The 144,179-nt window shown below is 39.3% G+C and overlaps 1 protein-coding gene across 1 annotated transcript; it reads right to left on the bottom strand.

Annotated features, from left to right (window-relative positions):
* Nucleotides 1-34,090: 34,090 nt before the first annotated feature.
* On the bottom strand, nt 34,091-143,565 carry plpp4 (phospholipid phosphatase 4). The gene is made up of 7 exons (XM_013134201.3): nt 143,141-143,565; nt 106,753-106,861; nt 95,461-95,551; nt 69,287-69,350; nt 68,917-69,041; nt 47,051-47,221; nt 34,091-39,074 (listed from the first exon to the last, which is right to left on the bottom strand). The coding sequence occupies exons 1-7, from the start codon at nt 143,227-143,229 to the stop codon at nt 38,863-38,865; spliced, it is 861 nt and encodes a 286-aa protein (XP_012989655.1). The 5' UTR covers nt 143,230-143,565; the 3' UTR covers nt 34,091-38,862.
* Between the last annotated feature and the right edge of the window lie 614 nt (nt 143,566-144,179).

The raw sequence follows: 144,179 nt of genomic DNA, 5'->3' as shown, positions 1-144,179 counted from the left end.
TTGCAGATGGTTTGACGTCTATTAATCTTCAATGAGTCAGTTTGTTATGTGGATAGTGATACACAACCTCATCTTTTCTCCCTCTGCAGCATCTCTTACATGGACACTCATGACAGGCATCACCCTTACTGTACTATGCAAGCATGACTGAGAACATGTTTTTGAGAGGCTTATGGGCAAGAATAACCTTATCCTTCAAAAAAAAGACAATGTGCTGAATGCCATCACGAGTTCAAGCAGTGGCAACATTAAAAATAAGAGATAATACAAGAGAATTGCATTAACGTGCATTAGTGTATGCAATGTTTTCTTAGGGATTTCGATAATCAACTATATACCCCAACCAACGTAAGCATGTAGAAGACAAAGGTTGAATTAAGTGGAATTCCAAACTCAGCTAGAGTTCAGCTGGTCATTAAAATGCCCTAGGGCACTTGATCATGGCAGTTTAAATCTTCACACACACACACACACACACACACACAATTACTTTATCCCAGCCTGATCCCTCAGACTCTACTGCCCCAACACTGATAGGTACCCAGAACCCCAGGGCTTAAACCCCTTCCAGGTGTCGACGGAGGCACACATACATTCTCATGCTCCTCTCTCATCCCTGTGTGAGAGGCATCACTGTGTAATGTTAATCTCCTTATTCCACAGCCAAGCCGATTACTTGACTGCTTATTTGTTGAATGAAGCCATTTTTCCCCTCCTTCCTGTTCCCTGGGTGCTCCCTGGTTCTGTTGATGCCAATGTGTTTTGGCAGAGTTTGCTGTACGTAATCGTTTAACTGCAGCTGGTGGCGCTATGGAAATGTGCCACACTGATGATTCTCTATCTTATCCAAGTCACAAATTTCCTCGGAATTCTGCAACTCTAATTCCCTTTTTTGACCAGAGCCTCATGGACAAATGTAGTGCTCTGTGAAGGGAACAGGGTGACACTGGGGAGGCATGACGTCTCATGCCCTTCATTTTTAGTGCGGCCACAGGCTTTGAATGCTGAACCGTGTGATTCCCTCCTTTTCTGGTTACCCACCTAGCTAACAACCAAGCTAACCTGACAGTAGGCATGGAAAATTGGATTTGCCCAGGAAAAATGTAAAATCGTCTGCTACGCGTGAGATGTTTATCTAAGGTTTGGGAATTAATGCAGGTCTAATACAATTCAAGCCTAACTATATTGCAAATCAATTTTTTTCTTGTGCTATTTCAATTCTGTTTGGAGCTTCGCCTTTTTAAAGTAAGGAGTGGTGTGTGTATATGATTTCTGGAGAGAAAGAGCAGTGTGTGTGCGTGTGTAAATATGTGACAGAGCAAGAGAGATGTTTTTCATGGTTAGGCTCCATACTATTTAAGTTACAGTTGAATTCCTTGTAAAATGAGGCCAGCAAACTCTCACGTAGTGATGGACAATGTTATGAATTTACTCAAACATGATAAACGAACTCATGACTTACTAGATTGTCCTCTAATGGTAACAGAAAATAGCCCACTCATACATTTTACTCACAGGTTCTCTGCTCCCTTACTGACCCTGTTAATAAGTAGAGAACATTTCGACATTACTGTCTGATAATGGTGAAACGTTTGAACAATGAGGGAAAAAAAATTTGCAAATAATGCAGAGACCATTAACCTTCCTCCAGACAGATCACACAAAATCCTGTAGTCTCAAATAGGTGTCACTTCGCCTTCACCAAAACAGAGAAACATTAAGACAGGCAAATGGCACATACCGTATTTGTAACCACAATAATGGTAGATGACATATGATCTTGCTCCCTCCACAAAACATCGCTGTAAATTAATTTACATAACTCATTTAGTACAATAAGGCATATTGGAACACTCAGGCGTTAATGGGAAACAAAAGAATTCTAAACACAGCAGTTGAATCCACACAGTAACATTAATATAATTAAATAAAAGTTTAACTCGATTTCACAGCTCTACAGGCACCTATCACTGTATGAGCTGGGAGGGAGCTTCTGATCTGGAGTGTGTCCCCATAATGTGTGTCAAGCCTTGAGAAATTCAAAACATGAAAAGTGATTATCAACCCAGTAGGCCTGTTGAAGCTTGACTATCACAGGATGTATCTTCCTTACCTATTCTTCAGCCTAGCACAGCGTTCCTGCTCCCTGTACAAGTCTACATAAATTTGGCAAGGTTATAAAACTTTGTTTCACGGGTATAAAGGATCCTTCTGATGCTCAAATTGAAAAGAAAGAGACAGTTTCGAGCGGCGCAGTGCCCTTGCAGCACAGCTGTGTCATTGCTGCCAGATGTTCAACTTCTGGCTGCGGCATACCAACATTGCCCCGGGATCCGGCAGAGGGTGGCGGAAATAGTTTGTTAGCCAATCAATGCGTGTGCATGTATTCGTTAAAACTTCTTCCAACTTTGAAGTTGGGATAACCAAGCCATGTGAAACGATGTTGGTTTAGTCGCTCCAGTTTAAGAAATGCTGATAACATGTTAGATAATGCTATTTAGGCAAATACAAATGTATTAATAATATCACAGTCAATCCAAGTTTGAAAAGGGTAAGTGGGAATATTCTCAACTTGTGAAACAAAGTTGATTAGGCCTCTCTAGCTTTAACGGTTTAATAAATACTTTTTTAGGGTTATTGAACATAAGTAAATTACTTTAAACAAACAAAAACAGCAATTGATTGAAGTCTTGCTTATTGAACAACTTGCCTGTGGGAATTAATTGTCTTTTGCTAGCATTCTACTATAAAATATAATAGCCTACTTGTTTTAAGTGTGGTTACTTTTCGTTTGTTCTGTCTGAGCATTTACCACAACAAAAAGGCATCCATAGAATGAATAATTTTAACATGAATTTGCTTGTCAATATTTAATTAATTTATTTCTACTGGTAAACACGTGTTCTTGTTATTGTGTTTTAGCATATTGTAAGTGAGATAAAGCCAAATGTACGGTTTACCCATGAGATCTGTTGTATATACTTATGGGTGCTCTACTAGCACCATGCAAACAAAACAGCAGAGTTCTGGGTTTACTTGTAATTGCTACAGCTGCGCTTGATACTTTTTGGTGTTTGAAAGATAACAATGATCGCCAATTATTAGGGCGGAAGTATCTCCATTTGCTATTAATTTGTGGTAATTTTTTTACAGACCAATAGGAAAACATTACATTTTTAAGGAAACAAATGTATCATTGCTAACATTAGTAACATGTACTTTAAGTAATTATGCTATTGTAAAATATCCCTTTAAAGTCAAAGAACAAATCCCAATGAAGAAGTCTAATAACAGTCAATACATTTTATGATAATGTACACATTTTAGAAGTATGAAAAATATCAAAAAACTGTATACAAGCAACCTAACCCAGACCAGTCTACACATTCTTAAATGAACAGAGTTTCTAAATTAAATGGTAAGAGGATTAGCGTTGAAAAATAGAATAATAATAATAATAACTTTAGTATGTCGAAGATCGAACATGGGACATTCACAAGCCCCAATAATAATAATAATAAAACTACAGAAGAAAACCAGAGTTATGCTTTGCCTTTGGCAGATGAAAAATTATTTCTGTCATTCCTATTCCTTTCCTATAACACTCTTCGCCATTGTTGACTGTAAGAAACATTGAGGAATGTTGATTACAACCATTTTCAAACAATCCCTTTAACAACTCTTTCTGTTTGTCTTTTAAATAGCCAGGAGGAAGAGACATATGAGCAACTCTGAGATTGCTGATTGTGACAATTGTCATGGTAACCTGAAGTCCAATGACCTTCCACTGTTTTAATTTCAAAACATTTTCAACATTTAGTTAGCAGCACTCCATAAATGTAAAATATAATTATTTTATAATAATACAGTCAACAAATAGGTACTACAAGATGTTACAAAATCCTCCATCTTTACAGGTGGGATTAAACGTCTATGGGTGACATGGTTGAGGCATGTTAATAATAACTTATACTTATATAGCGCCTTTCATAATACCCAAGGTCACTTAACAAATGAGGGGGGAGGGGGGACTTGGGGGTTAGGGATCAAAGGACTTATTGAAAAGATAGGTTTTAAGGTGCTTTTTGAATATGGGCAAGGATGGGGCAGAGCGGATGTGGAGTGGTAGACTGTTCCACAGTTATGGAGCATTGGCAAAGAAAGCCCTGTCTCCAAAAGTCCGCAATCTGGTACGGGGGGTATCCAGTAGGTCTTTGTCAGAGGACCGCAAGGAGCGTGACTGTGAGTAGGGGTGGAGTAGTTCTGTGAGGTATTTTGGTAAATACCATGGAGAGATTTGTAGGTGAGCAGGAGGATCTTATAGGTGATGAGAGATTTGACTGGCAACCAGTGGAGCTGTTTGAAAATGGGAGTAATATGCTGCCAGGGCTTTGTGTGGGTTAGAACCCTGGCAGCAGAGTTCTAGACATACTGGAGTCTGCTGAGGGTCTTGGTGGGCAGTCCGGACAGGACACCATTGCAGTAATCCAGACGGAAGGTGATAAATGCATGGATGAGTGTCTCGGTTACTGAATGTGTGAGTGAAGGCCGGAGTCGTGAAATATTTCTGAGGTGGTAGAAGGTAGACTTGGTGATTTTGTTGATGTGGGACCGGAAGGAGAGAGTGGAGTCCAGGATGACACCCAAGCTGCGCCCCTCCGGTGACGGGGAAATGGAGCCACCATCCACAACCAGGGCCAGGTCTCCAACTTTCCTCAGCAGTGGTGCAGGAGCCACCACCATTGAATATCAACTCTGTGAAACCAAAACAAACTCTCCATCAAACTGCCACCCAGTATACTGTTGTGTTAAAGATGAAGGGTACAGTAGGTAGCATCTGATTAGTTGAGGTTTACTGATTAAAAACATTAACTCAATTATATTTACAATTTTATTACACATACAGTAACAAAAGCAATATTTCTGTTTGGTTCTGGAAAAATATATCCACAGATGTATTTATGTATTTTAAACTACCCACACTGCACTATTGTCAGTGTCATATCAAGGTTCAAAACAACAAAAATGCTTGCTAGCTTGACCTCAATAATGTTAGCCATTAATCATGACTTGTGCTTTTTTGTTAAGTTTTGATTGTTTGAAAGTCTACTCTAGAATTCCCTTCCCGCTCGACTTTAGAAGCTCTGACAACCTATCCCACCACAAAAAATACTTTACATGCTTCACATACACTATAAAAGTAGGAATTCCAATCAGACAATCAAACTACTAAAATACACCTCCTGGATCAACCAGTGGTAAGATACACCTAAAGGTAGTCTGACATTCCACTTTTTCTTGATGATTCTTTGACATTGCACCCTTTCCTGAAGTTCTTACCCGCATTCCCAGACATTTGGAGAATTATTATACAGCTCCGGAAAATATTAAGAGACCACTGCACCTTTTTCTTTCGTTTCCAAAAAAGATGAAAAGGAAAGTTTTGAGTGAGGAACAGAAGCGTTCAACTCTTAATTGTAACCCTTCTGTTCCTCACTCAAAACCTTCCTTTTCCTTTTTTTGGAAAGGAAAGAAAAAGGTGCAGTGGTCTCTTAATTTTTTCCAGAGCTGTATTAAGAAAAAGAGTGTTGTATTTTACAGTGTTGGACAATACAGTAAGTATTGGGACAGTGATTTAATATTTTTTTGAGTCAGTGCTTTAAAAGGTTGGATTTGAAATATTGACAAACACTATATGGCCAAAATAATGTGGACACACACTAATTATTGAGTTCAGGTGTTTCAGCCACAACCAATGCTCACAGATTCATAAAATAAAGCATATAGCCATAAAACCTCCATAGACTGAAGAGCTCAGTGACTTTAAATGTGTCAATGTCATAGAATGTCACCTTTGCCACAAGTAAATTTGAGAAATGTCTGCCCTACTAGATCTGGAAGCAACATCAGTACACAAATTGTGGGTCGGGAGCTTCACGAAATGTGTTTCCATGGCCAAGCAGCTGTACACAAGCCTCACATCATCATACGCAATGCCAAGCATCGGCAGAGTGGGGTAAAGCACGCCGCCTGTGGACTCTGGAGCATTGGAAACTTGTTTTCTGGAGTGATGAATCATAACGGTTTGGGGCTGTGTTTCAGGGTTTGGACTAGGCCTCTTAGTTCCAGTGAAGGGTCATCTTAATGCCACAGGATACAAAGACATTTTAGACAACTGGCTGCTTCCAACTTTGTGGCAGCAGTTTGGGGAAGACCCTTTCCTGTTCCAGCATGACTGTGCCCCTGTGCACAAAGCAGGGTCCATAAAGACATATTGGTGTGATGGTCGGGTGTTCACATATGTTTGGCCATATGGTGGATATTGGTTTCATAATTTAGAAACAATAGGTTGTCCCCTGATTTTAGGGCATCCAAGGTATTGGGACAGTAAATTTGACAGGTGTTTTTGGCTGGTCAGGTACATTACATCACATCCTTGGTCCATGCATAATGGAGTTGTGAAAAGTTAAGCTTTGTGTTTGCCTTTGGAATTTCCTATTGGTGTCTGTCAACTTGAAAACCACTACTGCCTTCAGAAGACTTCATCAGTATAACTGCAGAGGGCACACTGCATTACGCAAAACAGCAGTTAGGGGTGGCTTGATTATGATGCCAAAAAGAGCCTGTAATGGACTGCAATGGAAGGAGTCTCTGACATACTGTTAATATGTAGCGAGTGATAGTACAGTTTGCCTATTTGATCAGTACAAACATGTAATCTCCTAGAGGTTGCCTTTAACAAGCTCAATAACTCAATGCACTGAAATGGCACAACACTGCACTATGTATGAGAGGGGCTTCTTTCCAAGCCTTCCAGATATTTTGCGCTAGCTAGACATCCTTTCCGTTCCACAGGGACCTGATGGCAGAGTGACCATGCCAGTGCCCATCAGCATTTTACCTCATGGACACCTGAACCAGTCACAGCATGACCCAGATTCACACGTTTGTGCAAGTGGGCCTGAATCACATGCACCCAAATGAGGCAATTAGTGACTTCAGGAATCTAATCTTTACTTAGCATGAGAAATTTGAGCTACTTAATGACACATATTACCACCACCTGGAAAGTCTGTTGGAAATGAACACCATTTACAACTTTAGGAATTTCCAATGATACAGCACCTTTTCACCCAGGAATAGAAACCAGGAATAGATATGGCGCTGAACCTTGTTGGGTTTATGTCCTCCAATGTGTTATGTGTGTGTTGTTGGTAGAATTGTGTGTAGGTGTAACATGCTTCTGTCATGGTTACAGGAGGTTGCATAGCAGGACATGGGCGCAGAGGTGTAGAAACAAAAGGCTCTTTAATTCCAATGACTGAAAGTCATAAAAAGCTCTAAACACAATGACCGTAACATCTAACAATGACTTGATGAAGGGACAAACAAGACACAAGGTGAAAGCGATATTCACAAAGACAGAAAACCTACTAGAACAAAGGAAGGAAAAACGAACAGAACAGGCTACACTCAAAAGGAACAGCAAAACCCAAACAGAACAAAAACAGAACAGAACATAATCTTCATGGATTTAAAATTTTGAAATAATTTGAAACACTCTGAAGTTATCCTGTGTCCAGCATTCTACATAACTACACATTAATCAAAGAAACAAAACAAAGTGAGGAAGATGAAAGTATTTTAATTAAATGAAAGGGAGAGCTAGAAGTACAATATTCAGATGAATGACACACAACATTTCAGCTAGTTCTCATGTTAATAAATATGCAGTGCCTTCTCTATCATCTCCTAGTGTGTCTCTAGGTTTACAGTCTGTGTTCCTGGTTCCAGACACCATTTTTCATTTGAACACTTGGTCACAGACACGGACTGGCAGCTGGAATGATCAGGTATCATCTTAATCTGCAACACGACTTTGGAAAGGGAAAGATACAAAGTCTTTCAAGCCTGGTACTCCAGAGGTGTGGCCCAAGACCTCATGTCCTCCTAAGTTTATACAGAGTAGGAGACAAGGACAATTTAGAGAGCACATTCCTTAGATTAAAAAGGATTTACAATGGAGAAGGAGAACTGACCCTACTCCCCCAGCACAATAATATAAGAGCGTTAAACCTTGGCGCTGAGACAGGGGGGTCCAGTGACACCGTGGGAGACCCCGGACAGGGCCAAACATCCGAGGGAGATAGTTTGACAGGGCCAAACACCAGGGAAGAGACCACTTTCGGTGAGCACCATGGACAGCACTCCACTGCCTGAAGTTCAGCACCACGGACAGCAGTCAACTACCAGAAGTTCAGCACCATGGACAGCACTCCTCTGTCTGAAGTTCATCACCACGGAGAGCAGTCATCTACCAGAAGTTCAGCACCATGGACAGCACTCCTGTGCCCCAAAGTTCAGCACTGTGGACAGAGCACCAACAAGGACAAACACGGGCAGATACTGGAATATTCCAGAGGCACTTAGGAAGGTCTGCTCCACACCTACGCAGCTGCCACTCATCAGGGCCAATCAGGGCAGGTATAAAGGGAGGCCCAGGAGAACACTGAAGGTAACCTCTAACAAGTCAATAATGGCTAATGGCCCGACAGACGACAGCACCGAAGAACATGCCAGAGACTGAGCCGGCCCAGAGCCCAGAGAGAAAGAGGTTAAGGAAGGCAAAAACCACAGGCAACCGGGTTTTCTGTTTGAACCGTTCTTGTTCAGTTCAATTTACACAGTTGGGCCTCACATCTTTATAATTCCTGCCTCCGTGTCCTGTCTGTGCCCTGCTAAAACAAATTATACACACACATACACACATCTATTATTATATACATTTGATATAACAACTGAGAAAAAACTAATATTTCACTCCAGACTATTTTAAGCCACATATTTGTATTACATATTATTTGTCAGATGCCCTTAATTGTGTTCACAATAACTTCATTCAAATTACCTTTACGTAAATAAGTAAATACAATTTTCTATTCAATCTAGCAACAGGGAAATCACAAAGCCATAAGATGCAACACATATATGTGCTTTAGCCAAACCCTTCACTTGGACGGCATTTACTCAAAGATAATGTTGTTTACCTGGTAACTAACATGGCACTCTATGTCGAACAAGTGCTGTCAAACTTCTCAGTTGAACATCGGCTGAATATGCACGTGAATCTGGGGACTTGAAATTAGGATAAAAATATGGTGGTCATTCAGTCCACCCAATCAACATTTTCTATTTGACTTTTCTCACAAAGAAGTTTCAGGGAGGCAAATATGAGACACAGATCCAATCTCTATACAGTCCAGTACCGGTTTGGGAACCGATGATAAGGAACAAACTATGCTGTAGAGTTTATAAAGCTCAACCTGGACTTAAACAGACCCGAAGGACAATTTAACTTGGAATAGATCTAGGCCTTGTTTTGGCAATTTCATTTAGCTTAAAGAAATATCATACCAGATGCATCTTTATTTACAAGCCACAACTGTAACATTTAATTTGCAAGCAAGCAAGTGTATTCATATAACACAATTCATACATTGAAGCTATTCAATGTGCTTTACAAAGAAAAATATATGAAAACAATAACATAAGACTATCATTGAGGCTGGGTTCCCTTTTTCCCAAGGTCTTGTTGGGGGAGCTGACCAGTTCAGCTGTATTGAAATGCTGCTTACATCATCAGTGAACAAAATTAATAGAACACATTGTTTTGTTCGTTGATATTTGTTTTACTCTAGTAGTGTAGAACACATATGCTATTTCCTATTCAGTGACATGGTCAGGTCAATTTCAGTTTCCACTGTCTATCAGCTGTAGTTACATAGACCCAACAACAATCAAACAAACAACCAACCTTGGACTAGATGAACAAGTTAGAATTTCAGACCCAAATTGGGTCTTGTCTCAGGTATATTGACTCCACTTGGATCCATAAGAATCCCTACCTCCAGCCTCAAGAAAAGAATTCAGGACCTTGTTCTAAATACACCTTTTGTCCCAAGCTAAGCTATATGTACTTTTCATCCAAGTAAGAGAAGGGGGAATTTGAAAAATCAACACGTTTAAACAACCACTTTTTCTCCTTTGCAAGCCCCACCCTGCCCCCACTTTGAATGCATTTGAAATGTTCTCTAAGAAATGGCAGACTATCACGTCCTGGCACGATAGTTGAGATCCAATGCCCCTCATTTGGAGCACGGACAGCTGTTTGTCGTTATTCCCCTCACCTGTGTTCCTGATCACAGGCCCTATTTTGGTTCCTCCTTCCCTTGTGTATCTTGTCAGTCATTGTTTTTGGATTCCTTTTGTAACATTGTTCTGTTCTGGTCTTGTTTGAGTTTTGTAACATCCCAGTTCTTTCAATTAAAAGAATTCCGTTCTCCCTGTGTCTGTTTCCTGCCTCCTACAAGCAATGTTACACAGACAAGGTCTGTAAAGAAACACTATCATAATCGATTTAAAAGCATCATGTTTGTAAATTCCATCTATCTTCCCACCACCTGCTCTTTCTCTCTCTATATTTGTACCGTGTCTTTAATCTGAAATGAATTTAATACAGATTTTCTCCAACTCCAAATTCATTCTCTCTGCAAATAACATAGTGATGTGAGAACATATGAAATCATAAAAGTAGAGATAAAGGAATATATAAATGATCAGATGGATCTTGTGCAATGGATAATGAGTTTGTATATGAATACAAAATTGCTGTTGAAACCCAACACATTTTGTGTGTGCTCTATATAAGTGAACCGTACTGTGCAATCCTGTGTAAAGGCTTTATCTTACAATGACTTGATTTTTAGTATCAGATGGACTCTTTGCTATCAGATTGCTGTGAACCCTAATCAGACAATGCAATAATCCATATGATCTTCCCACAAAGGCTCACATTTCTTTAAATGTTCCTTCTAGGAAAGACTTTGCTGATAGCTACAGTAATTCTTTCAGAAAAATGAACACAATGAGATTGGGTTGTGTGTTTGTCCCACCTAACTATTTTAAGATAAATAGATTAAGTCTAAGTTGCCCTGGATCTGTCAGGTAAATTACTCAATTAAAAACATCTAAATTATTCAGCCAGGGAAAACAGGCAAATTCTCAGAATCACGAAACATCCAATAATATGGTTAGGTTATGCTATGGATTGGTTACAATAAATAAAGAAATTAAGAGTTGGAGCACAGATGAAAGAAAACACACCTAAAGGACATCTTTAAATGGCTTACAGCATGTGTACTGCTAACCAAGTTGTCTATCCACGCTTGTCAGAATCCCCTCACTGCCTGTTGAAGGCAAAATCCTTTTTATATAAATTGCCACACACTAAGCTTTTCTCATTGAACTGGCATAAATAACAGCATGGTTTGATAATATTGTTGGAAATCCAACGACAATTAGTTGCATATTGTCTTGATCGTTTTGATGGTTTGGTGTAGGCACACAAACAGAGAAGTAGCTCAAGGCCTTGGGGATAGCAACATTTTCAGTCTGTCCTTCCCTCTTGTACACCACAACAAGACGTTTGAGAAATGTGTGTAAAGGCTCCCATCTTGCAGTAGAGCTGCATCATTTCGAACAGGAGTTCAAATCATTCACACTCCAAATAGCATAATTGCTCCTTACCCAACCATTTACTTTTTTCTTAATGTAAATGAATACATTTTGCAATCCACATTTACATTATAAAGCAAATTGCTAATCAAATCCCTTTTTATGTTTGTTTCTAGCTTGTTACCTAGCCAGCTGTTGTACCAGATAAATGCATTGCTGCACACCCAGTGACAAAGACCCAGCAAAAGCCCCATCCAGTGCGTGAGTAACTGCACACATTGAGGCACACACTGGGACACACACTGAGAGCCACATTGAGGCACACACTGCGACACAAACTGAGAACCACATTGAGGCACACACTGAGACACAAACTGAGGCATACACTGAGTCCCCACTTTGAGGCACACACTGACAGTCACATTGAGGTGCACACTGGGACACAAACTGAGGCACACATTGAGACTCACATTGAGGCCCACATTGAGGCCCACACTGAGGCACATACTGAGACACACTGAGGAACACATTCCCAGAATGAAACAGGTGTGTTTGGAATGTCTTTTATTACAAATTGGGGTAGATAATAATTTTTTCTGATGTATTTCTTTACATAAACAATCATCATCCCTGTAGGGTTCACATACTTTCAAGCAACACTGTATATATATTGTATATGTATTTGTCTCTATATGTATATACAGTGTATATATTTGCGTCTCTGTGTGTATATATAGTGTATATGCATGTGTCTCTATATGTATATAGTATGCATTCTGTATACTGTGTATATAAAGTGCTTTGCACAAGTATTTAGAACTCTGAACAATTCTCTCATTTCATTGAATTGCAAACATATCATTCTGTGTGATATTTTCTTTTAAAACAAAGGCATTTAAAATGTATTATTGGTTTTACTTTGACAGGTGTAAAAAAAAAGTGACAGCAACTTTAATGGTTGACAGATGGAGTCCAAAAGTAAGGTAACTTCCTCCTCATTATCACCGTTTCATTCATCTCTGTAAACTGGGAGCTTCCACAGCACAAAAAAACCAGAGTCACCTTCCCATGATTGATTTTGAGTGTCAGCTGGGGTTTGAAATACTTTCACAAAGGATAAATTTCACAACATGATCATAATTTCCTTGGTAACTCAAAACCATTAAGGAAAATAGCTTACCATTGTCAAGTCTGACAGTCTACAGACATTTCAGTAGTCAACATACAATGACCTTTCGACCAGCAAACCTTGTTCCTTTCTCCTCAGACATTTGTCCTGAATACTATTCACTGCAAATCAATTACTATCCTTATCAGTTTTCAGACAAAAATGTGATGATGTTATAATTATATATATTTCTCTGGGTGTTTGTTGCTTTGCTTCAAAGTTGGAAATGTTAATGGATTGTATTTTTGTTTTGCTGAAACAGCAGTGGATCAGATTTAAATTCTAATTCTAACATGCAGGACCATCCAGCAGGCCATCGGTTGTAACACATTTCCAACAATACTGACACGGGCAGAAAAATAGTTTAGGGTTGGAAAATACAACAATGAATGAATATTACAACCGGCAAAATTGTGAAACGGACTGCCATTCTACACCTTTGTGAACTCTCAAAGTTATGTCTTCTGGCACTGTAACTGTGTTGTTTTCAGCATGACGTAACTTACCTTTTCTAAATGAGCAAGACACAAAGAGACAGCACCCCACCCCAATGATAACTGCAGGTCAGACTGAGGCAAAGACAGATCACAGACAAGTAATTGAAAAAGAGGTCAGCCAGTTGTAAGGCAGTTTCAAAGGACCTCAATTAAGAATATGTGCATTGTGAGAAAGAAAACAGGGTGAAGGTGACACAAACAAAATACATCAAAGCACAAATGGACAGATAAAGGCAGTGAGAAAGAGAAAACTGGATGAGCTAAGGAGAGCTATTATGGCTATCCCTGTTCCTGCCGCATTGATGTTTATCCGCCTTAAATAGATTTAGCCATAATGATGGCACATTCCCTTTATCACAGGCAGAGACAACCATACACATGCGCATTGACACGCACGCACAAACACAACCACCCTGGGTTTGTGGCAGTGAATAGGCTTTGGCAGGTAATCATGAAGGTCCTTAAATGTTACCAACTTTTCAGCAGCTGAATGTAACTTTAATGCCTGGTTCTTGAATAAAACCTGGAAATGAAGGCCATCCTCAAATCAAATGCAATTTTTGTCACTTTGTACCCTCACTTCCACAAACAGTACCTAGCAAAGCACGTGTCCTGGTCCACACACAACCCTGCTCATACATAATGGATTACTTCAGTGTGTATTTTTTTGACTGTCATTTAGAACTCAACCTACGCAATGCGTGTAAACTTCATTGAACAATATGCAATGCAGTTCTAAGTGCATCGTTTTTTTTCTGCAAGGAGCCACGTTATTCATTTCAATAAGTTATGCCTGCTCTACAGTAGGTCTGCTCTGAAGCGTCTCTCTTGGCTTTTGTTTCAGATGGCTCAGCAATGAGTACATTTGGGCTAAGTGCCTATTGTGCTGATGGCCTTTGCTTGTGAGGGAGGTCGTAAAATCTACAGAATCAGATTAATCTGACTTGTGCGCATTGGGCAGAGGTTTATCATGTTATATGAACAGGGCTTTCCATTTTCTCTCTTGATCATTCATCTCATTTTACTATTAATATACACACATACATATCATAAAGCATTCATCCAGAAAGTTCAGCATGGTTTTCATGCATATCAACCAAAAAAGAGGGAAGACAAGCTGAGATCGCGCGAGCATCCTATCTGTCAAGCAGATTCAAGCTTTTGCAAGAAAGATGAGAACGCGAACAGAACATTTATCACACATGTATTACAAATGTACCACAAAATTATCACACACATTCAAACAGATCATATCACCGTGCAGACAGCCTAGCTGTACAGCAGACAAAGAAGTGAATTGTAAATGTAATTTACATTTTTATTTATTTCTCAATGTATTTTATTGTATACTCTATGTTAATTGTTGACAGATGGAGTTCAATGGTAAGGTAACAATTGGTTTTATTGTAATTTCATTATCAGAGCATTTTCAAAACATTAGATACTCAACAAACATATTAAGCTATAGTGCCTCCAAATATTCAAAAATGTATGTAACTTTTGATCATTCTACCAAACTAAATGAAAGAGTAACCCTACCTACCCCACTAATTAAATCTCAACCATCCTATCCAAGTAACATAATGGATATCCCGCATACAATGCTTCACAGTGGGGATGGTGTTCTGTTCACTATAGGCCTTGTTGACCCCTCTTCAAACATAGCACTTATGGTTGTGACCATAAAGCTCTATTTTGGTCTCATTACTCCAAATTACAGTGTGCCAGTGGCTGTGAGGCGTGTCAAGGTGTTGTTGGGCATATTGTAACTGTTTTTTTGGTGGCATTGGCGCAGGAAAGGCTACTTTCTGGCAACTCAAACAGGCAGCTCATTTTTGTTAAAGTATCGTCAACGTGGTCTCAGGACACTACGTAAACTATTTAACGAAAACCCGTGGCACCCGATTTCGTATATGATATGTGATGTTACGTTAGGTTTTATTACAGTGCGCCACCAAAACGTATGATACATAATGACATTTTTAAAACGTAACATATCTTATGAACGCTATTACAATGTATCAAATGTTACGAGCGCTATTAAAACATAAAATAACATACAAATGTATGATTTTTACAAACGCTATGAAAACGTGTAAATAATGATGAATTTTTAACAAAAGCTTGACCTGTGTTTCAAACCAGCAATATTTGGATGAGAAAGGCAGTCACCCTACCCATTGCCCCACACTGGATACCTAGATTTAGGATGAGTATCAGCAACACCAAGGTAGCTAGAATAAACCTAGGGTTTAGGTTAAGGTTAGGTATCACAGCACTGGGGTTAAGGTTAGGGTTATGGTTTGGGTTAGGATTACAAAGAAAATCACTTCAAACTTATTTATGTTGTGACAACACCACTCACCTCTGCTGGCTACAGGTTCCTTATTGGAGCATTGGGTAGCACACCTGTCTGCAATGGGGAAGGTCACTTGTTCAAAACACATTTGTTCTGTTTTTTTTACTGAACATAATATATCTTACAAAATCCCCTGGCTAAAAGGTACGTAAAATAGTCTTTGTAATCCTTCTGAGACCAGGTTGGTATCGTTGCATTGTGCTTCTTGGAACAACCACACCGTCTTTTTCCAGAGCCACCTGTATTTCTCCTGAGGTTACCTGTTGGTTTTTATTTGTATCTCAAACCATTCTTCTGGCAGTTTTGGCTGAAATCTTTCTTGGTCTACCTGATGTTGGCTTGGTATCCAGAGATCCCCAAATATTCCACTTCTTAATAAGTAATTGAACAGTACTGACGGGCATTTGCAAGTCTTTTTATATCCTTTTACATCTTTATAAAGCTCCATTACCTTGTTAAACAGGTCTTTTGACAGTTTTTTTCTGCTCCCCAAGACTCAGTATCTAGCCTGCCTAGTGCCTCCATGTAATAGCTAACAAATTAATTGACTATTTATACACAGACACTCATTGCAATTTAAAAAGACACAGGTGTGGGAAATTCATCTTTAATTGCCATTTTGACCTGTGTGTGTCACCTTGTGTGTCTGTAACAAGGTCAAACATTCAAGGGTATGTAAACTTTTGATCAGGGCCACTTGGGTGATTTTTGTTCTCATTATGATTTAAAAAGGAGCCAAACAACTTTGTTATAATAAATGGCTTCATATGATCACTATCCTTATTTTTTAAATATATTTATCAATGCCAAAATGTCACAATTTCTGCCAGGGTATGCAAATTTATGAGCACACCTGTATATAGGTTCTTTAAAGGGGAATTTCACCATAAAGCACTTACTTCATGTACAAATTACTAACTTTAGCATTGATATTTTTTTGTCATTAAAGTACAACATCTCAACAGAATCTAGCAGCATTTATAGTGAACTTAGATACCAGTGATTGGAAAATGCGTATGCATATACCTTCTTAGAAACATTGATTATCTTTGAAACACCAGTGTTTCATTTGGCTCCCCATATGTAGCTAGGTGAGATCTCATGAGTAAACATGGCCACGTTCATATTACAGACACAAATCTCCAGTCTATAACAAGCAAACATTTCCGTGTAGACTTTCCTGTTGACTGTTGATTACATATAGGCACCTGTACTGTGAACACTGACATGTTGTACATGATGAGTAGGCTAAATTCATGATTATACAGTTTGCAAAAACACCATTCTTTAACATTTACCAGTCGAAATTCCAACAATAAAATAAATTCATGCTTTCTCAATTGTTCACAAAATCTCAACGCTACTTTGACGAAGTTTGCCGCTGTTTGTTCTTCTTATGTGTAGTATTCAGAGAAATCTTTGAGGTTGGACAATAAGTGTAAGTTTGTTTTAGCATGGTTTTATTTTTTTGAATCATTTAAATGTTTCCATTGATTTTGCAATGAATACACTCTTAATTTAAAGAAAGAATCTAGTGTACAGTGCATTATATTTTTGTTTGTTATATTTTCTTCCAGGTTTGACACATATTGAAATGTCTGTCAATTCCATCAACCATTTTTTGTATTAGTAACAGCGACAATACCGTAAATGGTTGACACACAAATAATTATTTTCAATAAAGGTGCCATACATGCAAGATTTTGTTCAGTGCCAGAAATAATGAACAGTATTTTTCAGTGACTGAAATATTGGACATCTAAAATGTCTTGCCGGATGGTCAATTAATTTTCATTGATTTGTAGTCTCCTTGCACTCGCAGTACTGCCCTCCCACCGTAAAGCACCGCTGACTAGCTAATACTATTATGGTCTTGTTCAGAAGGAAAGAGGAGGATGAGACAGCTCCCGTTTTTATTATTCAGTCTTGTAAACACAAGAGGCAGGATTCTACACAGTGCCTCTTTAACTAATACATAGTTAAAATTCCATCAAATGTAATATCGAATTCCTTTTTCCATTTACATTGGATTTTCACCGAAGACAGAAAGTAGAGTATTCCATTAGGTCATAGAAGTCCAATGAGGAGCATTCAGTAGCATAGAGATGTCAGAAAAAGTAGGTATACTGTGCATTTTTTAAAGCCTCATCATTGTTTTCCTGCGGGCAAAGAAAATGAAGTGGAAAGAAATACCTGTTTGTCAGGACTGGTCCTTAGAGTGTGTGGTTTCATCAGTAGAACAGGGGTATACCCTCTAATCTACACAGGACAGTACATACAAGCAATTATCTTCATCATTTTAATTTACATCCCAAGAGAACCATGCTTCACCAATAATGTTCCCCAGTGCTCTAAACACGCTTAATGGATCCAAATACCATGAAACGGCAGACCAGAAACGAATTAATGTTTTCATTCTATTTTCTTTTAGTGAATTGGGCTTTATATGATATTATAGATCTCTGCACAGAAAACCATTTGGTTGAAATGTTGTCATCCTGAGATCAAACAATGGCCCCAGAGAGCTGAATGCTGAGAAAGATAGATGAAGTTGCTATGTCAGTTTCAGTGGATACGTTTCAACTACCCCTGCTAAGAATGAAGCAACCCTTGTTGAGAATGAGATATAACTAAAATGCACACTTTTCTTTTTTTTGGACCCAAAACTATACTTGTTACTGTGTCGACTTATAACTAAGGAATGAGGCACGAGGGGGTGTGGTATGTGGCCAATATATCACAGCTAAGGGCTGTTCTTAGGCACAATATATCACGGGATGCCTGGATGCAGTGCTGAGTCGTAGTAAATTGGAAAACCACTGAGATGCCTTTCTGTTATTATAAACCAGTTGGAAATTATAGCAGTAAATAAATATGTGATCATATCATACCCTTTGTGTCATATATCACGGCTATCAGTCAATTAGCATTCAGGATTTCAATCATTGCTCATAATTAAGCAAAAAAGAACCATTCTACAATTGACTCACTTAGTGAATCAGCATTCAAGATTTAAACTACCCGTTTTATAATATTGACAATATACACGAAAGAGAACACTTTTGGATGATTTCAGCATGAGTTAGTCTCAGTTCCCTATTTAGTTATTCATCGGTAGGAGCCATAGAATACCACTACATTAATTGTCAATCACACACATAGTCCAATTGAAATGTCACCCAATAATTCTAAATTCAAAAAATGGGCAGGACTGCACTCGGCCCCTGACTAGCAAATAGAGTTAACTGAAATAGTCAATAGCAAAACAAGCAAGATTTTTGACAATGCATATACTTTGGTACAAAACATGTTGGGATCCAAAATAACAAAATACAAATCCTAACTCTAAAACTCCTCTCCTGTTTGTGCAGTTTTGTAGTTGTTTTGTAGTATTTGAACTGTAAATGTATTTAGTTACATTAGATATATTACTGTTATAATAGGAAACAAACATGCCCAGCAGATGCCATCACCCTGCCAAGGACTTTCACAGTAAAGATGTATGATAACAAAGCTGCAGCACAAGCATTTAGATAAAAAACCAATGCACCAGCATATGGTTAGCAACCATTTAAATATACAAATATTTTAGGAATGACTGTCTGCTGCAACAATAGAAAGTACATATCGATACTGAGGTAAAATGCAGATCTACAGCATACATAATAGGACCTCAAAAGAAGTTTTTCTTAAATCTATAATGGGACAATGAAAGAGTATACTGCAGGAGATTACAGATACTGGATATAAGTACATTGGATATAAAAAGTCTTCACACCCCTGTTAAAATGCCAGGTTCTTGTGATAAAAGAATGAGACAAAGATAAATCATGTCAGAACTTTTTCCACCTTTAGTGTGACCTATAACGTGAACAATTCAATTGAAAAACTAACTGAAATCTTTTTTTTTACTCACAATAACCTGGTTGCACAAGTGTGCACACCCTTAAACTAATACTTTGTTGAAGCACCTTTTGGTTTTATTACAGCACTCAGTCTTTTTGGGTAGGAGTCTATTAGCATGGCACATCTTGATGTGGCAATATTTGCCCACTCTTCTTTGCAAAAGCACTCCAAATCTGTCAGATTGCGAGGACATCTCCTGTGCACAGCCCACTTCAGATCACCCCACAGTTGTTCAATTGGATTCAGGTCTGGGCTCTGGCTGAGCCATTCCAAAACGTTAATCTTCTTCTAGTGAAGCCATGCTTTTGTAGATTTGGATGTGTACTTTGTGTTGTTGTCATGCTGAAAGGTGAACTTCATCTTCAGCTTTCTAAGGGACACCTGAAGATTTTGTGCCAAAATTAACTGGTATTTGGAACTTTTCATAATTCCCTCTACCCTGACTACAACCCCGCTTCCAGCTGAAGAAAAACAGATGCAGCCACCACCATGCTTCACTGTCGGTATGGTGTTCTTTGGGTGATGTGTAGTGTTGTTTTTGCGCCAAACAAACTTTTGGAATTATGGCCAAAAAGTTCAACCTTGGTTTCAACAGACCATAACACATTTTCCCACATGCTTTTGTGAGACTCAATGTTTGTTTTAACTTCAGCCGGACTTGGATGTTTTTATTTGTAAGAAAAGGCTTCCGTCTTTCAACCCTACCCCATAGCCCATTCATTTGAAGAATACGGGAGATTGTTGTCATATGTAGCACACAGCCAGTACTTGCCAGAAATTCCTGCAGTTACTTTAATGTTGCAGTTAGGCCTCTTGGAAGCCTCCTTGACCAGTTTTCTTCTGGTCTTTTCATAAATCTTGGAGGGACGTCCAATTCTTGGTAATGTCTTTGTTGTGCCATGTTTTCTCCACTGGAAGATGACTGTCTTCGCTGTGTTCCATGGTATATCTAATGCTTTGGAAATTATTTTGTACTCTTCTCCTGACTGATATCTGTCAACTATGAGATCCCTCTGATGCTCTGCAGACATAGATTTTGCACTGAAATGCAGCTAAGAAAATGTCAGGAAAATCCTACTAGAACAGCTGTACCTTATTTGTGATTAATCAATCAGAGTCACTTTAAATGATGGCAGGTGTGTAATGACTTCTATTTAACATGAGCTTGAATGTGATTGGTTAATTCTGAACACAGCCATATCCCCAGTTATAAGAGGGTGTGCACACTTATGCAACCAGGTTACTGTAAGGTTTTTATCTTTCATTTTTCCCCCTTGAAGATTTCAATTTGTTTTTCAATTGAATTGTTCACGTTATAGGTCACATTAAAAGTGGAAAAAGTTTTGACATGATTTATCTTTGTCTTATTCTTTTACATCACAAAAACATGCCGTTTTAACAGGAGTGGGTAGACTTTTTATATCCACTGTATATAAAAGAGCCGAGCTGTTTTCTTGAAAATCAACTAACGGTTACATATAATATTGTGTCTTTTTAAAAAAAATAGAAATGGTGTATACTGTAACTAGCTCAGACTAGGAGGTGCATGAATGGACTTAATTCATTTTTTCATGTTTTTCTTCAAGGGTACCTGAATCCTGTCAAGATGCAGGGGAAAGTACTCATCAGGCAAACTCTTACCAGCCTCTTGCAATTTGTCGTGTGATAGAAAATGGATGACCATCTTCATGACCTTCAAGATTCTGTTACTGCTGATGACATTTATACACTGTGGCCTGGGAGTCACCAAATGCCACAGACACAATGTGATAACTTGTCTAAGCCATGTTCCAGGTCTAGCTGCAAGGCCACTATTTGGATGTCAAACAAAGCTTGGGTAATACATACTTTTACTAGGGAGGCTTATTTAAATTAGGTGACATTGAGTTATTATAGGCCAAGAATATTGACCAGAACACTTTTGGTCCTTATATTTGCTGAAGTTAAATAATATAAAGAAATAATGTACAATGCTACTCCGACCTTTGGAAATTAATTGAGAACTACTTATAGGTAAACCGAATTTGGCTGCCAATCCACCATCAAACAATACTGATGAAGAATAAAAATGTTACAAAGGTGTAATGGGATTTTCTTGTGATTTTTAGAACAGAGGTGGCCTAATAGTGGGGAGGTGAGTGCTTTTCTGAAGGGTATTACAATGTTAAGTGATATTATGTGCCTGCTTCCTGCAGCAGCATTAAAGCAGGACATTTTAATGAAGTTAATAATGGTCCTTACAACAGTGTACCATTTTTTATATTAAAATAATAATACATTATAATAATGTTTATATATTTTAACTAGTATACCAAATATAATCATGAATTGCTCAAATATATTATTAGTATTAATTATTTTTAGGATCCTGCAGGTAAATGAGGCAATGTGCTTTTACCTGTTTTCACCACAATCCTCTTTGTTATGCCATATCAAATTTGACTAAAAAATTAAACCTGTCACTTTCAGGTTTTATGTTTTTAACAAAAGAAGCCTTTTTAATGTGGTTACAAGGCTGCTTGAGTGTTAAATTGCTTTCAGGAAAAAATATTTCAAGTGGATTTCTTTTGTTTTCTGTTTGTCCTACATAATGTCCATTAAAGCAACACTTTTAAACCTATTCATTTTAAAGTATTTTAGTGACATTATGTTGTCACCAGCAGAACATGGTGTTGATCAGAATCAAAAATGAATGTAGTAAATCACAGTTAAGAACATACAATTATGATAATGTTCAGTTATTTCCAGAACAGCTATGAGCAGTGAACTCAAAGTATTTGGTGGGTGGAGCATATTTTTTGGGTTTTGTATTCCAGCACTTTGAATGTGAAATTATAGAGTTTCTACAGGGTTAAAGTGCAGTCTGTCAGCTTTAATGGATTGGCATTTCCATCCATATTAGATCAACCATTTAGAAATTAAAGCAAGCTTTGTAGATTGTCCATATTTGGGGCCAAGAGTATTTGGATAATTGGATTCACAGCTGTGTCGCATTAAGCAGGTGTGTTTGTTTCCAGTTGTAGTGTATGCTCAAGATAACTGTTGTCTGCTCAGGGAAAACAAAATGCCCCTAAACCAATGAGGAAAAGTTAAGGCCTTCTATGCCTTGAAAAAGGCATATTAATTAACTATTAACTAAATATTAGGGCAGGGAAGTCGCAACCTATTAATTTATGTAACCATTTCATTCTCATAAATCGCCTTTCATGTTTTTCGTTGTTCTGGGATATATTTCATAGTTTTTAACAAAGAGTCGTTGTGGAGCCAAGTGAACAAGCTCTTGCAGGTGAATGGAGCCAAAAGAGTTGCTTCACCAAAAGCCTCAGAATGCCCTTACTACTCCTTTGGGGAGGCAAGCTGTGTTCAAGATCTTCGCCCTCACCATGGCCCTGAACCTCCGAGGCCATTGTGCTCTCATGGGGCGGAAATCGAACAGATTACATATACAGTGTACACATATACACTCACCTAAAGGATTATTAGGAACACCTGTTCAATTTCTCATTAATGCAATTATCTAATCAACCAATCACATGGCAGTTGCTTCAATGCATTTAGGGGTGTGGTCCTGGTCAAGACAATCTCCTGAACTCTATTTTGAGCGTGGCATGGTTGTTGGTGCCAGACGGGCCGGTCTGAGTATTTCACAATCTGCTCAGTTACTGGGATTTTCTAGGGTTTACAAAGAATGGTGTGAAAAGGGAAAAACATCCAGTATGCGGCAGTCCTGTGGGCGAAAATGCCTTGTTGATGCTAGAGGTCAGAGGAGAATGGGCCGACTGATTCAAGCTGATAGAAGAGCAACTTTGACTGAAATAACCACTCGTTACAACCGAGGTATGCAGCAAAGCATTTGTGAAGCCACAACACGCACAATCTTGAGGTGGATGGGCTACAACAGCAGAAGACCCCACCGGGTACCACTCATCTCCACTACAAACAGGAAAAATAAGCTAAAATTTGCACGAGCTCACCAGAATTGGACAGTTGATGACTGAAAGAATGTTGCCTGATCTGATGAGTCTCGATTTCTGTTGAGACATTCAGATGGTAGAGTCAGAATTTGGCGTAAACAGAATGAGAACATGGATCCATCATGCCTTGTTACCACTGTGCAGGCTGGTGGTGGTGGTGTAATGGTGTGGGGGATGTTTTCTCGGCACACTTTAGGCCCCTCAGTGCCAATTGGGCATTGTTTAAATGCCACGGCCTACCTGAGCATTGTTTCTGACCACGTCCATCCCTTTATGACCACCATGTACCCATCCTCTGATGGCTACTTCCAGCAGGATCATGCACCATGTCACAAAGCTCGAACCATTTCAAATTGTTTTTTTGAACATGACAATGAGTTCACTGTACTGAAATGGACCCCATAGTCACCAGATCTCAACCCAATAGAGCATCTTTGGGATGTGGTGGAATGGGAGCTTTGTGCCCTGGATGTGCATCCCACAATTCTCCATCAACTGCAAGATGTTATCCTATCAATATGGGCCAATATTTCTAAAGAATGCTTTCAGCACTTTGTTGAATCAATGCCATGTAGAATTAAGGCAGTTCTGAAGGCGAAAGGGGGTCAAACACAGTATTAGTATGGTGTTCCTAATAATCCTTTAGGTGAGTGTACAGTGGATATAAAAACTCTACACAACCCTGTTAAAATGCCAGGTTTATTGTGATGTAAAAGAATGAAACAAAGATAAATCATGTCAGAACTTACCTCACCTTTTAATGTGACCTATAACGTGAGCAATTCAATTGAAAAACAAACTGAAATCTTTGAGGGGGAAAAATTAAAAATAAGAAACTCACAATAACCTGGTTGGATAAGTGTGCACACCCTTAAACTAATACTTTGTTGAAGCACCTTTTGGTTTTATTACAACACTCAGTCTTCTTGGGTAGAAGTCTATCAGCATGGTACATCTTAACGTGCCAATATTTGCGCACTCTTCTTTGCAAAAGCGCTACAAATCTGTCAGATTGCGAGTACATCTCCTGTGCACAGACCTCTTCAGATCACCCCACAGATGTTCTGGCTGGGCCATTCCAAAACGTTAATCTTCTTCTGGTGAAACCATGCTTTTGTGGATTTGGATGTGTGCTTTGGGTCATTGTCGTGCTGAAAGGTGAACTTCCTCTTCATCTTCAGCTGTCTCATGGACGCTTAAAGGTTTTGTTCCAAAATTGCCTGGTATTTGGAACTGTTCATAATTCCCTCCACCCTGACTAAGGCCCTGGTTCCAACTGAAGAAAAACAGCCCCAAAGCATGATGCTGCCACCACCATGCTTCACTGTGGGTATGGTGTTCTGTGGGTGATGTGCAGTGTTGTTTTTGTGCCAAACATACCTTTTGGAATTATGGCCATAAAGTTCAACCTTGGTTTCATCAGACCATCAGACCATGTTTTTGCAAACTTCAGCCGGGTCTGGATGATTTTCTTTGTAAGATCTTGCCACCCTACCCCATAGCCCATTCATATGAAGAATACGGGAGACTCTTGTCACATGTTGCACACAGCCAGTACCTGCCAGCAATTCCTGCTGTTCCTTAAATTTTGCTGTAGGCCTCTTGGAAGCCTCCCTGACCAGTTCTCGAACAGCATTCATTGGACGGATGACACGATGAGCATTCTTTGGACAGATGACAATATTTTTTTTTGGAACAGCTCATGATACGGAGCATACCACATCATCTGTAAAACACGGTGGAGGCAGCTTGATGGCACTGGGTCACTAGTGTTTAATGATGATGTGACAGAAGCCAGAAGCAGCCGGATGAATTCTGAAGTGTATAGGGATATGCTATCTGTTCAGATTCAGCCAGATTCAGAAAAGTTGATTGGATGGTGCTTCACTCACTTACAGAACAACAATAAACCAAAACATACTATGAAAGCAACCCAGTCGTTTTTTTTCAAAGTAAAGAAGTGGAATATTCTGCAATGGCCGAGTCAATCACCTGATCTCAACGCAATCGAGTATGCATTTCACTTGTCAAAACTTAAGGCAGAAAGATCCACAAACAAACAACAACTAAAGACACCTGCAGTTAAGACCTGGCAAAGCATCACAAAGGAGGAAACCCAGTGTTTGGTGATATCCATGCATTCCAGACTTCAAGCAGTCATTGCCTGCAAAGGATTCTCGACAAAGTATTAAAAATGAGCATTCTATTCATGATGAAATAGCGCCAGGAACGTGTGTACCCAGTTGATAAGTGTGACTATTATTCAGGACTTTGATACTTGTAATGCAGTTGTACTTATAATGCAGTTGTATACTCTCTTTGCTGTTACATTGACACCTTGGCAGCATACAGTGAAGGATTTTTTTTAATTTGATCCCTTGCTGATTTTGTATATTTGCCCACTGGCAAAGAAATGATTAGTATATCATTTTAATGGTAGGTTTATTTGAACAGTGAAAGACAGAATAACAAAAACATGTCAGAAATGTTATAAATTGATTAGCATTTTAATGAAATAAGTATTTGACCCCTCTGCAATCAGAAAGATGTCTGGCTCCCAGATGTCTTTTATACAGGTAACAAGCTGAGATAAGGAGCACTCCCTTTAAGACACCTGTGGACAGGTGTCTTTTGTAGCTGTATAAAAGACACCTGTCCACAGAAGCAATCAATCAATCAGATTCCAAACTCTCCACCATGGCCAAGACCAAAGAGCTGTCCAAGGATGTCAGGGACAAGATTGTAGACCTAAACAAGGCTGGAATGGGCTACAAGACCATTGCCAGGCAGCTTGGTGGGAAGGTGACAACAGGTGGTGTGATTATTTGCAAACGGAAGGAACACAAAAGAATAGTCAATCTCCCTTGGTTTGGGGCTCCATGCAACATTTCACCTTGTGGAGTAGCAATGATCATGAGAACGGTGAGGAATCATCCTAGAATTACAGTACACAGGAGGATCTTGTCAATTATCTCAAGGCACCCTCGACCATAGTCACCAAGAAAACAATTGGTAACACACTACGCCTTGAAGGATTGAAATCCTGCAGTGCCCGCAAGGTCCCCCTGCTCAAGAAAGCACATGTACAGGCCCGTCTGAAGTTTGCCAATGAACATCTGAATGATTCAGAGGGGAACTGGGTAAAAGTGTAGTGGTCAGATGACCAACTCGCCGTGTTTGGAGGTGGAGGAATGCTGCCTATGACCCCAAGAACACCATCCCCACCGTCAAACATGGAGGTGGAAACATTATGCGTTTTTCTGCTAAGGGGAAAGGACAACTTCACTGCATCAAAGGGACAATGAACGGGGCCATGTACCGTCATATCTTGGGTGAGAAACCTCAGCCAGGGCACTGACAATGGGTCGTGGATGGGTATTCCAGCATGACAATGACCCAAAACACACAGCCAAGGCAACAAAGGAGTGGCTCAAGAAGAAGCACATTAAGGTCCTGGAGAGGCCTAGCCAGTCTCCAGACTTTAATCCCATAGAAAATCTGTGGAGGGAGCTGAAGGTTTGAGTTGCCAAACGTCAGCCTCAAAACCTTAATGACTTGGAGATGATCTGCAATGAGGAGTGAGACAAAATCCCTCTTGTGATGTGTGCAAACCTGGTGGCCAACTACAAGAAATGTCTGACCTCTGTGATTGCCAACAAGGGTTTTGCACTAAGTCATGTTTTGCAGAGGGGTTGAATTATTATTTCTCTCATTAAAATGCAAATCAATTTATAACATTCTTGACATGCGTTTTTCAGTTTTTTTGTTGTTGTTATTCCGTCTCTCTCTGTTCAAATAAACCAACCATTAAAATTATAGACTGATCATTTCTTTTTCAGTGGCCAAATGTACAAAATCAGCAGGGGATCAAATAATTTTTTCCCTCCACTGTATATGAATGTTGCCAAAATCCAGTTCCAAAAAGGGGTTAGTTGAGGTCAGTGTAGTGTACAAATAGATTTGACAATGATTATAATCAGTTGTAAACCTTGTCAGTTGGACCACAGCCTTCTGTGGGGATAGAATTCTCTAAAAATATTCTGCATTATCATTTAGCTGTGATTAAAGAGAATCTATTACGTTTTATTATAAATTTATCAAACAGGCATGAGCCAGAGTGTGTGATCATTGTGGAACTGGAATGAAGCGAGAAATAGAGAACACAATAGAGTGGTTTAAAACATGTTCAAGTTGCAAAATTCTCACAGTTAAATTTTACTCTGTTATCGCTCTGCCAAGAGTTTTGGTCATGCTCTGCCCAGCATAACGACTGGGAATTCTTACCGCTCAACATTGTTCACATACTCCAACCTGAGCTTTTCAAAGCTACTGCAAGAGAAACAACAGTAGCCTACCAACACATACTGATGCAACCAGAAGAAAGAACCACATTGCACACCCATAACCCTATTTTTTTTATTGCTAATACCAATAGCCACAACAAACATGGACACATTAAAAGATGTGACAGCACCATGTAGAAAAGGCACATTTCATTTAAACAGATTGAAAAAAAAATCAGCTGAATAATCAGGAAAAAAGCACTTCATTAAACTGGATGTAAAAAACCCAACATGCCCCAATCATGACAATATTAAAAACACTGCCAAATTGAAATGCACCACTATAACATCCTGTTGCAAACATATTTTATCAATGTTAACACAGAAAATAACAATTGTTGTAAAATTAAAATGAAAAATCCAGTTCTGCACTTTCACATACTATATTAATTGACAGCGAACAGCAAGCAATCTGTATAACAGATGTGGATCTTACAGTACCAGATGAATATCACTGTGAAACCTTTGGTTGTAAGTACACCTTGAAACAAATTTGGCAAAATATTTTCCTTGCTGAAGCCAATGCCATTTTCAAAGTGAGCTCAAAAGGTGTACACAAAAAAGCAAAGGCTAGCCATTTGCTCTCAGTTAGTGACATGGATGTGCTTTGAAAAAGTTCCAAACTTTTTTGCCCACAACAGTCCCACCCACTGAATGCCAAATTGTGATTGGTTGAATCTATTTGGTTGATTCCTTTTTGTTTGGTGTTAACCTCTCCAAGTCAAATTTAATCAGAGGATCATTCAATTATTGAAAAGAATAAATAGAAAAAATACTCTGTGTCCTCCAGAATTACCGGTCCTCCACACTTCAGCAAAAGCTAGGAAAAAAATTGCTTTGTTTATTTGCTGAACTTATCCTGACAATATTAGAGAAATCTAACCTTTAACTGAGGTAAAGAAAAAAAATTAATCAATAAATACATATTTTTCTTGCATGATTAATGGAACCCCTGCATTTGTGCACTCTTCCCTTGCCAGGATAACAGCATTAAGTCTTCTCTGTTATGTTAGATGAGGTGAGAGAATTCTGAGACTATTCGTCACTGCAGAATATTTCGAAATCCTACCGTCCTTGGTGTATTAGCAGTGATAACTTGGAGTAAACATCTCCTATAGCCACTGATCAGTTTCTGACATTTTGTTAAAGATTTTGTCCCACTCCTTACAGATTGAGGTGTGAGAGGTGTCTGCCATGTACTGCCCACTTCATGTCCTGTCACAGCATCTCGATTAGATCAAAGTTCAGACTTTGACTTGGCCAATCCAAAACACAACTCCTTAGCAATTATTTTTGGTAGATTAGCTTGAATGCTTCAGGTCATTGTATCTTGTGGCTCTTAAAGATACTTTGGAAGGGCATCCACTTCTAGTCTGAGTTGCTGTCAAGCTATATGCTCTCCCTTTGCTAATTATTTATATCACAGTAGAATAATGGACTTCAAATATTATTTTGTAATCATCATATGGTATAGCACCTAGATCTGTTACACAAGCAGGAGGACTTTGGAAAGAGACATCTAGGAGTCATCAGGCCAGCTAGTCCTGAGGTTAATTAGCCAAGTTTATTGTCTAAACACCCCTGTTAAAATGCCAGGTTTTGGTGATTTAAAAGAATGAAACAAAGATATATCATCTCCGAACTTTTTCCACTGTTAATGTGACCTATAATGTGAAAAAACAAACAGAAATCTTCGAGGGGGAAAAATGAAAAATAACAAACTTACAATAACCTGGTTGCATAAGTGTGCACACCCTCTTATAACTGGGGATGATGCTGTGTTCAGAATTAACCAATCACATTCAAACTCATGTTAAATAGAAGTCATTACACACCTGCCATCATTTAAAGTGACTCTGATCAATCACAAATAAAGTTCAGCTGTTCTAGCATTTTCTTAGTTGCATCTCAGTGCAAAAGCCTTTTTCTGCAGAGAGCTTCCAAAGCATCACAGGGATCTTATTGTTGAAATATATCAGTCAGGAGAAGGGTACAAAAGAATTTCCAAAGCATTAGATATACCATGGAAGACAGTGAAGACAGTCATCTTCAAGTGGAGAAAATATGGCACAACAGAAACATTACCAAGAACTTGACGTCCCTCCAAAATTAGTGAAAAGAGGAGAATAAAACTGGCCAGGGAGGCTTCCAAGAGGACTATTGCAACATTAAAGGAACTGCAGGAATTTCTGGCAAGTACTGGCTGTGTGCTACATGTGAGAACAATCTCCCATATCCTTCATATGAATGGGCTATGGGGTAGGGTGACAAGAAGGAAGCCTTTTCTAACAAAGAAAAACATCCAAGCCCAGCTGAAGTTTGCAAACACAAAAGCATGTGGGAAAATGTGTTATGATATGATTAAACCAAGGTTGAACTTTTGGCCATAATTCCAAAAGGTATGTTTGGCGCAAAAACAACACCTCACCCAAAGAACACCATACCCACATGGTGGTGGCAGCTGTTTTTGTTTTGGGGCTGTTTTTCTTCAGCTGGAACCGGGGCCTTAGTCAGGGTGGAGGGAATTATGAACAGTTCCAAATACCAGGCAATTTTGGCACAAAACCTTCAGGAGTCCGTTAGACAGCTGAAGATAAAGAGGAAGTTCACCATTCAGCACGACAATGACTGAAAGCACACATCCAAATCCACAAAACATGGCTTCACCAGAAGAAGATTAACGTTTTGGAATGGCCCAGCCAGAGCCCAGATCTGAATCCAATTGAACATCTGTGGGGTGATTTGAAGAGGGCTGTGCACAGGAGATGTCCTCACAATCTGACAGATTTGGAGCACTTTTGCAAAGAAGAGTGACCAGATATTACCACGTCAAGATGTGCCATGCTAATAAACTTCTACCCAAAAAGACTGAGTGCTGTAATAAAACCAAAAGGTGCTTCAACAAAGTATTAGTTTAAGGGTGTGCACACTTATGCAACCAGGTTATTGTGAGTTTCTTATTTTTAATTTTTCCCCCTCAAAATGTCAGTTTGTTTTTCAATTGAATTGCTCACGTTATAGGTCACATTAAAAGGTGAGGTAAGTTCTGACATGATTTATCTTTGTTTCATTCTTTTACATCACAATAAACCTGGCATTTTAACAGGGCAGTGTTTACTTTTTATATCCACTGTACATAGCAAAGATCATGCCACCAAATTTAGCTCAACAGCTGACCAAAAGATTCTCATAGTAGCCTCTGAGAATGCCATTGTAAAACCACGGGATCTACAGGCCACTTTTGCCATATTCAATGTTGAAGTTTTTTTCATGGTTTAACTCTCAAAGAGATAGCACACACTTGGCCAACATGAGAGGTCTAGAAGGACGAAGCCTCTACTATCAAAAAAGAATGTCAAGATCAAATGACATTTGTCACACAGCTCCTGGGTAAAGACTAAAGCTACAAGATATAATCTGCTCTGGACAAATGAGTCTAAGGTGGAGTTGGTGGCAACAAAAAACACTGCCTTTTAACAAAGGAACCTCATGCCAAGCTTTAAGCAAGGAACCGGTGACATTATGATTTAGGGCTGCTTTGCTGCCACAGGCCTGGCCAATTAATCGTTGTCGAGCCAACTATGAATTCTGGAGCGTATCAGATAATCCTTTAAATTAAGGTGAGTTATGAAAAAGATTAACCAAAAATATAATATTAACATTTATAGTTATACATTTACAGTTATATATGTAATTGCATTTCTGCTGATATCTGATAAATGCATGATTGCAAAGAATAATATTTCAGTATCATTATTTAGGTTACCACAACAGTCAATAGTATACTTATCAAGTGAAGATTTCATATCTAAAAATATTCATATGTTCCTGCCATGTATAATTTTATTTACTCTTTTCCCACTACCTGTATATAAAGGGGGTGGACAAATTACGGAGACATCACATGGCTAATGACTGGGACTTTCAAGTAACTAAATCACAATTACAAATGAAGCTGACGAGGATCACATTAGTCTGATTCCCAAATTGGCAGTACATACACTACTGTTCAAACATTTGGGGTCACTTAGAAATGTCCTTGGTTCCATAAAAACAAACATGAAATGAGTTTGAATAGGAAATATAGCAAAAATATTAGGAAATAAAGTCATTGACATGGTTAGAAATAATGATTGTTAATTGAATTAATAATTGCGTCCTTCAAACTTTGCTTTCATCAAACACTCCTCCATTTGCAGCAATTACAGTCCTGCAGACATTTGGCATTCTAGTTATGAATTTGTTGAGGTCATCTGAAGAGATTTCACCACATGCTTCCTGAAGAATCTCAGGAAGTTGGATTGGCTTGATGTGCACTTTATACTTACCTTACGGTCAAGCTACTCCCACAACACCTCAATAGGGTTGAGATCTGGTGACTGTGATGGCCACTCCATTATAGACAGAATACCAGCTGACTGCTTCTTCCCTGAATAGTTCTTACATAGTTTAGAGATGTGCTTTTTTGGGCCGTCCACAGGGTATGGCATACCTAAATTAAGTGATCGCTTTCAGCCTGTACAAATCTCCCACTTTACCACCACCGAAGTCCTTCCAGACCATCACATTGCCTCCACGATGCTTGATTGATGATGTCAGGCATTCCTCCAACATCTTTTCTTTTGGCCTGTGTCTTACGAACGTTCTTCTTTGTGATCCGAACACGTCAAACTTAGATTTCTCTGTCCATGACACTTTTTTCCAATCTTCCTCTGTCCAGTGTCTGTGTTATTTTGCCCATCTTAATCTTTTCTTTTTATTGGTCTGAAATATGACTTTTTCTTTCCTGCCTAGAAGGCCAGCATCCCGGAGTCACTTCTTTACTGCTTATATTGAGACTGGTTTTAGGGGTAGTATTTAATGAAGTAGCTCATTGAGGACCTGTGAGGTGTCTGTTTCTTAAACTAGACACTTCAATGTATTTGTCCTTTTGATCAGTTGTGCACTGGCACCTCACACTCCTTTTTCTCTTCTGGTTAGAGACAGTTTACTCTGTTCTATGAAGGGAGTAGTACACAGCGTTGTACGAGATCTTACGTTTCTTGGCAATTTGTAATTTCAGATAATCAACTGGGCTAAAGAAGACCATAAACAGTTTTCAGCTGGGCTAACAAAATTGCAAAATGGTTTTCTAATGATCAATTAGACTTTTAAAAGGACCAATTTGGATTAACAAATACAACATGCCATTGAAATACAGGAGTAATGATTGCTGATAATGGGCCTCAGAACACCTATGTAGATATTCCATAAAGAAATCTGCCGTTTCCAGCTACAATAGTCATATACAATGTTAACAATGTCTACATTGTATTTATGATCGATTTTATTTTATTTTCATGGACAATTTATTTTGCTTTTCTTTCAAAAACAAGGTATTTTCTATGTAACCCCAAACTTTTGAACGGTAGTGTGTGTCTGACAGACGTCTGACAATTAAAACTTTAATATTTGAGTTTCAAAGCAGCTTGAGCTAACTAACAGAGATCCAAACACGCCAAGTAGTCGGTTGTTGCAACCTGGGGTGGCGGTCCTGTCAAGCAAGTTAGATGGGACCAGTGGGTTTCAACTGACAATTGTTTCTTGTCATCATTGTCCTCACCAGTGTTCCTGTTCACCGTCCCTAATTATTTTAATTTTTTTAGAGTTTCTTCAGTAGAATCCTGGCAGCATATGCCAAACATAGACAAATTGCATCAGCAAAGACTAACAGTGGTCGCAAGTCTAACCTAAGCAACAGGGATGGACTGACAATTAATAGGGTAGTTGCTCAATGGCCAAAAAGCACAGCCCTGAAAATTACTACAGATTTTAGTCAGAAACCTCTCTGACCCAGTCTCAACAAAAACTAAATGTCTTCAGCTTCCCAGATTTATAATTTATGGCACCATTTACAATCAATTGAAGTTACAACAAGTGGACTCAAGTTGTAGGAACAACTCAAGGATGATCAGTGTCTACAAAGGGTCTGAATACTTATGTAAATGTGATTATAAATGTATTTAAGTCAATTTCATAAGTCGTAACAAAATGTGGAAAAATTGAAAGGGTATGAATACTCTCCGAACGCAGTTATATACACCTACACATGTGAATCATTTTGCCTTGTAGAAGGCCCTGATAATTCCCCACTGGTTATAATTATGTTCAGACCACAGATGAATGCAGTTGCTAACTCCGACTCTACAGTTTGGGACCCTGACTTGCTATAGAAATTAACATTCTGTATATTTGTATTTATATGGGAATCCTAATGGAATTTGAGTGAGTATGATAACATTTCTATAATGCTGTTAACAATGATGATTTGCCACATGTACAGGGGCGGTGTGACAAGGAATAGGCTAGCCAGTGAGCGATATATACTCCAGTCCCATGTGGATTGTTTCACAGCATGTATACATAGACACACAGTAATAATGATATTCTACAGAATAATGATATTCTGTTGAATCCCCCACCTCACCCAAAAACCACTCATGCCACTTTCACAGATACTTCTAACACAGTATAATTGCACACGGTACACTCTGAAAAATATCTACATATTCCACTTCACAGGAAAAAAGTAAATCCAGATACAACATTGATAAGCATATCATTCGATTTATTGAAAACACCCCAAATAATAGTGTAGACGGACTGATGTAGAACAACACAACACACACCCACTGTCACTTAAAACAGAATAACACACACTCACACACACGACTCTGTCACTTCTAAGCTCTCGTCTGACAATGACTGTACTGGAGAAAGAAAATAAACAGATAAGAACTGAAGACCTATTTCATTTGGGACATAATGCGTATTATTTAGTTGCATATTTTAAAATAAAATTGTAATGATATTTAAAAAATCTATTCAAATGCATTTTCAGTAACATCCTAAAATGTATCCTAAAAATTTTAATGGATTCATGTTGTGTCTACACATTTGCAACTTTAAGATTTCCTTGCCCATAAAGGAAGGTCTGTAGACACTTATCAACAAATGAAGCAAACATATGGACCCTTTTCAAATATCTCTTTTCATGGAGGAATTTCACAGCTGCAGACACTACTTTTGTTGCACATAAAGTATACTACAAACAGCAAAACACATTTCCAAAGTGCTCTCAAGGCCAGACATGCTTATTGATAGAAAATAGTCTCTTTTTACAAATGGAATTTGCATGCCATGGTTAATAATGATACTTTCTTATTTTGTTTCTCAAAAGACAGTTATTCACATCAGTTTGGTTGCATTTTCCAAATAAATTCTACAAAATTTAGAAGAAAAAAATAAAACATAAAGTAAAACATAAAAATTAAGCAACACATCATTGTACTCTAATGAACAGCAATTTTGCCCTTAAATATTTATTCACAATCACCTATTTTTGTAGTCTACTTTTTATCACGTCATACATTTTCAAGACACATAAACACCTTTTTTGCTGCAAACATAATGCTACATTAAGAAAATGGAAAATGATAAAGTAATTTGTGGCTCCAAAAGGCTCCAAAACTACAAAGAGATTTCTGATAATGATCCCAGCAACAGAACTTTAGATGTTACATTTTAAGCTTGAGGATATGCACACCTTAAAACACTTCATTGCAATAAGTAGGGCAAAGACATACATGAAAGTTCTAGACTTTCGTGCATCAGCTGGATCAACTTTTAGCAAGGCAGATAAATACTCAGTCCTCTACTTGGATATACTGATGTCCAGTGGTTAGCACCTTTACAAAAACCCACCCATCATGGCCTTAACGAATGGCTCACGCCAAACTTGTTTTGCTCTGTGTTACAATGTTATTGCACCAAAAGCACAGTCTTTGTCCAATGCTGGTGAATCCTATCAATCAGACACACCCACGCCAACATTTAAAGATCTGACAATAGGTACCATTTTGTGAGATTGTTGATTATGACTGTGATTCTTTTCTGTAACAGCCACAATGTAAAATAGCCCATCTCGTTTTAATGAGGTTTTGGAAAAGTCAGACTACATACAGATCATTGGGAACAGTCATAATGGTATGAAGTTGCAAGCAGAAACAGTCTTTTGTTTTCCTATTTTGGTGGACAATGGTTCAAAATGGGAGTTCTTTATTCTGGAATGGTGGTGAGAATGACTGGAATTGAACAGGCAATAAACAGTTCAGCTCATCTCATCTTTCTCATGTCACAGCAGTGGTACCCTATACCTCAACTGTGAGAGAAGTATCCCAGTTTGTCTTATTAGGGTAAACTCTTCATAGTACATTGACAAATCAGTTTGATGACTAACAATGGGAATGTTATCACACTAAGTTGCAGTTACTTACATGAGAGAACTAAGTTGCTTGGCGTTTTATTTAATCAATAAATTGGCCTTAAACCTGGGCTTGGCAAAATTCAACACTGAATAGTTAGCAAAGATTAATAACATAAATAGCATCCAGGAACAGCTCCCTTGATAAAGACCCTAACCCCTCTAGAATTGTATATTGTTTAATTTTTGGGGAGGCCACTGAGACAAAAATCTATTCACAATGCTGGGGCAGTCTTTGGTGCCGCTTAATTTTCATTTGGCTCTAATGTCCTCACGAGCCAGGCTGCCTAACCCAACATAATGAGGATTAATGCAGGATCAGATTGGAGTTTATGCCCGGCTCAACGCACTTCCACCATACCAGTTCCACCTTCACGTTATTGATTGCCCTCTTTGAGCTTTAATCTGTATTCAAATCCAGGATCAACCTCAGTGCAAGAAACATTAAACATCCAGTCAGCCAACACCAAGGAAAGTGTGAGCGAGTATAAGAGATGGAGCGGGGGAGATTGTGGAGGCAGAGAGAGGGAAGATAAGGTAAGAGTAAAGAGAGATAGGGGGGGATAGAAAATAGAGAGAAACAGTACAGGGAGAAACAGATAGAAAGATTGGTAGGAATTAGGAAAAGAGAAATTATCGTAAGATTGGCCTTGCCAAGGAACAATGCTTCTCTCCATGAATTAATTCTGGCTATGTTTATAATTATGTTGCCATGGACAACCAGCGACAGAAGAGATGGAGGCAATGTTATAACCTGCTTTGTGGGTCTAAAGACCCAGGCAGAGGCTAATATAATGCTAACTGATGACAATTCTGACAACATTACCATACATTCTTTACAGTGGATATGTGCTCTAAATGTTCAGTCAGATTCTGTTGCCTGAATTCCCTTACTGCTGATGTGCTAAGTTATTGTATCTCATAAATCATACTGGGGAGCTGTGACACCTAAAGTTCCATTGCTGTGACATTTAATGGGATTACTACCAGGCGCTCTTCTTTCCTTCCAATTCAACATCAACCTGCCACCCAGCTGCCTAGCATGGTCACTCGATTGTACTGACGGGATCAGGGACAGACCGGCCACTTCTAATGAGCATCCTCGGTCCTACCATAACATTTGAGCAGCTCACTGACACAGTAATTTGTCACAGCTGTTTAATGTTGCTTTTGCTCAACCTGCCCCTGTTAATTTTTATATATATTTTTATTTGCAACCGGTAGTGTCCTGATATATCCATACACAGTCAACTCAACAAGCATTGTCACCTGTCATGAAGTTGAGCAAAAGTAAATGTAAAAAATAAAAAACAATGAGTCGTATTTTGGCCTCAAACAAAGGTAGGAACTGAATATTTTTATTTAAACACAAAACATTTGTATTGTGTTGTATGATTATTTCTGCAAAACATAGGTTTCAAACCTAAAGAATATTTCAAATAATTGATGTGGTGTCCGTTACTATATTCTAGGCTGGAACTGTATCCGTTACTATATTCAGTGCCCAGGAACTGTATTAATACCTTTCACCTGTTCCTGTTTGCCTTGGGTATAAATACGAGATTACATGCTATGTACAATCCCGGTCATCCATCACCATGGGTAAAACCAAGGAGCTGTCAACTGAAAAGAGACAGATGATTGCTGACATACACTGATCTGGTAAAGCATATATAAAAATAGATAAACACTTGAAAATACCAATTAGCAAAATCAGGGCAATGATCAAAAATTTCAGAAGTCTGGAATAGTTGCAAATGTTGAATAGGGTAAGAACACAGAGAGGAAGATGGTGAGAGAGGCAAAGATCTAATCCAAGGATCACAGTCTCAGAACGGCACTGACTAGTGGAATTCTCAACATCAACGGTTAGAACCCACCTCCATGTCAACAAGTTCTTTCGAAGGGTTGGTAGAAACAATCCTGTAATGAGCCCAACCCACACGTTTCTGGACCTGAACTTTATAAAGCATGTTGAAGATACAATTGGAGCAAAAACCTAAGCGCAAACCTAAGACTATCAAGGTTCTTGAAAGGATGTGCTCTACTGAGGAGTTGTCTAAGAACCCTCCAAAAGTGCACACCAACCTGCAGGCTTTGCGGGGAGAGGTTCAGTGCTGTTACTCACTCCAGGGGAGACATAACACTGATGGATTGAATGGGTGCCAATACTTTAGAAACTAAAGTTTTGCAGAAATAATAGTACTACTGAATAATTGTTTTGGGTTTGAGAAATGAAAGTGTTGAAATAAAAATATACAGTTCCCAACTATGTTTGAGCCCAGAATATGACTCAGTGTTGTTTTTTTTTTTACATTTACTCAACTTCATGACAGGTGACAATACTTGTTGAGTTGAATGAAAGTATAGGGCTCCACCTCATGTTTGAGACCAGAAGGTGACTCGTTGTTTGTGCTGTTTACTTTTTCCATTTCATTAAGGATGACAATACTTTGTGACTTACTGTTTCACAACATTTCCATAGTGTGGAAACCACAACCCTGGCATTGCAAGTGGCATGCTCTTCCCAAATGAGCTACACAGGACTTTCCTATTGTTGCACATACACAGACTCTCTAAATATGGAACCCTGAAAGGGTGTGTGATTAAGCCAGGCCAAACAAATGCAAGGTGAGGGTGGAGGGAAAAATGTTAAGGGGGGGGGGGGGGGTGTACAGTACTACTGTCCCTTGGAATGTGTAAGTGCTAGCTTGTCAGTCTGTTTAAGTGAGGGGTAGGCAGTTAGGTGTTCTGGGTTTGGGGCTGAGGCAAGGGTCTGGAGGTAAGGGTGGGCAGGAGTCATACAGGCCCCTCTGAAAGCCCCTTCAGAGGCAGGCTTGTGGCATTCTCGGTGGGCAGGGCCAGGGGGTCACCCTGGGCGGAGATGAGGTGGGTTGCTTTGGTGATACTGGCGTAAGGCAAATGGCAGTCCATGTGCAGGAAAGGGGGGTAGTGCTGCCGGTAGCATATGTAGGCAAAGAGCAGGCCGATCACCCCACCAACAAAGGCATCTGAAATATGAATCAAATATTAACACAAATAAAAAAGACACAAGTATTTCACACAGTGTGCTGTAAAAGCCTGACCAATTCTCAGATTTGATTAAATTACATATGGTACACTGACATTTTGCTCTTTAATTTGATTTAAAATTGCTTACACTCAACATCAGTTATTTTTGTTGTGACATATTTGTCAGAAAAATTTAACATTTAATTATGCTTCTTGCATAAGTATTGAACCCCAATGCTGTGGAAGATCCAAGTTTACACAGGTGAAAGAAATTGCTCTAACAAAGATATAACTACATTAACATTGGCCTTCACCTAGGAGCCATTTACAGTTGTGCTCATAAGTTTGTACACCCTGGCAGAAATAGTGAAATTTTGGCATTGATTAAGAAAATTTGACTGATCATGTAAAAATACTGTGAAGCCATTATCACATAGTTGTTTGGCTCCTTTATAAATTATAATGAGAAAAGAAATCACCAAAATGTCCCTGATCAAAAGTTTACATACCTTTGAATGTTTGACCTTGTTACAGACACACAAGGTGACACACACAATTGCAATTAGTGTCTGTGTATAAACAGTAAAAGAGTATGTTAAGTCTCACATGGATGCACTGAGAAGGCTAGATACTGAGCCATGGGGAGCAGAAAAGAACTGTCAAAAGACCTGCGTAACAAGGTAATTTAACTTTATAAAGATGGAACATTTATATAAAAAGATATCCAAAGCTTTTCAAATGCCAGTCAGTACTGTTCAATCACTTATTAAGAAGTGGAAAATTCAGAGATCTCTTCATACCAAGCCAAGGTCAGGTAGACCAAGAAAGATTTCAGCCAAAACTACCAGAAGAGTTGTTCGGGATACAAAGAAAAAACCCACAGGTATCCACAGGAGGAACACAGGCTGCTCTGTATGTTTCAAGAAACACAATAAGACAATACTTGAACAAAAATGAGCTGCATGGTCGAGTTGCCAGAAAGAAGCAATTACTGCGCCAATGCCAAAAAAGCATACGGTTACAATATGCCCGAAACACCTTGACAAGCCTCACAGCTCCTGGCACACTGTAATTTGGAATGACCAGACCAAAATAGAGCTTTATGGTCAAAACCATATGCACTATGTTTGGAGAGGGGTCAACAAGGCTTATAGTGATTCAAACTGCGTTAAACTTGATGAAGATGTTTGCAATGGGAACTAATAACTGTACATTGTACATCGGTAAATGTGTTTTGTGTTGTCATGATTGGGGCTTACTGGCTTATTACATCCAGGGAATAGAATGGAATACCTTTTTATTTTGCTGTTTTATTTTGCTCATTGTTAAATCGGACAGTTAGATCTGTTTTATAAAATGTGCCTAGCCAAAATGGAGTGGATTTGGTCACTGTCATTTTAGAATCTAAATGTCACATAATTTGTGTCCATTTCTGTAAGTTGTGGGTATATTAATCCAGGAGTACCATTGGTCGGTGCACCATGTGGGTGTTAGCTGTCACATTATTCTGAGCTGGTAAGATGCTGTTATCTTGCAGCTCATAGCACAGGCCAGAGTACTTTGCTGTTAGGCTATGGCAAAGTTTAACTGCCTGTATTCACACTCAATACTGACTTCTCTGCAGAAATGTCCCTGCTCTGCTAAAAATTTGTCCATTAGTTCTAAACTGAAGTGTAAGCTATTACTCCATGCTGGTGTTTTGAAAGATATCCTGATTTGTTGAGATCCATCTGAAAGTTGATGGTGCTTCAGAATGGGTGCCTTCTTCAGTGCTTGAGCAGAACCCCACACATTTTTCTTTAAACATCCATTAATGGAGATGACGGTGTGGTGTTATGCATCCAGCACGGTTCACAGAGCAGGTTAATAGGAGCTCCCAAGCTGTGTTTACTCTGGCTACAGATTGGGCTCCTCAACTTTAATGAGCCAAACTGATGTTGCTGCCTTGTACTTATTTACTGTTTAACTATCACTAAGGTGGAAACTGAGGGGCTATGTGTACTGTTTTGGGTTCAGTCTATGGTCAGCAGGAGAAACACAAACAGTATGAAATGTTATAAACCATGTGTTGCAAGCGAAGCTAATAGGTTGTGTTATTTTCATTTCATAGTAATTGGATGTAGGGCAAAATGTTTCTGTGTCAATAATGATCCACAACACATAAAAATGTTTTAAGGCTCCTAAGAGTGCTTTGAGTAGCTGTTTAACCTGACATATAGTTACAGTATAATACATGAATTGCATATAATTAAATCAAAAGGTATAAGATAGTATGAACTTTGAAGAACCTAAACACCCGTTACTTCAAGAAAAATGTAATGTGTTAGTTCCCAGCTGTTTCTGCAGTAGAATTTTTTTAATATAATATATATTTTTCTCTGCTATGAAATGTCATACTTCATTATGTTTTCAGATTGAACAGTGCCTTCAGAAAGTATACCAGACCCCTTCACTACTGTATCAACACTTTTTGTTGTGCTTTATTTAAAATATATATACATATACACTCACCTAAAGGATTATTAGGAACACCATACTAATACTGTGTTTGACCCCCTTTCGCCTTCAGAACTGCCTTAATTCTACGTGCCATTGATTCAACAAGGTGCTGAAAGCATTCTTTAGAAATGTTGGCCCATATTGATAGGATAGCATCTTGCAGTTGATGGAGATTTGTGGGATGCACATCCAGGGCACGAAGCTCCCGGTCCACTACATCCCAAAGATACTCTATTGGGTTGAGATCTGGTGACTGTGGGGGCCATTTCAGTACAGTGAACTCATTGTCATGTTCAAGAAACCAATTTGAAATGATTCGAGCTTTGTGACATGGTGCATGATCCTGCTGGAAGTAGCCATCAGAGGATGGGTACATGGTGATCATGAAGGGATGGACATGGTCAGAAACAATGCTCAGGTAGGCCGTGGCATTTAAACGATGCCCAATTGGCACTAAGGGGCCTAAAGTGTGCCAAGAAAACTTTACCATCTGAATGTCTCAACAGAAATCGAGACTCATCAGACCAGGCAACATTCTTCCAGTCTTCAACTGTCTAATTTTGGTAAGCTTGTGCAAATTGTATACATCTTTTTCCTATTTGAGTGGTACCCGGTGGGGTCTTCTGCTGTTGTAGCCCATCTGCTTCAAGGTTGTGCGTGTTGTGGCTTCACAAATGCTTTGCTGCATACCTCGGTTATAATGAGTGGTTATTTCAGTCAAAGTTGCTCTTCAATCAGCTTGAATCAGTCGGCCCATTCTCCTCTGACCTCTAGCATCAACAAGGCATTTTCGCCCACAGGACTGCCGCATACTGGATGTTTTTCCCTTTTCACACCATGCTTTGTAAACCCTAGAAATGGTTGTGCGTGAAAATCCCGGTAACTGAGCAGATTGTGAAATACTCAGACTGGCCCGTCTGGCACCAACAACCATGCCACGCTCAAAATTGCTTAAATCACCTTTCTTTCCCATTCTGACATTCAGTTTGGAGTTCAGGAGATTGTCTTGACCAGGACCACACCCCTAAATGCATTGAAGCAACTGCCATGTGATTGGTTGATTAGATAATTGCATTAATGAGAAATTGAACAGGTGTTCCTAATAATCCTTTAGGTGAGTGTATATATATATATATATATATATATATATATATATATAAAGGAATTTGGCTGAAATCTTTTTTTGGTCTACCTGACCTTGTCTTGGTAACAAGAGATCCCCAAATTTTCCACTTCTTAATATGTGATTGAACAGTACTGACTGGCATTTTCAAAGGTATCTGTATAAATACTTTTCCATCCTTATAAAGTTCCATTACCTTGTTACGCAGGTCTTTTGACAGTTCTTATAAATGTTTATATATACAGCTCTGGAAACAAATGAGACCACTGCACCTTTTTCTTTCCTTTCCTAAAAAGTTGAAAAGGCAAGTTTTGAGTCAGGAACAGAAGCGTTACATTTGTAGTGGTCTCTTAATTTTAACCCTTCTGTTCCTCACTCAAAACCTTCCTGTTTGACATTTTTGGAAAGGAAAGTAAAAGGTGCTTAATTTTTTCCGGAACTGTATATATTGCCGTCCATCTACATACTATACCCCATAATTACAATTTTATATATATACATACATTAAGGGAAAACATTATTTGATCCCCTGCTGATTTTTTATGTTTGCCCACTGACGAAGAAATGATCAGTCTATAATTTTAATGGTAGGTTTATTTGAACAGTGAGAGACAGAATAACAAAAAAAACAGCAAAATAAAGTATTTCATTCTTTTCACTGGATGTAATAAGCCAGTAAGCCCCTATCATGACAATACAAAACACATTTACAGATGTACAAATGTACAATTGTTACCTTAATTGCAAACATCTTTATCCTACAAAACCTACAAATGCTGTAGCATCTTGTTGAATGTTTTCTCAAAATGTTTAGGAATTAGCCAACATAATTGTTGCTCAAATCTGCTGTAGCCATGGCCAATAACAAAAATAAAAAAATAAAAACCTTACAATAACCTGGTTGCATAAGTGTGCACACACCCTTATAAGTGGGGATGTGGCTGTGTTCAGAATTAACCAATCACATTCAAACTCGTGTTAAATAGAAGTCATTACACACCTGCCATCACTTAAAGTGACTCTGATTAATCACAAATAAAGTTCAGCTGTTCTAGTAGGATTTTCCTGACATTTTTTTAGTTGCATTTCAGAGCAAAAGCCATGGTTCGCAGAGAGCTTCCAAAGCATCAGAGGGATCTCATTGTTGAAAGATATCAGTCAGGAGATAGGTAAAAAAATTATTGCAAAGCATCATCAAGTGGAGAAATTATGGCACAACAGAGACATTACCAAGAACTTGACATCCCTCCAAAATTGATGAAGAGACGAGAAGAAAAACTGGTTAGGGAGTCTTCCAAGAGGCCTACAGCAACATTAAAGGAACTGCAGGAATTTCTGGCTAGTACTGGCTGTGTGGTACATGTGACAACAATCACATGTACGTATACTTCATATGAATGGGCTATGGGGCAGGGTGGCACAACGGCTTTTTCTTACAAAGAAAAACATCCAAGCCCGGCTGAAGTTTGCAAAAACAAACATCAAGTCCCCCAAAAGCATGTGGGAAAATGTGTTATGGTCTGATGAAACCAAGTTTGAACTTTTTGGCCATGATTCCAAAAGGTATGTTTGCCACAAGAACAACACTTCACATCACCAAAAGAAAACCATACCCACAGTGAAGCATGGTGGTGGCAGCATCATGGTTTGGGGCTGTTTTTCTTCAGCTGGAACCGGGGCCTTAGTCAGGGTGGAGGGAATTATGAGCAGTTCCTAATACCAGGCAATTTTGGCACAAAACCTTCAGGCGTCCATTAGAAAGCTGAAGATGAAGTTCACCTTTCAGCACGACAACGACCCAAAGCACACATCCAAATCCACAAAAGCATGGCTTCACCAGGAGAAGATTAAAGTTTTGGAATGGCCCAGCCAGAACCCAGACCTGAATCCAATTGAACATCTGTGGGGTGATCTGAAGAAGGCTGTTCACAAGAGATGTCCTCGCAATCTGACAGATTTGGAGTGCTTTTGCAAAGAAGAGTGGGCAGATATTGACAAGTCAAGATGTGCCATGCTTATAGACTCCTACCCAAAAAGACTGAGTGCTGTAATAAAATCAAAAGGTCCTTTAACAAAGTATTAGTTTAAGGGTGTGCACACTTACGCAACCAGGTTACTGTGAGTTTTTTATTTTTCCCCCTCAAAGATTTCAGTTTGTTTTTCAATTGAATTGTTCACGTTATAGGTCACATTAAAGGTGGAAAAAGTTCTGACATGATTTATCTTTGTCTCATTATTTTACATCACAAGAACCTGGCATTTTATCAGGGGTGTGTAGAATTTTTATATCCACTGTATGCCACGGTCCTAATAACTGTTTCACCACATCATCTCAACTACTGTATGCATCTCAACTACTGTTTAGCCTATCAGGCATGGCCACTCTGGCAGTAATAGTTCAGTTGGCCCACCGATTAGCCACTGACCATCTCTGACTGAATGGAAATCTGCTTTAGAATTTCCTCTGTAAACAAATGTCTTCCTGCTTAGAAGATACACATGTATTGGATCCCTAGGCAGAATGTGCCCCTTTCCAGCAAGAACATCTCCAAGAGCACAGAGCCCTAGAGTTCTATGCATCTTCTATGCATCTTGTCACGTCCTACAAGTCAATTCACAGTGACATCACACACCCTTTTCCAGAGAGCCTTGATGTCTCTAAAAATAACCTACCAACTACTGCTATAGGTCAAACAATGCCTGTCACTGTTTTCTGTTCCTATGCCACTGCCCAGAAGTCACAGGCAACACAGCCGGTTTCATCATTGTTTCACATCTCAGCTCAAATATTTCTCATCCACATAGTTTACTGTCCCTGGATTTTCTAAGTGCTGACCTTTTCTTCTTTTTGGGAATTAACTCTCCAGAAAGCAGAGACCACCCGTACTTCTACCCAAACAATAAGAGCCCTTATCTCCCCTTTACTATTCTGCAACTACCAACAAACTGTCCTCCAAATCATCTAGCTCCATTAACCTTTAGAGCAATCTGGAACATCAAGTAATGAAGAAGCAACCATCCTCCAAACAATCAACCATCTGGAACATCAGATAATAACCATGCAACCAACCTCAGAAGCATCAACCTCCACCAATAATCTTTAACCGTCACGCCTTCAACAGTCCAAAACTATGGTTGAAGGTGCTTAAGAAAAGTAGGCAAAGAAATTTTGTTGATCATTTAAGAAATAAGTCTGCTGCCACCATCATCAGCCTGAGCCACTATCAGTAAAAACCAAACATTCCAAATAGAGCAATAACATCCCCTCCACTGTATTTCACAGATGAGTTGGTATGCAGAAAACCTTTGGAATTTCCTTTTTCTCTCAACTCTTTCCTCTTGAAATCTCTTTAGTCCATTCAAATCTTTGTCTCATCCGTACACAATACCTTTTTCCATAACTCTGCAAGTTATTTTAGGTGGACTTCCACCCTATTTTTAAACTGTTTGGAAAGCTCTTTGGTCCTTATGATGTCATACACGACAATAGCAGACTAAATCAAACCCAAAGCCTACACTCCGGAGAAGAAATAATTCTAATGCCCACACAAATTCTGTTAAGTGCCCTAAAATAGCGGGTTTATATCTAATGTTCATACAGTTGTCATTTCTTAATGTTGAAACCAATATGTACACAAAAACTAACAAATAAAAGCAGATAATCAATAATGTATCTTCATTGTAATTCTTTGATTCCATATCTGGTGCATAAAGAAGAAGCAATGCTTCATTTACAGAGTGCACTGTATGCACTTCATAACAAATCAAACAAAAGCACAACATAGAAGCAAACCCTAAAAAAAAATATATATATATATATATATTTCCGGGGTCATAAAGTGAGATCCTTAATTTGGAGTACAGACACCTGTTTGTTGTTATTGCTGATCTTCCTCATCAGAGTCCCTATTTAAGTTCCTCTCTCCCTGGTGTATCTTGTCGGTTATGGTTTTGGATTCCATTCCTTTTTGCAACACTGTTCAGTCTTGTTTTAGTTTTGTTACGCCTTAGTTCTTTTTTAATACAAGCCCTCACTGTGCCGGTGCTCTGCCAGCTGCAAGCAATGTTACATTAAGTTTATTAACAGCATGACTCTAAGTTTGTGTTGTGCGTGTATAGCAAAAATATGAGCTCACGTAAAGACACCTGCAGTACTCTCTTTTCTTGCTTACTGTTCGAGTTTGAAAGAAAACGTCTGTTGTAATGCTATATCTCTGACGCATGTGTGTGAACCCTAAACATTTTCCAGATCAATCTCTGAATTTCTGAAAAAGTAGGGAATATGGGAAAGTAACAGAATTATGCAGTCTTCAGGGTGTCCCACCCCTGACTGTGACAGGGCGCGCAACTGACCTTGCCAATGGTGTTTGTAGTCACAGGTGCGGGATAGGGCAATCATCACTGCACTGTAGAGTGGCAGCAGCATGGCACACAGACGCCAACTGCGCCCACGGCCCTGGTCTGTGAAGCAATGTAACTTCCCAGCCAGGTAGAAGGAGGTGAAGCCCAAGCCAGAGAACGCAACTAGGGAAAGGAGAGAGAAACAAAAAGATGAGGACAACAGACAGAGAAATTTTTTATTCTATACATAACTATACATTTGCTTTGTAAACAAGGGGTTATGAATTTGTCATCTCTGTCAACCTATCTGAAGTGCTGAAATGCGTAAATAACACGAGCTCCTCGCACATTATGTTACATCGAATCGCTAACTACCTTCTCTTCATGTATTTACCAGTACAGCGAGGTAAGCATTCCCAATCCAAGAACACAGTGCAAAATCTACAACAATTGCATAATCCAGTTCAGTTCAAATATTTCAGAATGAAAAAAATAAATAACATGTAGGTGCATTTTCTGGTGTTATTCACTCATTGTTTAAATCTGTTTTCTTCTGTTTAGTGCCTAATGAACAAAACCCTGTTTTCTCATGCCGTACAAGCAGCAGTATTTTCCATACTGCTCCAACCATTAGACAGATTTTTTTCTCCCAGGGCCATTAGTGCAGAGCCATACTGCGGTACCACTGTTCTGTTTTTGTGAAATGGGTCCATAGCCACAACAGCATAATCTCTGCAGCCTGCTGAACTCGTGGTACTGCCACAGACTCCGGCACACGTCCGGCATAGGTTTGAATCTGGCCCACTTGTGTCTGGTAAAACCTTGATCAATAAAAGGGGATACAAAAGTCTAAAACCTTTCAACAGAGTCACACCACCTCCCGCCCTGTTTTTGGCATCCGCACAGGCAGCACTTGGGGGTCCGTCCCTGTAGATGGCGGAGGGGATAAAGAACAGTTCCAGCCTAATTGTATGAATTAGGCTTCTGATGGAGCTGCAGGAGGCAGCGGTGGGACAGAGTCATTAGTTGAGCTGTGCTGCAGACCGGCAAAACAGCACCTACCAGCTGCCCATTTGTCACCAAGCCGGCCATGGGAGAGAGAAAGTAGGGGAGAAAGGGAGAGCTAGAGATATGGGTTTATAGGCGGGGACAGAGAGAAATAAAATAGGGACGTCTATTAGCACCTTTTTATTGCCAGTCATGGCTGTGTCTTAGCATCGCTGAAGGTTTCATAATGACGAAATGTGTGCTTTAGGCAACAAGCAGTATTATGTGCCTGCTTTTTAAAATCTCAATCTATTTAATAGTCTCTGCATCTTAGGGTTGTCAGAGGAATGTATATCCTGTGGTTTTCAGAAGACTGTTTAGTCTAATTTGAAAATGACTTCTCTGACGTGTACAATGTGTCAAATTTGAGAGCCTTCATTCTGATACTCTGGTTGTTTCTTTGGGTGGTCCTCAAGGATGGATTCTTGACATTCTTATCCCATGTACAACTATCCCTGCCCTTGTGCCAATCCAGGACTTAGGAGACATTTAGTACGGTGAGTTTTAGGCCACATAAATAATTTAACGTTTTCTATCTGGGAAATATATGTTTATTTGCTATATAACATTAAGATAAATGTATAAAAACATGAATACAAAAAAAGGTAACAATAATTAATTGTGTTGTCCAATTGATAATTGATATCTTGGCTAGTAGAAATGTCATCAAGACCTGAGAAGGGGAAGATAGAAAATGCAGTGGAATACTCTAAAAGCTGTCTGCTCATGATAAACAGCACACAAAGTTCCCTTTCTTGAGAGACAGAAGGAAATCCAGTGAATCTGCAGTACATTGCAGATAAAACACTTACATTGTTAAACTGGTCACCTCAGACCCCCAACCTCAAAAGAAATGAAACAGTGTGGAATCATTTGGAGGGGGAGACGAATAAAAAGCATCCAAAGTCAAAAGAAAGGCTATAGAAAATTCTGTAAGAAGAATTTACCACAGCCTACGAAAGCAAGTTGCTTCAGTTTTGTATTCTTAGCAAGGCCACACAAAATACTGACATTTAAAATCACAAGAAGATTTTGTTAATTTTTATTATTAAATGGGATTTATGACGGATTATTGCATTTTAATGTAAGAAAATGGCCATTACATATCTGCAGAATATCTATTGTGGAACCTTTTCTCTCCTATATTGGCATCACAAAGAGACAAGCTATTCACCTCAAAGTGAGCGTGGTTCGCTCAACCTGGTGACTTTGGGACCCTTCAGCAATCCCAGCCTGGCTCTGGTGAGTACAATTGATTGCACCCCCTGTTAATTGCTTTTTAGTTTTTGCCCTTAAAACCAGGCCAGGCTTGGGTGTCAGGGAGGACTATAAACTGGGGAAAGAGTAACTACGAGATCAAAAGTGAAACAAAGGAGGACATCTGACATTATTAAGTGCCCGATAAATATGGACGAGCAAAGATAAAAGAAGAAATTACGCACAAGCTTCTTAATGATCCTCGTCAAGTGTTGGAAAGCTCGTTATGAGTCACTGTCTATTTGAGTTTTCTCCCTGTTAATAAAGGCAGGTGTCCTTGATCTTATGGGCCAATCCCCCGGAAGACACAAAAGATATCCAGCCATTAGCCCCCTAGCCTATAGGATACGTAAATGAATAAATGTTTGGAAATGTTTTTTCAGTTTGGCCCTTTTTGTATGGCCTGCAAGTTACACTGGACTGTCTTAAGTTTCAGTGATCTACGCCTAGATTCATCCTGCTGTACAAGCATAAAATACAATCTTTTTTCCCAGAATTACAATATATATATATTTTTTATGTATAAATATATAACTATTTTCAGCTTTTGTAAACTGGTCAACCTTTAATTCAGCTCCACAAGGTGGGAGCACATTTGGGATATCCCCTTACAGGTTTCTTTGTGTTCACTTCAGTGTTATATTGTGGGGTTTTCAGATAATGACATTTAAAAAGTATTAGGTTGCCTAAGATTTATTAATGCAGTTTATCAATAAATTAGATTGCTATTCACTTTGTCACCAGCACCCCCAATGACACTAATTGCTGTCATGCTCCATTCAACTGGCCTTCAGTACATGGACAACTGAGTCCCCCATCTACCTTGTTGATCCCCCATCTAAAACCCCCCATCTACCTCAGCTCTGTCCTCAACATCTGATACCATAGTTACCATAGTAACCTGGGCTCCGGTAGATACCTGTACCAGAAACTTAAGAGACAAAGAGGGACAGTGATAAGAAGCTGCCTCCATTGTTCTGACAAGAGGTAATACTTGGCCTGATTATGGATTAAGAGTTCATTTTTGCAGCACTACTCTCTGATTGCAAGACAAGATGTTCCCTGCTGCACCAGTATTTATGACACAATAAAAGGGGGACATCTGTGCATCTCTGAACAGTACCGTTATATAAGGCTACAAAGGTTTTGAGATATAATTGCTTTCGCCAACAGAGTCTCTTCCATACCTTTCCCTTCAGGCCATTGGATACTGCTTAGGACTATAGAAGCCAGCCAGCACGTCTATAGCAAGCAAGCCAACATGCCTATAGCATTTGGTCAGAATTCCTATGGCAGGCAAGCCAACACGTCTATGACAGTGAATCCCCAAATGTTCAAGACAGCCAAACCACGAAGCTAGTGCTATGCAACACAAAATATCTTTCTAGCACCCATATAAACCTTACAGAGCGGGTAATGTTCACATACATATGTCCAGCATACATATGTACACATTGATTCCCTCACTTGTACACTGCAAAATATATATTAAAAAAAAGTTATTAAGTGGCTTGGTAGGTTCCAGGTGAAACAATGAACAGGGAAATGTATGGTTCTTGGGGAGACAGTGACGTTTATTTAGATGGTAAAGCCTTTCCTGACTCATTGATGTAGGAAAAAGTACAACTGCCTGATATTATTTACAGTTCGCTTATGTAATTGACTGGGGTTTAGTTCCTGTTCTGAATATTAGTTGCACAAGTTGGAATGTAAAATAGATCATCAATGACAAACCAGGATGAATAAAAAAATGATGTCATTATAGCATGATTAGCTTTCCATTTCAGGATTAGCGTTATCTGTGGTTGGCCCAGTGATTAATAGTTGGCCTTGTGTTCCAGTGGCCTGAGTTAAAGCCTACATTTCCATTTCATTTTCACATTAATTTGCAAACATGACAAAAGGGCATAAAAGCAGATATTTAGTTTGAGTATTGGGGTGATTTAGGCATTCAAAGAATAAAGTGGAATATGTCAAATACATGGAATGGCTGTGGGGGTGAACACCTCTGCTTTGATGGGATCCCTTGAATTTACCACAAGAGAAGCCCAAGACGCTGATGTATAATATAATGCAAATAAACCCTCTTCCACATAAGCAATGTTATACACCATCATTCTGAAATAAAGAGTTACTTTTTTCACTGTGTATATGAATATAATATGAATAGTAAAAGTCAACTTATTTTCAAATACAGAACCATTTTTAAAGATTGGACTTTCTTCACTGTCAAAAAGAAGACAGTTGATTTGAAAAAGTGTTGCCACTGTATGTTTTTATCACATTTGGTCTATTAAAAGTAACGTATATAGATAGGTATGTTTTAAATATACAAATCGGATCACACCACGTCTCTTTCCTAACACGTGCACTGATTAAAGGTGAATTGTGCAAAAAATATCTTGAAGCACTTCATCAGAGTGGCTTTCATCGTGACAGTCAGATCTGTCCAGAGGGTGATCTACTTTGATCTTGCAATATCTTTACATACATTTTATTACTGGATGCGACCACAATTTTGACACTCGTTTTACTTTAATTCTTTAGAATTTGCAATATCTTGGACAACTGAAGATGTTGAAAGATTCTTGGAGGTGAAGGGTTTGAATTAATGGAGAACTGCTTTTGATGGCAAATCTTTTATGTAGTGTCCACACTGCAAAATAAACAAGTTCAGCCACCAGAAACTATTGAAGCACATTCAAATGTTTCATGGACACAAGAGAAATATCACTGTCAGCTGTGGATTAGATGGGTGTCCTAGACAATATTTCAGGGTAAAATCCCTCCAGAATCATAGTAGTAACTCAAGTACTCAACTTCAGACAAGTCTGGGAGAACTACTTCACCAAAATGAACAAACAAACGGACTGAAATTTAGACCCAATGTAAGAGTGAATATAGTGAGTTGACCTCAAAGTCTGAAAACTGACCGGAAGTGTCAAGGAACACTTAGCTTAAAGGCTTTAATTATGTAATTGATGTTTTTTAACGTTGCATTAGTTTATATCATGGGGACGAGAGTCAGTCTGAATTACATGCAGAGGCATCCTTTAGGATCAAACAAATGCACCGACTAATTTATCTTAGTTTCTGTTGCATTTTAGGAGGACCTGAGCCATTTGACCATATCACATGACACGACACTTAGCACCAAGTCTAAAATGTGTAATATTTAACAAACCTATTTTTGAAACCTGAAGAAAGTGGTTCTGTAGCATGAACCATGCGTTTGATGACTGGCACTGATATCATGAACTAATATGTTTTTTTATTGTATTTCTGCAAAATATCCATAACGGTATCAGTTGCTCTTTAATAACTTAGCATTTTCTGCACTCTTGTTTTCAAAGGTAATCCTCTAGAGGAGGTCGAGTAAACAAACTGTATGAGAGCTTAGAGCATAGAGTTCTCTGAATGGAACATATTTTTTTCTCACAAAATAATATTTGCATTTGTTTTGACACCACATGTCACACTGTTATTTTTATCCTGTGTCACTTTACATCATAGGACATATCTTATATCTATCTACGGTTTTGAGGCTGTCCTAAAAGTGGATTTACGGGTGGGGTATGTAGCCTTCCCAGAGAGAAAATACTCTGGAACAGAGAGAATCATTAATAATTACTCCAGTTCATGCATATTCACACAGGGCAGAAAAGTTATTCCTGTTAGAATAAACAGGAAAAGGGCTAATGAGAGTGTGGGCAGTGTGATTGCTTATGTTATCTTCAAACAGGCACAAGGTTATTGGAGAAAGTTTCTCTGAGCATTTACTGTGAACTTTTGCTCAATTTATCTGAAAGAAAATGCTAATCTAATTACAAATGTAGAAGGAATGGGAATGGATAAGCAACAATATTTCCTGTATAACATTCTCCTCTAATGAGATTCCAGATAAATATATAAAAAAAATATTTCTGTATTGGCCCTTCTACTGAGTAAGGAAGGTGGAGTTCTTCTATTTGGCTATGGATAAGAGGAAAAGCACAAATTCAAGATATGTTGCCAAATCGCATCGTTAGTTACTACCCATTGAAGCAGATCTTATAGATCTGGGAACGTGTTAATAAAGCGTTTCAGAGTAGGATTGCTGAACTAGTATCAGGTCCCACCTGTCCATTTTTTATATTCTAACATCCAAAACAAACTGATCCTACAGTAGATCCTGACTCTAATCCTGAATTAACCGACAGAGTGTAAACTACAAGTTAAAGCAACATTCGTAATTATTGTTCCTGGCAAGACAATATGCTTTGTGACTGAGGACCTCATTGTTGGTAAAAACATGATAGAATACAAAATGTTTCACTACTGGTGTTAGCTTAACTTATTATTATTAAATGGATTTGTGTTGAAGAACTCTACAGGTTTTAGTACGCCATTGTATAGTTAATTTCTCTTTGTACACTTGATGATTTGCATATATTAATATGTTAACATAAAAGGGTGTAACAGGGCTACAACACCAAAAATATCTGGGCATACCTGTAATCATAAAAGTTGCTGCTTAGACAACCTTGTTTACTCCTGACTAACTTAATGGACTGCCTATAGATTGATGACTCTGCTCTAGATGACACATACTGTACATTGGTTGAATGATGACAATAACTGACAATCACTGTCATCTTTGGGTTCCTTTTCAGAAGTTACATGGGTCGTTCTATCAATTCGGTGCAAACCAAAATGTTTTCATTTCACCAAATTGTAATGTTCTGACATAAAAAGCAATATAAATAAAGTGTTAATAGTAAAAGGGTTGATGATTAAATCTTAAATTAGTTCTCATGACACACAGACATGATTTTTTTTTAACCAAAATAACATCATGGCCCCCTAAAATGGAAGGACTCTGTATACAAAGGGCTGTAATTCCTACATGGTTCACAGTTTATGGATGAAGACCCCCAGGCCAATCTGGGAGCAGAATTAGAACCCTGGTTTTCCAATGGCGCATCTAACGGCGAGACACTGAAATTACTTATGCCCGTTTCAGGGGGCCCCCAAAAGGGAACAGCTCTGTGATATTCAAATGAGAGTTCAGTTCACATAGCATGGCTAAGCTTAAAATGAGGGACAGACATGAATTAATTTGTAATCACATGGCATGATATCTTCAGCAATGACAATCATCAGAGATTCTTTTTTTGTTACGAAATAACTGGTGCTTTACAGTGATATTGAAACACCCACCAAAGTAAAGAAATGTGTTCTGATGGTGGAATTGTTGAAATTGAGTTTTCAGACAGTAAAAAAAGAAAAGATATATCATTGTATTCCTTTGAGTCAATATCAACAAATCCAGGTATGTGTTTGACATTGATGTTGAACATGCAGTTGTTGCATAACTGGGTGAATGCAAGAGCAAGAAAGTTGCAGGGGGCAAAAATGCAACAAACCTAATTTAGATAGACAAGTGGTTTTGTACACCTTCAAATGGAGGGGAAGAAAAGGCAGGAATGAAGATGTCCTCAAGTGGGCGGGGTGTGGTTTTCCTAATCAACAGGGATAGGAAATCAAAAAGATAAGTTCTACCTCACCTTTGCTCACTGACATGTTTAGAAAAGCATAGGGTTATGACATTATTTAGGATATTATGCAATTGTTAATATAATGAATCTCCATCTGACACTCATAACTACTTATCATAATACTGACTCACCCACAATAATATGGACCCTGCCCACACTAATATGAACCCTAACCATAATAATATGGACCCTAACCACACTAATATGGACCCAACCCACACTAAAATGAAACCTACCCATGCTAATATGGACCCTACAAAAACTAATAGGAACGCTACCAACACTAATATGGACCATACCAATACTGAAATGAACTCTACACATACTAATATTAACCCTACCCACAATAATATGAACCCTACCCACACTAATATGAACCATACCCACACTAATATGAACCATACCCACAATAATATGGACCCCATCAACACTAATATAAACCCTACCCACACAAATATGAACCCTACCCACACTAATATGGAGCCTACCCACATTAATATGAACCCTACCAACACTAATATGAACCCTACCCACACTAATATGAAACCTACCCACACTAATATGAACCCTACCCACACTAATATGAACCCTACCAACACTAATATGGACCATACCAATACTGAAATGAACCCTACCCACATTAATATGAACCCTACCAACACTAATATGCACCCTACCCACACCAATATGAAACCTACCCACACTAATATGGACCATACCAATACTGAAATTAACCCTACCCACACTAATATGAACCCTACCAACACTAATATGGACCCTACACACACTAATATGGACCCTACCCACACAAATACGAAAGCTACCCACACTAATATGGACCACATATCCCACAAACAGCCTGTCTGTTTCACTGAAGTTGAACATAAGTTGTGATCCCCCCACTACTTCTACTCCCACACCATTATTCTCGGCCTCCAGCTCTAGAATTAGCCTGAGTAATGTCCCCCTCTCACTGACCCCTGACCCCTAGCCGAATGATCCCTGCCGGCACTGCCGTCGTTAGTTGAGGAAGTGCAGATATTAAGTGGTACAGTGAGAAGAGTTGTAGCAGTTCTGTCACTTTTACACACGCCAGATCCAATTAATCGGCATTAACATTTCTAGAAATGTAATGCATGTGTATGTGCTTCGTTGCTTCTACTTACACCATTTTCTTTCCAGTCAGCCTCCATTCAAATTTTTCTCACTGTCATTTGTGAATAATAATACTTGTTTTATCAGTAAAAGCAGCACGTTGATATCCATCATTCTTTAATGTTACCTATGAAACATCTGCAATTTAATTGCAATTTAATGGGAATATCCATTTAGACCTTCTTAGTCATGATATGTTTTAATTTGAATGATGTACAATACTGTTGTTAACAAAAGTTACCCTAGTTTAAATGTGTTTATTCGGTTTTTTTTTTAAGTGGTGTGAGCTCTTATTTCTTGGCCACATGAGAGAATATTTTATACAATGTTATTTTATCCGGTTATTCTATGTAAATATTGTAATAATGCACTAAAATGGACCCTGTACCACATTACTATGGACACTGCACCTCACTAAAATGGACCCTGTACTACATTTCTATGGACACTGTACCTCACTAAAATGGACCCTGTACTACATTTATATGGACACTGTATCTCACTAAAATGGACCCTGTACCACATTTCTATGGACACTGTGTCTCACTAAAATTGACCCTGTACCACATTTCTATGGACACTGTGTCTCACTAAAATGGACCCTGTTTCCACATTTCTATGGACACTGTGTCTCACTAAAATGGACCCTGTACCACATTTCTATGGACACTGTGTCTCACTAAAATGGACCCTGTACTACATTTCTATGGACACTTTGTCTCACTAAAATGGATCCTGTACCACATTTCTATGGACACTGTGTCTCACTAAAATGGACCCTTACCACACTATATTGGATCTCAACCTCACTATGATGGACATTGTATCTTACAAATATAGACCCTATACCACTTTAATATAGATCTTGTACCACACTAATATGGTCTGCGTACCATATCAATATATACTTTGTACCAGACTAATAGCCTGGCTGATTCACTGACCCTCAAAATGAAGTTGTAAATAACATAATGTATCTGTATAGCAATCCCCTCACAATTTTTAAGCCCACCATAAGTCTCTACTCACATAATTTTTTTTAATAGTAAATCTCCATTTCCATTAGTCACTGCCAAAGGTGAATTATAATTCTTCCAGTTCTCACAGTGAAAGGTCCATCATTCTTTAGTGCTACCAGTGAAACATCTGCGATTCAAGTTATCTCAGTTTAATGGGAACATCCATTTCGATCCTATTAATCATGGAAAGAGTTGCTTTGTATGAGGTACAGTGATGTTGTTAACAAATGGTAGAAATGTGTTTACCTGTGGTTATTCAAAATTAAAGCATCCTTTTTAGGCTAGTGGTGCAAGCCGTTGCGTTTTGGTCCACATAATTAAAACAAAAATGCAACCTTTCAGAAATTAGAAGTTTGATCTCTCAGTACTGTTACACAATCCTATTACATCCAGTTAGTTCATCACTATTTGATCTTACAGACATCAATTCATTGTCGAGCTACAGTTCAGCAAATATATTAAATAAGCATAATTTCCTGAGAAACCTGTTTTCTACGAGATGTCAGGAAGAAAATCACATGTTGGATTGACAAGAAAACACTAGTGCCTTTCCCAGGACCATAATGCAGACTGCACAATGAAATCATAATTGTATTCATTTAAGTGTAAAATAGCAATTTTTGCCAGAATGAGTAAGTAGAGCTGGCCAAGAAGAGTGAATGTCTCTGACTGAGTGATTGACTAAGAGACTGACTACCTATTGCTACATAGCGTAGTGGTTAGAGACTGCCACTCAATAGAGTAAAGATTACATGACGACAAGCAGGCTACAAGCATCAGTGGCTACATAGAGTAAACCAAGGAAACAAGCCAAAAGGAAAATACAGCCACATTGGCTGAACTGTCCACAGATGCAGGAAATTCACCACAAACACGGTCCTGTTCACAAGCCTATTGACGAATCAGCACTTGAATATGCACTGAACTACAGTCACCTAATTCTTTACTTGTAAAATCTATTTAACATGTAGGGATTACACTATCATTTGTAAAGCATACGTGACAGTGATTCACCGGTACGTATGTAATGATGCAGGGACAGTTTTTGCACACCTGTCGGTACAGGAAAGACAGCCTAAAGTATTTCAGTGGTGGCTAGAAAGAAAATAATAAAATTCCCATTACTTTTGTCAAGGTAGCTATTATAAATACACTGCTCAAAGAAATGAACATGCCGTTGCTAGAAGGTTTGCTGTGTCACGCAGTACACTCTCAAGCATGGAGCAGATACCAGGAGACGGTCTGTTGCACGAGTAGAGATGGACAGGGCCATAGAAGGGCATCAACCCAGCAGCAGGACTGGTATCTGCTCCTTTCTGCGAGGAGGAACAGGAGCACTGCCAGATACAGTCATGTGAAAAAATTAGGACACTCCATTAAATATTCAGTTATTCATTAAGAAATGTTCACATATCGATGTCTAATCTTGTTTTATTCATCTCTGGAAAAGAAAGTGATCTAATTGCAGGTAAACAGCAAAAAATAACATTGTTTTACTCATTAAACAAAAGACATCAACATAAATGCATATTCTAACTGAGGAAAAAGTTAGTACACCCTACCCCCTAATACCTAGTGTTACCCCCTAATACCTAGTGTTACCCCCTAATACCTAGTGTTACCCCCTTTGGCTGAAATAACTTCAGTGAGACGCTTCTTGTAACCCTCTACCAGTCTCTGACATCGGTCTGAGGAAAGTTTGCCTCACTCCTCAATGCAGAATGCTTTAACCTGTGTGATGTTTGAGGGGTTTCTTGCATGTACAGCCCGTTTCAAGTCACCCCATAGCATCTCAATTGGATTAAAATCTGGGCTTTGACTGGGCCATTCCAGGATTCTCCATTTCTTAGTTTTCAGCCAGTCCTTGGTGGATGTACTGGTATGTTTAGGGTCATTGTCATGTTGCAGGGTCCAGTTCCGCTTCAGCTTTAATTTTCTTACAGATGGTCTCACATGTTGCTCAAGCACCCTCTGATACACTGTAGAATTCATGATGGATTCTATGATGGTGAGCTGGACAGGTGGACAGATTTTCATCATAGATACACTTCAACTATGAGAGACCAAATTAGATTATCTTTCTCCAGAAAATCACATTGTAGGATTTTTTATGAATTTATTGGTCAATTCCTCAGTAAAATAAGTATTTGGTCACCTACAAACAAGCAAGATTTCTGGCTCTCACAGACCTGTAACTTATTTTTTAAGAGGCTCCTCTGTCCTCCACTCGTTACCTGTATTAATCGTACCTGTTTGAACTTGTTATCAGTATAAAAGGCACCTGTCCACAGCCTCAAACAGTCACACTCCAAACTCCATTATGGCCAAGACCAAAAAGCTGTCAAAGGACACCAGAAACAAAATTGTAGACCTGCACCAGGCTGGGAAGACTGAATCTGCAATAGGTAAGCAGCTTGGTGTGCAGAAATCAACTGTGGGAGCAATTATAAGAAATTGGAAGACATACAAGACCACTGATAATCTCCCTCGATCCGGGGCTCCACGCAAGATCTCACCCCGTGGGGTCAAAATGATCACAAGAACGGTGAGCAAAAATCCCAGAACCACACAGGGGGACCTAGTGAATGACCTGCAGAGAGCTGGGACCAAAGTAACAAAGCTACCATCAGTAACACACTACACCACTAGGGACTCAAATCCTGCAGTGCCAGACGTGTCCCCCTGCTTACGCCAATACATGTCCAGGCCCGTCTGAGGTTTGCTAGAGAGCATTTGGATGGTCCAGAAGAGGATTGGGAGAATGTCATATGGTCAGATGAAACCAAAATAGAACCTTTTTGTAAAAACTCAACTCGTCGTGTTTGGAGGAGAAAGAATGCTGAGTTGCATCCAAAGAACACCATACCTACTGTGAAGCATGGGGGTGGAAACATTTATGCTTTGGGGCTGTTTTTCTGCAAAGGGACCAGGACAACTGATCCGTGTAAAGGAAAGAATGAATGGGGCCATGTATCGTGAGATTGTGAGTGAAAACCTCCTTCCATCAGCAAGGGCATTGAAGATGAAACGTGACAATGATCCCAAATACACCGCCCGGGCAACGAAGGAGTGGTCCTGGAGTGGCCTAGTCAGTCACCAGGTCTCAAGCCCATAGAAAATCTTTGGAGGGAGTTGAAAGTCCGTGTTGCCCAGCGACAGCCCCAAAACATCACTGCTCTAGAGGAGATCTGCATGGTGGAATGGGCCAAAATACCAGCAACAGTGTGTGAAAACCTTGGGAAGACTTACAGAAAACATTTGACCTCTGTCATTGCCAACAAAGGGTATATAACAAAGTTTTGAGATTAACTTTTGTTATTGACCAAATACTTATTTTCCACCATAATTTACCAATAAATTCATAAAAAATCCTACAATATGATTTCTGGATTTTTTTTCATCATTACATCTCTCATAGTTGAGGTGTACCTATGATGAAAATTACAGGCCTCTCTCATCTTTTTAAGTGGGAGAACTTGCACAATTGGTTGCTGACTAAATACTTTTTTGCCCCACTGTATCTACAATGTTCAATACTACTCCGAATATTGCTGCAAGTTTACAGTACTCTTTTTATTCTGCTGCTATGTACAGTGTTATGTAAATATTATTGCTTTATCTTCTGGCTATATTTTTGCAGTGTATAAATGTGTCTTCTTAAATTCTCACTATGTAGTTGGAGTGTGCTATGCCACCATTCATTCATAAGCTTATTACACTCATATGTAACTATAATATTCAATAATACTACCTAGATTGCTGCTAATTTGAAGTACTCTTGAAGTACTCTATGTATAGTGTTTATAGGGTTTATTTAATTATAATTTATTTTGTCTGGCTATATTTTTCTTATACAGCTTTGGATTATTATAATTTTTATTCTTAAATCAACATCTCTACATGTATGTCAACCATTCCATTCCAGTTTCTTTGAAATTCCAAACAGGCGCACCTCATTTTACTTAATGAGGTACTGATTAGGTGATTACCTGAACCAAATCAAATCAAATCTAATGAGGAAAAGTATAGAAAACACTGCTGTGGTCATCACTATCCTCTTGCAATAGGACCAGCTGGATGGCAAAAACTGTGTAGTACCTCAAAGGTAATATTTATAAAAAATAATTATTCAGCATGACAAAAGATTTGAAAAGAAAAGCTTTGATTCAGGAAAAGTAGGGTTCAATTCTGGCTTTACTGGCAGAGGGATACAGTGAATGTCAGGTTGCTTCCATCCTGAACATTTCAAAGACAGCTGTTCATAAGAACAAGGTCAAGCAACAGACATTGTGGACAACAAAGCTACAGACAGGCAGAGGGCGAAAACGACTGTCCACTGACTGAGATGACCGTCAACTCATTTGAATGTCACTCAAAAACCAAAGGATGACATCAAGTGACCTACAAAAAAAATGGCAAACAGCAGCTGGGGTGAAGTGCAAGGCGAGGACGGTTCAAAACAGCCTCCTAGGGGCAGGGCAGAAGACGTACAAAGCTAGAATAAAGCCCTTCATCTATGAGAAGCAAAGAGCCAGGCTGAAGTTTGCAAAAGACCATAAGGATTGGACTGTAGAGGAATGCAGTAAGGTCATCTTCTCTGACGAGTCAAATGTTCAGCTTTGCCCAACGCCTGGTTGTCGAATTGTTAGACGATTTTATTAGTGGAGGATCGGTGATGATCTAGGGATGCATCAGCAAGGCTGGAATTGGGCAGATTTGTCTTTGTGAAGGACACATGAATCAAGCCAAGTACAAGGTTATCCTGGAAGAACACCTGCTTCCTTCTGCTCTGACAATGTTCCCCAACTCTGAGAGTTGTTTTTTTCTTTTTTCGAGCAGGACAATGCTCCATGCCACACAGCCAGGTCAATCAAGGTGTGGATGGAGGACCACCAGATCAAGATCCTGTCATGGCCACCCCAATCCCCAGACCTGAACCCCATTGAAAACCTCTGGAATTTGATCAAGAGGAAGATGGATGGTCATAAGCCATCAAACAAAGCCAAGCTACTTACATTTTTGGGCCAGGAGTGGCATAAAGTCACCCAACAGCAATGTGACAGACTGGTGGAGAGCATGCCAAGACGCATGAAAGCTGTGATAGAAAATCAGGGTTATTCCACCAGATATTGATTTTTGAACTCTTCCTAAGTTAAAACATTAGTATTTTGTTGTTGAGAAATGAATATGAATTATTTTTTAGTTTAGTTTAGTTTAGTTTATTGGTTTATAATAATGTGGACAACCTCTTTCAATAAAAGAGCAGCTTTAGCCTCTACGGCTAATTTCCAGCTGTAGTCCCCAGCCAGTTGTTAATAGGCATACATCAATAAATACATTACAAGTAAAACAGATGTAAGCAAGAGCTTAGACATACAAACAAGATAACACAAAATTGAGACAAACAAGCAAACACAAATTACAAAGACATAAAAACAGGTCAAGCAATAGAGCAGTGAAAATTGTCAAAAAAAGAATAAAATGCAGAGGCCACATTGCAGAGGCCACATTGAAGCACATACATGACATAACATTGAAGCAGGCAGTCAGAGATCAAATGACAGAAGCATGATCATGTCATATCTTGTACGCACATCACATCTAGCATTTTAATGTGTGCAGTTGTAATTGTCGGTTAGCCAATTTTTAAGGTGTGCTGCAAAAGTCGAATACATATGTATGTTTTTAATTGTAATAGGTAATGAGTTCCAGTTATGTATTGCAGTAACAGAAAATGATAATTGACCAAATGTACTTTTTCTGAATGGGATTACAAGGTCGCCTCGTGTGGTGCTTCTGGTGCTTCTGGTATTCTGACTGCTGTTATTATATTGAATTATAAATGAATTGAAAGGAGGCGGAGCGGTATTATGTAAAATTTTGTAAACCATACAAATGTTTTTATATTTGATCAAATTTTCCCAGCTCAGCAATTTATGGTATTTAAGGATGATACAATGATGTGAACTGTTAGGCTTTTGGTCCAAAATTTTAAGAGTTTTTTTTATAAATAGTTGCCAAAGGCTTTAGTGATGAGCTGTTAGTTTGTCCCCAGCTTGTCAGACAATATGTTAGATGTGACATAATCATTGCATCCATAAATAATTTGGCAGCATTAAAAGTAAGGGCATTTCTAATATATCTAAAGTTAGCTAAACTAAACTTAACCCTATTGCAGACTTTCGTAATATGTGTTTTAAAAGAGAGATTAGAATCAATAATAACGCCCAAGTATTTAAATTGTGGCACAATAGTAATGTTTTGACCCGAAATTGATATATTTGACACACTATTACATTGCCTTTTTGTAAAAAACATTCCCACAGTTTTATCTACATTTAATTGAAGGCATGAACGATTTAGCCAATCGGTTATCTGGTCCATGGCTTTAGTCAGTTTTGCGGCTGCCAGATTTTTTGTCTTGGCATGCACATAAATTACAGTGTCGTCCGCATACATTATTGTATTAATTTCAGGGCAAACTGATGGCAAATCATTAATATATAGACTAAACAAAAGCGGGCCAAGTATTGATCCTTGTGGCACCCCTGTGCATAAATTAAGAGCTAGTGAACAATGGGTGCAGAAGTGGAAAAATTAAAAGTAGAGAGTTTGGCAATAAGGACCTGATGGTTGACTGTGTCAAATGCTTTACGGAGGTCTAAAAACACAGCGCCAACAACACCTCCCTTGTCCACCATTGCTCGAACAGTCTCTAAAAAGTAACAGTTAGCCGTTTCTGCGGAGTGATGGGCCCGAAAGCCAAACTGCATTGGATGAAGCGAGAAGGGACTATTATTTAGAAAAGAAACAAGCTGCTCTGATACACATTTTTCAGCTACCTTAGAGACCACTGGTAGAATACTAATTGGGCGGTAGTTAGATATGTTCCGTGGGTCATTTGACTTAAATATGGGAGTTACAATTGCAGTCTTCCAGGTAGTTGGAAATATCCCCTCTAGTACTGACTGATTAAAAATTTGTGTGATAGGGTAAGATAGATGTTCTTTCAGGCTTTTAAGCATTTTCGAGTCCATTCCATAAATATCTTTTGTTGATGAGATTTTAAGAGAATTAATAATTGCCTGAGTTTTTACTTCACAGATAGGTTGAATGCTAAAAGAAGGCATGCTTTCATCTATTGTTACAACATTTCCAGTTATAGGGGAAAAATTCTGTGCGATTTCATTCACAGAATTAATAAAATATTAATTAAAAGCTACAGCTATTTGAGCTGGGTCTTGAATTAGTTTACCATTCAGGTTCAATTCTAACTGGTTTCTAAGCTTATGGCTAATTCCCATCACATTCTTAATCTGTTCCCAGATCAGTTTTGTGTTACCTTTTCCCTCATTAATAATTGTTATAAAAAAATTGGCTTTAGCCTTTCTTATCACTTTAATCGCTTGATTACGTAATGAAGTGAACCTATGCCTATCACTATTTGATTTTGTTTTTAATGATCTTTTTAAAGCGGAGTCTCTTTCTTTCATCAAATTAAATATTTCAGTGTTGAGCCAGGGGAGTGCATTTGCTTTTTTCTTTCCTTTTACCTTTCTAGTAAACTCCTTAACTAGATTTTGTAGCTTGGTAAAAAACATTTTGCTAACTTCTTCTATGTTGATCCCGTTAAATATATCTATCCAGTCTGCTGTACTGCCTTTTGACCAGCTGTTATTTTCTACAAATAAATAATCTAAATGAGAATATTTGTATTTGGAATTTGGGAGTAATGTTGTCAGTAGTTTATAGAATAAATCAAAACTGTTCATTTTACTCAAACACATACCTATGAATAGTAAAACCAGAGAAAATTCTAATTTTGCAGTTGTCTCTTACTTTTTTTCAGAGCTTTGTATTATTATATATTATTATATATTATTATTCTTAACTTCCACTATGTAGTTGTCTAGTGCCATGTCATAAGAAATAAATTGTTCAGGATGATGTTGTGTTGTTCGGTGCATTTGACAAATAAACCTTGAAGCTTGAACTTCGTTCATCGAGACCTGATGTGTGATTTGACAAAAGCTAGCTAAAAGGCATTAGCTTCCCCACCATATTATTCCTCCAGGCATTGCCGATGACTCCCGTCTAGGTAGAATTCTGCTCACCGCCAAGGCTCCATTGAAAATGAATGAGCTGCCCCATCTACTGCTTGCTGTCTGAAAACACTTATAGTAGTATCAAATCAAATCAAATCAAATTTTCTTTATAAAGCCCTTTTTACAACAGCAGTTGTCACAAAGTGCTTTTACAGAAACACCCGGCCTTAAACCCCAAGGAGCAAACAACAGTAGTGTTGAATTTCTGAGGCTAGAAAAAACTCCCTAAGAAGGCAGAAATTTAGGAAGAAACCTAGAGAGGACCCAGGCTCTGAGGGGTACATCAAGCCAGCACTATTACAGCTTGCAAGTACGATTTTTATTTTTTATTTATTTCAAATGACATACTGTACCAAACATGATGACAGCACTGTTTTACTCTATCTTAAGATCTCCCACTCAATCTAGGCATATCATAGATTTACGTTCCAGTCCAGTTTGTCCATTCTAACTGCCAAATGTATGAACACAAAAGCATAGCTAAAAGGTTTTTGATCCAGTCAGACAATGCAGGTTAGCTAGTTCAATAAAATCTAAAGTATCCTGTTCTACTCTAAATTCATGTATTTAATAATTCTGGAATTTTGCCTAATAACTATTCATCGTTCAGTAGCATAGTGGTTATAGACATGCGTAACTGGACATAAGTGGACTTGCATGCATAACTTTTTAGATTGGAATTCCTGGCCCCCAGCTTGTTTGGTACTTATACCGCAGACTCCTGTGTACAACATCTTAGGTTAGAACACCTGGCTTGCGGATGTTATGTAATTACCTTTTTGCCTTTATAACACACAGCCAACCAATGAAATGATAATTCAATGCATTACTGACAATCACATTGTAGCTATGAAATAATATCATGTTCCAGAAAACCCAGGTGTGATAGTGTTAAATGCAGAGCTAAAATCCACAAATCAGACCCTTGCATAGGTTCCTGGATTATCAATGTGTGTTGCAAGATAAGGTGCAAGCCCATGTTTACTGCCTCATTCAACACTGACAAAGCATTAATCCATTTCATGACATTTGGCTAGAATTTGGAAGATGCCCAAAATGGGATTGCAACATCATTAAAATGCTTGTCTGTTCTCGTGTCATAAAGTCATGGTAATTACCGAAAACATCTGTCTTTTGGCTAGGTACAGTATCCACAAGTACCTACTCAAGCCCCCTCCCTGTCTCAGAAAAGCCACTCCTACTGCATGCTGGCTGAATTATGGCACGCAAATGTATAAATAGTTAAGATCTTTTGTACAATTTGGTGCACACATTTTCATGATCAATATTGTAGATTCAGTATCCACAATCGTATACACTCCTTTCTGTTCAACCAAACACTCATCAGCGACACCAGACCCAATGAGCAACAGGAGGCCTCTCCACTACCAACGCATCTATCCATTTGACAGGATCCCAACACCCATCCCAGCCGCAGGCCATCTGTCAGTAACTACTCTCTATCCGCTGCAGTGTTTCTTCAGAGACACACAAGGGCCAACGGGTGTAGGTGTGGTGCGACGAGGAAATTGTGTTTCCGATTCAGGAACGATTCAGGAACACTCCCAAACATGCACATGCACGCTCACACTTCAGTAGCATTTGGGGGGAAGGTATTTAGCTCCAGCTCTGAATGATGTTGTTGCAATGTCCCTCTCTGCTGTTTCTAATTTCTGCTACTTCAGGGAGCAAAGATTGTAAGATGGTCATGCAAAGCTTGAACTGTACAGTTCTACTTCAAAAATATGTTCAATTGATTTGTAGCACAACATTTCAGCCCCATTGAACATCAATAACATTCAGTCTGCAGTACATACAGAGCCTCCAATCAAGAGGTAACAAATCCAATAGGTTCCACTGATTTTGTAGTCCGTCCACAATACCACCTGTTTTGAATAGGATTTTGTGAGGTTAAACTAAAGTTAAGCCCAATGTGTACAAAAGGTAACTGCATACTCCCACATATGCATGCAAAGAACCCACACATACTTATGGCCAGGCAAACAGATATACAGACACAGACAGAGAATATCTTTGGAATGTCCTTAGGTTCAAAATATTTTAAAGAGAAACCTGCACAATGCTCTTGCGAGTATCATTATTGTGTAATAAAGGTTATATAAACACTACTGATATTAGCCAGAGCAGTATTTCAGGTTTTTCTTTTCTTCAAAGTAATTCTCTATTACCATGTAACTGCAACATGTTCAGATGTAAAAGGGCCTTTTTGTATTGAGTTTCAGATTCTTAGTACAACACGATGATTAATACCCTCAGTCCCATCTTATAGATACACATGCATGATCAAACTGGGCGCTTTGCCACACTGGTCTCATTGGATGCCTATCCTTTCAAAACATTTTTTTCTGAAGTATACACAATATATACTATGAACCATAGAGTGACCTTGCATTATGATACTACAAACCGTCTTTATGGAAAAATATTGAATTAAATTCTACTGCTCCCTTTTGGATCTGATATGAATGATATAATATTTTTCTGAGGAGAAAATTCCTTCATTATTCTACCTTATCATTGTTATAGCCGAGCCGTAGGCCAATTGTTAATGTTGTTTCTGACATAAACAAGTAACCTAGACTTGAAACTGTAAAATACATTCAGACTGAAGTTACATTTTATTGTCAAATGTGTATATGTGGTAAATTAGTTTTTTAGAGTATACTCTTATGCTGTTGTTGCATTCAACACTGTTAATTTCCTATGTCTGTTCCTTACTGTAATGGCCGGCCATGGCCTGTGCCATACCAGTCATTACATTGCTATGTTTAGTTCTAGTTTCTTAATTTCTATGTTCTGTTAAGTTCCCCGTAGTTTATTCATTTCATGTGTTCCTCGTTCACCCCTTCTTAAGTCTCTATTTAAGTTCCTCCTGACCTAGTGTTTCTTGTGAGTCATTGTTGGATTATATGGTTGAAGTTATGATGGTTTATGTCAATCCTTGACAGACATCTGTCTTGGAATTAAAGCACATGTATGTAAGTAATCTTGAGAATGTGACACCTATGGCATTATCCCCCTGCACACTATCAAATCACGTAACTGCTGGACTATTCCAGCAAAACATTTCAATTATTCAGCAACACGCTGCCGGACTTAAAACAGCTTGAGGAGCAATATGTTCTGTAGACCAAAGGCTGGTCTGTACTGTTGTATAGCAGGCCTATAATGAGAAATACAGCTAAATCAACTTAAATGAGGACACCACAACACATGAAATCAAGTGAAATAGTACTGTTTTATGGTCAGTGCAGGCCAGGCTCTGCAAATAAAGTAACAATTTAGAACTCAAATGCCAAATAACTCTCCAAAATGTAATAGCAATAGCAACTCCATATGTCCATTGTAGAGCTCAGAGTCATTTCAAGATACAGCGGCAGCAAGATTAGCTCTTCAAAAGAGTCTCAGAAAATGGTTAGACATTGTGGAAGCAGGCACATTTGGCATTGAACTTAACCATAGATGTATCATTGTTGGAAAAAAAGTGTTCAACTTTCTGTAGTACACACTTTATTAGCTGTATTGAAAGGTGTCCCTGTAACAATATGATATCCAGCCCAATAACAGAGGACGGCTAGATTAGTCAGACTGAGCTGAATCACTGTCCTGAAAATCCTCTTGCCTCCTAAATAACTAATCATTATGTGATGAAGATTAGGGCCTCTGCGCCCGGCTCAAACAGACTCCTTAAACAAACTGACTGACAGCGTGGTGGCGCCTGACTTGCTGGTACTCACAGGAAGAGTGGCTGCTGGGAAAACTCTTGCGTCCCTCTGACACCAGGTCCGGTTCTCCGGTGCACAGCATCTTAACATTGACCTGCCCATCCGGAAAACAGCGCTGGAAGTAGTCTGGTCTCGGTCTGTAGGTTTTACAGAAAAAACACTGTTCACATAAATGGCTCTCTTAAAAGGGTTTCGTTAAACTGCATGCCACCTTCAGTTCCCTTCCCACACACGCCTAAGCTATTTTGTACATTATTGAAAAGCTTCAATGCCTGAAAGAATGCAATGCCAATTCAGGTGAGGGAATCTTTGATAGACAGTATATATCAACTTTCTCCTTAGTGTATGAGTCTAGTTGGTGAATTGAATATATTGCATTTACCTGCCAACAATTAACTTGATAGTGTTTGTGAAGACTCCATTTAAGGCCAGAGCCAGTGAGACAGCTGCAGAACAGAGAAAAGAAAAATTACCAGACAGAGACTTTGTTTTTAGAGAAGCAGGTTATGCCACAATGCAGCACAATGATTGAACAGACTCAGGGTGACAGAGCATCTAACCCCAGTAATTAACCCCAGTCAGAGTGCAAATGTGCATATATTATAGATTCATGATAGACGGTACGGAATAAACCGAGTGCCAAGTTTTGAGCTCCATTGTGCTCTTTTCCTTTTGCCGCTGTGGTGGAAATTCTGGATTTGTGCCAGTTATCCTGGCTTCAGTCTAGCAATAAAAGACTGTTAAAAGGTATTATGGAGCTAAGAGATAGCAGAGGTGACTAGAAGGATTGCAATCTACTGTAGTTCTTAATCGTTTTTAGAAATTGCTTCTCATAATTTCACAATTTACAGCAACAATGAGCAGGGCCATTAAGTTCATAAAGCGAGATCTACATATGCATTTAAAATGTATGTATGAGATTCATTTAGCAGGGACTACAATGCTGGATTTAGCTTGACATTTTCTTCCACAGTCCTTGAAACACTCCCAATGGGCACTCTCCAACCGTAAAATGAATTTTCACAAATAAAATATTGTGCCTAAAACTCCCCATTGAGTATTGCATCTTATTTATTCTATAAACTGGATCCAACTGAGACTAACAAGGAAAAAACTAAATTACCCCCAAAAAATATTTTTCTCATTAAACTCTCCTTAACTAATTGAACAGAAAGAACATCTATCAAATGCAAATTACAGGGTGGACAAAAGAAATTAAGAAAAAAACATTTACTAGTTGAGATGCAGTAGAAAGATGGAGCCAAGAGAATACCCTTACAATACATTAGTTGTTTTCTGATGCTATAAATGGACATGAATTATGCAGCATCTAATCAGGGTTTCACAGTTCCCATTGCCCTGGCTTGCAAAATATGGAGTACCTTGTCTAACATACTTGACAGGTATAGCAGTTAATAGTGTATCTCTGTCGCACATTTTAATTAGCTCTGTAGCCTACAGTAAACACACAATTCTCTGGTGTTACTTCAACTCAGAGAATGTTGAATGTAAAAATTCTGTAGTGCCTGTAAGGCTCCACACTGTGCAAAGAGGTCATTGCTGTTATTTTTGGCCATCCCATTGGGATTTTTATGAGGAAAAGTGAGAATTTGTATGAAAATATGCAAACCCGATTCCAAAAAAGTTGGGACACTGTACAATTGTGAATAAAAAGGAGAATGCAATGATGTGGAAGTGTCAAATGTTTATATTTTATTCAGAATACAAAATAGATAAAAATAGGGAAAAAATAATAGAAAATAGGGAAAAATAAGTTGATTTAAAATTCCATGGCATCAACACATCTCAAAAAAGTTGGGACAAGGCCATGTTTACCACTGTGTGGCATCCCCTCTTCTTTTTATAACAGACTGCAAAGTCTGGGGACTGAGGAGACAAGTTGCTCAAGTTTATGAGTAGGAATGTTGTCCCAATCTTGTCTAATACAGGCTTCTAGTTGCTCAACTGTCTTAGGTCTTCTTAGTCACACCTTCCTCTTTATGATGCGCCAAATGTTTTCTATGGGTGAAAGATCTGGACTGCAGGCTGGCCATTTCAGTACCCGGATCCTTCTTCTATGCAGCCATGACATTGTAATTGATGCAGTATGTGGTCTGCCATTTTCACGTTTGAGAATGCAAGGTCTTCCCTGAAAGAGACGACGTCTGGATGGGAGCATATGTTGTTCTAGAACTTGGATATAACTGTCAGCATTGATGGTGCCTATCCAGATGTGTAGGCTGCCCATGCCACACGCACTCATGCAACCCCATACCATCAGAGATGCAGGCTTCTGAACTGAGCACTGATAACAACTTGGATTGTCTTTGTCCTCTTTAGTCCAGTTTTCCAAAATGAACTTCAAATTTTGATTTGTCTGACCACAGAACACTTTTCCACTTTGTCACAGTCCATTTTAAATGATCCTTGGCCCAGAGAAAACGCCTGCGCTTCTGGATCCTGTTTAGATACGGCATCTTTTTGATCAATAGAGTTTTAGCTGGCAACGGCGAATGGCACGGTGGATTGTGTTCACCGACAATGTTTTCTGGAAGTATTCCTGGGCCCATGTCGTGATTTCCATTACAGTACCATTCCTGTATGTGATGCAGTCCCGTCTGAGGGCCCGAAGATCACGGGCATCCAGTATGGTTTTCCAGTCTTGACCCTTACGCACATAGATTGTTCCAGATTCTCTGAATCTTTGGATGATATTATGCACTGTAGATGATGATAACTTCAAACTTTTTGCAAATTTTTCCTGAGAAACACCTTTCGCCGCAGCATTGGGGGAATTGGGGGAACTGCCCATCTTGACTTCTGAGAGACACTGCCACTCTGAGAGGCTCTTTTTATACCCAATCATGTTGCCAATTGACATAATAAGTTGCAAATTGGTCCTCCAGCTGTTCCTTATCTGTACATTTAACTTTTCCGGCCTCTTATTGCTACCTGTATCAACTATTTGGAATGTGTAGCTCTCATGAAATCCAAAATGAGCCAATATTTGGCATGACATTACAAAATGTCTCATTTTCAACATTCGATATGTTATCTATATTCTATTGTGAATTAAAAATGAGTTTATGAGACTTGTAAATTATTCCATTCCTTTTTTTACTCACAGTGTCCCAATTTTGTACAGTGTCCCAACTTTTTTGGAATCGGGTTTGTATATATACAGGTGCTGGTCATAAAAGTTGATTTATTTCAGTAATTCCATTCAAAAAGTGAAACTTGTAAATTATATTCATTCATTACACACAGACTGATATATTTCAAAACTTTATTTATTTTAATTGTGATGATTATAACTGACAACTAATGAAAATCCCAAATTCAGTATCTCCGAAAATTAGAATATGACTTAAGACCAATACAAAAAATTATTTTTTGGAATGTTGGCCAACTGAAAAGTATGAACATGAAAAGTATGAGCATGTAAAGCACTCAATACTTAGTTTGGGAACCTTTTGCCTGAATTACTGCAGAAATGCGGCGTGGCATGGAGTCGATCAGTCTGTGGCACTGCTCAGGTGTTATGAGAGCCCAGGTTGCTCTGATAGTAGCCTTCAGCTCTTCTGCATTGTTGGGTCTGGCATATTGCATCTTCCTCTTCACAATACCCCATAGATTTTCTATAGGGTTAAGGTCAGGCTGGTTTGCTGGCCAATTAAGAACAGGGATACCATGGTCCTTAAACCAGGTACTGGTAGCTTTGGCACTGTGTGCAGGTGCCAAGTCCTGTTGGAAAATGAAATCTGCATCTCCATAAAGTTGGTCAGCAGCAGGAAGCATGAAGTGCTCTAAAACTTCCTGGTAGACGGCTGCGTTGACCTTGGACCTCAGAAAACACAGTGGACCAACACCAGCAGATGACATGGCACCCCAAACCATCACTGACTGTGGAAACTTTACACTGGACTTCAAGCAATGTGGATTCTGTGCCTCTCCTCTCTTCCTCCAGACTCAAGGACCTTGATTTCCAAAGGAAATGCAACATTTACTTTCATAAGAGAACATAAGTCAGCAGCAGTCCAGTCCTTTTTGTCTTTAGCCCAGGCGAGACGATTCTGACGCTGTGACTTGTTCAAGAGTGTCTTGACACAAGGAATGCGACAGCTGAAACCCATGTCTTGCATACGTCTATGCGTGGTGGTTCTTGAAGCACTGACTCCAGCTGCAGTCCACTCTTTGTGAATCTCCCCCACATTTTTGAAAGGGTTTTGTTTCACAATCCGCTCCAGGGTGCGATTATCCCTATTGTTTGTACACTTTTTTCTACCACATCTTTTCCTTCCCTTCGCCTCTCTATTAATGTGCTTGGACACAGAGCTCTGTGAACAGCCAGCCTCTTTAGGTATGACCTTTTGTGTCTTGCTCTCCTTGTGCAAGGTGTCAATGGTCGTCTTTTGGACAGCTGTCAAGTCAGCAGTCTTCCCCATGATTGCATTGCCTACAGAACTAGACTGAGAGACCATTTAAAGGCCTTTGCAGGTGTTTTGGGTTAATTAGCTGATTAGAGTGTAGCACCAGGTCTCTTTAATATTGAACCTTTTCACTATATTCAAATTTTCTGAGATACTGAATTTGGGGTTTTCATTAGTTGTCAGTTATAATCATCAAAAATAACACTTGAAATATATCAGTCTGTGCGGAATGAATGTATACATTATACAAGTTTCACTTTTTGAATGGAATTACTGGAATAAATCAACTTTTTGATGATATTCTACTTTTACGACCAGCACCTGTATATATATATATATATATATATATATATATATATATATATATATATATATATATATATATATATATACACTAACCTAAAGGATTATTAGGAACACCTGTTCAATTTCTCATTAATGCAATTATCTAATCAACCAATCACATGGCAGTTGCTTCAATGCATTTAGGGGTGTGGTCCTGGTCAGGACATTCTCCTGAACTCCAAACTGAATGTCAGAATGGGAAAGAAAGGTGATTTAAGCAATTTTGAGTGTGGCATGGTTGTTGGTGCCAGACGGGCCAGTCTGAGTATTTCACAACCTGCTCAGTTACTGGGATTTTCACACACAACCATTTCTAGGGTTTACAAAGCATGGTGTGAAAAGGGAAAAACATCCAGTATGCGGCAGTCCTGTGGGCGAAAATGCCTTGTTGATGCTAGAGGTCAGAGGAGAATGGGCTGACTGATTCAAGCTGATAGAAGAGCAACGTTGACTGAAATAACCACTTGTTACTACCGAGGTATGCAGCAAAGCATTTGTGAAGCCACAACACGCACAACCTTGAGGCGGATGGGCTACAACAGCAGAAGACTCCACCGGGTACCACTCGTTTCCACTATAAAAAAGAGGCTACAATATGCACGAGCTCACCAAAGTTGGACAGTTGAAGACTGGAAGAATGTTGCCTGGTCTGATGAGTCTCGATTTCTGTTGAGACATTCAGATGGTAGAGTCAGAATTTGGCGTAAACACAATGAGAACATGGATCCATCATGCCTTGTTACCACTGTGCAGGCTGGTGGTGGTGGTGTAATGGTGTGGGGGATGTTTTCTTGGCACACTTTAGGCCCCTTAGTGCCAATTGGGCATCATTTAAATGCCACGGCCTACCTGAGCATTGTTTCTGAACATGTCCATCCCTTTATGACCACCATGTACACATCCTCTGATGGCTACTTCCAGCAGGATCATGCACCATGTCACAAAGCTCGAATCATTTCAGATTGGTTTCTTGAACATGACAATGAGTTCACTGTACTGAAATGGCCCCCACAGTCACCAGATCTCAACCCAATAGAGTATCTTTGGGATGTGGTGGAACAGGAGATTGTGCCCTGGATGTGCATCCCACAAATCTCCATCAACTGCAAGATGCTATCCTATCAATATGGGCCAACATTTCTAAAGAATGCTTTCAGCACCTTGTTGAATCAATGGCACGTAGAATTAAGGCAGTTCTGAAGGCGAAAGGGGGTCAAACACAGTATTAGTATGGTGTTCCTAATAATCCTTTAGGTGAATGTATATATATATACCCACATACCCACATGCCCAGTTTGTTCACTGCTATGCTAACCAGCTGAACCTGACCATGCAGCAACTTTGTTCAGCAAGGATGAGCATCCTGAAGATGTTTTTTGCAGATTTAACTGCTTTTGCCACCTTTTTCTCTGGTGCTCCAAAACGTGTTGTGGCACTTGCTGAGGCAACACAAAGACACATTCCAAGGCCACCCGCTGTACGATGGAACTTTAAAAGTAGAACTGCTCTCCAGTATGAGTACTACAACACCAGGTAGAAGCAAGCTGCTCTGTCGTTAAAAGTGTTTTGTGGAGCCACGCTGTTTGTTGATGTGTTAAATCTTATATTTTGAAATGGTTTATACCCACCAATTTTTTACATATAAAAACGCCACTGGCAGTGGGGCTCCTGTTTCTTGTATTATAGAGGTGAACAGGACCTTATTGGGAGAGCTGAGTTAGCAAAACCACCAATAATAACATGCCCCTGCTGTCGTGTGTGAGCTTTCACCAAGTTGTCTGGGCAACCGACATTCTATGATTACCTATGTCTCCTGGATCTATGTCTGTTTGCAACCTTGCATTGTCTAGGCTACATCATGGCTACAATAATTCTTTGTATGTACGTTGGAAGAGAATACAAGCTTGAACCTGAAATGCCATAATCAGAACAACTGTCATGACACCACTATGTGTTGGTCTCTGTACATGTATTCTTTTTGTCATGATGCTTGTTGCCATACATACGATTAAACCTGAAATAATGAACTGTTATGCAAATGACTGAAGGAGTCATTCAGAATATTTTTCATCTTCCACAATAGCATAACATTTTTTGAAAAAAAACTTGTCATCAAATGACTATATTCTGATATATCACACTGAATCTGGTATTGATATCCAAAAAGTAATAAGAAATAAATTGTTTTTAACTAACAGAGCGCTTGATTCTTTTATCTAACAGATTCGTCATCCTGTGCATTGCTTTTCTTATAGCTTCTAGCACTATTTTGGAGAAATGTGTTAATATATTGTATTTAGTCTTCTGTTAAAAAGCTTTGGCTAAATACATTGAGTGATGCCTGTCAGCAGTCAGGTGTATATTTTAGTACCATCAATATAGCTCGATTAAAATTCAATACAGACAAGACATAGCCATCATTTTCCTAGGTCTATCCTAAATTAATACAACTTGCAAGAATAGCCTCCTTTGAACATAAATATCTCCTTCCCTGACGATTATGCTTTATTTTTTTCTAATTAAGTCATATTATTCAGTGTGTAATGTAGCAGAGCAGTTAAGTGCTTCATTGGTTTGCAATCCTTCAATGCAGATGACCTCAGCAGAGATCTCTGATTCACCCTCTCCCACTGACTGGTAAAATCTAATTGCTTTGAAACTTTTTTAATTTGTTTATTTTCCTCCAGCACTTCCAGGTTTTCAACCATTGCTTGGAAAGAAAGAGTGCCCTGACTCTATGTGTTAAAGTTGAAACAAATAGCATTAGTTGAAAATGAATGTACAGTGGGGAGAACAAGTATTTGATACACTGCCGATTTTGCACGTTTTCCTACTTACAAAGCATGTAGAGGTCAGTAATTTTTATCATAGGTACACTTCAGCTGTGAGAGACGGAATCTGAAACAAAAATTCAGAAAATCACGTTGTATTTTCATTTTATTGCATGACATAGGTATTTGATCACCTACCTGTTAGTTTTTCTTTAAGAAGCCCTCCTGTTCTCCACTCATTACCTGTATTAACTGCACCTGTTTGAACTTGTTACCTGTATAAAAGACACCTGTCCACACACTCAATCAAACAGACTCCAACCTCTCCACAATGGCCAAGACCAGAGAGCTGGGTAAGGACATCAGGGATAAAATTGTAGACCTGCACATGGCTGGGATGGGCAACAGGACAATAGGCAAGCAGCTTGGTGACAACTGTTGGCGCAATTATTAGAAAATGGAAGAAGTTCAAGATGACAGTCAATCTCCCTCGGTCTGGGGCTCCATGCAAGATCTCACCTCATGGGGCATCAATGATCATGAGGAAGGTGAGGGATCAGCCCAGAACTACACAGCAGGACCTGGTCAATGACCTGAAGAGAGCTGGGACCACAGTCTCAAAGAAAACCATTAGTAACACACTACGCCGTCATGAATTAAAATCCTGCAGCGCACGCAAGGTCCCCCTGCTCAAGCCAGCGCATGTCCAGGCCCATCTGAAGTTTGCCAATGACCATCTGGATGATCCAGAGGAGGAATAGGAGAAGGTCATGTGGTCTGATGAGACAAAAATAGAGCTTTTTGGTCTTAACTCCACTCGCCATATTTGGCTCTGTAAGAGCACTGAAGATGGGTTGTGGCTGGGTCTTCCATCATGACAACGACCCGAAACACACAGCCAGGGCAACTAAGGAGTGTCTCCGTAAGAAGCATCTCAAGGTCCTGGAGTGGCCTAGCCAGTCTCCAGACCTGAACCCAATAGAAAATCTTTGGAGGGAGCTGAAAGTCCGTATTGCCCAGCGACATCCCTGAAACCTGAAGGATCTGGAGAAGGTCTGTATGGAGGAGTGGGCCAAAATCCCTGCTGCAGTGTGTGCGGTCAAGAACTACAGGAAATGTATGATCTCTGTAATTGCAAACAAAGGTTTCTGTACCAAATATTAAGTTCTGCTTTTCTGATGTATCAAATACTTATGTCATGCAATAAAATGCTAAGAAATTACTTAAAAATCATACAATGTGATTTTCTAGATTTTCTTTTTTAGATTCCGTCACTCACAGTTGAAGAGTACCTATGATAAAATGTACAGACTTCTACATGCTTTGTAAGTGGGAAAACCTGCAAAATTGGCAGTGTATCAAATACTTGTTCTCCCCACTGTAAATGTTCATCTCAATTGTGGCATGGGACACATTGATTTATGCAAAATTGTGTCTAACTTAACTCTATTCAAAACTATTAACCAACAAATTATAATAAATTACAGCATTTATATGTATACCATACCATTCAAAGGTTTGTACACACCTACCCATGCAATGGGTATATCTATTTTTTTAAAACTATTTTCAACATTGTAGAATATTAGTAAAAACATCAAAAATATTAACCTTTACACAACCTGGAGGACTGTTTTGGGACATTGTTGTGTTGAAAAACAAATGACAGTCCCAGTAGGTGCAAACCAGATGGAATGGCGTATCGATGCAGAATGCTGTGGTAGCCATGCTGGTTGAGTGTGCCTTGAATTCCAAATACATCCCTGACAGTGTCACCAGCAAAGCACCCCCACAACATCACACCTTCTCCTTGCTTCAGGGTGGGAACCACACATATGGAGATCATCCATTCACCCACTCCGCAGACAAGACTACATCAGTCTTTGACTGATACTGTATATGTACAGAATATTCTGAGTTTTTCTATATACATACTGTAATTATATGTCATACACTATGAACGTGGTTCAACTGTCAAATGTCACATTACGCCTACCAACTATAACAGCTGTCCTATTAAAAATGATAATTTTAACAGTCTTCAGACCTGAGTAAGTGATTAAAATGGCATAGCTGCTCCACCAATTGAAAATAGGAAGGGAAAGATATGTTTTTGCACCATCTGTTTTTTTATATTTACTAGAAAACTATAATGATCAACTGGATAATCTGACATTTTCAGTGATTACTAATTTTATGAGCTTGTCAATATTAAACCAGACACTTTACAGATTGTCCCTTCTTCATACGTAATGAACATATTGCAATTTTCCCTCCTCCCCCCATCAAGTCAAGATTAAATGATATGACCACTCTAAAATGTTGCTTAGGTCTTGCACATCTTCCACATCGATCAGTGTAGCTGGAAAGCACACTGTAATTACACCACCACAAGTGTCTATCCCATAAAGAAAAGGTACCAACGGAGGACATTTCAAGGAAATTGCTTATCTATTTTATTGTTTTGTTGTGAAATTACTATTGTCGTTTTATGTCTGACACTTTTAGGGTGTTGTCACATAATCATTAGAGCGGTAGAAAAAGCAATTATAGCCTATCATTTCAGTTGACCTATTAGAACCATTTGAATAGACATTTCTGATGTGGTGTCACTGTACAAAAACCTCTATGCACCCTTTTAGCAGCAGAAAAAAGTGGCACCATGTCTTTTATGATGTAGAAACTGCATGTCCATTGACCAAATCAGGCTAGAATTAATAACACTAGACCATGTCGATGAGAAGGCTAAAGATGCCAAATATACTACTGCATATGGAGTTAAATTCATGCCAACAATTCAGTCAAGCACTGCACATAAAAGTTTGACCTGTTCATAAATAAATGCCATTGGGATTGTCAACGAAGGGGGCAGGATGTTTGTGAATCACAGAGTTGGTTAGGTTTCAGATGTGTAAAACATTCACTTTGGTTGGGATCTTTATGGATGGTGCTAGATTGTTATTAGTCAAAAAAAATAATGTTTGATGTTAATAACTGCAAGCAATGGAGGATATGATTCTGTTCCCACAGATGTATGCTATCTTTACAGTCTTGAGTAGATTTATACATTATTTGATTAAATCGCAATACTAATTATGGTCTGAATCTGTACAAGACTGAATTCAAAGGGAAGAAATTATATTGGTTTGAATTAAAGGACTGTAAAGATAGCTTATGCACATATAAAATAACCATGAAGTACACTACTGTTCAAAAGTTTGGGGTCACTAAGAAATGTCCTTGTTTTTGAAAGAATAGCATGTTTTGATCAAAAATACAAGACTTTTCTAGCTGAAAACTGCTGATATTCAATGGCGCCCATTTTCAGCAACCATCACTCCTGTGTTCCAAAGTCACGTTGTGTTTGCTCATCCAAGTTTATCATTTCAAAAGGCTAATTCATCACTAATAAACCCTTTTTTGACTATGTTTTTCCTCTGCCCAGTGTTCTTTTGCCCATCTTAATATTTTTTTAATTTTTATTGGCTAGTCTGAGATATGTGTAACGTTTCTTAGGTAGGAAGCAGAGGCAAGTGCAATCAACAAGAATGTAATGAAAAATAGTCCAAAACAAAGACTTGTCAAGCTTAGAAACGGCACATGAAACAATAATCCACAAACAGTCCTTGAACAACACTGGCTAAATACCATACTAACAAGGCAACTGGAAACACCTGTTCACAGTGCTCTGGTGCTGATAGCACAGAGATAGGTAGAGGACTTGTAGGTTGACTATAACACAGGACAGGACTGAATGTAATAAGATCAATAACAACGAAACATAACTAGTACTCCGGGGAGGATGAACGGTAGACAGAGGGGGTGGCAGGGGTGGTCGTTACAAAATGTCTTTTTCTTTGCAACTCTGCCTATAAGGCCAGCATCCCGGAGTCGCCTCAGTACTGTTGACATTGAGATTGGTGTTTCGCGAGTACTATTCAATGAAGCTGCCCAGTTGAGGATCTGTGAGGCGTCAGTTTCTCAAACCAGACACTAATGTTTGTTGTCTTGCTCAACTGTGTACCGGGGCCTCCCAATCCTCATTCTATTCTGGTTAGAGACCCTTAGCTCTGTTCTGTGAATGGAGTAATATACATCGTTGCACGAGATCTTAAATTTATCATATGAAATAGCCTTCATTTCTCAGAAAAATAATAGACTGTCGAGTTTCAGAAGAAAGTTATTTGTTTCAGCCTATTTTGAGCCTGTAATCAAACCCACAAATGGTGATGCTGAAGATACTGAACTAGTTTAAAGAATGACAGTTTTATTGCTTTAATCGGCACAACAGTTTTAAGTGGTGCCAACATAAGGATTTTCTAATGATGAATTAGCATTATTAAATGGTAAACTTGGATTAGCAAACACAATGTGTCATTGGAACACAAGAGTGATGGTTGCTGATAATGGGCCTCTGCACGCCTATATAGATATTCCATCGAAAATCTGCCATTTCCAGCTCTAATAGTCATTTACAACATAAATAACGTCTACATTGTATTTCTGATCAATTGGATGTTCTTTTAATGGACATACATTTGCTTTTCTTTCAGAATCAAGGACATTTCGAAGTGACCGCAATCTTTTGAATGGTAGTGTATATGTTAATGTTGCAGTTAACATATACACTGAGACAGTAAAACATAACAAGTAAAGTTCAGGATTTAAAACAGGCAACAGGTATCCCAAGATTTCCAGATTCAGGAATAAAGTTAGATATAAAATATATAATTAATACCTTTTAGCCAATGGGAAATTCTTAGAATGCCAGTTTGGGTTTGTAAAAGACTTACATCGTTTCAAGTAACCATGCAAGCTACTATGAGTGACCAGATAGAGTGTGTATTCTTGAATTCTCTCAGATATTCCAGTAGCACTTGGAGAGACTTGAAACAGTTCTAAAGAGACTGAAATAAACAGGGTCGTGAAGCACAACCTCAACAAGACGGAGCTGTTCTTCCATCAAGGGAAAGCTTGTTAACTCCAAAAAGTCTTTAACCCTGTTAAAAACTCAACTGTGTCTCCCACCCGGAGTGGAAAGGACATTGGTGTCACCCTGGACAACACTCTCATTTTTTGAATGTTGTTCAAGCTCTACAACATTCGTATATTTTAACCATACCATATATTTTTGACCAAACACAAAGTGGCACAGGTTATAATCCAGGCACACAGGCATCTCAAATATGGACTTCTGCAACTCCCTGTTGGTAGGTCTCCCTGCTTGTGCCATCGAACCGCTGCAACTTCTTCCATGTCACCCAGTCCTCCGCACACTCCTCTGACAACCTTTGGCTGTCCCACTACTGCAGGAGGGTAGCTTCCAATCAGTACAGTCAAAGATCCTTTCATTCCTAGGAGCCCAGATGTGGAAACAACTTCCCTTAAAGGCAGGACAGCAGAGTCACTGTCTATATTCTAAAAACATCTGAAAACTCACAATTTTAGAGACTAGTACAAAAAGTACTAATACTAAAAGTACTGAGGTTGTTTCAAAATTTTTGTGATTACTTTAGGAGATTCATTAAGGGTTTTTCCAAACTGGCTGGGACTATTCATTACCTATTCAATGCATGCCTCAGGGAAGATAATCTTGCCAAAGCAAAACAGTTGTTTGAAGACATATGAGTGGCTAGCTGCTTTAGGCCTGCTAAAAACTAATCACTTGGGTTAAGTTATGCAGATTTTACTCTGGTTTTCATTATACAGACAGATGCAAGTGACTTAGTGATAGTGATAGTGTACACTAGCACGAGGCTATGTAGTGCTGAAAAGAATGAAAGGAACTACAGCAGCATGAATCTGGAGCACCTTGCTATCAAGTGTGCTGTTTCAGAGGAAATTGAGGTTGTGCCATCTTTCCACAGCCAAGATAGGTGCTATTAAGCAAAAACAGGCCTGGTGGCTCACAGGTGTAACACAGCTGGAGATACTCTCCCCAGTCAGCCATTTAGTGGGACTATTTTCAATGACATTCGAAAGCAGGCAGCTCAAGTGCCAGACTTATATTGATGGTGGGTGTCTGGTGCTGTGAGATCAGAAACATTTGATCCTCTGATTCTCAGGGTAACATTCCGATACTTGCTGGTTACGCTAAAGCGGACTGTTTCAGGACACCAACCTTACAATAAGTACTGGGGTTGTTCTTCCCATTCAGGGTATGTTGCAGATGCTAAAACAAAAACATGACTGGCTGTTTGTCCACTATGACCATTTCAACAAGGCACATAATAACTGAAATTATTTTAGAGCAACATGAAAATGTTTCTAATCAAGTATATGCTGCAGATTGTGTAGGAGAAGCAGATTGTAAAGTACTTGTTTCTGCCACATGCTGAAGTCTCAGAGCAAATGCTGGTATTACACTGTAACCCATTTAACATTCAGCTTTTAACAATGCAGTTTAAATAGTCCTGAAGTGTAGTTTCATTTTTGACATTTGGGTACCACATTTTCAGGCAAGATGTCAGGGAAGCTAGGAACCCTTGTAAGGTGACCAGAAAAGATTCATGTCCTGAATCATCCATTGTGGGTTTATGCTGGTAAACAATTACACTAGTAAACATACCTGTGTTTCCAATGTAATGTACTATATATCATTTGTAACATATAACAAGAAGCTTTCATACTTCTGTCAGAAAGATCTGTGGATTAGTGATGGGAAACCAAGGTTTTCTAAACACTATGAGGCATGTGTTATTACCTGAAGCTTTTAAACAGTGTACAGCAATCTGCTGGTTAGAAATAAATATTGTATGTTTTATCATTACATAAATACCTTTTCAGAAATATTGGATATGACATATATCTCATGCTTCTGCAATTTCCAACATTTCTTTCAATAACTATGCATCTGTTTGTGTTTATGTTAAGAAAATTGTGTCATAGTACACACTTATTACAATGAAACTGATGGATGAACAATGGATAGAGTGATTTCAACCACAACGTTTTTCTGAACTTGAACATGATTCACTATTGTACAACACCAATAATATTTTACAGGTCTCTCCAACGTTCAAAGTAGCTAAATCTGTTAACTACTGAAAGCAACTCGGAGTTCATAGAGAACAGTTGGAGTTTTGCAACACATTTTAAAAAGCTATTTGATCAAATATAGCCTTTGACGTCATTGACCATTCTTCTTGTTACCTTGAGCCAAGCATCTGCATAGTTGTGTTGAATCAATAGCACTTCGAAAACTGAACATTGCATCAGAGCTCCAGTTTCAAATTTCCCATCAATACTGTGGGTGTTTGCAGAGTGATAAAGATGTATTTATCAAATTTTATTATTGAAATATAGCTTTTGTCTGTGGCAAAGTTGTATAATGTTATATAATCACCTTCTGTATAAAAACTATATAAATTAGACACAATATAAGGTTGAAGTGGTCTGAACCTGAAAAAGAAAGGAAATTCACCAGAACCAAAGTGCCTTCTTCAAAGCGATAAAGTTGAATGCACACTCTCTGAAAAAGAGTCTTCTAAACCAACATTTCTCTTGAGGGCCATGATGGATGACCGCTGGTCGACAGTGTATCATAAAAACGTCTAACTGCTTGCACTGGAGCCTCTAATTCCACTAAATACACTCTTTATTGATTCAGTTTGAACTGTTGATACTTTAGTCACCTCCAAACTCTGCAGTTCATGGTTATGACAAACACAGCATTTAAAAAATATGTTTAGGCTGATTTTCTATACAATGTTGTGATATCCAATTCCTGAATAAGGCCATGGTTCATTATAGCAACTTTGACCCAGGACAATCAATGTATTTTAAGCACATCCAATGATGTTCTAGATCTTAACATGATGCTCACTCAACCAGGTAGTTTGGTTGGGAATCCTTACTTGCTAGAAGGAATGCACTGTCTGGCCTTTCACCTCTATTAAGCCTACAGGCACCTAAGCTGCCACAAAGAATGTTGAGGTAAGGCAACCTTATTCTTTCACTAAACCATCAGCCCCAGAGGGGCTCAAAAGTTGCGCTCCATAGTTTGCATACCCTTGGAGAATTGGTAATATGTGTGCCATTTTTAAGTGAGCAGGCAAAACACATGTATTTAATTTATTATGGGATCCACATTCAACTGTAGGTCATAACAGAATGGCACAATCATAAAACAAAACATAGCAACAAAGAAAAACATTTACTGACCTCTGTTCAAAAGTCTGCATACCCTTAGTTCTTAATACGGTGTATTGCCCCCTTTAGCATCAATGACAACATGCAGTCTTTTGTAATAGTTATCTATGAGGCCCCACATTCTTGCATGTGGTATAGCTGCCCATTCATCTTGGCAAAATGGCTCCAGTTCATACAAGGTCTTTGGTCATTTTGCATGAACCGCACGTTTGAGATCTCCCCAGAGTGGCTCGATGATATTAAGGTCAGGAAACTGTGATGGCCACTCCAGAACCTTCACCTTTTTCTGCTGTAACCACTGGAGGGTCAACTTGGCCTTGTGCTTTGGGTCATTGTCATGCGGGAAAGTCCGAGAGCGTCCCATGGGGAGTGTTAGTGCAGAAGAATGCCATCAATTTTCACAAGATTCCTCGTGCCTTTAGAGCTCACACACCCCCAAAACATCAGTGAGCCAGCACCATGCTTCACAGTTGGGATGGTATTCTGTTCACTATAGGCCTTGTTGACCCCTCTCCAAACATAGTGCTCATGGTTTTGACCATAAAGCGCTATTTTGGTCGTTTCACTCTAAATTACAGTGTGCCAGAAGCTGTGAGGCGTGTCAAGGTGTTGTCAGGCATATTGTAACTGGGCTTTTTTGTGGTATTGGTGCAGTAAGGATTCTTTCTGGCTACTCGACCATGCAGCTCATTTTTGTTCAAGTATAATCCTTGCTCCTTGAAACAACCACACTGTTTATTTCCAGAGAAGCCTGTATTTCTCCTGAGGTTACCTGTGTGGTTTTCTTTGTATCCCGAACAATTCTTCTGGCAGTTTTGGCTGAAATCCTTCTTGGTCTACCTGACTTTGGGTTGGTATCAAGAGATCCCCAAATGTTCCACTTCTTAAAAAATTGATTGAACAGTACTGACAGGCATTTACATGGCTTTGGATATCTTTTTATATCTTTTCCATCTTCAAAAAATGCCATTACCTTGTTACGCAGGTCTTTTGACAGTTCTTTTCTGCTCCCCATGGTTCAGTATCTAGCCTGCTCAGTGCATCCAAGTGAGAGCTGAAAAACCCATTGACAATTTATACACAAACACTAATTGCAATTTAAATAGCCACAGATGTGGGAAATTCATCTTTAATGGCCATTTTGACCTGTGTATGTCACCTTGTGCGTCTGTAACAAGGCAAAAAAATTCAAGGGTATGTAAACTTTTGATCAGGGCCATTTGGGTGATTTCTCTTATCATTATGATTTAAAAAGGAACCAAAGAACTATGTGATAATAAATGGCTTCATATGATCACTTTCCTTAAATAAAATACAGTATTTTTGGATGATCAGTCATATTTTCGAAATCATTGCAAAAATTTCACAATTTCTGCCAGGATATGTAAATTTATGAGCCCAACTGTATATTAACCAAGACCCCAGGAATATGTATGTCTTCTGTTTTCTTCTTAAATAGGGTTTCTGAAACCTGTCCTCCAGACTCCCCCTAAATGTTTTAACCCTTAGGTGGCATATCTGTTTCCCTTACTCAAATACTTGATGCTCATTTGACAAATTCTATCAGGTGTCCCAGTTTAGGGTTGAATCAAATAAAGTGAAAAATCCAGTGATATCAATGGAGAGGTTTGGGAGACCATGTTCTAGAATGCTCTGAAAATGCAAAATTAAAAATTAGCTCTGTGAAAAAAAAAAATAATAATACAATTAATATTTTCAGTGGAATTATATCTGGTCCACTTATTATAGTAGAGAGATGATCATTGAATATCATTTTTTCTTGTATGACAGGACTTCAACACTTAATAATTGTAACACAGTGAGCTGGCACTCATTTTCAAGTTCAGGGAAAAAGCAGTATGAGAGGTACAGAAACACGCTGACTAGTCTCCTCAGAGTTTGGTGCAATTTACCTACAAAAGCATCTTTATGAGTCCTCTATCTGACTTGGTTATTTCCCAGAGAGGGATTGGGAGACTGAAAGGCAGCAACACACTAATTAATCCTTGTATGTTTGCCTCATCTTGCCTCAATTTATCAGCTAATTAAATTGGTCAAATGGAACACGTCTAATTTATTTTTGCTCAGCAAGGATGCACGAATCTCTGCCCAATGTGCACACTGTTTCAAATTTGCTCAGCGTTCCACTCCATGGCCCAAAAAGAGATACATTTTGTCCGCCATATGAGGAACGTGCGTTTAACACAAAACATAGGCAACCGGTATTAGCTCAATTGGCCACCAACAGTCTAATGATGTATAGTATATAAATATATAAAGTATGTGTACCTAAAAGTATAAACATTATTACATTTTCCACCTAAACATTTGTCAGACGATAAACTAAAGATGTATTTTAAGCCAAAATCCTAGTCCAGAGATTCAGAGACCTTATAGCGAGTCTAACTGGGACTTAGCTAAACACCTCCACAGGGAACGAACAGTATGAATGGTTATCTCTTAATCTGTCAGGAAGCATAAGCCAATGTCAAACAATGTCACCTGTTTTGGTGCAAGTCAAAGTGACAACAGGTGCACTGGAGAGGCAACAGCAAGACAAGCCCCAAAAAGGGAGGTGGCCACAGACAATTACTCTCTCCTTATCCTTCCTGACAAATTCTTCTCTAGTTTTGTATTTTGCTAATGTCCTTGTCACTACTGGTAGAATGAGGCGGTACCTGCAACCCATTAAATTGCACAGGAAGTCGAACTCCTCCAGGATGTCACATCCATTATGTGCCATCGCAAGACGGTTTGGTGTGTCTCAGTACAGACTCAAGAGCATGGAAGAGATACCAGGAGACAGGCCATTACACGAGGAGAGACGGACAGGGCCGTAGAAGGACATCAACCCAGCAACAGGACCGGTTCAGAGCCCTACAAAATGACCTCCGGCAGGCTACTGGTATGCATGTTTCTGATCAAATTGTTCCTGGATGATAAAGGCATTGATGCCATTGACTGGCCCTCATGTTCCCCAGACCTGAATCCAATTGAAAACCTCTGGGAAGTTATCTATCAGTGCATCCGACGCCATCAAGTAGCGCCACAGACTGTCAAGGAGCTCACTGATGCCCTGATCCAGGTCTGGGAGGAGATCCCCCAGGACACCATCCACTGTCTCATCAGGAGCATGCCCAGATGTTGTCGGGAGTGCATACACACAACTGAGACACATTACAAGTTGCCGTGATGAAACAGCCTGTGATCTCAATTGTTTTCTTTGATTTTCGGTGTCAGTTTGAATCCAGCCCTGAATCGGTTGGTGATTTTGGTTTCCGTTGACAGTTGTTTCCTTATTTTATTCTCAACAAATTACCCAACGCACAGTAAAGATTTTGACCTTTCATTTTTTTGAGCAGTGTATTATTGGGAGATTCCATAGCAATGCCAGAGTTTTTTCCACCACATCAAATGTCGGAATTCACCATGAAAGGATGTGTTTCATCCATCTAACAGAGTTCAAGGCAATGTATAATGTATAGTATGTCAAGGCCCTGGATATTAAATCATACAATAACTATGTAATTACAAAGTCACATTATGCTTTTTACATATTCTCCCCATTTTAGGGGACAACTGGCTTTACAGACATCTATGTTTGTTTACATAATTGCATGCACAAGAGAACTGTTCATGTCTCGTCTGGATGTTAGGCTTTACTGTCACAGTCAGGGGTAGGCAGGACATGAGGCACAGACCAGGAGTGGGAAGTCTTTACTTTTAATGGGTTTTGAACACGAACAAAAACAACAAAAGGAGAGGTACATCATGAACTGAAATGCTGCTGGCTTAAACAATGAACCACAAAAGGCAACACAGGGCAGCTGCCTCTAATTGGGGACAATCAAAGGAGGAGCACAGAGATGCCCACGGCCACCGTTACGCTCAGGCCCTGACTGTGGCCCCCAAGAAGCATAGAGATGCCTAGAGGCACCCCAGCCAGGACTTTGACATTTACATTTGATTTTGCAGTTGGTTGCTAATGACATTGCAAGTCAAGCTGGCCATCATAGGGCAGACCTTTAGAGGGTACACAAAGATGTAAACCCCAAGTAAGTCTTAAGAATAGAAAGGTCACGTAAAGGTTTGCTAAAATGAACCAGACGGATAGAAAGAAGGAAAAAAAAAGGAACTGCTCATTATCTGAAGTATACTGCTTCAAGTAGCTAGCTTTTCAAATTCTGAAGACAAAATTAAAGCCAAAATGGCCCAGAAACAAGCAGGAACAGAAGAAAACAGCAGCAACCGCCTGATTGAATCACCAGTCAAGAACCCTATAGTCTGGTAATGTCTGTCGATCACAGTCTGTAGGCTATTACTGCATGCCACTCATATGTGACCAGGTACTTAACCTCACTACTTTATTGTGGATAATGTCAGTCTGTACTTTTTGTAGCCTAAGGACTGTCATTTCTGAGTGAACAAAACCTGCTGTTATTTCAAAGCCTGATATGGATGAAAAGTCTTCTAAATACATTTGAAGTCACTATAAATATAGGTCTCTAGTATGCTTCCTAGATGCACCGGAGGATGGGAGCATACACTGTGTGATCACAGGGAAAGGAAAGAGACAGCAACCAGTCCTGTCTTTACTGCATCAAACTGAAAGATGATTAAGCTACTTACCTAATGCTAAGGCCAACTGAGAATGAGAAAACAAACTTTTAACTATGTTTCAAACCTTCAACTCCATTCAGATTTTAAGCAAAAGAGAAAGCCTACCTGTTTGCTGCATACTATCTCCTCAGTTTTACTTTGAGATCAGTGATTGTAATGCCATCTTCAATTCATTAAGAATGTAACCCCAATAAATCAGCACCCCAATGGCTAGATCCAGAATTTTGGTTAGTGGCACATTGATGACATTGTAATTGGACAATAACAAAATGGTACATATTCCAAATAATGTATGTGTTGTTTTTGTCTTAAATGTAAAACAATTACAAAAAAGGCCAATTGAAACATTAGGGATAATGTTATATGTATATAAAGGTTGCTATTCAGTTGCATTGTTGCCAAGTACAATTTCCAGTAAACCAATTAAAAACCTTTTTCCATCTGCAGTTTGTGTCCGCCATTCAAGTTGTCCCCCCAAAAAAAGTGGAAACAGCTGATGCAGTTTTAGGACGAGACTGCAATCTATTACTATATTTAATTTATAAATAAAATAATGTGCATGAAGGTTTAATATACCCGTACTGCCCCTTCCTGCGGACTGCTGATCCTATTCTGTCCCAACACACTCATTTCAATCCGGTTCGTCCACAGAATCCAGGGACCCACAGGAGTCCTGTTCCTGCATCAACCTCTACTGGATGACCCTTCCATTTTGATGAACTGAAGTAAGGGTAGGTCTGTATCCAGTGATAACAAACCCATTGGGTGTGAGCTGAGAGTCAGTAAGCCATGTAAAGACGCATGCCTGTTAGAAATTCATTTGAAGCACAACCTTTACATTGCACTGCATTAAATACAGACATGCTGTCTGAAATTCTTTCAGTTGCCTTCTCGTTCCTCTGCAATCAATATTTCATCTTCAAGGATCAAAATGTAAATAAGGCTTTACACGATAGAGTGTTAAAACAACACCCAAAATGTAATTACTTTAATACTACAGTGACATAATGAGAACACAGGGTTTTATTTTTGGGCAAATTCCTAGTCTGTGTACATATGAAAACATGCTGCCGGTTCCCCCTTCATTCATCTTTATGCTCATGACTATCCTGTAAACAACTGACCCCTTGCTGAATACTGTACTGTCCATCCTAAAACATATTAGATTTTATGACATCCAACATGCTTTTTGGGACCTCTACCAACAACTAAACACAAAATACACTGTTTAATCTGAGCCTAACTCAATCTGTCCCCAATCACCCAACAAATGTCATGGTCTATGGATAGACCTGCTGATTCTCATTAAATACCCATATACCCATACACCCACCTACAGCACTAAGTTCAATCCAAAATTAGTTTCTAGTTCGGCATTAAGGCACCCAAGCTTCCAAGTATAAAATTCAAACAAATTACCACCAGATCAAGACCCTGTCATAGTCCCAATCTCCAGACCTGAACCCCATGGAAAACCTCTGGAATTTGATCAAGAGGAAGATGGATGGTCACTAGCCATCAAAATAAGGCCAAGCTACTTACATTTTTGGGCCAGGAGTGGCATAAAGTCACCCAACAGCAATGTAACGGACTGGTAGAGAGCATGTCAAGATGCATGAATGCTGCCAAATATCCACCAAATATTGATTTCTGAACCCTTCCTAAATTAAAACATTTGTATTTTGTAGTTGAAAAATGAATTTGTTTTCTTTGCATTATTTGACCTCAAAAAGAATGCACTTATTAAGTTGCTCTGGATAAATTAAAAAAAAGGTAAATGTAAAATTGTGTCACTCTACATTTGGATAGATTGAGCTGCTGGATTCTAGCCCTACCTGCATTTCAGTTACTACAGGTTATGTTCATCACAGTTTTCATACCTGAGTCCTTCTGTTAACTAGGTTGCAACTTTTAAGAAAATGGTTCAGCTATCTCCTACCCCAGGCTAAATGTTTGCTGTCATTTAAGAGTTTGACAAATGCACATGTGGTTTTGAGCCCGAGCTGATTGTAAGAGAAGAAGACACATTTTGTTCTTGCCACAAGTTCTAGAAACAACGTCCCCAACCTAGGAAAACCCAATTGTTTGTGGCAGTTTCATGATTAACTTCCATGATTTGATGGGTCATCATTTTACTTATAACAGTTGCAGAAGTAGTAGCATTATAAAACAGACTACTTACAATATGTAACAAGTGTTACTAAGTACTTACTAAAGAATAGCAGGACATTAGTTTCAAAAGAACAGCATGTCATGAATGCTGGTGAAGTATTTTCTATAGGATGACTACTCATTACATTTCTAAAATGTGAAATAGAAAGCCCTGGGAAAAGCAGTTCAAAGCCTTAGGTGTAGACATTGACTGCCGTGTTCCAAGATCTGAAACTAATAGACGCAAATCACAAAAACTATGGTACTAAGGCACATGTTGACTTGTTATAACCTTTCAAGCTGACAAAACTACACATCTGGCAAAGATGTACAGTATGCCCTACAGTTGGTGAAGTGCTTCCAATACTGGTATAGTGAATGCAGACAATACAATATAATTACGTTGAAGTCAGTTATTGCTAAATGTTTATTGGCATATTTCCATTTGTTTTTCTCCCAACTCACAGAAAGTAATTATATTGGAAATGGGTATATTGCAATATTCAGTTACCCCTTAGGCACCAATGGAGGGTGGGATCCCAGCTAAAGGTTCGGCAATCAATGACCCTGGCACAATTAGGATTCATTTAACAAACTTGCTGAAGGGCTGAAAAACACACATAAATACCCAAATGCAAAAAAAACACTATATGAAGGAAATCAATAGAATCATCAAATTACACAATAAACAACGAAGCACATGATAACAGTATCAAATCTTGCTTCAGAATTGCTGCCTGGGGATTACTCCACTGAACTACTTAAGGCCACAAGATATTCAAATCAAATCAAATTCTGCTAAGCAAGTTTAATTTAGGATATCTTTTCCTGAGTATGCCCACCCCGCTCCCCACAAAAATTGACATTATGTGACTGTGTAAATGTAATCAAGGTAAGAAATTGTTCATTTGAAATAAAATCTATTTTTGGGATTAGTTGATGTCAATTTGCAGTGTTCAAATTACCTTTTACAATTATGATAACCCATCCAAAAATAATTGGCTTGGGACTGAATCTAGTTATTTACCCCGATTTTAGTGAATCATAGAGAATGGCTAGATCTACAGTGGATATAAAAAGTCTACAAACCCCTGTTAAAATGTCAGGTTCTTGTGATGTAAAAGAATGAGACAAAGATAAATCATGTCAGAACTTTTCCACCTTTAATGGGACCTATAACGTGAACAATTCAATTGAAAAAAAAAAACTTAAATCTTTGAGGGGGAAAAATAAAAAACTCACAATAACTAGGTTGCATAAGTTCTGACATGATTTATCTTTGTCTCATTCTTTTACATCACAAAAACCTGGCATTTTAACAGGGGTTTGTAGACTTTTTATATCCGCTGCACCTCCTTGTTAGTACACTGTGTTTTACTCACTTACACTAATAGTTATTGTTGGGAATTGCTTCGTTTATTAAATTATTTAGAATATATATTTAGCCTTACAAATGTTTCTAAAGATTTGTTTGTATAAACAACAATAAAAGGTTTATTTTATTTTTTTTAAGTATGTATAGTGTTTTATAATAACCAAATGTTTTAAAATACAACTCAACTCAATTATCCATATTATGAACATTGTAAAACAGTTGAATATAAAATATTTATTAGCATAGTACAGGAGCTTGTAAAGGTTTAATTATCCTGAAGTGCTAAGCTATAAATTCTTTATGAATGATAAAATCGATTTGACTTTTCATTTTACTCCAAAGGATTCATTGAATAATTTAGGTGTGCTATGATCCAGTATGCCCAACTTAATGACCAACTTAATTATGGGCTGTTAATGGGTTACAACAAAGAGTTATGATGTCCTCAAATATCCAGTCTCATACACACAACATACCCTGAGTTTCCAACCTTATGAAGATATTTCTGCCTCATTATGAGAAGAAAAAGAAGTAGAAGTGAATCACTCTTATGACTAACTTGATATCTCTTCATCCAGCTAATCATTAGAAACAGGTGTGCTAAATTAGGTTGGAGAGAAAACATACAGGAAGGTAGCTATTCAGGAACACGGTTAGTTCGCCTTGGACTATCAATCAAATTTATTTCAATAAATCAAATTTATTTATAAAGCCCTTTTTACAACAGCAGTTGTCACAAAGTGCTTTACAGAGACACCTGGCCTGAAACCCCAAGGAGCAAACAACAGTAGTGTTGAATTTCAGTGGCTAGGAAAAACTCCCTAAGAAGGTCGAATTTAGGAAGAAACCTAGAGAGGACCCAGGCTCAGAGGGGTGACCAGGGGTGACCAGAGGGGTGAGACATTAAGAGTCCAATTGGAATAATAAATACATTTCTCTGGGCTAAATCCAGAGTCTATTTGATTTTAGACTAGGTCAGAAGTATGACCAGGTGGACAAGGACAGGGACAGCAACGGGGCCCCCAAACCAGGTAAACCCGCAGATGTGGACCAGGACCTCATCTCCTCCTAAAATTTAAAACTGGAGGAGACTGAAAAAAAGTTAGTAGTGCATTCCTCATATCCCCCAGCACAATAATATAGCAGCGTAACACCTTGGAACTGAGACGGGGGGGTCCGGTGACACTGTGGCCCTACCCGGGGGAGGCCCCGGACAGGGCCCAACAGGCAGGAAATCAATCCACCCACATTGCCAGGCATCAACCAAAGGGACACCCACCAACCGCAACACCCCTGAATGAGGGCCGAGTATTGCTAGCAGCGTACAGCCCAATTGCACAAGTGCGCAACAGAGAGTCAACAACAAGCCAGTGACTCTTCCCCCGAAAGGCATTGGAGGGAGGGCATCCCAGTGGCAACGAGAGCCCACCTGGCAAGACAGTAAGGGTGGACAGTATCAAGCCTACTGGTCACCTTCACGCCCCCGGGACAGGCTACACCTAATTATAAACTGTGCTAAAGGTCAAAAGCTTTCTTAAATATATATTTTATGTTTTTGAAACGATGGCGTTATACTATCATTGTAATGATGCATCTATATACATCAACATTATCTAAATATGAGGTTTATGTCCTGGAGATGTCACTGCCAGTGTATGGATGAGTTACCTTTTTGGAAGCACAGCTCCAATTTGTCTGTGCTGGAGACGACCACTAGGTTAATATTTAAATGTTTGGCTAGGTTACTGCCATGTGTTTTGGTTTCCTGTCACATGACACATGGCACCCAACAGACACAACCTTATATAATTGGGGTGTACTAGTGAACTGTTCAACATGAAAAGGCTTTCAGAAAAACGTAAAGAAATGCAGTCAAAACTGTACATTCAAGCCTATTTGACAGGGTAAAAAAAGTGTTAATATTTGTTGTTTAGCTGCTTTGTGACAGAATGGGAATGGGAACACATTTGGTCTGACTAGTGTATTAATACATTTTCAGTCCAAAATGATTGACTGGATTTAATAAATAGACATAATTGCTGACAGACAGTGATTTTGAAATATGCCTGGAGTTGCATTGGCCTGGAATACATAAAACAAACCCATATAAAGCAAGCTCAGCCTGGTGGGTTTAATTGATCAATCATCTTGCTTTATCTGAGTCTGTGAATTGAAACCCCTCCCCCGATTTTGCTCATGTTCAACCTTTCTACAACAGACAAATTACATATATTAATTTAAGGACTGGAGTTTTACCTAAATTACTGTAGTAAGTTTACCAGATCTGGAAAAACTACTGGCCCTATGTCCCTTTTTTAAACACCCCTTTTGGAAACTTGTTGTACCACGTGTATGTCATAAAAGCCTTTACACAGTAATTTACAGGACCAACAATTAGCATCATTATTTGCAACAGATTTGGCAAGCCCAACAATATTTATACATGAAAAATATTCTACATTCTACATATTCTATATTCTACAAGATTGAAAAAGGTAAACATGAAGAACTGAGGATGAACTGAGGATGATGTAGCACACCTTATTAAAGATGTTAAATATAGTTTGACATTAGATGTAACCTTAGCAACTACTATTCCTCCTACAGGATGTTCAGGGAGGCGTTATAACCATTGAATTTCCAGCTGCATTAAAACCACAAATGTAATCATTCCCATAGCTTTTTTGTAGGATGCGGATTAGAACATACATACCAAGACACGCTTCCTTAATTTCAGTTTTATCTGTCCGCCGAATGATCTTCACGACGAATATCACAGCCAAAGGTGTGAGAAATGAAATTGCCTGTGAAGAGAACAAGAAGAAAACACAAATTACAATTATGTTAGGGTATTAAACTTCAGTATGTATCACTGTGTATCAGGGGACAGCTTTCGAAGAGGAAGTATGACAGTTTTCGGAAATGTCAAATGTCATCATGATTAAGAAACAACTTTAAACTGATTTTCACCAATAGATAGAATGGGTATGTAAGTCTAATGATGACTCTCATTAAAATAAATTATGCTCGTATGAGTAAAACCATTTCAAAGACGGAAGTCATTGGCAGTTCACCTCTATAATGAAATTACCAAGATGATTTGTGTTGTTCAATATAATTATATTTATTGGTAATAAGAGTTCCTGGAAAGATAGGGCATGGGGATGAGGGAAACTGTCCCTTCTTGCGTGTATTTGCGTGTCTGTGTGTATGCATGACTACTTGCATTTGTGTAAACTACGTATTTTTGTTGGGAGCCTGAGGGTGTTTTCACACATCCCTTAGTTCTGAGTTACCCATAAGCATCATAAATAAGTTGATTTATTTCTGTAATTCCATTCAAAAAGTGAAACTTGTATAATGTATATATTCATTCCACACAGACTGATATATTTCAAGTGTATATTTCTTTTAATTTTGATGATTATAACTGACAACTAATGAACACCCCATATTCAGTATCTCAGAAAATTTGAATATTGTGAAAAGGTTCAATATTGAAGACACCTGGTGCCACACTCTAAACAGCTAAATAACCCAAAACATCTGCAAAGGCCTTTAAATGGTCTCTCAGTCTAGTTCTGTAGGCAATGCAATCATGGTGAAGACTGCTGACTTGACAGCTGTCCAAAAGACGACCATTGACACCTTGCACAAGGAGGGCAAGACACAAAAGGTCATTGCTAAAGAGGCTGGCTGTTCACAGAGCTCAGTGTCCAAGCACATTAATAGAGAGGTGAAGGGAAGGAAAAGATGTGGTAGAAAAAAATGTATAAGCAACAGGGATTACTGCACTCTGGAGAGGAATGGGAAACAAAACCCATTCAAAAATGTGGGGGAGATTCACAAAGAGTGGACTGCAGCTGGAGTCAGTGCTTCAAGAACCACCACGCACAGACGTATGCAAGACATGGGTTTCAGCTGTCGCATTCCTTGAGTCAAGCCACTCTTGAACAAGACACAGTGTCAGAAGCGTCTCGACTGGGCTAAAGACAAAAAGGACAGGACTGCTGTTGAGTTATGTTCTCTGATGAAAGTAAATTTTGCATTTCCTTTGGAAATAATGGTCCCAGATTCTGGAGGAAGAGAGGAGAGGGACAGAATCCATGTTGCTTGAAGTCCAGTGTAAAGTTTCCACAGTCAGTGATGGTTTGGGGTGCCATGTCATCTGCTGGTGTTGGTCCACTGTGTTTTCTGAGGTCCAAAGTCAACGCAGCCATCTACCAGGAAGTTTTAGAGCACTTCATGCTTCCAGCTGCTGACCAACTTTATGGAGATGCAGATTTCATTTTCCAACAGGACTTGGCACCTGCACACAGTGCCAAAGCTACCAGTACCTGGTTTAAGGACCATGGTATCCCTGTTCTTAATTGGCCAGCAAACTCGCCTGACCTTAACCCTATAGAAAATCTATGGGGTATTGTAAAGAGGAAGATGCGATACACCAGACCCAACAATGCAGAAGAGCTGAAGGACACTATCAGAGCAACCTGGGCTCTCATAACACCTGAGCAGTGCCACAGACTGATCGACTCCATGCCACGCCGCATTGCTGCAGTAATTCAGGCAAAAGGAGCCCCAACTATGTATTGAGTGCTGTACATGCTCATACTTTTCATGTTCATTCTTTTCAGTTGCCCACATTTCTAAAAATATTTTTTTGTATTGGTCTTAAGTAATATTCTAATTTTCTGAGATACTGAATTTGGGATTTTCATTAGTTGTCAGTTATAATCATCACAATTAAAAGAAATAAAGTTTTGAAATATATCAGTCTGTGTGTAATGAATGAATATAATATTAAGTTTCACTTTTTGAATGGAATTACTGAAATAAATAAAAATGTTGATGATATTCTAATTTTATGACCAGCACCTGTATACTAAATACATTTCTTTCACATTTTGAGTGTTAGATCAAGCTGATATAAATAAAATCATATTATTTTATGCTCAACTTGACCAAGGGAATTCTGATAAGCACTGTATTTTTCAGGAGTAGTTAGCTCCGGTTCCCAGAGGGCAGAAAACCTTATGTTTTTAATTCTGAAATAATGTTAAAGTAGAAGGAAAAATAAGAAAAGAAAAGAAACTTTGGCTCTCCAAGTTGCCTTTACCTGATTTTCTAAAGTTGAATTCAATTTTCATAGTACCATTTCTGGCTGAGTGAAAATATAGTGAAATATCCCAGTGCAAAATGTAACACCATCACAATACATTACAGTGTATAAGCCTTTCTTAACAATTTTCCTAAGAAGTGTTTTTTTGCTCTATAACTACATTTAACTGAAGACAAATATCTCTCTGAAATACAGTAATTGGATAGATGTAGATCATTTGTTTATTTCTTATACTCTTAGTGTTTGTATAATATTTCATTTTAGCAAGAAAGATATTACAACTCATAAATATCCAAGGAATATTTTTCCCTTGTTAGCAATGTTTGGATACACAATGAAACCAGGGACCCACATACTGTACATACATCCGTACATACAATTTATAGGACCCACAGCAACAGCACGTCTTAAAAATGTATAATCAGGGCGGTTCTGAATCTCTGATGTATAGGTCTAATTGACAGTCATGAAAAGGCTTGCATGACATGTGGTGTACATTTTCTCATCATCCCACAGCAAAAATATATGATAAAAAATGCTTCACATAGGGTGTTAGACACGGCTGTACTGCAGTTTTGCTGGACCCCTGTATGGTATATTAACAAAATTATAATTGAATGCATCAGCCATTGATGTGTGACCACGTTTAGTGTGCATAAAACCATTATTATGACAAATAAAACACCCAACCAGTTTGTACTGTTTTCTTTTTATAGGTCTATATCAATAAATGAGAATGAAATACCCATTAAATACATCCTGGCCTAATGAAAACACAAAACAATAAATATTTAGCTCAACAAACCATCACAATTTCAAAACAAAAAGAAAGACATCACCTACACATGTGCCACATAAAAGCAGACCGTTATATCCTACAGCCAACCACCACTGTCCATATACAACAACTCTTCATCAGAGAGGCCGTACCAATGGAGTGGTGGGATGTGAGAGGCAGGAGAGTGGCAAGTGAGTGAGGCGACACAAAAATGCATTGAAGGTAGGAGGCCTTTGTCATTGTCTACATAGGACATTATTGATGCTCTGGTGGTAAAGACCAATAGATATCGATTGCCTGATATCAGTGAAACGGTCAACTGATGTCAGGCCATCCATCAGATGACTGAGCTGGCATTGCACACTCGCTTGCAGAGACTTTTCTGGGGATTCAGGTAGGCTTGGCTGCAACCCTGACTTTTCCAGAGCGATGCCAAGAAACCAATACCAGCTAGTGAGCACAAGCCTCCACTTCAACACTCAATTAAAAATGAGTACAGAGAGGATCTCCTGTCCAAGATCAAACTTCTCCTCGATCATGTCCTGCACATCTTTCAGAAACAATATAACCCCCAGGGAAAGCCCCGCTCACATCATCCTTCAGAGAATTTGGGAGTGTGAATGTCCTCACCAACAACACTGTCATTAACAACCACTTCACAGCATGGATCCCACTCGATTCACACTGTTCTGCAAGGTGTTCTGTGGAAGAGTATGGGTAGTGAAGACTTCACTCACCAACTCTATTATTATTAAAATGATCAGCATCGCAGCAAGTAATACCATAGACCTGGGGTAGGAAACAAGTGGCTTTGGGGTGATTTTGTGTTTTGTTTCCCAGACCCAACCTTTATGTAGTTTTGTTTCGCAGACCCATTTTTTGTCCATAACAATAACACCAAATTGATCAGAAATAAAGTGTAGACATTTTTAATGTTGTAAATAACTATTGTAGCTGGATACCATTTTCAATGGAATATCTACATAGACCCAGGCCCGTTATCAGCAACCACCACTGCTAGGTTCCAACAGCACGTTGTGTTCAAATAAGATTATCAATTTAAAAAGCTAATTGATCATTAGAAAATCCTTTTGCAATTATGTTAACAGAGCTTAAAATGGTTGTGCTGATTAAAGAAGCAATAGAACTGGCCTTTCTGTAGACTAGTTCAGTATCTTCAGCATCAGCAATTCTGGGTTCCAGTGCTGTCTCAAAATGTCCAGAAACAAAGAACTCCAATTGATCAGAAATACAGTGTAGATATTTTGTATGTTGTAAATGACTATTCTAGCTGGAAATGGCTGATTTTCTATGGAATATCTACATAGGCGTGCAGAGGCCCATTATCAGCAACCATCACTGTTCCAATGACACATTGTGTTTGCTAATCCAAGTTTATCATTTTGAAATGCTAATTCATCATTTGAAAATCCTTTCACGATTATGTTACCACCACTGAAAACTGTTTAGACTACTTCAGTATCTTCAGCATCACCATTTGTGGGTTCGATTACAGGCTCAAAATAGGGTGAAACAAATAACTTTCTTCTGAAACACTTCAGGCTATTCTTGTTCTGAGAAATGAAGGCATTCCATGCAAGAAATAGCCTAGAAACTGAAAATATTTTACAACATTGTGTACTACTCCCTTCACAGAACAGTGCAAATTGGCTTTAACCAGAATAGAAAGTGGAATGTGAGGCCCCGGTGCACAACTGAGCAAGAGGACAAATGCAATAGTGTCCAGTTTGAGAAACAGATGCCTCACAGTTCCTCAACTGGTAGCTTCATTAAATAGTACCCACAACACCAGTCTCGACATCAACAGTGAAGAGGCGACTCTGGGATGCTTCTAAGCAGAGTTGCAAAGAAAAAAGTAATGTCTCATACTGGCCATTAAAGGGGTTAGGGAAAAAGGGTTGACCTGGACCCAAGAAATGAAATATAACACCCCAAACACCCTAAACTGAATTTTCCTGCCTCAAGAACCGCTTAGCTGACAACAAACCAATACAAAAAGACAGTGGGTGGTCCACTCAGTTCTATCTATTTCTTTTAGACAAAGTTTTCCTACGTGTTGTGAATGCCCAAGGGTGACTTCCTAAAAAAAAATTAAAATCCCAGGGACACATGGACAAACATAACACACCCTTAAAAGAGCAAACCTACTATGGTTTGCAACAAAATATAAAAAGTCTGGCCATTCGTGAATGACATTGATACAGTTAAACTGACTAACGTTTCTTACAAAGTTCACCTCCGCCATTTTAATAATGTATTAGCCACTAATAGGCTTTACAGGTATCCACTAACTTACTGGAATTGTCATAAGAATTGAAAAATTGCTAGCGAGTCTGCAAAAGCTATTTCATTTCATGGCATAAGAACATATTTTTTCTTTCATTCGTTAATGACATTGATACAATAACCATCAATAAAGGTGACGATAACTAACCTTTTCATCAAGTGAAAAGACAAGAGAAGAATGGAATCTACCAGAAATAATAAATGACATTGCCCTCAGTAGATTCAAACTTAGGTCTTCCACATGAGAGGCACTGTCCTTAACCACTACACCAAAGGATCACATGTTTCAGCAGCCACTTGACTCCATTTAGGATCGTGTTAAACTGATCAACGTTTCTTATTACGTTTACCTCCACCATAGCGTCTATGGACTGTATTGCTTTTGCCACTGGCCGTTTTAACAGCTTATTAGTTAGTAATAGGCTTACTAGGATCTACTAACTTCCTAGGAATAATCATAAAAATGTTGCAATTGCTAGCGAGACTGAAGATTTACTTTTCCCTGCCAGAAACAGTCGCAATATAACTGTATAAAGTTTCAGTTAAGGCTAACATAACTTCTGTATGTTGTTGGCAGCAAATACACTCACCTAAAAGATTATTTGGAACACCATACTAATACTGTGTGTGACCCCCTTTCGCCTTCAGAACTAACCTAATTCTACGTGGCATTGATTCAACAAGGTGCTGAAAGCATTATTTAGAAATGTTGGCCCATATTGATAGGATAGCATCTTGCAGTTGATGGAGATTTGTGGGATGCACATCCAGGGCACGAAGCTCCCGTTCCACCACATCCCAAAGATGATCTATTGGGTTGAGATCTGGTGACCGTGGGGGCCATTTCAGTACAGTGAACTCATTGTAATGTTCAAGAAACCAATTTGAAATGATTCGAGCTTTGTGACATGGTGCATGATCCTGCTGGAAGTAGCCATCAGAGGATGGGTACATGGTGGTCATAAAGGGATGGACATGGTCAGAAACAATTCTCAGGTAGGCCGTGGCATTTAAACAATGCCCAATTGGCACTAAGGGGCCTAAAGTGTGCCAAGAAAACATCCCCCACACCATTACACCACCACCACCAGCCTGCACAGTGGTAACAAGGCATGATGGATCCATGTTCTCATTCTGTTTACCCCAAATCCTGACTCTACCATCTGAATGTCTCAACAGAAATTGAGACTCATCAGACCAGACAACATTCTTCCAGTCTTCAACTGTCCAATTTTGGTGAGCTCGTGCAAATTGTAGCCTCTTTTTCCTATTTGTAGTGGAGATGAGTGGTACCCGGTGGGGTCTTCTGCTGTTGTAGCCCATCCGCCTCAAGGTTGTGGGTGTTGTGGCATCACAAATGCTTTGCTGCATACCTCGGTTTGTAACGAGTGGTTATTTCAGTTAAAGTTGCTCTTCTATCAGCTTGAATCAGTCGGCCCATTCTCCTCTGACCTCTAGCATCAACAAGGCATTTTCGCCCACAGGACTGCCGCATACTGGATGTTTTTCCCTTTTCACACCATGCTTTGTAAACCCTAGAAATGGTTGTGCGTGAAAATCCCAGTAACTGAGCAGATTGTGAAATACTCAGACTGGCCCGTCTGGCACCAACAACCATGCCACGCTCAAAATTGCTTAAATCACCTTTCTTTCCCATTCTGACATTCAGTTTGGAGTTCAGGAGATTGTCTTGACCAGGACCACACCCCTAAATGCATTGAAGCAACTGCCATGTGATTGGTTGATTAGATAATTGCATTAATGAGAAATTGAACAGGTGTTCCTAATAATCCTTTAGGTGAGTCTATGTTTGTCTATCCTGACCCAAAACGCAATCCACCAGAAACAGTCATAATATACCCTTAACTGCCAGCAAAGTTCTTGTCTATACGGAACAACTCTTAATGCGTACTTGGCTTCGTCTGCGAGGAGATACAAACTCGGGACCGATAGTTGGCAAGTACGCTTCTCTAACCACTACCCTATTTAACAAGGTATACTCAGTCAGTCAGTGACTCAGTCAGTCAGTCAGTCATTCAGTAAGAGACATTCGCTCTTCTTAGCCAGATCCGCTTGCGCAGTCCGGCAGAAAGTATTATGGACAGATTAATCTAAGTTTGAGGTGTTCAGATCATATATACAGATGTGTTAGAAAGTACAGGAAATCATGCTTGTATCAAAAAGGAATTCGAGCAGGTGCAAAAATAAGCGATGTTTGTGATTCATGAGCCAAAATTATGTGCTAAGAATGTTCAATTCTGTGAGAGTCATTTTTGTAAAACCAGTAAATGGAAGGTGTTAATATCTGCTCTTTGTAAAATATATACCTCAGTTACGAAAGTATGATACATTTTACATTCTACTGGCAAAAAGTATCTATCAAAAAGTATCTATCTATAGGATGTTTCAAATAATTTGGAAATGGTTTGCCTTAAATGTAAGTATAACTCTTGTTGCCTTTGATTCTATAATTAAAATTGATGACTGAAAGTTATATATAAAGAGCACATAACAAAGCTGAGATTTGTTTCTGATGTAAGGGCTATCAGGGATTAGTCAAATTTAGTTACGGAGTTCCCATCCGGTATTTCCATTACGGGTGCTAACTTGCTATCTGTGTGGGACTTCTTGAAGCAGTTCGCTGAGATGTAGATTTGCCAGTGTTGTGCCATTGGCAAATTTGTGATTGATGTTGTTATTCTTTCAAGTAAGAGTGACCAGATTACAGTGGCTACAGCCCTACAATCAATACAAAACTCAATAGCAGGGTATTGAAAATATGTCCAATCTATCTTTCTGTGCATCTGGACAAAAGACAGCTCACTGTCCCATCAGAGTAACTCATCAACACCAAAAAACACATGTAAAAAACTAAATTTAGAAGTAAGCTTTTCTGAAAATAGCTGTGCTCAGAAATGTATTTATGAGGTGTTGGTTGGGGTGCAGTGTGTATTTATTTTGTAGGCTAATGAGCATTATATAGTGCTTTCAGAAATTCTAAAAAAACCTATTAGGTTTTGACAATTGTTGTTAAGTAAAATACATTGTTATAATTGATTAAAAACAACTGCCATCGATCTACACACAAGCAATTTCTTTTTTAATGTTTGCCAATTTATTGAATGCAAACATTTCATTCGGTTACGTGACTCACTTTGGGACTTTGAAGTAGTTGTTCCCCTTGCTCAGAAAAGGGGAACGTCTTTTGTGGGGCAATAGTAACAATGCTTTGTAGATGACAGAGATCATTTATTGGCGGGCAGAGTAGAACTTTTACACTAGCTCTCTCAGACTGGATGAGGACTCTGAGATCTGCAATGGGCTTCTGTATTATCCACTATTCCTTTCATTCCTGACCCATCTCCCACTTCTTAACACTGAGAAGCATCCCCATAGCTTGATGCTCCAAACAGAATGCTTCACCTTAGGGAGGGAATAAGCCAGGTGGTACTTTGATTTCCCCAGACACAATGCTTCACATTTAGGCATAATGTTTTTTTTAATCATCCATTCATTGTCTTTGTTATTCACCATGCTGTACTGGTGTGTGTCCATACCTACGAATGTATAGCATATAAAAATATCTTTGTCTGCTCTCGGAGTCCATGAAGCTGATTGTTATATACCTTCAAATACCAGGAGTGGCTTCCTACTACTTACACTACCATTAAGGCCGGATTAATGGACTACTGCAGAGATCTCTTTCTGGCAAACATTCCATCCCTGCAGAGAAACTCTGATAAAGCTATGTTAGAGTCCTTTTGGACCAAGACCCTACTTGCTGGGGAACTTAGTTTGGCCACACAGCCAGCTCTAGGAAGAGTCTTAACATGATCAAAAGACACAAAATGCATCTGAGCTGAATTTGGAGTGTACTGGTATGGGTCTAAATATTTATGTACATTACATATTTCAGATAATCATTTTTTATAAATTGGCACAAATTTCCAAAATGTTTTCGCTTTGTCATCCTGGGTTATTGTGTATGGATTGATTGCAAAAACATATAATAAAAGAAAAAAGAAAGAAAAAAATCAATAACAACAAAATGAGTAGAACGTGAAGGGGTCTCAATACTTTCTGAAGACACTGTACATACAGTGGGGAGAACAAGTATTTGATACACTGCCGATTTTGCAGGTTTTCCTACAAAGCATGTAGAGGTCTGTAATTTTTATCATAGGTACACTTCAACTGTGAGAGACGGAATCTATAACAAAAATCCAGAAAATCACATTGTATGATTTTTAAATAATTAATTTGCATTCTATTGCATGACATAAGTATTTGATCACCTACCGGCTCTCACAGACCTGTTAGTTTTTCTTTAAGAAGCCCTCCTGTTCTCCACTCATTACCTGTATTAACTGCACCTGTTTGAACTCGTTACATGTATAAAAGACACCTGTCAACACACTCAATCAAACAGACACCAACCTCTCCACAATGGCCAAGACCAGAGAGCTGTGTAAGGACATCAGGGAAAAAATTGTAAACCTGCAGAAGGATGGGCAACAGGACAATATGCAAGCAGCTTGGTGAGAAGGCAACAACTGTTGGCGCAATTATTAGAAAATGGAATAAGTTCAAGATGACAGTCAATCTCCCTCGGTCTGGGGCTTCATGCAAGATCTCACCTCGTGGGGCATCAATGATCATGAGGAAGGTGAGGGATCAGCCCAGAACTACAAGGGCAGGACCTGGTCAATGACCTGAAGAGAGCTGGGACCACACTCTCAAAGAAAACCATTAGTAACACACTACGCCATCATGGATAAAAATCCTGCAACGCACGCAAGGTCCCCCTGCTCAAGCCAGCGCATGTCCAGGCCCGTCTGAAGTTTGCCAATGACCAACTGGATGATCCAGAGGGGGAATGGGAGAAGGTCATGTGGTCTGATGAGACAAAAATAGAGCTTTTTGGTCTAAACTCCACTCGCCGTGTTTGGAGGAAGAAGAAGGATGAGTACAACCCCAAGAACACCATCCCAACCGTGAAGCATGGAGGTGGAAACATCATTTTTGGGGATGCTTTTCTGCAAAGGGGAAAGGACGACTGCACCGTATTGATGGGAGGATGGATGGGGCCATGTATCGCGAGATCTTGACCAACAACCTCCTTCCCTCAGTAAGAGTATTGAAGATGGGTCGTGGCTGGGTCTTCCAGCATGACAACGACCCGAAACACACAGCCAGGGCAACTAAGGAGTGTCTCCGTAAGAAGCATCTCAAGGTCCTGGAGTGGCCTAGCCAGTCTCAAGACCTGAACCCATTACAAAATCTTTGGAGGAAGCTGAAAGTCCGTATTGCCCAGTGACATCCCCGAAACCTGAAGGATCTGGAGAAGATCTGTATGGAGGAGTGGGCCAAAATCCCTGCTGCAGTGTGTGCAAACCTGGTGAAGAACTACAGGAAACGTATGATCTCTGTAATTGCAAACAAAGGTTTCTGTACCAAATATTAAGTTCTGCTTTTCTGATGTATCAAATACTTATGTCGTGCAATAAAATGCAAACTAATTACTTAATAAACATACAAGGTGATTTTCTGGATTTTTGTTTTAGATTCCGTCTCTCACAGTTGAAGAATACCTATAATAAACATTACAGACTTCTACATGCTTTGTAAGTGGGAAAACCTGCAAAATTGGCAGTGTATCAAATACTTGTTCTCCCCACTGTATTTAATAAGTATAATGTATATAATAGGGTGTGGTGATGATGATGATTATCATGATGGTGTGTGTGTGCTTGTGTGCAACCGCCTGAATGTGCATCCATTTGTCTGTGTGTCTCACTTACGAACATGACCCTCTTGGGGATGTGGTCCGACTCCACCAGAGGGTTTTTATAGAGCCACAGTTCCTCTGGCTGAATCACTCTCTCAAAGGGCTCCAGGAACTCTGTGAATCTGAGGGGAAGACACAAATTAGCTACCTGTCATTCACAATACATTGATTTTTGTAACAGTGTCCTCAGCAATTCTGGCGTTGCAAGCCCCGTGTTCTGCATGACCTTTCTAGTTTAATACTGTGTTTCTAGTTGTCTTTGACACTTGAGGTAGAAAAGTGTCTAAACAACACTATATGCAAAAAAACATTAAGGAGGATTAGATTTCTACCACTTGACGTGGACAAGTGTTTACACTTTTAAATGTTGACACATTTCTTGTTCATGTTAAATGCCCTTGGCCTTAACTGACTAGCACATGGACAGCATTTCCTTCTCTGAAACAATATTTCTGCATCCCAAAAGGCAAACTTATAACCCCACTGCACTACTTCTGACCACAGGACGTAGTGCACTTCAAAGGGAACAGTGTGCCATTGTGAGACATCGATCAAGTACCAAGAGATTAGCATGCCTGCCCCACAGCTTCCTTTAGCAGTCTCCCTTCCTAGCTAGCCAAGGATCTGTCAAAACCGACCTTGTTCTCTCCAAGCACAACAAAGGCTTTCTGTCAGTCCACTCTAAAACCTGTCTTTCACTGCAGATCATGCCCACCAAGGCTGACCGTGAGAATGTCCAAGAAAAAAACTGTCCCAGAAAGAAACCACAAAACTGAAGTTCCCAGGAGAAACATATATATAAGTATATCTCAAACAAAATTGTTTTGTGTGCTATTCAGACCACGGTAGCTATTTGATTTCTGCCTAATGATTAGTCTATTAAATGACTTTGTATTTTTAGATGTTGCTTCTGCCTGATAAAGGCTAGTTCATATTGACCATGCTTCTCATTAGTCAATTCCAAAGAATTGCAAAAAAGATTAAAACAAAATAAAACAAACTCACTCTGCCCAACACTATGCCCTGCCCACATGTGTGAGGTCAGATTTAAATATCTACTAAGACCAACAAATTTGGTCTTAAAAAATAAGTGGGGTCTTAAACCATTTGATTAAAAAGCTACCAAACCATTTCATTGGCTGCAGCAACAGATCTGTCTGGTACCAGAAACCAGTAGATTGGTCCAGAGCCAGAAAACTTGTGACAACATTTTGGCTCTCACTCACTTCAGATGTTAGAGAAACCAAGTCCTAGCTTGGCCAACTGTCTGAGATCTCCCTCTGGGGACCATTCTCTAATACCTCTTCCAGGATTTCTCTGCATTCTTTTGTAACACCTTGCATGGCAATTACTTATGATTTGACTGTTTTAAGCAGTAAATAGTGCAGGGATTTGTCAAATACTCATGCTCATTTTAATACAGTATATGTGGGCAGTTGTTGACTGCCCCCCAATCACATAATTTTAAAATCCTGGGGAAGAGTTGTAGTTAAAACCACCGTAAGCCAAACTGAGTCAAGACCGATACCATTGCACACCGAAACCAAGAGAAGGACATCTCAAGAGAACCAGTTTAAGACCTAAATAGTAAAAGTGTCACCAGTGTAGAGATTACAATCTACTTTTATGCATTTATTTCAAGTTAACTTGTATATTCTTTATCATTAAGAAGAGTAGGAAAATGAATGCTGAGTTACATATTGCTAATTGTTTGGAAACTGGTCATCAGTACTACAGAATACAGTGAAAATTACTGAAAAGTGTCCTGTCATCAAAAGCTATATAAGGAACATTACATGCAGGTAGGTTTTCTGAAATGTAATCTCGTTACAACAATCTAATAATTGCGATTCTATTAATTACAGGTCATGATGGGAGTCATTTTTCCACTATTGTGATGGGTGCAATTATCATCATCATAATCATATTAGTGGTTTTAATGTCAGGGCAGAGCTCCATAATGACAGACCCAGCAGGCCCTCCAGTGTATTCAGCTGGAGAGGGATTGATTGAGATTCATATGTGGGTGGCTGCATGGGCTTGTATGTTTCTCAGGATTGTCTGGAAGATAGATAGAAAGGGAATAACAAAACGTGACCACTGCTGCGTCTTTGAAACAAACCTTTGATTTGATTCCTGAACGCAGCATACCCACAGTGTTCAGAGTCCAGCAGGGGGCAGCAGAAAATTACCGCCCTGGTGGGTGGGTGGATGTCAGAAAGAGACACAGTACCTTGCCTCATAGCGCTCTAGTGACTTATTGCAGTAGGTTGGGCTCCTGGGAGGTCAATCTGAGTTGTTGGAATGTGAATGTTTTCACCTCCAGCTTGTGTGTGCCGGAAATAACATCCTGGTTATGCGAGCAGGTAGGATAAAGCAAAACTGTGTGATGTGCTTGGAGGAAACATGTCTGAATTTTGGAGCACATTTGAGTTGCTGCATTAAGGCAAGGCCACTCTGGACAGAATTGGGAGGGGAGAAAACGTGGTACAACATTTTTTTCAATAAACAAAGTTAATACAAAGTAAAGCTAAAATAAATGCCTGCCCTTAATATATGCACTCCAGATCATTCAGAAGATAAGTAAGAAAGGGAAATGTTGCTAAAATCTGTCTTAAAAAAAAAAAAAAAAAGAGAATGGACTACATATTGGTAACCAGTGGTCTTAGATGATGTACAATCAATCAAATGTATTTATAATGCCCTTTTTACATCAGCAGATGTCACAAAGTGCTTTTACAAAACACCCAGCCTTAAACCCCAAGGAGCAAACAACAGAAGTGTTAAATTTCAGTCTAGTTATTATAGGTCACATTAAAGGTGGAAAAAGTTCTGACATAATTTATCTTTGTCTCATTCTTTTACATCACAAACACCTGGCATTTTAACAGGGGTGTGTAGAATTTTAATATCCACTGTATATTTAAAAAAGAGAGTGAGAGTGTTGAAAATACATAAAGAAAGGAAGAGGGAGATGTTGAGCCTGCCTTTACACAGTCAAGGGTCAGCTAACAGTGTTCTCTGTAGAAGCAGTCCTGGTGGTATACTTTCAACACTACTAAAGCAGGAACACAGATCTTCTGACACAAAACTGTAGCCCAAAGATGTCACCACACTGCTAATAAGCACCAGCAAGGGCTTCTGCACTTTGCAGTATGGCAAATTGTTGTGTTTCAATTTTTGTAGCTCTTCAGATGTTCCGCATTGAAAACCATTGAAGATAATTACAATGTAATTTTATATCCTGAATTGATGGGAATGTAAAGGGTACTGACCCAGAATATTGACCAGCACAATAACCACAGATCAGAAGCATATTTTACTGATTTGCCAAAACCAATATTAACATGTGTATAGATTAACTCTCAGAAAAAGACTGCATAAACCTGGCCTACATGCTAACGTTTTTTAAACAAAGATGCTTGATTGAAGTTTGCTAAATAATACCTGGTCAAAAAGAAATCTACTGAAAACAGTTGCTCTGGAAAGACAAATGAAAGGAGGACCTAAATGGCAGCACGACGCCAGATGTAACGTTTGATAAAAAAATAAGAGACTGTATTAGAGCAGATGGCATTATGGTCAATATAAGTTATGTACTGTATTAGAAAAATCTAAAAGCTTTACAAAAACTACAACTAACCCAAGACGTAAAATAAATATTTAGCTTTTTTCTGTTAGACATTTTGACACTTTTCCATAGATGACTGTGAAGTGGGCCAATTTCTCATCACTAATTATTTCAATCTTTCCTTGTCAGATGCATATTCCAATGCTGACAAAGCACCACAACTAGAGGCAAGGAGATAAAACCCAGTTATCCCTCAATGCCTCCTCTCTTCCTGACTGTGACGCACGGAGATTTGAAATATTTTGTGCAATGCAGCTCAATATAAGCCTTTTTTCCAGACCCAGGTTTTATGAAGTATTATTTCGGGGGGTGAAAATTGCAAAGGCGAAATAAATGGCCTTGGGAATACTATTCTTGAACTGCGCAATCACAACAACAATGTAAAACAGGTAAGATATCTAAAATTCTGTCTTACGTACGCTAGATCGGTTACAAAGCCATATGTCGTGACAGGGAATGGCTTTGCCTGCTCAGTTAGGATTAAGTTATTATGTTTAAGGCTGGCCTCCATTTTCCAAAAGCACAACCTGAGAGTAATCTGTTGGACTGCTCCCAGAGCCGGTGTCAGACTAACACAGATATATCGGCAGTGGGCAGCACTATTTTATCCCTATTGATTTAATTCTGACAGCCATAGAGGGCTAGGTAGGAGGGCTCGGGAATCAGGTTCGTCTCCATGTGCGCAGGAGGGCACTGATCTTTGCTCACAAAGTCAGCTGATGATTGTGAACAAATGATCATGATGATTAGGACGTTCAATATAGCTATGCGGCACAGTATGTAGAAACAGGGACTTTTCAAAGGTCACAGGTCACAGACTGAGAGGTTCTAGGAAATTTGTATTTACTTAGTATTGACTCGGAAACTGTTAGATAAGACAAATACTTTCTTTCACCTCAAGGAACTGCAAATATTCTGTGACCAAGTGCTATGGGTTAAAAATGGTTTTGTTTGTTCAGGGTCCATAGAAAGTGTGCTTCCTCCAGACCTCCTGTGTGTCCTGCCAACGTTGTTGTTCATCAGCCACCAATAATTCCCAGTTCATTCGTTTAGTCCTAATGGATTCAATGAAGTCGGAGAACTCTGCGGTTTAATGAAACCGACCGATTAATTGCCAATACGAGCAATACAAGGTCTTCATAGTGAAATGCATGTTGCATGGCTCTTATTCGAAAAACAAGATTTTACACACCGTAAATATGTATTTAATATCAAGGCTATGCAGGCATGATTTCCTCTGGGTATATTGATAGCACAATCCTATTGCAATAGATGATGATATAAATTGTTGATGAACCTTATCTAAGACGTGGCTAGTAATACAGTACAGTGCCTTTCATGTCCATTAAGAGAAATGGTGAACTCTTCTGTAATTCAGAACTATACTACCTCACTCCTAATGCTTAATTCAGCATTTGCAACTTCATATTGTTAAACTTTCAGTTGGGAACCAAATTCCACTCTGGAATACCATACAGACACATGTGCATCCTTGATTTTATAAACCCTGTTGTCTTGATTGTATTAGATACTGGAAAGGTTACAGGGTCACAGAAGATGCAACCTGATTTCCTTTAACTTTTATATGTTATTCATTATTTAACCTGGTTTCTCCGGTAGCCCAGAGGACCTAGGCCTTGTATGTCCCATGATAAATGCTTGTTTATCTAAGGCGAGTTGACTAAAATGACCTGAGGGAAAGTTGTGAGGGATAGACAGGCAGACAGGAAGACTTCTGTGAGAAATCTTACTGACAGTTTCCCGTGGGCTTCCCTTGCCCAGGCAGTATAAAGTAAGAGATTTGAGGGGCCTTTGAAAGGTCTGACAAAACGTGTTCCCCCAAGTAGAGCTTGGGACCATGCTTTGTGTCTGGAAGACCTCTGGGAGATGGATAAAATGGTCCTACCTGCATGTCTTTAAAGACCTATTTGCAAATCATTGCTGAAGAAATCTGACATATTGGAGTAAGTTTATGTGCAGTTATACATATGACTATCTAGGGTAGGTTTACCGTTATGATGTCTTAAATGTTAGTCTTTGCAGAGTGGACCCATCTTGAGCTAGTTACCACCATGGTTAAATAATGGAAATAATCTATTGGACAAGGTGCTTTGCCAAATCAATACCCCCCTTCTGCAAAGATGGCTTATTTTGAGGTTTCCAAGGGCAAACAAAAGCTCCAGCCAGACATTGAAAAAGGCTAGTCCAGAGTTGGTCAGCTGTGGCACATGCAGACGAACACTTTCTGTTTTCCTTCTCTCTTTCTGCTCCCTTCTTTCACAGAGAGCACAGTCAAGTAGTACGGTATGAAAGAGTTACAGTTTACCAGGGGTCAACGTGCCCAGAATTATCAGCACCCGGCCTGACACACTCTGGGGAAAGGAGCTGGGGGCGGCAGGGTGGCTGAAATCTGCCTTTGACACTGAGTGACATTTTGGCAACATCCAGACATACAGTGGCTCCCCTAGAGTATTCCTGTCCCAAAATGGGCAAGTGGAAGAGAGAGTCTAGTTAGAAATCGGCGTCCTCTCTGGCTAGCCCTGTCACTTCGATTTCGAGAAAGAAGTCGGGAACTCCAGGAGGACAAAATACTAAATCGATTTCAATCACATTCTACAATTAGTCTACAACACTTGATGCAATCAGACAGCCAGGTAGATTACGAAGAGTAATCCACGTACTTATTTTATAAACATGCCCTAGAAACTTGGTGACGACATTAGTATAAACATGGATCTGCCAATGCATGCATAATTAATGATTATATATATGTTTTTACTGTGGGTACTACAGTAATCATGCTCATAAATCCAGAATATATATAAATCCAGAATATATATATACAAGCAAATTTGAGAATCAGCCACTGAGCTTCAGCCCCTCACCACACGTTCTGCACAGATATGATGTGGTAATTATTTATTGTCATCTGTTTTGGCTCTTGAATTCTTCTTTGGGAACAAGTACATGAAATGTATACAAATCCTACAGAGGATCTCTTTATGCGCTGCTGGATTAAAATCAGTATTTCTTATAAAAGATGCATGTTGACAGGGTTCGCAAACAACTTCTCAGCTTAGGTTGTAAGGTCAAACTAAGTGTCACATCACATCCCTATTCCTTATGGCTAGCTGAAACATAGTGTGGCACGAGTGCTCTGACAAGCCCGAGTTACATAAATGGATTGTGAATGAGGCAGACATAGCCAAAGTAACGACGAGTAGTCAGGCAGGGATCAGGCTCATAGCAGGCCTGCAAGTGGGGAACTAAGACTCAGTAAAAAGACCAGTTCTCAGCAGGCAGAGCAGCACACAGTCTGTAGGTCCCAGCTGCTGCTGGGAAATGCTGGGTAATTACACAATCAGCATCAGTTCATCATGCTGCATGCCTTTGTCATCTTTATTAGAGCACTTTAGATATGTCTGGTCCTTTGAGCCATGAGACAGAGTCATTTAGACCTCATTTAGACCTTTAACATTCTGTTCTAACAGAGAAAGTGCACAGCAGAACCCTCTATATCATCCGTCACGCTGTATTTAGGCTCGGGAGTTTTGAAATAACTTTACAATGCAAATAGGGCCATGATATGCTTGCAGATATTCAGATATTTCAAATACATGTGGTTTTTAAAATGTACCGGTACATTTATGCAGCCTCTGCACAAGGTAACCACTCCGGCACCCTTTGTCTGCCGCTCCTGGTCGGTCGGTGTGTGTTAGACAGAAGAGAGCAGAGGGAGAGGAGGCAGCTGAAGGACACAATCCTGCACGTCTACAGCCAAGACCAGGCAACTTGCAGTTGTTATGTACAGTATGTACAGTATCTAGTCACGACTCGTGATAAAACTAGACAGCTATAGCTAGGCTAATTGGCCAACGTTACATTCTGTATTTTGAAACAACAAAAAAACTAAGACGGTCGTTACGTTATGTCATTTCTTTAAATTACAAATCTGTGAAGACATAACATCTTACAATGTCTCAGGGATCATTTGGAATAACTGCATCAATGTTTTGTCCTGTGGCGATATTCATTGTTAATTGTAACAAACAAAGTTAATAAGACCGATAATCCCGCACCCAACGCTTTCTTAAGCTGTTTCGGCTGTCGCAGAAGTAGATGCCTCCTGATCCAAGGATGACCACTTAAATCACATGTGAAAGCCTCCTATGTACATTTTAGTCATTAAGCAGAGCAACATACAGGAGCAATCAGAGCTAAGTTCTTGCTCGAGGATGGAACAACAGTTTTCCTCTTGGGGAATCAATCAAGCACTAGGGCTATATCGCCCGGAAAACTACCTGAAACTTGAAAAGAGCATACTTTACTTTTTGTGTGTGGAGTAAACATCCGCTGTCCTGTCTTATCTGATATGTGCCAGCTGTGGTACCGTAGCAGCAGTGATCAAATGCATACTGCTTGCCTAAATCTTCTTATTAGATGTGAAATGCTGCTTATGCAAAAGGGTAAACATGCACAGGGCACCAATGACACGGATGGCATTCGAAATGGCACCCTATGCCCGATTGTCCAGTACTTTGACCAGGGTCCTCATGGGAATTTGGGACACAGGTAGAGATCACAAGGGAACGCCTTCCATTCCCCACTGTGATGTGTTATTCCCTGTTCGGATATGGGATCGGGCACCTAAACTGACATTTATCGCTGTTAGCACATTCATTATTCATCACAGCCTAATGTCAAAGGCGACAGCATCAAAAGTAGAATGAGGCACTTGCATTCCCTTCATATTCATGCTGTGTGACTCAAGGAACCAAAGGAAATGCATGGCCAACACATGAAGCCACACAGAGCCAGGCTAGATCATTAGTACTGTAGATTCTGAACACACACACACACACATACTAACGCCGACTAAAAAACACAGGCAGATAGATATTCAGACTAACTTCAGAGATTTTACTTTGTGAGGAGTTAAAAGGAAACATTTAGGTTATGTCTATATCCCGAGCTTCCTGTAGGAGATGAGGTACGACACACACAGGATATGCACTCTAACCATGTGTATAACCTGAACTCATTATTAAATCATGCCCTCCCCACACTGATTCAGGTCTGCACTTCATTGTGCCAGGGCCCTCGTTTATCATTGCTCTCTTCAGGGAACTAAGGTGATAGACCTAACCTAAAATCCCCTTCAGTCAGTTGCTTTGGCACGACACATAAGGGTTTATACAATAATGCCGTAAGCCAGCGAGGTGGAACACTGAGCTTGGCGGCCAATGGCAGACAATCCAATAGAACTGACTTGCACAGACATGCGATTCCCAAGAGCAACGGAAATGGGAAGGTGACTTATGCCTCTTTTTCACCGCCAGAACTAGTTCCTGCACAAACTTACACATACCCGCATGAACCAGCCTCAAGTGTTCGTATTTGTCTACCACTTCCATGAAAGTGAAACGTGGTGTCAGGTTTCATGCATGGTAAAAGGGATAGTGATGATTTTGAAGATTTAATGACACGGACAGTGAGAGTGACATTGTTGTTGAGCTCTCCTATTTGCGTGTACACAGAAAGAACAGCAGGCATGAGGTTTTTCATGATTTATTTCTGGTAATGTGCAGCAATGCAAATTAAACAGACTGCTACAGAAGATGCAGACATGCAAAGCGTGCTGAGAGAATAACTTCAGAGACAGGCTTAACGAGCTTAGAAAAAGTAATCGAAGGAGATGTTTCTCCTTTATTGGTCTGAGGAACTGTCAGTGAGGAATAGGTTCAGAGGATCTGTAGAAACTGCAGTATTTTTTCCCTGTTTTCCTTAGATTTATTACAATATTACAAACAAATAGTACAATCTGCAATATGTCCTCTTAGATATGACACTGTAAAGTGATTTATCTCTCACCGACACCTAACTACAGTGTAGTGTAATAAGAAATGTCTGTTGAGGAAGAGTGGAAGTGCATTGGCCAAAGAGGAGCGTCTGGCCCCACCAAGTCTCCAACAGACCAGTCTAGGAATTTCACGATGGCCACGATGGCCTTGGGGGTCGTTGCCCTTCACTCTGGCCGTGATGCCCCAAAAAACATTGTACGCCCTACGGCCACCATGGCCTGTTTGCTCCTGCACTGTAAAAAACATTGCGGTCAGCAATTGTGTTCTTGTTTATTTGTTAGTTTGAACAGACTACTTGCAGATAAGCAAGCTAGCTAGTTACTGATCGAAAGATAGCTGACTTATTTAGTGCTTAACTGAATCAAACCTCTATGTTTTGGAATGTGCGTTCATGAGCAAATGGGAAGTGGGAAGGTTCTGAACTCCTAGTGGGAGAAAAAACCTGAACGCTTTTTGAGAGCTTGGAGAAGTAACATTCAGTTTGACATCACTAGACACAGTGTACGTGGTGAAAAATGTAATGTAATGTAAATGACTTGCTCCGTGCACAAATAAGTGACTACATTTGTTTATTTAGGTCATACACACTTGCACAGGTGATTGTGATGTTAAAGGATACTTTGCAGTTTACTTTTGTGTAACTGAGGTAATGTTAGCCTTCTTGCTAGTTAACTTCAACATTACTTAACTGTCAATACTGTTGCCTGTTTGGTGTCAAGATGTGAATGCTCTCAACTAAAACTCCTGAAATTAAACAAATGCCAGAATCTATAAACCATTTGAGCGAGGAGTAGATGTAATTTCAAGGATTAAAACATGATAATTGAACTTTTTATGTGGATAAACCATATCAGTTATAATTGGTTATTATTCAAAGAATGATATTAAAAAGTGAAGAATGTATGTATTTATGTCAGGCATGTTTTTTTTCTTCTTATAAGCAATTCAAGTTGTTTATTTCCAAGCTCCAAATCCTCCTATTTCATTCAATGGCCTTTTTGCCCTGGCAATGTGGCCTTTGTGCCCTAAACATTTTTGTGACACTGAATGTTAAAATTCCAAGCCTGCAAAAGACCCTTGATGATGTTAATCGGGGTCCTGCATAGTATTTGCTTCTCTAAAAATCTGGAAGACCAGGTGTGGGCCATCAGCCCCACCCTCCTGAGCTCACTTGGAGAGGGGTGAAACTCTGAGCAAACTGGAATGTAAATAAATACATGATACTGTGGACATGTATATGTAGTGTCCCCATAAAGGGCTGAGTAGTCTGATATGCTTCATTGTACTGTATGGGTTGTGCATCAAACTTTACAAGAACATTGTAGAAAAGTTTGTCCTTGTTGCATTTCTGACAACAACTGGCAATAATGCAGCATCCATTCAATAATTTTGCATTGATTAAGTGGGATAGTTATTGTCCTTTGTGTTCATTGTGTTTGCCAAGGTAAAGTAATGCTAATGACTATTTGGGGGCGTGTCACATGTCTGATTTTAGGATAAATAAATATTTAGGAGTTTGTCGTAGTTAAAGAGACCTCCCAACACATTGTGTTGTAGTCATATTTGGGAGTTTGTCATCGTTAAAGAGACCTCCCAACACATTGTGCTGTAGTCATATTTAGGAGTCTAACGTTAACAGAAGCTCCTAGCACACCTTTGTACTCTAGTGTATTAGATAATTTTGGTATACTTAGTAGATTTGTGGACTAGTAATACAATTTATTCCAACAATGGTGTTGGAATGTAACTATGTTTTTTATTGCAACTTCATTACTTGATTGGAATAAATTGTATTACTTTGGAATTCCTCGTTCATCTTCACACTCAAGCTTGTAGTGCTACTGATAATTACACACACATATGTAAGTCCAAGTGACCAGACTTGACATCCTTGAGTTCTGGGTCTCTAGGTAGGTCCAGGTACATATGCCATTGTGGGCATCCCTGAGTTCTGGGTCTCTAGGTAGGCCCAGGAACACATGCCATTGTGGGCATCCTTGAGTTCTGGGTCTCTAGGTAGGCCCAGGAACACATGCCATTGTGGGCATCCTTGAGTTCTGGGTTTCTGACCAGCCTGGGTGGACTCAGAAACACATGTCATTTTATTTCAGGCTCGTGACGAATGGAGTAGCTAACCTTCACTAAGGACTTCCAACATATGGTCATTTACAATAACATTTATATACTAACAATATGGAGTCAGATTATATATTTATATTTACCACTAAGGTTACGCTCCCTTGCACTCATTTCACTATCTGCCCCCCGGTAAACCTTTCGAACCACTCTCTCTCACCCCTCACTACATCAGCATCACACTTTGAACCAAAAAGCACCTGAATGAGGAGAACTTAGCCATGAAAGACCTAGCCTGATCTCTTTAGCTCTGGTTCGGTAAGCTCATCTCTAAATGGTCCTAATGAGATGTGGATGTGAGGAGTATGATATTTAGACGCTACCTGTGCGGAGTACATTTGATCAAGTACAAACAGGCCTCTGTTGATACAACTGAGTGACTGGGTGAATAGAGCTCTGTTAATCTGCTAAAGAGATATTGGTTTGACCTGAGTTATGGCATTGGTTCTTTTAAGACGCAATCATGTAGCTCCTCTGTCTTGAAAAGCTCACTGACGTGGATATTTAGTGACTCCCATCTCCAGGGTCCTATTTAACCATGGAAATAACTTTTGTGGAGAGTAAGATGCCGGTAGCGTCCTGCATATATTAATGAAGGTTGTATTTGGGTATTCAGAATTCTCACGATACAAGTGTTTGATCAGTTAGGTTCAGCTTCAGTGGCACTTTAATAACAAGTAACACTGAATGATTGCTGTCATATACCAAGGAGAGTGCAGTAAGATATGCCTCCGCAGTCTATTAACATAACCACGTAGACATGATTTTAATTTGTAAAGGCTGCATTTGGCACAGTGTCACTTTGGAATCTCGGCCTCAACTGTCTGAGAGGGGCACATGGATAACACGTGGTGAAGGCATTCGTAATAGAGGATCCTAAGATCACCAGGCTAGGCATAAAATGAACGTCCCAACACTCTTAACTTCTCCAATACTGGTACCCATGACAACCGAACCCCAAACCATGTAGTTGCAGACCCTGTTGTTGAGCCCCAAATAGGTCTACGGCAAGTCGTTAGGGATAAAATGTTGAGCCAAATGCACCTCCCTTCCCTTGTCACTAATATATGCATCTTGTTGGGGAAATTGGCTGTATGGGTTGTGCTCGAACGGACAGTTTTCTGAAGAAAGGAATCACACCTCTTGTGGGCTATGGAAACACTGTTTGTTACATGTCTTTTTTTCCTATCCCCCACCCTTGATAACATATTAGAATGGCACTTGAGTGAATGTTGAAACTAGGGGAGAGTTACTTCTCACAAAAATTGGTGTCACTGGCCAGATGGTAGAGGCAGTCTTTTCTACTCTGCATCTGTTAAAACAGGACAGACCAGTGGAAGAATGGGAGATGGTTGTTTTCAGAGGGTCTTCACTTGATAAAACATTTTATTTACCCCCTCAAGCCATGGAAGCCGATATGGCCAGTCAATCAGCTGCCTACTGTAGGACAAAAGCAGAAAAAACATCTGAACAGAACATTTGGGGAAATTGGCACAGTGTCAACAACAAATAGGAAAGTGCTCTACCACCACTGTGAAAGACATGTTTTACTGAGCACCAGTCTCAGGCACACACAGGATCCATCAGCCATAGTACAAACCTCTTCTGTTGATAGTTTAAGCAAACATCCTGCAGCTTGATGTACCACTCAAAGCTGTTCTGACATTGTTTGGTGCTAGGTAGCCTTGAGTCTCCACCACAGGATTTTAAACCAGGGATACACCCCTCCCATTACCTTAGTAGAGTGAAGGCACACCCGGCTAGAGTGAAGGTAGAAGCCAGGACTGGTGGTAAGCCTGTTGAAATTGGACAGCCTTTGTTGAGGTGAGATTTTAGAGGTTCATCCAGAGATTCCTGCTGCTCTGCTTTATAAGCCAACAAACCTGATGTGTCAGTAAGAGATTCACCGACTATGTCAAAAACAATTTGGTGGCTGCCCTCGTGTAATCCAGCAAAGGGGTCAGATATGCTGCTCACTGGCTGAGACAGCTCCATGGTCTGGGACCATTTCCTTCCACCTCAACTGTAACCACTGACTGACATAGCTGAAATCAGCGGAATTCAAGTAGCTTTTCAACTTTCGCAGGAACACGAGCCATTGCTTGCAGGACAGGAGCTTTTACTCATTGTCAGCACTATTTTGACGACAACAATCAGCAATTTAAAGCATGGGAAGTTGCTTCAGCAACAATCCCCATCAAAGATACACCCAAGATGGATAGTTGCTGGTGAAAAAGTGTTCACCAGAAACTAACTTTTTTTAGAAAGCATAAGACCTTTTCAGAACATGTACAACATTTGAGTTGCACCAAAGTGACAGATGGACAGGGAACCAAACACATTGCTGGAAGCTTTTACACAAAGCCCAACATTTCTACATATGCATTCTTATTACATACTGCTAACAATAATAATCACACTTTACAACAGAATGAATTATCAGTCACTTGGAAAGATCATCCTAAAGCCATATAGTTCATTGTTAAATCAACAATCCATCTCAAACAAAAGCTGTAAGAACAAGACTTATTTGCCTGCAGTATGAGCTGATGAACCAACAAAGGGCCTTCAGGGTGATTGGTTAGTTTTAGAGTCGGAACCCAGGGCCTGAATACAATGTGACTCTGCCTTACCCAGCATAGCACCGTCTGGTCCAGGAATCACCATGTACACATTACATTCTTCCACATAGACACAAAACATGTAGGCAAACACTATGATGAAAAACAACATTATTCTCATTCAAAATCATATTTTTTATATATTTCAGTGTTGATCATGTGTTTTAATTCAATTCAAACAAAATTCTAAGACCCCTAATCCTAGCTCCAATCCTTACCCTAAAACCAAAACACAAACCCGATTCAAACAATAACCCCTAAACTTCAAATAATGTTTTTCCTTGTGAGGATTAGTTATTAGTTTTACTATTCTTGTGTGGACTTTTGGTTTGCACAAGTACAGAAAATCAAAAGCACACACATACATCCCCTCCAGGCTTGTGCCTTGGCGTTTCCAGTAACGGGACCAGGGATGAGGGAAGCTTCTTTTCCCTTTCCACTTCTGCCTTCATTCAGATAAGAGAGCAAGAGGATGGCAAAACGGAAGAGATGGAGTGACTCTAAGAATTAGAGTCAGGGAGGTAATGGGCGAGTAAGGCAAAGAGAGGGAAAGATAGTGAAGGGAGAGAGCAGGGAGTAGAGAGAGAAAGAACGTTTGACAATGTGAAGCGAATAGTAAAGGAGATAATAAAGGAGAGATCAATTGAGTGAAGAGCGAGAGAGCAAGGGGAGAGAGAGAAAAAAAGGTGAAAGCGTGAAACATGAGAGAAAGGAAGAGTGACAGAGAAAGGGAGAGGAAATAGACACAAAGCGGGAGAGTCAATTAGCGTCAGGAAAGGGATCTCCCTGCCTGGAACATTTCCACAACTCCACTTCCTCCTGAACGGAGTGCCTTGTGAGTCACAGCGTTGGGCCATTCCTCATGCCGCATGCCATACAAACCTTGCACTCATCAGGCCGCCTGGGGATGTCACTTCTCATTATGAGGAGAAATATAGTAGCACACAACCAAAAAGAAATCCCCTAAGACTGTATGTAAGTCCATTACTTATCTCAATAATAACAATGGTGTCAGCAATCGTTAGTCATATTTTTATCTGTACAATCACTGTATGATGAAGTTTATAAAATATATTTATTTCATGTAAACATAAGACTGAAAAGAACCATACTCAGGACATGATAACACATTTTGGGATAACTACTAAAAACAGCATACAAAAAGATGGCATCTTTCAAAGCGGAGTCAGCAGCTGCTTATCATTAATTCAAATATTTTTCCCTTTTTTTATAATAAGAATGTAAATTTCTTCATTATCCTGCATTACAGCGTAATTAGCAAATCTGATGAATTAATTTCATAACAAGGAAAAGCGGGCTGAGGTCAACATCTGAAACAGTGTAAAATACGTTTACCTCTATTTCTCCAGATTTTTATTAAAATACAATAATTTCATTCAAGAGAAACAGTGACATCAAAGAGGGACAGTAACATCAAAGAAACCAAGGACCTTTTTTTCAAATAATGAAATGTATTTAGAATTCAAACAGCAGATTAGTACCCTATCAATTTCAGGTTTGATCTTCCATCCTAGAGATGATGGTTGTGTAGATGGAAATTTGACAACGTGGTGTTCCCTTATGTAACCCAAAGTGTGCTGGAAAAAACAGAGACATAAGAGGATTGGCAGTAACCTAAATGAAGACCAACATATAACAACAACATTCCCGGGTTGATCAGAGCACAAGCAGAGATTGAGCAGAAGCAAAGAAAGAAGCTGTTTGAAGAAACCGAAACAAGATATCTAACGGCACTGAGTGATGAGAAGGAATAGAGATGGCAGGAATGATGAGGGGATATAAGTAGAGCAGATGATTAAAATGTCACAGGGCTTCCTGCGGTGTCTGTCTGTCAGATGCTGCTGGCTGGGCCTCCCTGGCTCTCCTGGTGTCCCCGGTGATAGCCAGATCCCGCTCTCTCGTTCTAATTCTGGTCTAGTGAGGCACTCTCATATCAAGGACATCTCTCCACTTCCCTGTCGACCTCTCTGTCTGTCTCTCTATCTGCCGTCCGTCCGTCCACCCGTCAGCCCGCCCATCTGTCTCTTTTTATTTTTCTAGATCTTTCTCTTCATTCCACATACCTCTTTATTGCCCCACTACATTTCTTTGCCCTATCTTTGCATTTGTCTGTTCGCCTCTTGTAGCCAAAACTGCCTCCACACTTTCCCATTTCAACCATACTCCTTTAACACTTCGATTCCACCTCGCTTATCAGAAACAGCGGCCTCAAATTGCTCTTAGGCAATACCCAGCAGGACTCCCTAGTCTGGCACAGTTTGTGTCCTATGAAGACACAGTTTGTGTCCAAAGGCCCTCGGTTTGGCTAGCCAACATACATAATATGACAAACGCTTACAGGACACATGATGCTAAAAGACCTAAAAGATCAGATCATCAAGGTGAAGAAAACAATAATAATGTTGTGATAATTAGCTAAAAATATGAGCGTTAATAGACCCATCGCCCTCAACTCACCCAACAACTCTAAAGAGCAAAACAAAGGTTTACAGTAGCAGATAGCCTTTGGAAAAATGGCTGCCATTTTCAGTCATTTTCCAAGAATTCAATTGTCACTGTTAATACGTGCAGCACACAGCTGTTATTGCTATGTCCATAAGACTTGTCATTATTATGGGAGTTGATCTAACTGCCTGATGTCAAGCCTGTTGTCTACACATAGCCAATGTAACTATAGAGAGACCATTCTTACTATTTTTGCATTTTTTAACCATAAATTGGAATAATAATACTCGCAGCCTGAATCTCCTTAAGATTTCAGGTAATTAGAGACACAAAATTGCTGCCAGTCATAGGGCTGCAGAGAGAGCATGCTTACATTGCCTGCAGCCAAACAGAACAAGATTACCCCTGTTGAAGAAAAGTGACATCCGCACGGCAGTCACAGCCAATCTGTCATCAACAGCACTGGACAACATGGAGCAAGAATAGGAGAAAAACATGTTAAAAACCTTGACAATACCAATAGGCCTCTTTCCCTGTCCCCGTCAAAGGCAGAACAATATTTTATCTATCCTTTCTGGAAAAAGCAGAACAATACACACAGATGACTTGGCACTAGAGACAGACTCCTGTAAATAGATTTTCCTGAACTGGAGCACAAAGAGCTGCATAATTCAAATTTCCAGATAGACAAACACGCAGAATCAACTTCAAAACACAAACTCTGAGACCTAATTTTCAAACAGTTTTATCCCATTGTCTCCCCGGAAGCACTGACACTTGATGTGTCTCTTTCCTTAGGCTTTTTCTGTCAGAGCCGCCAGCGAGCAGTTGAGTCATTTTTACTGATCTAAGGTGTGTTTTAGAAGGAAGCCGTTCTTTATTGTCTGAGATAAGTGAATGTGTTTGTTCACCTCTAGCTAACTAAGTTTAGAAAATGTGCTTTCAGTTTAAAAGGTCGGATCATTTTTTTCAGAAAGGCGGTATGGCAAGTACATGCATTAATAAGGTTTTTCAATAACCTAACTTGAAGCCATCTTTTTTAGCAGTCCATCCTGCTTCAGGTTAAAATGCTAGTGAGATCCTATTCAGTTACTTAAAACACAAAATTATATGGTTCATCCATTCACCTAATTATACTTCCTATCTCATCTCTTGACCTTTTGACATTGAGTCACATATGCAATAATAATTAAGAATATTTTATACGGTAAGGGACATGCAGTTGCCATGGTAGGTGAGCTACCAATTTATTTTTTATATTTTCTAACGTTACACAATGGCGTTGCTAATAATTCACTTTGGCAATTGTGCCTTTAACGTGTTCATCTAGTACTATCATTTACATTATCGTTTTACCCATTTTCATTATCATCTTGTTAGTGTTTTGTTCAATAAAAATTAATAATGATGAATAAATAATGACACAAAATAAACACATTGAGTCACACATTTTCGACTTGAAATACAACATCCAGCGCTTTTACCCTTCAGTAAGCAGCCATTTAAATGCAAAACAACAGCAGGATTCTAGTGAAGGAGGAACTCACATTATACAAATCACCTGAAGAAACAGTGGTGGGTTGCAGAAGCCCATTACCAGCCAGAGAAATAGCTGGAAACACTGGGAAACAGATGGGCCAAGTCGTGCAGTAAGATCTCGTCACTTCACCACAGTGGAAGCCGTGGTGTGGGTCAAGCCATCAGGCTTAGACGCATCTCTTTTCTACAGACCATGTCCATGTAGGTAACGTACTCACTTCCTGATGTTCAGTTTAATTTCCGTGGGATTGAGATCTGGGGAACTTGGAGGCCAGGGCAACACCTTGAACTCTTCAATATGTTCCTTATATCATTCCCAATCAATGTGTGCAGTGTGGCAGGGCACATTATCCTGATGAAAGAGGCCACTGCCGTCAGGGAATAGCATTGCCATGAAGGGGTGCACCCTGGTTTGCAACAATGTTGAGGGCGGTGGCAGCAGAACATTGACCATAGCATCACACTCCCTCCACAGGCTTGTCATCTTGGCAAAGTTCATCTTGATGCCTTCACTTCCCCAGGTAAACGGCGCACATGTACATGGCCGTCCATGTGATGTAAAAGAAAACAAGACTAATCAGACCACGCAACCTTCTTCCAGTCCTCCAAGGTCCAGTTCTGATGTTCGCATGTCCATTGTAGGTAATTTCAACGGTGGAAAGGGGTCATCATGGGCACTCTGACCAGTCTGCAGCTACGCAGCCCCATAGGCAGGGCTAGCTAACTGATTGAGGTAAGCACTGTGTTCCTCTAAAAAGCATATAGAAATGACAATGTGTTTCAGTTAGATCTTTAGCAAGGTAATACTGTTAATATGTCTAGCTTGTAAGACAGATAGATGGCTTCAATAAAACCTGTAATATCTTTAGCAAGCAGTTACCAACTTCTAAAACAGTAGCTAGTGAGTGTTGGAGGAATATGTCTATGTTTGTGCTGCTGTCATGATCTGAGGAGGTTGCAGGACACAGGCTCTGGGGAGGTGGAACAAACGGGTATTTATTTCCAAACAGGCTTGATGCACCACGATAACAATAACATGCAACAATGACTGACAAAACCTACTAGGGCAGGAGAAACTTGAATAGGGACATAACGAGGGGGCAAACAACACACTGATGAAAGCGTTAAGGACAAGGACAGGCTGCATTTAGGAACAAAGGGGGGGAAAACAAACAGAACATGCTTCTTTCAAGAACAAAAGCAACATCCAAACTGAACAAAACAGAACCTCACAGTTGCAAAGTTGAGCCCTATCCCTTTCATTTTATATGAAGTAGTTATGACTGAGTTGTTGACTTAGGAAATGCTCTGGCATAATTATCAATTTATGCTAGCTTTAGTGTCAAAGTCACTGTTGCACAGAACACCATAGCTAGTTTTAAAATGATACAACCATGAATAATTTACGAATCTACAATTGTAGATATTGATCATTTCCTCCTGTGTTAGACAATGGCGTTAATGCTCCTAACGATGGTTCTAAAATGCTGTGTTACATCCAGTCACTGAGATATGTGTATGGAAAGGCATAAAGGTACAGCTAGCATAGAGTAAGAAGCGTGTGCAGATTATTAAATTAAGTGACATATTTCCAGATTAAGTGACATATTTCCAGATCAGATCATGTTTATATCAGTTGTAGAAGTTCTACGCTGTTATTGCTACTTTTTCTTTAAAAGGCTACAAATATGGCCAATGTAACCTCTGTGTGGGTCAATGAATGTAACACTGTTGGTTAAAATACTGTCCTTGGTTTAGCACAGACCTACTGGTTTAGCACAGACCTACTCCTGCACTGGGAACACAGACCAGTCTGAGTGTGATAGCAGCAATTGTCTCAAGCAGTTTATTCTCCGACACAAAGTACCACTGTCATTATCATTGGAGACCCATCTGCTTATTGGTACCCTGTACCAGGACAGCAATTCTGTCTTGGTGCAATTTCTATTATTGTCATATGGAGATTTCATTTTTCATTGCTGAGGTATTGAGGTGTGATGTTACCCACCTCCAAGTGAGGCATGATTACCATTTGAGGAGAGTAACAAAGAAAATGTTAGTGACAGTAAGAAATGTCTCACGGTAAACAGCAATAACTCTACATTTCCTCATTTCTTCAAGTGAAGAATCTACTTCCAGAAAAGTATTTCTTGTATTTCTCACAATAAATAAGTTATTGAGCAAAACATCCAAATTGAGAGAACTGCACTGTACACCACTGAATGTGAATGACTCCAATAGGCCACATGAGCTAAGTTACCAGTAAACTGAAAACACCACTGGAAAATACAGTATGAATCGGACTTCTGCCTGTGAGAATCAGCACTATGTGAATGTGTTAATTGATTGAAAACATGAAAGCTCCTCCACACCCACTCACCGCTACACTCACACTAATTGGTATGTTTCTGATGTCTCACTTGTTTTCTTTGGATTATGCCATCAACACGAAAAATTGCACCAAAGTATCTCTCTTCTAATGATCACTGGGAAACAACAAAATAATTAATCATCTTTTTTAATTGGTTCTGTAATTTTTCTTCCTTCCTTTGTTTTGTGTTTGAATGTGCAATGAAATCATGAAAAGTTTTGTACCCAACTGGACATCTATAATTTAGAAGTTTTTTGAATGTAGAACCCAGTGTAAGTGTTATGAAACACAGAAAGAAACACTCAAAGTGGTTATAAACTGCCATTTAAATGTTTTTTTGTTTTTTTTAAATGTTCACACACCTATACCCCCACATACACACACCCATAATCAAACCAAAAACTATTATAGACAGTGCCCGACCACAGCACTGATTTGCAGTAGGCAATGGGACCCAGAACCCGGGCTGCGAATTGGTGGTATATCAGACTCAAGGGGGAATATACTGTAAGTCTGCATAAATAAGCCTGTACCTTAGTTCCCTCAGCCATTACTGGCCTGCAGAGCAGTGTTCGTCCTCATTTATATATTTAATTATATTCATTGTCTTCTTAACTCATCACTATGTACTTGTGTGTGTGCATACCTATAGAAGTATGATATGGCCAGATGCACGGCGGTGCCTGTCTTAGGTAGTCTCAGTTTCAAAGGTGGGATCTTACTTGTCTTTAGCCAAGCATTCCAAGCCCAGTATAAGGGACTGTAGGAGAAGGTACCATCTGCACAATAAAACATTTTTCAAAAAGTAATTGCAAACACCATGTTTTCCCTGTGAATCCTTAGGGAAACCTCTTCCACAAAGTTGTGTCATTTGATGCAAGTTCCATCTATCCTTGACCTCCAGTGACCCGAATGCTATGGCCATTACCATCCATTTAAAAACACATAGCTAAGCTCACTTATGCTTACATACCCAGATGGCATACCCAGGTTTGAATTCCGACATACACACAAACACCTCACCTAAACTGACAGGGCGAAATGGACCTCTTGCCCAAACCCATCCTCACGCGACAAAGCCTAACAACCAAAAGTGACCCCAACCCCCAACTCATGTCCACCCCCAATTCCACCAAATTCCAGAGGTTTAAACATCTTTCTTAGTACACAACCTTTTAGTCATTTTCCCCGGCAATATATCTCTCTGTCCTGTTATGCTGCTTTACAAAATATTAGAAACCTTCTAGTGAATGTTCTCATCTTATGTAACCTTAAAGATGAATGTTTTACCCAAGAGAATGACCATATTATAACGATATTCTCGATTGATTTCCCATCATGTTTTTAAACGTGAATCAGTATTCTCTGTAAGTTCTTTTTAATGGATACCATGACCCAACAATCAATTGTGAATTTGATTCCAGAAGTCTGTCGCCACCGGATGCTACCAGAACAGATGTTCCACTGATTGTATTTCATTGTGACACTGCACAGTGCCAACTTCCCCATATATTGAGAATTTCTTTTGTTGGAATATTATTATACAATAGTTTCAACTGGAAGGAACAAATTCTATACACCCTTTGCCGTAGAAGTGGGACATCAAGAATATTTCTTGACGTCCTGAATTGTAGCTGTAAAACCTTTTGCCCTTAAATAGAAAAGATGCATATTATGGTTTATACTGGTTGTAATGGGACATTTTTAAATATGCATGCTTTTTAATAGGTAGAACACTGGAAAATTCAAGTCTGTTTAGTTTAATTTTGGCTTCCATTCGTGTAGCAGGGTATCAATGATCTGATTACACTTTTGAACTGAACATGACTGATTGATTGATTGATTGATTGACTCTCCATATACCTAAATGAGGTGCAAGAAAGCCATCTGTACTAGTTATCGCTTCAACAAACGTGATAACGTTCCTATATATACATATATATATATATATATATATATATATATATACACACATACAGTGGGGAGAACAATTATTGGATACACTGCCAAGTTTTCCTACTTACAAAGCATGTAGACGTCAGATTTTTATCATAGGTACTCTTCAACTGTGAGAGACGGAATCTAAAACAAAAATCCAGAAAAGCACATTGTATGATTTTTAAGTAATTAATTAGCCTTTTATTGCATGACAGAACTATTTGATCACCTACCAACTAGTAAGAATTCCGTCTCTCACAGACCTGTTACTTTTTCTTTAAGAAGCCCTTCTGTTCTCCACTCATTACCTGTATTGAACTCGTTACCTGTATAAAAGACACCTGTCCACACACTCAATCAGACAGACTCCAACCTCTCCACAATGACCAAGACCAGAGAGCTGTGTAAGGACATCAGGTATACAATTGTAGGCCTGCACAAGGATAGGATGGGCTACAGGACAATAGGCAAGCAGCTTGGTGAGAAGGCAACAACTGTTGGCGCAATTATTAGAAAATGGAAGAAGTTCAAGATGACAGTCAATCTCCCTCGGTCTGGGGCTTCATGCAAGATCTCACCTCGTGGGGCATCAATGATCATGAGGAAGGTGAGGGATCAGCCCAGAACTACAAGGGCAGGACCTGGTCAATGACCTGAAGAGAGCTGGGACCACAGTCTCAAAGAAAACCATTAGTAACACACTACGCCATCATGGATAAAAATCCTGCAACGCACGCAAGGTCCCCCTGCTCAAGCCAGCGCATGTCCAGGCCCGTCTGAAGTTTGCCAATGACCAACTGGATGATCCAGAGGGGGAATGGGAGAAGGTCATGTGGTCTGATGAGACAAAACCTCTCCACGCCGTCATGGATTAAAATCATGCAGGGCACGCAAGGTCCCCCGTGTTTGGAGGAAGAAGAAGGATGAGTACAACTCCAAGAACACTATCCCAACCGTGAAGCATGGAGGTGGAAACATCATTCTTTGGGGATGCTTTTCTGCAAAGGGGACAGGGCAACTGCACCGTATTGAGGGGAGGATGGATGGGGCCATGTATCGCAAGATCTTGGCCAACAACCTCCTTCCCTCAGTAAGAGCATTGAAGATGGGTCGTGGCTGGGTCTTCCAGCATAACAACGACCCGAAACACACAGCCAGGGCAACTAAGGAGTGTCTCCGTAAGAAGCATCTCAAGGTCCTGGAGTGGCCTAGCCAGTCTCCAGACCTGAACCCAATAGAAAATCTTTGGAGGGAGATGAAAGTCTATATTGCCCAGCGACAGCCCCAAAACCTGCAGGATCTGGAGAAGGTCTGTATGGAGGAGTGGGCCAAAATCCCTGCTGCAGTGTGTGCAAACCTGGTCAAGAATGACATGAAACGTATGATCTCTGTAACTGCAAACAAAGGTTTCTGTACCAAATATTAAGTTCTACTTTTCTGATATATCAAATACTTATAAAATGCAAATTAATTACTTAAAAATCAATGAAACAATTAATAGAAAGACATTTTCTGTTTTTGTTAGGACTACAGCATTCAGTTTGTGAAGATAGAAGGGCGCTGCAGTAATTTAGTTTTAGGTTCCGTCACTCACAGTTGAAGAGTACCTATGATTACAGACATGCTACATGCTTTTGTAAGTGGGAAAACCTGCAAAATTGGCAGTGTATCAAATACTTGTTCTCCCCACTGTACACATATATATATATATATATATATATATATATATGTATGTGTATATATATATATATATATATATATATAAAAAAATATATATGAATATGTGTTTACCTTTGATTAGTGTATTTAAGTTTTGCCATTTTATTTGCAGTAATAACCGATCTAGGTCTTCTGGAGGATAGAACTGGAACTGTAACCAACTCTGTATGGTTTCATTTAAAAAGTAGAGGTTTTAAACAATGTTCAATAATCTATCCATTTTAAATGACACATTTGAATCTGTACCACAGCTAAGACCCCCCCATTTAAACACTGGATGAGCCTCTCTTCTTATCCTGCTTGAAAACCATTTTGGATTTAGATATAGTTCCGTTGTAAAAGAGGCTTTCAAAGATTGATTTAACATTTAATTATTGAACCGTCCCAACTCATATCTGTTATATAAATATGACTGTTTAACTTTGCCATTTCAAATAAGCTCAAATACTTTTGTTCACATGACTTTAAAAAATATTATCTTGGTTTGTGCCACTAATAAATAAGTGAATTATGAGCTCACCAGGGAGTTGAACAAGGCAAGTTGAAGATATATAATTAGATTAATACACAATGATGTACGAGATCTTCAATTTCTTGACAATTTCTCACATTGGAACAGCCTTCATTTCCCAGAACAAAAATAGACTGATCAGTTTCAGAATAAAGTTTTTAGTTTCTGGACATTTTGAGCCTGTAATCGAACCCAAAATTGCTGGTGCTTTACATACTCAACTACTCGAAAGGGAATTTGTATTGCTTCTTTAATCAGCACAACAGTTTTCAGCTGCGCCAACATAATTGCAAAAGGGTTTTCTAATGATCACATAGCTTTTAAAAATTCTAGATTTAGATTAACAAACACAACGTGCCATTGGAACGCAGGAGTTGTTGCTGATAACAGACCTTTGTATGCCTATGTAAATATTCCATGAGGAATCAGCTGTTTCCAGCAACAATAAAGTCTACACTGTATTTCTGATAAATTTGAAGTTATTTTAACAAACAAAAGAAGTTGTGACCCCAAACTTTTGCAGGTGCAGCCCTCCCCAATAGGGAAGAAATTCAAGTGACACCTAGAGCAAACAAAGGCAAAATACCTTAACTCGCCAGAGTGTAGAACTGAGAATATTGGAAATGCATCAATTCTTTGTTTATTAACGCAGTTATTTATCTACATAGAAATCTTAAACTCAAACTTGACCTTTGACCCTTATTTGGAAGTTAATGTACTCTGCTTTTGCATTGCCAGCAAAATAATAAGGGGTCATGCCAAGGCAAAAGGCATCAACTTCCATTTAATCGCTCACTTGGTTGCGGATCATATTACATAGGTATTCTGTTCACTATAGGCCTTGTTGACCCATCTCCAAACATACAGTGGATATTAAAAGTGGATTTCCGGAGCTGTTTATAGGTGTGTGTGTGTGTGTGTATATATAAATAGGCTATTCAAAAATGTTGTTGATTTGAATACCTGTAGCTACTTAGCACTGATTAATTGGAACACACAATTGGTTTGGTGAGCTCATTAAGCCTTGAACTTCATAGACAAGTGGATCCAATCATGAGAAAATGTATTTAAGGTGGCCAATTACAAGTTGTTGCTGAAGAGTAGCAACATGGGGGCCTCAAAAAAACACTCAAATGACCTGAAAACAAAGATTATTCAACATTAAGGTTTAAGGGAAGGCTACAAAAACCTCTCGCACAGATGTAAGCTTTCAGTGTCCACTGTGAGGAACATACAGGTGCTGGTCATAAAATTAGAATATCATCAAAAAGTTGATTTATTTCAGTAATTCCATTCAAAAAGTGAAACTTGTATCATGTATATATTCATTCCACACAGACTGATATATTTCAAGTGTTTATTTCTTTTAATTTTGATGATTATAACTGACAACTAATGAAAACCCCAAATTCAGTATCTCAAAAAATTTGAATATTGTGAAAAGGTTCAATATTGAAGACACCTGGTGCCACACTCTAAACAGCTAAATAACCCAAAACACCTGCAAAGGCCTTTAAATGGTCTCTCAGTCTAGTTCTGTAGGCAATGCAATCATGGTGAAGACTGCTGACTTGACAGCTGTCCAAAAGAAGACCATTGACACCTTGGAGGGCAAGACACAAAAGGTCATACCTAAAGAGGCTGGCTGTTCACAGAGCTCTGTGTCCAAGCACATTAATAGAGAGGTGAAGGGAAGGAAAAGATGTGGTAGAAAAAAGTGTACAAGCAATAGGGATTACTGCACTCTGGAGAGGATTGGGAAACAAAACCCATTCAAAAATGTGGGGGAGATTCACAAAGAGTGGACTGCAGCTGGAGTCAGTGCTTCAAGAACCACCACGCACAGACGTATGCAAGACACGGGTTTCAGCTGTCCAATTCCTTGTGTCAAGCCACTCTTGAACAAGTCACAGCTTCAGAAGCGTCTCGCCCGGGCTAAAGACAAAAAGGACTGGACTGCTGTTGAGTTATGTTCTCTGATGAAAGTAAATTTTGCATTTCCTTTGGAAATCAAGGTCCCAGAGTCTGGAGGAAGAGAGGAGAGGCACAGAATCCATGTTGCTTGAAGTCCAGTGTAAAGTTTCCACAGTCAGTGATGGTTTGGGGTGCCATGTCATCTGCTGGTGTTGGTCCACTGTGTTTTCTGAGGTCCAAAGTCAACGCAGCCATCTACCAGGAAGTTTTAGAGCACTTCATGTTTCCAGCTGCTGACCAACTTTATGGAGATGCAGATTTCATTTTCCAACAAGACATGGCATCTGCACACAGTGCCAAAGCTACCAGTACCTGGTTTAAGGACCATGGTATCCCTGTTCCTAATTGGCCAGCAAACTCGCCTGACCGTAACCCTATAGAAAATCTATGGGGTATTGTGAAGAGGAAGATGCGATACGCAAAACCCAACAATGCAGAAGAGCTAAAGGCCACTATCAGAGCAAACTGGGCTCTCATTAGAAGGAGATGAGGTCCTGGTCCACACCTGCGGATTACCTGGTTTGGGGGGCCCATTGCTGTCCCTGTCCTTGTCCACCTGGTTATACTTCTGACCTAGTCTAAATTCAAATAGACTCTGGATTTAGCCCAGAGAAATGTATTTATTATTCCAATTGGACTCTTAATATCTCACCCGGCACAGCCAGAAGAGGACTGGTCACCCCTCTGAGCCTGGGTCCTCTCTAGGTTTCTTCCTAAAATTCGACCTTAGGGAGTTTTTCCTAGCCACTGAAATTCAACACTACTGTTGTTTGCTCCTTGGGGTTTAAGGCCGGGTGTCTCTGTAAAGCACTTTGTGACAACTGCTGTTGTAAAAAGGGCTTTATAAATAAATTTGATTGATTGATTTGATTGATCATAACACCTGAGCAGTGCCACAGACTGATCGACTCCATGCCACGCTGCATTGCTGCAGTAATTCAGGCAAAAGGAGCCCCAACTAAGTATTGAGTGCTGTACATGCTCATACTTTTCATGTTCATTCTTTTCAGTTGGCCAACATTTCAAAAAAAAAAATGTTGTATTGGTCTTAAGTCATATTCTAATTTGAGATACTGAATTTGGGATTTTCATTAGTTGTCAGTTATAATCATCACAATTAAAATAAATAAAGTTTTGAAATATATCAGTCTGTGTGTAATGAATGAATATAATATACAAGTTTCACTTTTTGAATGGAATTACTGAAATAAATCAACTTTTTGATTATATTCTAATTTTATGACCAGCACCTGTAGTGTGGAAATGGAAGACCACAGGCACTGTTCTTGTTAAGGCCAGAAGTGGCAGGCCAAGTAAAATATCGGAGAGGTAACCAGGAGCTAGGATGGGTGGATAGGAGGGATCATGCACCCCGAGCAAAGAGTTAGAAAAGAAAACATTAACGATTAAACGACAATGAAACATTTAATAGAAAGACATTTTCTGTTTTTGTTAGGACTACAGCATTCAGTTTGTGAAGATAGAAGGGCGCTGCAGTAATTTAGATGGGCATGCATGGATGGATCACACTTCCCCGGGAAAGTCTATGCCAGGGTTCTGGAGAGGAGAATACGGCCGATAGTAGAACATCGGATTCAGGAGGAACAGTGTGGTTTCCGTCCGGGCCGTGGAACACTGGACTAGCTCTATACCCTCTACGGGGTGTTGGAGGGTTCATGGGAGTTTGCCCAACCAATCCACATGTGTTTTGTGGATTTGGAGAAGGCATTCGACTGTGTCCCTCGCGGCATCTTGTGGAGGGTGCTTGGGGAATATGGGGTCCTGGGTCCTTTGCTAAGGGCTGTCAGGTCCCTGTACAACCGAAGCAGGAGCTTGGTCCGCATTGCCAGCAGTAAGTCAGACTTGTTCCCAGTGCATGTTGGACTCCGGCAGGGCTGCCCTTTGTCGCCGGTTCTGTTCGTAATTTTGATGGACAGAATTTCTAGGCGCAGCCAGAGGCCGGAGGGTGTCAGGTTTGGGGACCACACAATTTCGTCTCTGCTCTTTGCAGATGATGTTGTCGTGTTGGCCCCTTCTAACCAGGACCTTCAGCATGCACTGGGACGGTTTGCAGCCGAGTGTGAAGCGGTGGGGATGAAAATCAGTACCTCCAAATCCGAGGCCATGGTCCTCAGTCGGAAAAGGGTGGCTTGCCCACTTCAGGTTGGTGGAGAGTGCCTGCCTCAAGTGGAGGAGTTTAAGTATCTAGGGGTCTTGTTCACGAGTGAGGGAAGGATGGAACGGGAGATTGACAGACGGATCGGTGCAGCTTCTGCAGTAATGCAGTCGATGTATCGGTCTGTCGTGGTGAAGAAAGAGCTGAGCCGCAAGGCGAAGCTCTCGATTTACCAGTCAATCTACGTTCCTACTCTCACCTATGGTCATGAGCTTTGGGTCATGACCGAAAGGACAAGATCCCGGATACAGGCGGCCGAAATGAGCTTTCTCCGCAGGGTGGCCGGGCGATCCCTTAGAGATAGGGTGAGAAGCTCGGTCACCCGGGAGGAGCTCAGAGTAGAGCCGCTGCTCCTCCACATCGAGAGGGGTCAGCTGATGTGGCTTGGGCATCTGTTTCGGATGCCTCCGGAACGCCTTCCTGGGAAGGTGTTCCGGTCCCGTCCCACCGGGAGGAGACCCCGGGGAAGACCTAGGACACGCTGGAGGGACTATGTCTCCCGGCAGGCCTGGGAACGCCTCGGTGTCCCCCCGGAAGAGCTAGAGGAAGTGTCTGGGGAGAGGGAACTCTGGGCATCCCTGCTTAGACTGCTGCCCCCGCGACCCGGCCCCGGATAAGCGGAAGATGATGGATGGATGGATGCATGGATGCATTTTATTGAGCTGGTGAAAAAAAGTGGAATTCTTTCTTGGCAGGTCTCTTCATCCCAATGAAATTATTATGAATGTATTGTCTATGCACAGCATTTGGAAGATGGAATATGACAAAGTAAAATTACTTGTGAAAAGTAATGACTGGATATATACAGTGGATATAAAAAGTCTACACACCCCTGTTAAAATGCCATGTTCTTGTGAAGCAAAAGAATGAGACAACGTTAAATAATTTCGCAAACTTTTTCCACCTTTAATGTGACCTATAACGTCAACAAGTCAATTGAAAAATAAACTGAAATCTTTGAGGGGAAAAAAAAATATATCCCAATAACCTGGTTGCATAAGTGTGCACACACTCTTATAACTGGGGATGAGGCTGTGTTCAGAATTCACCAATCACATTCAAATTCATGTTAAATAGAAGTCATTACACACCTGCCACCATTTAAAGTGACTCTGATTAATCACAAATAAAGTTCAGCTGTTCTTGACATTTCTTGACATTTTCTTAGTTGCATCACAGAGCAAAAGCCATGGTCCGCAGAGGGTTTCCAAAGCTAGAACCATCAAAGTAATGCAGCCGATTTCCCATTGTGGAAGACAAAATATTTCCTTAAATATTTTCATAAATCTATTAAATTAATGCTTTTGGTTTTTAATTGACATCAACAATGTTTTATTTAATCTCTCCTTCTGGTGGAGCAAAGCAGTTCAGTAATGTCTGTAAAACCAGAAAAGGAACCAGGCAAGCCTAGTTTAGCATAAAAGGGTCATGTGATACAATTATTCTCATAAATATATGAGATTCATGGTATTACCGGGTGGATATACAGTGAGATAAAAAAGTTTTTGATCCCCTGCTTATTTTGTAAGTTTGCCCACTGACAAAGAAATTATCTGTCTATAATTTTAATCGTAGGTTTATTTGAACAGTGAAAGACAGAATAACACATGTCAAACATTTTACAAAGTGATTTGCATTTTAATGAGTGAAATAAGTATTTGTCTCCCAGGTGTCTTTTATACAGGTAATGAGCTAGGATTAGGAGCACACTCTTAAAGGGAGTGCTCCTAATCAAGTACCCTGAGAGGAGAATCGAACCGGGATCAAAACACTAAAGGTCAGCGATTATCCCACAGGGCTTGCTGGTAGTCAGTCCACCTCCGTATAGGCTTATCCCAGCCATTACATTTTTGCTGAAATAACGCGGGCAACAGAACGTTTATTAACGGAACTAAAGTGTACTCTTGTACAAATATTACTGTAGATGGTCATCCATACAATAACAGTTGAATAGCTACCCACTACACTATGTGAACTACGAGGAAATCAAAAGCATTGTCTGAATCTCAAATCGTATACTACATACTACAAGTACGTACTTCGCAGATGATGGTGAAGTTGATACTGTTTTGTATATAGTAAGCTAGTATGCCAGTATTAGGACTGATTGGGACCCACTACCTCATCAGAAAATTGTGTCTCGACATTAGATCATTTTGTCAAGCATTAACATCACGCCAAGTTTGAATATTTAGCTAGACACCATTAATCATTGTGTTAAACTGAATAATGTTCCTTATTAAGTTGAATTCCACCACAAATAGCATCTATGAACTGAATGGCAATTACCCCAAAAAGCAGGCATGTGTGTGTACTTTGAAAATCCACCAGAAACAGTTTTGAGCTTACTGTAACATAGCTACTGAAGGTTGTAGCCAGCTACGTTTTTGTCTATCCTGAATTAATTCTAATGCGTAACTTGTTATGTATGCGACAAAACTCGAACACTGGTTGCTTGCGTGGAAGGCCGCATCTCTACCATATACACAATTTAACAAGGGGTAGTCAGTCAGTCAGTCACTCGCTCATTAAGAGACATTTGCTCTTCTTGGCCATCTCTGCTTACACGGTCCAGCAAAAATTTTATTCTCTGTGCCACATTTAAAGGATACAGTTTGACCACTTTTAAGGGACTTCATTTTGACCACTCATCATAATGAGCATAATGATTGTTTCAAATTGAATAGCTTTCCAACTTAGATGAGTATTGAGCAGGGACAGCCCTACTTTATAATTGTGGTCTGTATTTGTCAAGATAAGCTATTAGTCTACAAGTAAAACCCCCAAAAATATATTTTCGTATCCCCAAAACTACATGGGTGGTGCAATGACAGTATGCTCTCGCAGTGTTTCGGGACCACATTCGGCATTACCTATTATTATTTATTTATACATACACTATACATCATTTTTAAAAACACCCAAAATATTATTTTTATCGTAATATATTCTCTTACAGAATCTACACTTCCTACCACCTTCCTTCCTACCACTGGCAGGAAGCAGGTAGCCTAACAACTAGACTAGAGAACCTGACCGGTAACTGATTGAATCCCAGGGCAAAACATGTGGAAATAAATCATACAAGAGTCTTCAGAAGCTCCAATACATCCAGAACAGTGCTGACTAAACATTTTTTACACCATACTATGGCGCTCGGTATCCAGCCATCTGTCAAGACTAAACAGGACTATCCTATCCACATCAAGAGACATCCTATCAGTGAACTGCTAATCAGCTACGCCAATCTCCATACATCAGTGTACATAGGCAATATGAAACGTTTTACCACCCTTATTGTTTTTTTTTATGTAAAGGCTGAATTCAAAAACAAATTAGGTCATCTTTTCAGATTTAAAAAGACTTTGTAACTAAAATGGAAAATTATAATTTCTCTGAAGAAAATGTGAAAAATAAACAACTGTCAATGACATGGTTGTATAAATATGCACACCCCAAAAATATAATTTGGAGGAAGCCCCATTTATTTGGATTTCAGCAGTTTGTCTGTTAGGTAAGTCTCTATCAACCCGTCACCCTGGATTTTGCTAATTAAGTGTTTTGTTTTTTAGAGTAAAACCATATATAACTTCATGAGAATTCAATTTGGATGCATTTCGCTAATGATCATGGCAAGAATTATACTTTTTTATATAAATTAATTAAATCATTGTAAATGTAATATCTATTTAATATACAAAATAAATAAAAAACTGGAATGTGTGATGACTAATCAAACATGTTGTGTTGTTTTGTTTAATTCTAGCCCTAACCCTGACAAAAACATTTTATTTCCTTTCAAGGTCCATTGATGCATATTAAAATAACAGTCAAGACCAGTCCGACATCTACTACACCAGTAGAAATTTCCAGTTAGCAAACAGTTTGTTCTTCTTCAACAACTCTACTAACTCAGAGTGATGATTCGTTTTACCAGTTGCCTTGTTGATTTCATTTCAGTTTTATTGCTTGACCTGTTGGCCTGAAAATTTTATAAAGCAAAACTAAGACGTGCTTCTCCAATTCACCTGCTCTAGAGATGTGCTCCGAACTGAACAAATAAGCACATGGGCATTGAAATACGAATCGGCACATGGGCATTGAACCATGAGGTGAATTAGCAGTTACAGCATCTTATAGTACTTCTGTCTCTTGCCCAGAGCAAGGCAGATAATCCGGATAGCACCCTGGGCACTCATCATGGCAGGTCCTTGCATCTCTCTGACTTGGAGGGGTCGGGTTGAGTGTGGATGCAGAAATCTACTCTCACATGGCTTCTTGGTTCAGCCTCAACCTAAGATGTTGATGGTTTGATATTTAAGGCCAGAGTGTGAACCCTTTATATGGAGGTTGTTCTTTATACTGCAATTACTGCCAGTTTTAAGTAATTGCATTACACCACCAGCTTACAGGAGATACACTCTCCATTACACAGCCGCTGACAGCGAGAACACCTGCCATGTCTCATTTGTGGCTTTAAGTCTTAAGTCATTTTTCTCTCCGAAAAAAAAAAAAATAACTGTTTGGATCCAGGTTTTCTACCTAGGCTATGATAAGTCTCTCCCACCATACACATGGAATCTGGCCACGCCACAGTGAGAAGAGACAACTTTAAAAGGGCAGCTCTTCTGAAACTATTTGCCCTATCTCATGTGATCAATATGCATGTCAGCTTTCCTTGTGCCTCATACAGTAAATAAATGATGAACTGAATCATTGACTTTTTGCGCCTGCTGGCTTGTACTGCAGAGGTGATCCATCAGAGACTCCCTCGTAAATTGCCCCCTTATACAATAAACCTTAGTGCACTAATTCATAGTTTCAATGCACTAATTCTGAGGGTTGTCACAACAACACTTTAATACCAGGATTCCACCAAAAAAGAAGCACAAAGCAGACTTCCCTTAGCGTTCCATCACTGGTTTGTGAATGTAATTTTATTGATTTCTCGAATGCGAGACGCTTTCAATATAATGTACTCAGAGAAATACTTCCAACAAAGAAGAAATAATTCCAACAAAGAAGAAATGGGTCTCTGTTACTTTAATACTTAGAGGGATTGGCTTGTAAAATGTGATTTATTAGAATTATACAATTTTGGACTACAACCACACCCAATTAAAATTAATGTAGTCGTTTGACCATGTTGACTGGGAACAATAGCCGATTGATCATTTCACCAAAATAAATTCAGCCTGTTTGACACAAATAATTAAATGCACAGACACGCAACAGCACAACCTACAAGTTATAAGTAGTTGCAGATGTGCATCTCACAGATGCTCTCTACCCGCAACCTTGAATACTCAACTAACAGGCATCGACTTCTGCTGTCATTCTTCAGAAAAACCTGAGCAGAACTTGCAATAGCCTGCCTAATCACATTGCCAAGTTATTACATTTTTTCTCCTCCACCGAATGTTGCTCATTTAGCCCCAGGCACTGTAGCATCTGGTAGATGGGGCTTTTATATTTGGACATGTTGACCAAGTGTTCAGGATGACAGCACATATACATAGTCCCTTAGTTTTGACCCCACACTGTTAGTCAAAAGTTGTGCATAAACAGAGAACGAGGTGCTATTTGAGACATAGTCATGGAGCGATGCTAGCTGCCACAGAGGACATAGATTAATGATAGGACCGAGCGACAAATGTAGTGTTTAGGCTATACTCTTCAGTCCTGAAATCAGCTCATTTAATTTCTGCCTGAAAGACAGACGGTCACTGCCAGGTGAGTCAGAACGCTAACCGATGGGATAGTCTGGAGCAGAAAATCATCAACAAGATGAGATGTGGACCAATTTTTTTCAGTAGGTCCAGTTGACAAGTACATTCTAGTACTTCTTTTAACATGGCATTTTCTCCTTAATTTTTAATTTTTTCATTATCAAAAGGATTCAATTTACCTCAAAGTGCTACTTGCGGTTACTTCCCCTGGAAATACAACAGTTTATCCATCTGCTAAGTCAAGTCAATCACTGTCTTCTAAGTGTGTCAGACAAGTAATGAAGACCACTGAATGCATGAGGATCTTTGTCGGTCTTTACATCTGCAGAAAGAACAGGACTCTCTCTCACGCATAAAGACACAAACAATTGCTCTTCTATATTTTTTGTTCAGTGGTTCCAAACCAGGGGTACTAGGACCCCTGGGGGTACTTGACCTATCAACAGGGGGTACATGAGAATACCAATGACACCATAAGCTTACCAGTAAAATTAACATGAGGGGGTACTTCAAGGTTACTTACAGCAGAGCAAAATTCTGTTGGTGTTACAGTAATTGAAAAAGGTAGGGAATCACTGTTTTAGTGGGACCAGGAAACCAAAAACCCAAGTTCCCAATCCCCTAAACCTAACCCCAACCCTGTAATGCTTAAACCTAATACTAACCCAAACTCTAACATTAACCCACATTGTACATTTTATCTCAAAACAAAAGGAAATAGCATTTTTCAAAGTAGGGATCGTCTATAATCCCTTGTGGGGACCAATTGGTCAGGTTTTAATATCTTTGTGAGGACTTGTTAGACCTAGATCTCTCAATCACTGACTTGCTCACACAAACACACACTAAGCCAAACTCTGTTGTTACAACATGATGAAAACCAATGCAACTAATTAACAAACCTAAAGCAACCTGTTAACAGTCTCTTGCCGGAAACAATGTAGAGAAAGCAATGTTGTGAGGGCACTGGAAACAGGCTCTCAGTGCAGAAACAGGAGGACAGAGCTGTCCTTTCAGCATCATTACATACGCTCAAGCGCAATGGGATGTCGCCTCCGTAACGCAATCGCTGGTTCAACCAAACAATTATTTATAGTATTAATGAAGTGATAGCTATGATATTTTCAGTTCTACATGTTCTAAATCACAGTCTACTAATTTACAATGTGAACTGTAAACAATTGCTTAAGAAATGTGTGCGATCATAACTGGTCTTTGAGCAGTTGAGGAAATGTTTGTACATTGTGTAGATGACAAGCCTTCTTAGTCTAGCTTGTTTTGTAGAAGCTACATCCTTGTTAGTCTAGCCTGTTGTGAGCAGCTAAATGGCCATGAATTGTTGTCCTTGTTTACTGTCATAAATCCAAAAACGGATAGATCAGAAATGATCTCGTATATACTCAGCACTTTCAAAAGCTCGGGAAGTAAAGCAGTGGTTGGAAGCATTAGACAACTCATTAGAAAATGTAGCTATTAAGGATGCTATTAAATACGTTTTTATCAGTTTTTTCGTCACAAAATAATGTCCGTTTTTCTCAAACCTCTCATCAGGCACTCTACGCAGTAGAATCAGACCAACCTAATTCACATATTTAGTACAAGGGCTTGATTGTTAGTTGACAAGTTGAATGAGGTGAGCCCGGTAATATATCCTAACTAACTTACCAACAGTGTCCGTAATAATATCACACTCCTATAGTGCCCTCTAGAAAATGGCTGGTGTACTTACACAAAAACTCCAAAGAGCAGAACTCGAATGCCAATCTCCAAAGCCAACTCTCGTATGTTTTTCCTCCGGTCTGGGGGAGACATATTCATGATTCTTGAGACAATCCGCCAAGTACAAATAATAAGAGGGATTGATAAGTTACTTGTGCTCACTCTGTAAAATATTCCAGCTATTGAATGGAGCTAATTCGGTGTCAGGCGCTTCAGGAAACAGTTCGCTTGTCCACACATGCCGTGTACATCTGTCGCGACTCAGTCACCTGAAACGAAATCTCCCTCCCCCTTTTTTCTGGTCTAGCTCCACCGTCCAAAAATGCTGCGTTGTTGCAACTCAACAGATGAATGCTGCTCTTTTATTGCACAAGTCTCCTTCGTCTGTTCCATCAAAAATCGAACAATCAGGTTAGAGATGGAAAAGATCGGTCGGCGAGCAACTGTAAGAGTACCTGGGAGTGAGTCAGGCTCTCCTGAAAGGGGAGGGGGGCAAATGCATCCCTCATGAGGGAGAAAGTGGGGAAGCTGAGCGGCACAAAGTGAGTGCGGGGAGTGGAATCTCTCCCCTTCTCGTTCCCATTCTCTCACCGATTTCCAATTAGCAAACCATACATTATTCTTCAACAACTCTACTGATTGAGTGTGATGATTGGGTTTACATAGTGCCTTGTGTTGATTTAATTTCTGTTTCATTATTTGATCTGTTCACACAAAAAATAAGTATAGACATTTTTTTACCGATTTACCTGCTCCAGATTCGTGATCTGACCGACAACGGACTATAATGTTTGCGTAGAAAGATAAGGCTTCAACACTGATAACTAATTGTGGTGCAAGCCAATCAGCAGCTAATTAAAACAAGTCAACTTCCACTTTGATGTAAATACATTTACAGGTAGCTCATTAGACAGTTATTTACTAACTGTTTTATGCTGTCCTTCATTTAATTTAAACACATCAAAATGCATTACAATGAGCTGCATAGTAAAATAATGTAGTATTACATAGTTATATGCCTTAGAAAGCAAATAGTACTGTAAGCCTTA

The sequence above is a fragment of the Esox lucius genome, chromosome 6, assembly GCF_011004845.1.
Source record: "Esox lucius isolate fEsoLuc1 chromosome 6, fEsoLuc1.pri, whole genome shotgun sequence".
NCBI classification, from domain to species: domain Eukaryota; kingdom Metazoa; phylum Chordata; class Actinopteri; order Esociformes; family Esocidae; genus Esox; species Esox lucius.
This window is presented reverse-complemented; position numbering and strand designations above follow the sequence as displayed.

Bases quoted from the DNA above. Each gene is read 5' to 3' on its own strand.
- plpp4 (XM_013134201.3), bottom strand. From the start codon at position 143,229: ATGAATATGTCTCCCCCAGACCGGAGGAAAAACATACGAGAGTTGGCT. The intron at 95,552-106,752 runs GTAAGTGAGACA...TTCTCTTCACAG, and splicing joins TCCCCAAGAGGGTCATGTTC to GCAATTTCATTTCTCACACC. The intron at 47,222-68,916 runs GTGAGTACCAGC...TCCTTTCCCTAG, and splicing joins TCCCAGCAGCCACTCTTCCT to TTGCGTTCTCTGGCTTGGGC.